The sequence below is a fragment of the Grampus griseus genome (assembly GCF_964374135.1).
Source record: "Grampus griseus genome assembly, chromosome: 14".
NCBI classification, from domain to species: domain Eukaryota; kingdom Metazoa; phylum Chordata; class Mammalia; order Artiodactyla; family Delphinidae; genus Grampus; species Grampus griseus.
Window position 1 is genome coordinate 88,262,740 of NC_139008.1, and position 131,137 is coordinate 88,393,876.

At 60.3% G+C, this 131,137-nt stretch overlaps 7 protein-coding genes across 17 annotated transcripts; 5 read left to right on the forward strand and 2 right to left on the reverse strand.

Moving 5' to 3' along the window:
- Positions 1-3,606: 3,606 nt before the first annotated feature.
- Positions 3,607-32,027, forward strand: RTEL1 (regulator of telomere elongation helicase 1). 6 transcript variants are annotated; one of them, XM_082670908.1, is made up of 36 exons: positions 3,607-3,667; positions 4,361-4,633; positions 5,543-5,738; positions 6,012-6,105; positions 6,613-6,694; positions 6,864-6,924; positions 9,979-10,054; positions 10,500-10,584; positions 10,877-10,942; positions 11,601-11,751; positions 17,699-17,737; positions 17,810-17,888; positions 18,757-18,854; positions 19,350-19,405; positions 22,765-22,836; positions 22,953-23,034; positions 23,983-24,115; positions 24,233-24,346; positions 24,422-24,462; positions 24,599-24,684; positions 24,812-24,889; positions 25,220-25,297; positions 25,729-25,875; positions 25,936-26,072; positions 26,227-26,350; positions 26,441-26,588; positions 26,735-26,895; positions 27,481-27,609; positions 28,904-29,102; positions 29,237-29,377; positions 29,996-30,112; positions 30,279-30,509; positions 30,597-30,734; positions 30,861-30,998; positions 31,088-31,191; positions 31,329-32,027. In XM_082670908.1, exons 2-36 carry the CDS (start codon positions 4,532-4,534, stop codon positions 31,407-31,409), a joined length of 3,864 nt encoding a protein of 1,287 aa, XP_082527034.1. In that variant the 5' UTR covers positions 3,607-3,667; positions 4,361-4,531; the 3' UTR covers positions 31,410-32,027. The 6 variants fall into 6 exon arrangements, with proteins under 6 accessions (XP_082527034.1, XP_082527036.1, XP_082527037.1 ...); XM_082670910.1 differs by having other exon boundaries at positions 27,481-27,576; XM_082670911.1 differs by having other exon boundaries at positions 25,957-26,072; positions 27,481-27,576.
- A 123-nt stretch (positions 32,028-32,150) lies between these two features.
- TNFRSF6B (TNF receptor superfamily member 6b) lies at positions 32,151-33,547 on the forward strand (the record flags this gene model as incomplete). The annotated part of the gene is made up of 3 exons (XM_082670363.1): positions 32,151-32,547; positions 32,638-32,841; positions 33,258-33,547. The coding sequence occupies 3 exons, from the start codon at positions 32,151-32,153 to the stop codon at positions 33,545-33,547; spliced, it is 891 nt and encodes a 296-aa protein (XP_082526489.1).
- An 88-nt stretch (positions 33,548-33,635) lies between these two features.
- ARFRP1 (ARF related protein 1) lies at positions 33,636-40,880 on the reverse strand. Its single transcript, XM_082670580.1, has 8 exons — positions 40,748-40,880; positions 40,174-40,272; positions 39,819-39,906; positions 39,529-39,611; positions 36,390-36,471; positions 36,142-36,212; positions 35,532-35,632; positions 33,636-35,463 (listed from the first exon to the last, which is right to left on the reverse strand). Exons 2-8 carry the CDS (start codon positions 40,264-40,266, stop codon positions 35,376-35,378), a joined length of 606 nt encoding a protein of 201 aa, XP_082526706.1. The 5' UTR covers positions 40,267-40,272; positions 40,748-40,880; the 3' UTR covers positions 33,636-35,375.
- Positions 40,881-41,151: 271 nt separating this feature from the next.
- Positions 41,152-53,271, forward strand: ZGPAT (zinc finger CCCH-type and G-patch domain containing). Its single transcript, XM_082671014.1, has 6 exons — positions 41,152-42,052; positions 50,915-51,048; positions 51,269-51,424; positions 52,083-52,202; positions 52,289-52,697; positions 52,842-53,271. The coding sequence occupies exons 1-6, from the start codon at positions 41,469-41,471 to the stop codon at positions 52,978-52,980; spliced, it is 1,542 nt and encodes a 513-aa protein (XP_082527140.1). The 5' UTR covers positions 41,152-41,468; the 3' UTR covers positions 52,981-53,271.
- A 1,495-nt stretch (positions 53,272-54,766) lies between these two features.
- LIME1 (Lck interacting transmembrane adaptor 1) lies at positions 54,767-55,963 on the forward strand. The gene is made up of 3 exons (XM_082671095.1): positions 54,767-54,948; positions 55,033-55,382; positions 55,481-55,963. The coding sequence occupies exons 1-3, from the start codon at positions 54,786-54,788 to the stop codon at positions 55,763-55,765; spliced, it is 798 nt and encodes a 265-aa protein (XP_082527221.1). The 5' UTR covers positions 54,767-54,785; the 3' UTR covers positions 55,766-55,963.
- Positions 55,964-56,693: 730 nt separating this feature from the next.
- SLC2A4RG (SLC2A4 regulator) lies at positions 56,694-60,310 on the forward strand. Of its 6 annotated transcripts, none has more exons than XM_082671326.1 (8): positions 56,694-56,927; positions 57,218-57,342; positions 58,260-58,369; positions 58,862-59,040; positions 59,112-59,212; positions 59,298-59,538; positions 59,626-59,717; positions 59,806-60,310. In XM_082671326.1, the coding sequence occupies exons 1-8, from the start codon at positions 56,817-56,819 to the stop codon at positions 59,915-59,917; spliced, it is 1,071 nt and encodes a 356-aa protein (XP_082527452.1). In that variant the 5' UTR covers positions 56,694-56,816; the 3' UTR covers positions 59,918-60,310. The 6 variants fall into 6 exon arrangements, with proteins under 6 accessions (XP_082527452.1, XP_082527453.1, XP_082527454.1 ...); XM_082671327.1 differs by having other exon boundaries at positions 59,124-59,212; XM_082671328.1 differs by having other exon boundaries at positions 59,124-59,212; positions 59,301-59,538.
- Positions 60,311-63,342: 3,032 nt separating this feature from the next.
- On the reverse strand, positions 63,343-97,381 carry ZBTB46 (zinc finger and BTB domain containing 46). The gene is made up of 4 exons (XM_082671670.1): positions 96,424-97,381; positions 82,556-82,840; positions 65,491-65,666; positions 63,343-63,775 (listed from the first exon to the last, which is right to left on the reverse strand). Exons 1-4 carry the CDS (start codon positions 97,358-97,360, stop codon positions 63,401-63,403), a joined length of 1,773 nt encoding a protein of 590 aa, XP_082527796.1. The 5' UTR covers positions 97,361-97,381; the 3' UTR covers positions 63,343-63,400.
- Between the last annotated feature and the right edge of the window lie 33,756 nt (positions 97,382-131,137).

Genomic DNA, 131,137 nt, shown 5'->3' on the forward strand with positions numbered 1-131,137 from the left:
GCCTGGCAGCACTCCCGCGTCCAGTATGTGACCCGCGTTTCCCGCCTCGCCCGGTGCCCGCCCCTCCGCGGCAGCTCCGCGCCTGCTGCAGGCCCGGGAGGAGAGGGTCGTTGCCGTTGAGGGCGGTGGGTCTGCAGCTGGGGAGGTGGAGCGGCGGGGGCGGGAGGGGCAGACGCCCCCATCCTAGAAAGGCTCGGAAACAGCGGCAGCCCATCCCCCATCCAAACCCGCAGCGTAAAGGGCGGTGGCTTTTTCGACCGGGGCGGGTGGCACCGTGTCACAGAGGGTGGTCCCGAGCCCGCAGCGGCGAGGGGAGGGGCGGCGACGCGAGGTGCGGGCGCGGCTCGGCTCAGGTTTCCGTTTCCCGTCTTCTCGCAGCGCCCCCTCCCGTCCCCCGGCCCCTCTGTTGGCGCAGGGAGAGCCCGGGCCCCGCCCGCCCCGGGCTGGGACTCCTGCAAAGGGTCCCGCGCTCCTCCCTCTGACCCCCGAGAAGGCGCGGTCCGACCCGGGTCTGGGGTCCCCGGGCGCCTCCAGGGACCCTGCCCGCATCCCGCGAGCGCGCCCACCCACCCATGGGTCTCGGAGCCATCCTGAGGCAGTCGCTCCCGGCTTGGCACAGCAGCGCTCCCCGCACCGATGCCCCCACCCCGAGCGGAGCCCCTGCTCTGCGGCCCAAGTCCGTTAGGCTGGCGCCGCAATCCCCGCCTTATGGGCACCGGGTCTCCCCACCCGGCGGCCCTGAACCCCGTCTCCTGCGGGTTCCGCCCGGAGAGCGCCCGCGCCCTTGCAGAGCGTGGGGTCCGAGATGGGAAAACACTCCGTAATCGGCCCAGCGGTGGGCGAGGCCAGACAATAGCCTCTGCTCAGATCCGCCGCCCCAGGACTCCCGATGCCCCGGTGCCTACCGGACACGGTGCTGGCCATGGTGCTGGCGGCGGTGGGGTTGCGGAGGCCGGAGAGGCGCGGGCGGTGGCTGGAGCTGCAGTCGGCGAATGCTGCAGTGTCGGGGAGGGGAGGGGGCAAGGGAGGGCAGGAGGCGGGAGCAGCGGGGAGAGGGAGGGAGGGGGAGAGAGAGAGAGAGAGAGAGAGAAAGCGCCTGGCTGTTGCACGGGCTGCAGCCGTCAGAGGGAGGGGATGATGGGAGGGGAGAGATCAGCCTGGGACGCAGAGCTGAGCGCTGCAACCCGTTGCCCATCCTCCCACCGCTCACCACTTGGAGCTGGTGCCCCCCCAACCTGGCTTTGTGCACTCCCCGGGGGGATGGGGGAAACAGCCCCCAATTCCCCAGGGTGGGTGCAGCAGGAGACGATGGGCCTCAACATCAGAGTGGGGTAGGAGAGCTCTTCACTGAGGCCAGTGGAGGCTGGGAGGTGCCTTCTGTGCGCCCAGGCTTGTGCTGAGGGCTAAGCGAGTCATGGATGGTGAGGGTGGGGGCTGGTCTGGAAGGCCTCCAGGGGCATCCGAGAGCAGCTCCTGAGGCAGAGAAGAGGGTAAATTGATGTGAAGAGGCCTAGAACAAAGGCTTTGGAGCGAGACGGAGACTGGAGCCAATCCCAGCTCTGACATCTACTTGCTGTGTGACTGAGGGTGAGTTTCTGACCTCTCTGGGCCTCCATTTCTCGGGTGTGAGATGAGACAATGGTGTCAGTGCCCAGGTGGTGTAGGAGAGATGTGCACACTTGGTGGCGTCCTGCCCCTCCCCCTGCCAGACTCAGGGGTTTGGTTGATACCCCCAAAGGCAGAGCTGTTCCCGCAGTGACCATGTCACCTCTTTGGTGGTGGGGATGGGAAGTCAGGCAGATGGAGCATCATTCCCGTTTTAGGAATGGAGCCACTGAGGCCAAGAGAAGTGCTGACTCCACAAGCAATGAAGTCCTAGAGCCAGAGCTAGATCTCTGGGAAACCTCGGGAACACACAGAGAGATGAGGAGGACCCAGGACCTCTGTGTGCACACACAGCAAGCATGTGACTGGTTAACATCTGTCCTGTGGTCCACATGGGGTCTGGTCCACCGTGGGAGTCCCACAGAGCCTGGCAGAGCAGACACTCAGTGCGAGTTGGTTGACTTGCTCGAGATCGCAGTGCCTGCTGAGTGGGCTTGCTATGGCCAGCCTTCTTCTCCCCTTCTGCTCACCTCTCAGGACTCAGTACCACAGTATTTACGTGTTATAATTAATAGGAGCCTGGGCAGGAGTCCCTATGCACAATGTGTGACCAGGGTCCTCAGCTCCCTTTCTGGCCCAGGAGTTTGCCAAGTCTCTGGGTCCTGGACTTCCCTTCCTTGGACTTTTGTGGGGGAAATGCCATTACTCTCAGAAGATGGGGGGTGTGGAGGTGAAGAGTGGGACTCCTGGCTCTGGGACTTGCTGCCGTCTTCAGGAAATCTACTAACCACCCACCCCGTGCTTCCTTTCCTCACCTGTAAGGAGTGGGTCATAAAAGCACTTATCTCAGGGGTCGTTGGAAGGACAACCGTGTTAATGCCTGCATGGATGGTACTGAAATGTGTGCCTAGTGAGCATTCAGCAAGTGTGTGGCCGGGTCTCCTCTTCTCCAAGCTCCCTGCTGAGATAGACACTCTACTGTCCCCTCACTGGAATAAGTGGCTGTGTGTGGATGCCAGTGTGCGCCAGGGGCTTCCCCAAGCATGATCTCACACACATCAGCCTAGACACTCATGTGGCATTAAGGTGCCATCAGTGGGAAAACATCTGGACATTAAACAGCCCACGAGACCCTCTAAAATCAGCCTTGCCACCTGACTGTGGGCTGTCACTTCAGCGTCAGTTTCTTCCTGGTGCTCTTTGAGGCATGCTGGGGTCACCTAGACAAACACTTCTTTTTTTTTAATATTTATTTATTTGGTTGCGCTGGGTCTTAGTTGCGGCTCATGGGCTCCTTAGTTGTGGAATGTGAACTCTTAGTTGCAGCATGCATGTGGGTTCTAGTTACCTGGATCAGGGATGGAACCTGGGCCCCCTGCATTGGGATTGCAGAGTCTCAACCACTGCGGCACCAGGGACGTCCATAGACAAACACTTCTGACCACACAGAGCTGTGCAGACCCCTGGAACCTCCCTGTTGACTGCCAGCTGGTGCTGGGTGCTGGGGGTTCAAAGGTCCCGCCCTGACCGGTGGGGGACATTGACCGGAAAAGCGGCTGGACCTAGAGGACAGTAAGGAGAGGAACTGGTGAGGCTCTCAGGAGCCGAGTCACGGGCAAGGGGCAGCCATTTGTGAAATTTAAGGAGAGTGATCAGCTCAGACTCGAGTCTTTAAAAGACCTCTGGGTCTTTTGAGAAAAGGGAAGCCACAGGAAACCTGTTAGAAGGCTTGTGCTGTTGTCCGGGCAGTTGTCCAAGGGGGCTTGGCCCGGGGGGAAGTGGAATGGAGACCCTGGTGGGGAGGGAGGAGACGGCGGGACCCCAGGTTCGTGCCCGCGGGCGAGGAGGTGCCGGTCACCGGGCTCAGGGTCAACTGAAGGGGCGGGTGGGACGTGGAACGCTGCGCGCCAGCAGAGCGCGGACCCCGAGGGAGGGGACCAGTTTCCGGCCGGAGCACTGCGCAGCGGACCGGAATTGGGGGCGGAAGTGCAGCGCGTTCACGGATGACTGCGCGCCTCAGCCCGCAAGGTCGGACCGGCTGCCTGCTGAGGACGCGGTGGTGGTGAGTCGGACGGACAGGGGCGAAGTCCTGGAGATCCCGGTCGTGGAAGGCTCCCCGCCGAGACCCTGGCACTGGAACCTGTGCCCAAGCGGGGGCTTCCGCAACTGCAACTCCCGGCAGGCCCCGCGCAGCCCTCGGGCCGCGCGCTGGCGATTTTGGCGCGCTGCATTGTGGGGCGCGTAGTGCCCGGCTCCGCGCTCGTGGAGGGCGCCGGGTCCGCGGGAAGGGCGGCCCGGCGGGGTTTAGGAGCGCGGGTTGTTAGTCCGAGTGTCCATGCGAAACCAGGCCTCGGGGGGCTGAGTGGTTTGCTGGGCGCCGCACGGATTCGCGTCCCAGATCAGAGCAGCACACGTGCTCTTTCGCTGCCCACCTGGGAGGGATGGGGCTGGTCCGTGGAGCGGAGAGTTGGGAGCCGCAGGGGCGGGGGGTCCCGACCGGCCCAGGCTGGGGGCGCTCCGCTGGAAACTGGCCCCTCAAGCTTTGGCGGAGGTCAATGCAGTGTTATTGCGGGTGGAGCACGGTGGAGCTGCCTGGGGCGGGAGAACAAGACAGGGCCGACACTTCTCTGAGCTCCTTGTGACAGGATGTCACAGGCTCGCCTTCGGACCTGTCTGCGGAGGCACTGCCTGAGGGGGCTGGTGAAGTGGCTTGGCGCTCGGGAAAGGGTCGCTACAAACAGTCTTGTTATTGCAGTCTCTGCCATAGGGGCTCCCGTGGAGAACGTGTCCCAGCGGCACAGGCTGGCATAACTTACCTGGAGCGTCTGAGACCCTGAGATGTTCGGAGAGGGGTTTGTCTCGCAGACCCACACAGCCTGCGTTTCAGCCAGCTTCTGTGTCCGCCCGAGACAGAGAGTAGGCCAGTATGCCCAAGATAACCCTGAATGGTGTGACAGTGGATTTCCCTTTCCAGCCATACAAATGCCAAGAGGAGTACATGAGCAAGGTCTTGGAGTGTCTGCAGAAGGTGAGGCTGCAGACTGAGGGGCTTGTACCCGGGGGATGGGTCAGAGTGGGTAGAGCCTCAGTAAGACCCAATATACACGCACTGTCTTTACACCGGCCAGGTCCTCCTGGTGAAGCTACCCTTCTGGACGTGGGAGTCGACCATAAATAGGGCTCATGTTTTAGCTGGGGTAGGAGAGATGCTAAACAAGTAAACAAAAAGGATAATTCTAGACCGTGAGGAGTGCTGTAAAGAAAAGACATAAGGTGATAGACTTCAGAGCGCCTTGGGGGGGCCTCTCTGCGCAGGTGGAATGTGAGTGAGGCCAAGCGATGAGGGCGTCTAGCTGAGGGCCTGGAGGAAGTATTTGCACACAGAGGGACAGGTGGCGCCCAGCCCTCATTAGGGGAGGTCGTTAAACCTCAGGGGGTGCAGCCTGCTTTCTGCTGGGTTTCTGGGCACGCCCTCTTGTACCTGCCCAAGCCCCCAGCCCTTGAGGGCTGCCTCTGTAGCTGGGCCCATGTTCCCACTCCTGCGGCAGCTGGGGGCAGCTTTGCAGACATGGCTGTGTCGGCCCAGGTTTCCACTCGGGCTACCGGCCGAGAGCTATGTGGACTGTCAGGCTCCATGCAGGTAGTGTAACTGCTTGGATCCAGAATCAGAGTCAAACTCCCATTCCGGGGCTTGACCGAATTCGTCATCTTCCTGTTTACATTAGGCTGAAAAGTACCGTGGTATCTTGGGTAATGCTCTGTAAATTGTTTGCTAATGAGACCTGGTTTGAGAGTGGAGAGGTCCTGCGGCATTTTACGTCCCCCGCTGAGTGGGGGCAGAGCTGCCCCAGGGGCTGCAGGGCTTGTCTCAGGTGGGCTGTGTGGCCTGCGGAGCCTGCCCCTGCTCCCCCGTGACCCTGTTCCCCACCCCATTTAGAAAGTGAACGGCGTTCTGGAGAGCCCCACGGGCACGGGGAAGACGCTGTGTCTCCTCTGCAGCACGCTGGCCTGGCGGGAGCAGCTCCGAGACGCTGTCTCTGCCCGCAAGATTGCCGAGAGGGTGTCAGGGGAGCTCTTCCTTGACCGCGCCTTGGCGTCCTGGGGGAACGCTGCCCTGGAAGGAGATGTCCCAGGTGCTGCCCCTTCTTGCCCTTCTCCTGGTCCCGGGCTGGGAGGCGGGGAAGGAAGGGGGGTTGTAGCTGCCACGTCATTTCTCGCCATCCTGGCTGTAAACCTAGGGTCAGAGCCTTATGGCCAAATGAGGACCCTGCAGAGACCCACTGCACTCCTTCCTGTAGCGAGTATTGGGCATCGATGCTTAGCTGTCCCCGGGCCGAGTTAGCTGAGTGCCCCGGGTTAACTGCACACGTGGGCCGTGACCTGTCCTGTTCCCTTGTGCCGGGCAGTGTGCTACGCGGACGTCCCAAAGATCATTTACGCCTCCAGGACCCACTCGCAGCTCACTCAGGTCATCAGTGAGCTCCGGAACACCTCCTACCGGTAGGTCAGGCGGCGTCCACCCCTGCCTTGGGGTCACGGGGGTGTTCTGCCTGGACCCCACCCTGGGGTCGCGCCGTGCTCTGGCTGTGGGGCTGCCGCCCTGAGCTCCTCGCAGCCATCAGGGTGTCAGCTGTGGGCGTGGGTCAGGGCAGCTGCGCAGGGGAGGCCCTGCCCCGTGTTGGAGCCCCCAGCAGTGCTGCAGGAGGGTTGGTGTCCCCTCCCCGCCGACCTCCCACGAGAGGGAGGATGCAGGTGGCAAGGTCTCCCCGAGGCCTGCCCCAGTCTCTCGGCCTCGCCCTGGACGCTGACTCAGAGCAGGCCGTGCCACGGTGAAAGCCCCTCTCGAGCCTGGGGCGGACTTCCGCCCCAGCCACTCCCTCTGGCTGCCCGGGCGTGTGAGCCAAGCTTCCCTGGGCTCCCGGTGCAGCCCACGTGGCTCCTGCCGCTGGACAGCACTGGGGCCCCCGCCCTCTGATCCTTGGGCCCCCCAACCGTCTCCTCCACCAGGCCCCGAGTGTGTGTGCTGGGCTCCCGGGAACAGCTGTGTATCCATCCTGAGGTGAAGAAGCAGGAGAGTAACCACATGCAGGTGGGCTCCTGGGGCTCCCAGCCCGGCCTTGGTGGGTCTGCTGCTGTTGCGTGGGTGCTGCCCCTGGGGGACGGAGAGGTAAAGAGCTGGCGGGGGTGGAGCTGGCAGGGGGTGCCTGGCTGGGGCAGGGCTCGGCCGTCACACGAGCCCAGACCTCATGTTCACCCAGGTCCACTTGTGCCGCAAGAAGGTGGCAAGTCGCTCCTGTCACTTCTACAACAACGTGGAAGGTGAGAAGGCTCGAGGTGGTGCGTCCTGCCCACGGAGAGCTGCAGGGGGCGTGGAGTCTGGGCGCCTCTGAGGGCTGGGCTCAGCGGCTTCCTGGGCTGCTGGCTGCTGCCCCTCAGCGCCCCGCTCTGGGCTGTCGAGGTGCCTGAGCTCTGTCTCCTGACGACCAGCATTGGCGTGCGTGCAGAGGAGCTCACGCGGTGGGGCTGAGGAAGGGCCTGAACCGTGCCAACAGCATGCTTTGTGCAGAGTGCGTGCTCCCTTCTGGAGGGCTGGAAATCGGGCGCCTGCCAGTCAGGGGTGCCCCCCTGGGCGCTGGGTCTCTGGAGAGCATTTCACTCGTGGTCTCAGCTGTTCTGGGGGAGTCGGCCAGGGAGGGGGTGCTGGAAGCTCCTCCACGTGTCTTTCCCTTTGCTGATTCTGTGGTGCATCCTGTCACTGCCGCCTGTAACTCGGCGGGTGTGACGTGCCCTGAGCCCCTGGGGTCCTCCTAGTGACTCCTCCAGCCTCATCCAGAAACGGATGAGAGTGGAAAGCGCAGTGTTTGTGACAACGGCCAGCCCAGGTGCGGCGTGGTTGTGTGACCGCAGGTGCCCAGGGCCCTGTGAAGGGGACCCTTTGTCTCCTGTCACTGACTTTCTTGGGGCCCAGAGTGGAGGGGCGGCACTGGTGCCCTTGCCTCCGAATTCCTGCTTTTCCGCCCGTGGCTGCCCTTTGTGTCTGTCAGGACTTCTGGAGCCGGAGGTGATGGCAGAGAGGCTTCTCTGTGGTGTGGCCTGGGGGCGGGGTCACGCTCCTGTGGGGTCAGGGTTCCCTCTGTTTCCTGCCTCAGGGTTGGGACTCAGACCCTGCAGTGAGCCGGGCCCCAGAGAGTTCCCATCGGTGATTCGCAGGGCACCAGCGGGCCAGGCCTGTGCTAGGCAGTGGGTCAGGACAGCAGGACGGTCCCAGAGGCCTGAGCTGGGAGTCCCAGCGCCCTTGGAGAGAGGGAGGGGGGTTGCCTGATGCGGACTTGGGCTCTGGCGGGCCGGCTGTGGGTAGGGCTGCACGGCTTGGCCTCTGGGGTGATGACCCAGGGTCCCAGGCTCATTCCTCACTGCCTTCCCCTTGGCGGTGTCCCTTGGTCTGGTGGCGCCGAGGACCCGCAGGACAGCAGTGAAGTGTAAGGCTGAGGATGGCCTGTGGCAGCTGTCGTGGCCCCGGGCTGGAGACTGCTGGCCGCCAGCTCTGCTGTCCCGTCGGCGTCAGGCCTGTGGGTGTCGGGTCGCCTGAAGGCTGCTCTCTTGTCCTCGTCCCCCCGCTGCTTGGCCCTCTGCCCTCAGTCCTGCCTTCCCACGGGCCCTGGTGTCAGGCCCGTGATGCTCGACGGAGCCGTCCCCCCTTTGCTGCACTGTGGCTGCCTCCCCTGTCCTTGTCCCTGGCAAAGGGGGTTCCAGGTGTCCTGTTGGCCACAGGCCAGAGCCGTTAGGGTGTGAACCGCTCCAGCCACCTTTCCACAGCAGCTTGGAGTGGCCAGCTTGCCCACTCTGCTGGATCAGCCCTCACCTGCAGGGTCCTGTCCCTCACCTGCAGCACTCCTCACCTCATCTGGAGGGTCCTTGAGGAGGGAGGGGCCAGGAGGCCAGGAGACGGGTGGGAGCTGGGGGGAGCTTCCCATCCACGGTGGAGGCACCCTTGGAGCTGCTGCGTGTTGGGCCCCTGGCTGCAGGCCCCTCCCCGCTGCCCCAGGCCCTGTGTGGCAGAGCAGGGGCTGTCCCAGCTGGCCTGCTGGCTCCGGCCTCTCTGTCCCCTCCCCAGTCCCTGCCCCTGCTCTGCTGTACTCTTTCTGCCTGTTCATCGAGGGCATCCACTCACCATAAACCGGTGCCCCCCCGGCTGTCTCAGCCTCCTTTGCCAGCTGATGCACGGGATGCAGTGGGGTGTCTCCAGCAGGTGCCCAGGCCTTGGAGGGGGAGAGGAGTGGGCAGAGACCCCAGGAGGGGTCTGAGAGGCGTGCAGAGCGGAGCCCTGCCTGGCTGCGTCCCGCGGGGAGCAAGCAGTGTGGCCCGGCCAGGCCCCTCCCTCCTCTCCACTGTCCCTTCCTCTTCACTGCCCGCTCTTCCTCGCCCCCCCTCCCCAGCCCCCCTCGCCCCAGGTAGGTGACTGAGCTGTGGGGCCGGCCTGCTGCAGAGCGTGCCGATTGGCTGGTCTGTTGCTATGGTGCTGCTGAGCGGATGGCTCTTCTTCCTTCCCCTGCCTGCTGCCTGGTGGGGGCACCCTAGGGGCGGTCACTGCAGAGGGCCTGTGTGTTCTGGTCTGTGCAGTTAAGGGCTGGGCCTGGTACCTGCCCCAGTGGAACTGGGAGCCGGGGACCTGTGTCCACATGGGGCTGCCCTGAGACTCGGGGTGCTTATTAGAGGAGACCTTTGCTCCCATCTGCTGGGACAGGCCTGGGTGTCGCTGGGTTATAGTACTTGCCTGGCCGATTCCTACGGGCCCAACTGGGGGGCCTGTGTCCCTTCTTGAGGCCCGTCCCGCCCAGGGACACACAGCCAGCAGGGAGTGGGGCCTGTCTGGGCTGCATCCTGAGGAAGGGGCCCCAGGGCTGCAGGGCCTCAGGTGGGCTCTGCGCCTCCCGCCCGGGCAGCACAGGCAGTGACAGCAAGTTGTTTCTGCTGCTGGCCGTGTGGAGCCTGGCTTCCTTAAGAGGGAGACTCTGGGCTTGTTCTTGGGGGGGTGCGGTGAAGCGAGAGGAAGGGACTTGCTGCCAGACTGAAGCCTGATTGCAGGGCAGGTGCCCCGGGGCTCATGGGAGCCGCCCCGGCCTGGAGAGGGTCTGGTGGTGACAGGCTGAGGGCCGGCCCCCACCCCACCCCACCCTGGGGTCTCCTCTTGGTGTTCAGCCTCAGGCCTGCATCTGCCCAAGGCACAGAGCAGGGCTCCCTTGGGACTCGCTTTAGGCTTGGCGCCCTCCCCAGGGGCTGCCTGTTGCCAGGAGCCATTCCATCCCGGGTGCCTCCCGCGGTCTGGGTACTCTGGACCAGAGAGCCTGTGTTTACGCCCGCCCGTGTCCCCAGAGAAGAGCCTGGAGCCGGAGCTGGCCAGCCGCATCCTGGACATCGAGGACCTGGTCAGCAGCGGGACGAGGCACAGGTAACCTGCCAGGGCTAGGCTCCCTCCACGCGCACAGGCAGGCACGTTTCTCTCCTGAAGCATCGGAAGAAATGAGACGCTCCTTCCCAGCCCCCAGCCCCCTTCCCCCGCCCACTGGGCCTTTGGTCCTGGGACATCCAGCTCGTCCTCCACCTGACACTGCCCCTCCTCTCTGAAGCTGGCTACGACCTTGTAGCTTCAGGCCTCCAGTCGGGTGACACATGCCCGACTGCCCTGCTTCTCACCATCTCATCCACCTGCCCAGGATCAGGCTTGGTCTTTTTGTTTTTGTGGATTTTTAAATGAGTGACCCACTCACACGGTTGAAAACTGATGGCGTGAGGGGTGGCCGGCAAGCCTTCCCGCTGCCCCAGGCCGTGGCTCTCTCGCGCCCCGGGGAACCCTCCCAGCCTGCACTGTGTCCCAGCACCTCCTCTCCCTCCAGAGTGTGCCCCTACTACCTGTCTCGGAACCTGAAGCAGCAGGCCGACATCATCTTCATGCCCTACAACTACCTGCTGGACGCCAAGGTGAGGCCTCGGCCTGCGTAGCTGACGGTGCCTGACGGCAGGGCATGTCCCAGGCTCAGGAGGGGCCGGCGGAGCCCGTGCTGGGATCAGACCTTCGCTCGGAGCCAGCGCTCGGAGCCACAGCCCCTCACCAGCCCGAGGCTGTGACTTGTTCTGAGCTCTGGGAGTGTGTGGCCTGGTAGGAGTGAGGGGACCCCGCGCGGCCGGGGTCCCTGTCCCTCTCTCCAGCTGGACCCCACGAGACCGCCTGGGAGCATCGGCCCCAGCCTGGCGTCCTCCTCTCTTGCTGTAGAGCCGCCGTGCATATGGCATCGACCTGAAAGGGGCGGTCGTCGTCTTTGACGAAGCTCACAACGTGGTGAGTGTCTGGGTGGCCTTCCTGACACCCCCTTCCTCCAGCCCACTTTCTTGTGCACAACAGCTGGGCCTTTCTGTCCAGACCCCCGCGTCCCACCGTCAGGACCAAGCAAAACTGGGCAAGGTGGGCTGCCGACCTGTGCCTGCCATTTGCACGCAAGACCCCCAGACCCTTCCTGCCATCTCATTCCTTCTCTTCCCTTTTGTCCCTGGTGGCTGCCTCCCTGCTGCCTGCCCGCCCTGCCCCTCCTGTCCTGTGGCCTGTGTCAGGGCCCAAGGACCGTGTCTCCAGGAGTGGTGGACCTTGACCAGAGCACTGGAGGAAGGCCACCTGGGGAGCCTGGAGGGGTCCACAAGAGCCTGGCATCCTCAGCCTCACGGGGTTCCAGGCGGTTGTTGGCGTGGGGACGGTGGGCCCATGGGCCAGACTCGGCTTTCGAGAGAAGCTAGAAGCTAGAGTTTAGCGGGAAATTTTCTAACTATAAAATGTAGGCAGCTCAAGTAAAATTGTTTTCAAACACTGTCTGGGCCAGACATCCATCTCTGGGCCAGTTTGAGACCCGGCCTTGAGAACACAAGGGGCCTCTTGCTTCCCCTCCCTCTGCCCCCCGTCACCTCTGCCTCATCGAGCCCCGTGACGGGTGTGCTCGGGATCACAGGAGAAGATGTGTGAGGAGGCCGCGTCCTTCGACCTGACGCCCCACGACGTGGCTTCGGGACTGGACGTGATAGGCCAGGTGCTGGAGGAGCAGGCCAAGGTGGCGCGGCAGGCACTCCACCCGGAGTTCAGCGCGGACTCGGCCAGCTCAGGTGCGCTCGCGGGCAGGGACCGCAGCCCAGACGAGGGGCCAGTCTGCCCAGGGCCCTTCTTTCAAGTCTGCCTCAGGGGCAGCGCCAGCCTCTGTAAGAGTCTTCTTGGCCTCACAGATGAACGTGGGGAGGTGGGTACCGCCCAACCTGTCAGCACTCTCTCAAGTCCTTTTCACCGTTTCCCCGGGGGTGTGAACTTGCCTCTGCTGCATAGAAGTGAAAACGAAGGGTGTCAGCCGTAATGACGTTTTGTGAGGACCCGCAAGCGTCGTCCACAGGAACGGCGCTCAGCGAGTCGTATCCTGCATTTCCCTTTTGCAGCAGTGGTTGCAGCGTGCGTAGAAATACTTGGTGGACGCGGTTGGTTTGTCCAGACGTTCTGCGTGGCCGTTGTCAGTGTTAGGAATCCACCTTTTGCTCGCCAGACCACTTTGTAGCAAGCGTTCCTACTGTCGAGTTGCTGCAGGTTCATAGCATTTGCGCCCGGTCCTTTGGACGTCACCCACGTCCCGTCGTGTCCTTCACACGAGTGTGGGGCGGGGCGTGAACAGCCTCAGCTTCCCGGTCCCTGTACAGTCACACACATGGGCAGACTCCAGAGGGCGCAGAGGCCCCTTCTCCCGCCAGGCCACCTGCTTCGGCCCCCTCTGCGAGGGTCTCCGGGCCTCCTTTGACGCACTCACAGGCTGTGTTGGGGGAGAGAAGATTTGTAAACGGCTTTGTGTGTTTAGCACAGAAGTTCTCAAACGTGTTGGCCTCAGGACCCTTTATGTCTTAAACTTTACGTTCTTTTTTTTTTTTTTGCCGTACGCGGGCCTCTCACTGCTGTGGCCTCTCCTGTTGCGGAGCACAGGCTCTGGACGTGCAGGCTCAGCGGCCGTGGCTCACGGGCTTAGTTGCTCCACGGCATGTGGGGTCTTCCTGGACCGGGGCACGAACCCGTGTCCCCTGCATGAGCAGGCGGACTCTCAACCACTGCGCCACCAGGGAAGCCCAAACTTTACGTTCTTGAAACATACTGAGCTTTGTTTATGTGAGTTACGTCTATGGATAATAAGCGTATTAGAAGGAAAAACTAAATAACAAACTGTTACATGGCAATTTCCTAGGGCTGCCTTAACGAAGTACCACAAGCTGGGAGGCTTCAACAACAGAAGTTTATCCTCTCAGTTCTGGGGCTAGATGTCCACGTGTTGGGTGTCAGCCGGGGTGGCTCCTTCTGTGAGTTCCCGGGGCATGTGCTCCAGGCCTCTCTGTCCCAGCTCTGGCAACTACTGGCAGACCTGGGCTTGTAGACGCCTCACTCCAGTCTCACTCCCATCTTCACATGGTGTCCTCTCTCATAGGGACGCCTGTCACTGGTTGAGGGCCCAACCCAGTTCTCTAGGACCTCATCCTAACTGACCATATCTGCAAATAAGGTCACATTCACAGGGGTCAGGGTTTAGGATTTGAACATAGCTTTCTGGAGGACACGATTCAATCCATGACATGTTAACATAAATAACACTTTTTTGGAAAAATAACTATATTTTAAAAATTAGAAGAGTGGCATTATTTCAGTTTTGCAAACCTCTTTAATATCTGGCTTAATGCAAGGTAGTTGGATCTTGTAACTTCCTGCTTTGGCTGACGTGATACTACGCGCCATGGCTGTATTCATTTCCTAGTGCTGCTAAAAGAAATTTCCAGACTTAGCTTAAGGCAACTCAAATGTATTACCTCATGGTGCCCAGAAGCCCAGGATGGGCCAGCAGCGCTCTTCCTTCTGGAGTCTGCAGACGGGGATCCGTTTCCTGGTCTTTTACAGCTTCTAGAGGTGCCATGTTGTTTGGCTTGTGGCCCCACGTCTCCGACCTCTGCTTCCTCGGTCTCCTCTGATTCCGTAAGGACCCTACTGTTCCATTTTGGGCCACCCCAGATGATCCAGGGTTATCGCCCCATCTCGAGGTCCTCAACTTCATTGCATCTGCAGGTCCCTTTTGCTGCGAAGCTGACCTATTCATGGGTTCCAGGGATTAGACCGCGGACGTGTGTGGGGACCAGTATCAGCCTCTGGGAAACTACACTGTATATTTGTGAGAGAAAGAAGGAAAAAGGCAAATCGTGTACCCATAGGAAGAGCAGTAGCGGCAGTAGCAGCACCACGGAAATAGGTTGGCCCTGCGGCCGTCCTGGGCAGGTCTCGGGCCAGGTCCCTTGGCCTGCTGTGCTCTGCTGCTTAGGTATCCTCGTGGACGCATGGTCCTTGCTTCACCGTCTTTACCTGCGATGGGAATTTCTAAGTCAGCTGCTTTCGACCCCGAACGCATGTACATGAGTAAATAGGTCAGCGTTTCTCCGGGGACGTATCTAGGAATGGATTTTCTGATTGACAGTCACGTGCATCATAAACCTTGCCGTTTTAAAATTGTCTTTTACTTTTAAAGTTGGATGTTGTTTTAGGACTTTTTTTTCTTTTGAAAGCCCAGTAATTTTGCTGCAGTTTGTCTCAGTGTTGATTTTCCGGATCGACGTATGATGACCTCTTTCAGCCTGTAGTTCCAAGTCTCCTCTTACCTGGGGGGATGTTGTCCCGCACGGCAGCGCTCACGGCCCGGCCTTGGCTTCGGTTTCTGCTCCAGGGATCATGTCGTGTCTCTTCCACCTGAGTTCGGAACCTGTTACTCTCTCAGATCCTTTTGTCTCTATTTTTCTTTGACTTATAAAAATTCCCCTTTTTCACTGTTTCTTTTAAGACGATGTGGCTTGTATCTACTTTTGTGTTCTTCTAACATAATCTTTATTTCTCAAGTGTTTTTTTCTCCTAGTTGTCTCTGAGTTCTGTTGCTTCATTTCTGAGCTTTAGAAAACCTGGCTCGTGTTATCGTTTCATGTCTTTTTTTCTTTTTAATTAATTAATTATTTATTTATTTTTGGCTGTGTTGGGTCTTCGTTGATGCGCGCGGGCTTTCTCTAGTTGTGTCTAGCGGGGGCTACTCTTCGTTGCGGTGCGCTGGCTTCTCATTGCAGTGGCTTCTCTTGTTTCAGAGCACGGGCTCTAGGCACGCGAACTTCAGTAGTTGTGGCACGCAGGCGCTAAGCACAGGCTCAGTAGTTGTGGCGCACTGGCTTAGTTGCTCCGTAGCATGTGGGATCTTCCCGGACCAGGGCTCGAACCCATGTCCCCTGTGTTGGCAGGCGGATTCTTAACCACTGTGCCACCAGGGAAGTCCCCGTTTCATGTCTTCTATCCTGTTCCGACACCGTCATTTTCTGTTTTCTCACCAGCTCACAGATAACTTGCTACAGCTGCTGCGTGCCTTCCCCAGCCCCCGCGGCTGATGCTCTGCCCCATCTGACCAGCCCCCCACTGAGCGGACAGGTTCCCTGTTTCTCTGCCTCCTTCAGGGCGGTTGCCGGCCTGACACCTTTACTCTGTGTCTTAGCGTGTGTTTCCTGAGAACAAGGACATTCTCTTTGATGATCCGATCATAAAACCAGCATCCGTACTGCACTCTCGTCTAATCGGCAGCTGCATTAGAATTTTCCCAGCTGTCCTCGGTAAGGCCCGAAACACAGCCACCCCTCTGCCCGGTGCCGTGGTCTCCGGGCCTGTGGAGAGAAAGGCTAGTTACTTCGTCGACTGTCCTACTGTTTGGATTTGTCTGCTGTGTTCTCGTGGTTGGATTCAGGTTTTGCGTTTTGGTGGGAATACCGCGGACTTGCGTCGTCTCGCAGGTGATGTTGGTGGCGTTAACTTCAGTCTGGTTACGTGACGGCTGCCGGGTGTTGCTGCTGTGCGGTCACTGCTTTTCCATTTGTGATTCTGAAGTCACTTGTGGCATCCATTAATGAGTCGTCCCTGAAGTCATGATTTCTATGATGTTTGCAGAACGATGAGTCTTCTTATCCTCTCGTCTTCTGCGTGAGGTCTTATACTAACCTCCGCATCCGTGTCAGCATGTGAGTCCACGTGCTTAGGCACTCACCCCCACGCCCGTGTGCGTAGAACTGTGAGTTCATGCTCTCCCCCACCCCAGTTTTAGTCCAGAACCATGCAGTTATTCTTTTTTCCTCCCTTTCCACGTTTGTAACGCCTTTTGTGAGGAAACGAGCTTTCATTTTTTCTCAGTATCGTACTTAACTTGTTTGATCCTAGAACACAGACAGTTGTTTGAGAATTGCCAGCCCACCCACGATAAATGAACATCTACTCACTAGGTTTAATGCTTGTTCACGTCCTTTTCGTCATTGGTCTGCGACCACAGAGTGAAAACGCTCATTCAGAGGCTCCTTGGGTTGTTTCTTTCCGCTTCACTGGGGTCATATTATTCATTTTAAGCTCATTTGTAATGTTTATATTTCATTTCATACTCCATTTTTTTGCCGTTTATGTTGATCTTATTTATTTATTTTTGGCTGTGTTGGGTCTCCGTTGCACGTGGGCTTTTCTCTAGTTGTGGCGAGTGGACTACTTTTCACTGCGGTACACGGGCTTCTCATTGCAGTGGCTTCTCTTGTTGTGGAGCACTGGCTCTAGGCGCACGGGCTGCAGTAGTTGTGGCACGTGGGCTCAGTAGTTCTGGCACACGGGCTTAGTTGCTCTGCGGCATGTGGGATCTTCCCAGACCAGGGCTCGAACCCGTGCCCCCTGCGTTGGATTCTTAACCACTGCAGCACCACCAGGGAAGTCCCAGCAGGTGGATTCCTTTTTTTTTTTTTTTTTTAAAGAAGGTGTTGGGAGTAGGAGTTTATTTATTTATTTGTTTTTGCTGTGTTGGGTCTTCGTTTCTGTGCGAGGGCTTTCTCTAGTGTGGCAAGCGGGGGCCACTCTTCATCTCAGTGCGCGGCCCCCTCACTGTCACGGCCTCTCTTGTTGTGGAGCACAGGCTCCAGACGCGCAGGCTCAGTAGTTGTGGTTCACGGGCCCAGTTGCTCCGCGGCATGTGGGATCCTCCCAGACCAGGGCTTGAACCCGTGTCCCCTGCATTAGCAGGCGGACTCTCAACCACTGCACCACCAGGGAAGCCCTCCTTTGCCTTGTCCAGGACAGTTTCTCAGACCTCCCTTGGTGGTTTGGAGGAGGACTGCTCTGACGTTGTGTAGAATGCCCCTTCATTGGGGTTTGGATTTGTGTGACGTTTCTCCCCTGGACGTACAGGGGTGTGGGATTTGGGGAGGAAGGGCTCAGATGCGCAGGGCCCGCCTCATTGTATCTCATCCAGGTCCCTGCAGTTAACTCCGCATGACTTATGACCTTGATTGCCAGCTGAAATCGGCTTTGTCAGGGGCTCCAAGTTACTCGTTCCCCTCCTTTCCACACTGTTCTCTTTGGACGGAGGTCACTCTGCACAGCCCACACCTAAGGAGTGGGGTTATTCACCCAGGTGTCAATCTCCATGACCCTGCGTTAGGCGGCAGCTTCTTAGAAGTAACACCAACAGCACAAGCACCCAGAGAAAAAATAGATAAACAGGACTTAACAAAATCAAAAACGTTTGTGCGTCAGAGGACACCATCAAGAAAGCAAAGACATCCCACAGAACAGGAAGAATTTTTTGCAAATAACATATCTGATAAAGGATTTGTATCTAAAATAGGGAGGAAACCTTTTAACGACTCAACAAAAAGACAACCCAACCCAATTGAAAAATGGGCGAAAGATATGAATAGACGCTTCTTGAGAGGCACACAGATGGCCAGTGTGCACGTGGAAAACGGAGCCCATTGGTCACCAGGAAAACGTAGCTCAGAACCATGTCCATGTGCATAGCCACAGGGTCTCTCTGAAGGTGACCGCCCCCCTCAGCTCAGGCTGCTGCTTCCAGGTCAAGTTCCAGCCGTGTGGGTTTCAGAGCCTCTTCTGTCAGTGTCTTGCCCTCCACACCAGCATCCTGGCTCCTTAGGACGGGGTGGTGGAATTAGAAGGATGCAGACTTGTGCATTTGCGCTTTCCTTTGCCCAGGGCTGAACTTGGAGCTGGAGGACCTCGCGAAGCTGAAGAGTAGGTGCCCCTCCCCCCACCTGCCGTGGCCTGCCCCCCACAGCCCTGCCCTGAGAGCCTCTAACCCCACAGCGATCCTGCTTCGTCTGGAGGGGGCCATCGACGCCGTGGAGCTGCCTGGAGGTGACGGCGGCGTCACCAAGCCTGGGAGGTGAGAGACCTAGCAGGCGGCTGTGCTGGGCTCTGTCCCTCTGCAGCATTCCACCCCATGTGGCCTGGAATGTCACTGGGTCAAAATCCAGAGAGTCTTTCCGTCTTGGAGGTCCGGGAGGGTTTGGTTATTGAGAGTGTCAGCACCGCCACCCTCTTCTCTGGTTCACCTCTCTGTCTGCACTGCAGTTGCCTTTTAGAACGAGGCACCTGCCTCCGTGCCACCTTCTGTTAGGACGAAAAGTCACCTGGAACGTCTGAACGTCCCACAGGCCTCCGAGCCGCAGGGTTTGTTCCCCATGGGATGGTGGCCTGGGGCAGGTGTCACTCTCCTCGGTGCACCACTGCCAGCTGCGCTGGGACCCAGGCCCAGGTCTGTCGAGGCAGGCAATGTTCTGGAGCGCTGGGCTGCCTGCCTTGTCCCTGAGCCCCATCTGCTCCGCTCTGCTCAGGCCCTCACAGGGCCCGGTTGCTTCCCAAATGGCCCTGACGCCTCCCTGGCTCCCACACCCACAGGGCTTCCTCTGCAGCTTCCACTGCCCACCCTCCCTCCCGACTCTCCAGAACTGCCTTTTGGGTGCCCTGCCCAGAGCCACCACCTCAGGGAGGCCCTGATGACCTCCTCCTGGCACCCATGCGGAGCCCGAGCCCCGAGCCCAGGCCTTGTTCTGGGTACGCCGGGTTCCTGCAGGCCACTGTCCTCCCCACTGAGGCTCCTGAGGGGAGAGGCCTTTCACCTCCAGGTTTGGGCCTCCCCGGAGGCCCAGAGCTTGTTTCTGGGTGAAGGAAACTTAAAATGCTTTTGGCTGTTAGGTTCCCAAAGTGCAGCCTCATCTCCTGCCAGGCCTGAGCTGCCTCTTTCCTCGTAGCTACATCTTTGAGCTGTTTGCCGAAGCCCAGATCACGTTTCACACCAAGGGCTGCATCCTTGACTCCCTGGACCAGATCATCCAACACCTGGCAGGACGTGAGTCCCCGGCCACCGTGTGCCCTGTGGCTGACTCCTTACTCAAGGGCGCAGCCTGACAGGAATTTGGCCCATGGAACTGCCTTTCTGATTCGGATGTTGAGATCTTAGCATGTTTGGTGGCGTGTGTCCTGTAAAGAGCGGTCTTCCCTGTTCAGCCCCTTTTAGGAAAGAGCGGTGAGGGGCGTGGGTGGGGCAGTGAGCTGTGGGCCCCACCACCCTCTCCCCCAAACCTCCTGCGCTCTGTTTCTGCCCAGAGGGCTTCCATGGGCCTGCTTTCCAGAGGCTGTGCCACGGAGCCCTCTGGTCTGACCGGGGGCGCCCAGCCTTGCCAGGCTCCTGGGCTCTGGGCAGCCCCAGCCTTATCTGGCTGCAGAGCCGCGCTTGTCCCACTGACCAGCGGGAGACCCACTGGGAAGACAGGGAGAGCTGCCCTCTGAGGGCCCCTCAGCTGGAGAGAGCCCAGTGGACGGTCAGCACCCGCTGCCCCTACAGGTGCCGGGCTGTTCACCAACACGGCAGGGCTGCAGAAGCTGGCAGACATCATCCAGGTGGGGACCGCCGCCACGAGGATGTGGTACCTTCTTTCCTTTCCCGGTGGAAGCTGGCAGGGCTTCCTTCTGCAGAGCTGCGGTAGATTCTAGACGTGGGGAAGGACGAGGCTCCCCCAGCACACGCTTCAAGTCCGCGCTGCAGGGCTGGTTTCCTCTCGCCCCAGCACCGCCGCAGGCCTTGAGGGCGGGGCCCGGCGGGGGCGGGGCGCCTAGGGTGAGAGTCTGGCAGGTCCCTCCAGTTTTCAGACAGGCCCAGCGGCTCCTGCCCAGCCAGCTGCCGCCTGTTCTCCAGTTTCTCGCTGACACAGCATTTCAGGGGAAAGTTAATGCAGAAGCCTGTACTGGAGTGGGGGGCGTGGACTCTGTCCCCCAGCCCCTGTTGCGTTGCTGGGCCAGCCTCGCCCAGAGGGTGTTGAGACGAGGGGTGAGTGTGTCCCGTCGACGCCCACTAGGTGGGGCCTGGGGCTGGTGTTTGGAGTCAGTGGGTGGTCTGCAGGTCCTCTGGGCCAGGCCGGCCTCAATCTGGGCTTTGGGATCCGCTTGGGGGTAGGGGCAGCCTCCAGGGCTCACCGAGCCCCTCCTCTGCCACGTGCAGACCCCACTTTCCCCAGGCCAGGCGACCAGGGGAGCTGTCACATGCCTCAGGGCCTCTGGATGTGACCACTTCCTGCCCCTGACGTGCCGTCCCGTGTGTCCAGCTGTCCTCCTCGGGCCCAGCTGAGCCGCTTCCTCAGCTCAAGTGGACAGACCAGGGCCTGCCTTCCTTTGGCTGCGTGGCTGCCCAGCTGGCCCCTGAGGGCCAGTCTGAAGGTTCCGGGCACTCCAGCCCCTCCTGCGCCTCGCGGGGCCTCCTCGCTGGGCCTTTCTGCAGAGGCCCCTCGGCGGCTCTTGGTCCTGGGGAAACCGGGGCACCCGAGGCCCCGTGTGGCACGTGCGTGGCTGCGCACGCTGCACGGGGTTACAGTGGGGTGCGCCTGGCTGCAGACAGGCTCAGTGGGCTCGAGGCCCTGGGTGACCTGCCCTGCAGCGCGTCACTCTGTCGCCCCCTCCTTGTCTCTCCCCACCCCTCGCGGTGCTTCCACGGCTACACGACACCTTCCACACTGCCCGCCAGGCCTGCGGTCGGCCTGCGCAGGGCGGCATCCCCGGGGCCCCTGACCGCACTCACAGGTGCTCATCATGATGGGATGTGGGGTGAGCACCTGCTGGGTCACACTTCCTCCAGCTGGAGGGGACATGACAGGCTGGTGAGCGAGTATGGCCCGTAGGCAGCTTGGGCAGCAGAGGAAGCTGAGTCACCCGCCAGGGGCTGCTTAGAGCAGCTGCTAAGGGAAATTCCAACCCAATGGGGTTAGTGGTGTTCGGGTTCCAGAGAGTATGGAGCAGGGAGGGACCGTGCAGGCCCGGAAGCGAGGGTGCGCCGCCCTGCCGGCCTGTTCAGCTGCAGGGACCCTTGAGGAGGGCGGGAGGATGGGCAGAGGGCGCCACAGAGGGAGGGCCCGCCTGGAAGGGACAGGGCCTCCAGGGCAGGGCCGGGGCGCCACAGCTGGGGCTCGGGACTCCTTGGAGACCCAGCAGTACTGGTGGGTCACCGCCCGGGGGGCAGAGGCCTAGGACGCTCGCTGCGCCGGCCGGAAGTGATGGAAGGAGGGGGGCAGAGCCCAGGCTTGCAGGATGCCACGCTAGAATGTTCCTTCTTCTCCGTGACCCCGGCTGCTCTTCCAGCCCCATCCCCGCCTCACAGTTGGGACGGAGCCCCCAGGGTGGAGTGCAGAGCCAGCCGTGGGCAGGCAGCAGAGCCCAAGCCGGGGAGGGGGGCTGCAGCAGGCTCCCCCAGGGCTACAGCTGCACCCGTGCCTGCCACCTCCTCCCCGCCGCCCACCCGTGTCTGGCACTCGGACACAGGGCAGCCACACTGCTGTCTGCAACTCCTGGCCATCCCTTGAGATGTGAGGGCCGCTCTGGGGCCACAGTGCAGGGGTTTGCAGGGGAAGCCATGGCCCCAGAGTGGCCTCACCAGGCGGTGTGGCCTCCACTCCGGGATCAGGTCCAGTGTGTGTGGTTCCGCCCTTGCAGGCGGACACTTTGGTGAATCGCGAGGCCAGGTGTTTTGCCGTCTGGACGAGGAAAGTGGTTCTCGAAGCTCCTCTCGCCCTTGGAACTTACTCCTCACAGGCTGCACTGTACCCGCAGGCCGTGCTTCTGGGCCCTCACGTGCAGGGCCATGGGGTGCCCGCTGCTCCTTCCGGCCATGCGCCCACATCCCCTGGGCCTGGCAGGAGTTTGCTGAGAACAGGCTGCTGATCCGGGCTTCCAAGGCCTTTCCTGTTTGTAGGAAGATTTGGTGGGTGAGGCTCCTGCCCATGGGTGCTGGTGGTGCCGGTCTTCTCTGTTTTCACGGACACCGGGTAGAAGTCGTGGCCTCAGCCTCAGCCTCTAACCCAGCAGAAGGCGCCTGGGAGTGACGTGAAGACACGGGGCTGTGGAACACGCCGTCCCTCCTGAACGTGTCTTGGCCTTGTTTCTACCAGCCGAGTGTCAGAGTCAGAGTGTTCCCTTTCTGTGAGGAGCCTCTTGGGCTTTGGCCGGGATGCCTTGGACTTTCGGGTTATTGTGGGGAGAGCCGGGGCTCTGTTCTCCAGGGCGACCTCACAGACTGTTCCGGAGGAGGTGACGTCTGTCTCTTGCTTTATCTCCAGTGTTACATACTTTTTGTTGCTGTTGTGAAAGGGGTCTTTTTAACTCACTGGTGCTTGTGTGCAAGAAAAGTGTTGACTTTCATTTGTTGGTCTTGTGTGAAGCTATCTTACTAAGTTTTCAGTTCTAAAAGTTTGTTGTTTGGTTTTCTGGATTTTCTAAGTAGATGGGCCTGTTGTTTGTAACGGCTAGTGTGTTGTATCTTCTGCCCCCATATTTATCTCTCTTGTGGTTTTTTCTTGGCTCGTTGCATTGGCTAAGAGTACAATTCTGCTTATTGTACTTAGGAATTAATTTCATCCTATTACTTCTCCATGTAAACGGGGTTCCTTTCCCCTATCCCCTGACCCATCCCTAGGGGAGAGCAGAGAGGGCGGGCTGCTGACCTGGACTCGGTCCCCGTGACAGCCTTGGACTGGCTGCCGAGGAGGGGCCTGCAGGGCGGCTGTGTCTCTAGTGCGCGGGGCCCCTGAGGGGAGGGGACAGGCAGCTCTGGCTCCTTAGCCTGGGGTCCTGCCCCAGGGACGCTGTTGGCTTGGAAGCAGGGGCAGGTGGTGGCTGTGTCCTGAGTGTCCATCTGTCCTGTGTGGGAGGGACTCAGCAGGAGTGGCAGCCTCTAATGTGTCCTGCTGACTTTTTCCCTCATCTCTGCTGTTCAGATCGTGTTTGGCGTGGACCCTGCTGAAGGTGGCCCCAGTGCTGTGGTGGGGCCGGGGTGTCAGTCCTACAAGGTGGGTCTGCTTCCTGGATGGGGAGCTCCCAGGCCGCGGTGTCACAAGGTGGGGCTGCCTCCAGGATGGGGGCTCCCAAGTGGGGCCTAGGACACCTATCCATTCCACCTCTCCAGGTGCACATCCACCCTGATGCTGGTCACCGGAGGACAGCTCAGCGGTCAGATGCCTGGAACGCCACGGCAGCCAGAAAGCAAGGTACGGCACCTCAGGTGGCTGCGACATGCTCCCCCTGGGGCGGTGCCCCGTCCAGCTATGGGCTCCCGGCCGCCTGTCGGTCCAGCCTTCTCCAGGTGATTCCCCACCTGCCCTCTAAGAGTCAGAGCTGTCAAAGTGAGAGACCTCCGAGGGCCCGGCGGCCCGGGGCCTGCCTGGAGTTTCCACGGGGGTTGGCCCTCAGACCCCCGCTGGACAGAGAAGCCAGAGCGCCCCGAGACCGGGCTCCTGGCTCCCCAGTGTCCTCCATGGTCACTCCTGTCCTTGCTGGTGCAGGGCTGGCCCAGGACACTGTGGACTCAGAGCCGCGCTTCCATCCTCCCCACTGAGGGGCAGGTCCCATCCCAGAAGTTGGAAAGGCTTCTCTGGTCCCAGAAAGTGGTTTGCTCTTTTGTGAGAAGTGTCCCTGCTGACCTGTGACGTGGTCTTGACCCGAGAGTCACAGTTTGAGCATCCGCTTGTGCTATTCCATCTCCTGTTTCCGGAGCCACTGGGAGCGCATGGGAGGGCTGGCGTGTCTGCCTGCAGGCCGTGCTCTGGCATCCTCCCTGGCTGGGCAGGACGTGTGTAGGAGGTCACCCCTGGCTTCCTGCCTCCAGGGGCTGTGGGCCTCTGCCCCTCCCTCTTCTGCAGTCCCACCCGGAGTACAGGCACGGGGAGGCCGGCTCCTCACTGAGCCAGAAGGACATCTAGGGCTGGGGTAGGCTGACCTCTCTGGAAGTGACTTCAGCGTCCCCCTCCCCCGGCGCCAGGATGCTGGTGGGCTTCTCTGGTCTGCTTCCTGCTCCTGGGACCCTGCGGGAGGGCGGGCAGGACCCCCGGGGAAGACTTGTGCACCTGGGCCCCAGGGCCCAGCACCGCCTTGGGGGACACACGATGGCTGCTGGGCAGGCGGCTTGGGCCTCACACACGTGCCCCCGCCCCCCGCAGGGAAGGTGCTGAGCTACTGGTGCTTCAGCCCTGGCCACAGCATGCGTGAGCTGGTCCACCAGGGCGTCCGTACCCTCATCCTCACCAGCGGCACACTGGCCCCCGTGTCCTCCTTCACCCAGGAGATGCAGATGTAAGTGCTGACCCTTGGCCCCCCCCGGGGGGGCTCCCGAAGCCAGCCCCCCGCCCTGGGCTGCCGGGGTGCTGGGGGTTCAGGATCTCACAGGGGCCACCCCCTGCCTCCCTCCAGCCCTTTCCCAGTCTGCCTGGAGAACCCACACGTCATCGACAAGCACCAGATCTGGGTGGGGATTGTCCCTAAAGGCCCCGACGGAGCCCAGCTGAGCTCCGCCTTTGACAAACGGTAGGGGGCCTGGCGGGTGAGGCGGGTGGCCGAGTGCCAGGCCCCTCATGGCAACAGCCCCCCGGTTCCTTGCAGGTTCTCTGACGAGTGCTTGTCGTCCCTGGGGAAGGCACTGGGTGAGTGCCCATGCTGTCCATTCCTGGGCCCCTGCCCTGTTGCGAGGTCGCCTGCCCCCGCTCCACTCCCTGTCCTGCCTGGTCTTCCTGGGGCTGGAGGGGTCCTCTGCTGCTGAGCTGGCCACGGTGCTTGCAGGCAACATCGCCCGTGTGGTCCCACATGGGCTCCTGGTCTTCTTCCCTTCCTACCCCGTCATGGAGAAAAGCCTGGAGTTCTGGCGGGTGAGTCCCTCCTTGCAGTGTCTTCTGGGGGCGGGAGGGAGCCCCAAACAGCCAAGGGTCTGGCAGGGCTGGGCCGCGTGTCTTTGAGAAGGCGTGACGGGCATTCCCTCTCTGCCTCCTCCCGTAGGCCCACGACTTTGCCAGGAAGCTGGAGGCCCTGAAGCCCCTGTTCGTGGAACCGAGGACCAAAGGAGGCTTCTCTGAGGTCTGGGTCACCGGGGCTCCCTCCCCCTGGCAGCCCCAGGGTGTGTGTGGCCAAGATCCTGCTGGCCTTGTAGGAAGTTTGGGCTTGGGGACGATGGCAGCAGGTCTGCGCCCACCCCCCAGCCCCGGGGCCCCTGGGTGTTCTGGGCACGGCAGGCAGGCACGGGGTGCTGGCTCCGGGTCGGCCTGGGAGCCCGTGCCCCAAAGGTGCTGCTGCAGCCCTGCTGGCCGGCCTCCCGGCTCGGGCGGTGCTTCGTCCTGCAGGGTGATTTCTGGGGTCTTGCTCAAGGAGGCGAGGGGCCAGGCCGGGCTGACCAGCCTCCCCTTCCAGGTGATGGAGGCTTTCTACACGAGAGTCGCCGCCCCCGGGTCCAGTGGGGCCACCTTCCTGGCTGTGTGCCGGGGGAAGGTGAGGCCTCTGAGGTCCAGGTCCCACACACCTGGCTCCTTACCCCCGCCTGGAACCTGTGCCTGAGGGGGGCCGCACCGTGGGCAGGAGAGGCTGGTCGCCTCCCTCAGGCCCCATGTCCAGCAGACACAGGAGGGTGTGGCCCTGCTGGTCCTGTAGGGCCGGCCCTCGGGTCCTAGGCTGGGCATTGGGGCCCACGCATGGGCAGTGGGCAGGTGGGCCGGAGGAGGTGCTGAGAAAAAGAAGTTGGTTGTGGGATTCTGGGAGCGGTGGACCCCAGGTGCAGCCTGGTTCGAAGTTGGAGGTCTCTCCCACCCTGCCCATCCTGGGGGCCGTGGGGCTGTGAGGGCCCAGGCATGGGTGGGCCCTTAGGGAAGGTCTTGGGCTTGAGTGGAGGCAGATGGGGGAAAAGAGTGCCCGCTGCCTCCCAGGCCAGCGAGGGGCTGGACTTCGCAGACGCGAATGGCCGTGGAGTGATCGTCACGGGCCTCCCATACCCGCCCCGCATGGACCCCCGGGTTGTCCTCAAGATGCAGTTCCTGGATGAGATGAAGGGCCAGAATGGGGCCCGGGACCAGGTGAGAGGCTGTGCGGCTGAGGGTGGGCAGGTGGTGCTCAAGCCCCCGTGGCTGAGGCAGCCCCTCGCCCTGGCCCTGCAGTTCCTCTCCGGGCACGACTGGTACCGGCAGCAGGCATCCAGGGCTGTGAACCAGGCCATTGGGCGGGTGATCCGGCATCGCCATGACTACGGGGCTGTCTTCCTCTGCGACCACAGGTGCAGGCCCGCCCTCCCCCCACCCCCTCCCCGGGGTGCTCTCGGGCCAGAGCCCTTGCCCCCGGACACCGGCTCTTCCCTCTGGTGAGTCTGCCAGGGAGCTGGGCTCCGGGGCAGGCGGGGCTCCCGGGCTGACGGCCCCACCGCCCTGCAGGTTCAGCTCCGCGGACGCCAGAGCCCAGCTGCCCTCCTGGGTGCGTCCCCACGTCAAGGTGTACGACAGCTTCGGCCACGTCATCCGAGATGTGGCCCAGTTCTTCCGCGTCGCTCAGAGAACCGTGAGTCTTAGCGCTAGCTGGCTGTACCCTCGTGTCCCGCCCAGGGGAAGGAGCAGGGCGGGACCTCCACAACCTCCTGTGAACATCTAGATGCCCATGCTGGCCCCCCGAGCTGCTGCTCCGAGTCTGGGCGAAGGAGAAGGCACTGCCTCGGTGGCCGTGTCACCCGGCCCCCTCTGCACCAGGAAGGCCACAAGTCTGGATGTGCACGTCCCTAGCCTGAGGCGCAGACACACGGGTGCGTGTGGCTGGGCGACACGGCCGGTTGGGGCCCCACAGGGTGGAGGGCGAGGCGCCTCCCGCAGGCTGGTGGCACGCTGGGGCCGACGACTAGAATGCCCAGCAGGCGGTGGTGGACTTCGTCACCCACGCGTGCTCCCGCAGGCTTGCTGGTCGCCGGGGACGCCGAGGGCAGCCTTTGTGTGGAGTACCAGCAGGAAGCCGTCCAGGCCCGGCGGAGGCCCGTGGGGCTGTTGGCCGCCCTGGAACACAGCGAGCAGCTGGCCGAGGGGCCTGGGGACGAGGCCCTGCCCGCAGAGGAGGAGGTGCGGGGGCCGGGCTCCCTGGGGGGGGACACGGATGGCTTGGCCCACCTGGGCTCAGGCACCACCGTGCTCACCCCTGCACACCTGCTGGTCGGGAGGGCAGGGGGGTTTCAGCAGATGCGTGGTGGTGCTGTGTGCATGCCCCGCCCCAGCACAGCCCCCAGCCCTCAGCTGGGCCCCCAACACACCCCCGTGCTGGACATGGTCCGCTCACTTCCCGCTCCTGCTGTGCCCGAGCCTGGCCCTTTCTGGGAGCCTGAGCTGCGGGCAGGACCTTCTGCCCTGGGGCCTTTGTCCAGAAGCCCATAATTCCCCAGCTGACCTGAAGCTCCCCACTTCCCGCCGGGCGTCAGTGCCCGCCCCCTGCTGTCCCGCCCTCTAGGCCCAGGGCGCAGCTGCCCCACTCGTGTTTCTCGTCCCTTCCCGCCGGTGCCCTTCAGTTACTGCCACGCTGCTGCCCGGGACCTGCTCTCACACTTGGTTCCCTGCAAGGGGCCGAGGGTACTTCTCCCGCCCTGCCGCCCAGGGCAGTGTCAGGGCTTCAGGGCCCTGAGGGCCTGTGGGACACACCTGTGTCGCCCTCAGGCCCCCCGCCACTCCGCCCCGTGGGGCCCTCGTGAGAAGAGGCCAGCGGAGGAGCAGCGTGGCAGGCGGAGGAAGGTCAGGCTGGTCGGCGGCCCGGTATGTGGACGACCTGCAGACGGCGGAAGTTTGGTGGGTGCCTCAGCCGGTGTGGCTCAGGGTGGTGTGAGGTGTGAGCGGGCCAAACCTGCCCAGTGGCCTGACTCAGCTGTCCCCGCTGGGGGACAGGTTCTGCAGGCGCTCTGCAGGTGTGCCGGCTGGAGCCGGGGCCCAGGGGAGGGGGCAGCCGGGCCTGAGGGTGGGTGCAGGGGTGGAGGGAGGGCAGCAGACCCAGGGCCCGCACCAACCCCACCACCGGTGTTTGGCTGGATTCACTTCCTCACAGACGAGCTGCTTGTTCTGCGGATCCCGCTGTCACCCTCCACCCGCCAGGCTCATGCTGTGCCAGGGCCTGGCCTGCTCTGATCCCGTCCCTCTTCTGCTTTGATATTTTACTGTGAGAACGTCTCACCTCCACTCAGCTCTCAGAACCAGCACGGGGTTCCCATGAGCCCTTTGCTGCAGTGCCACCGCCTGCCTCACGTCTACTCCCCCTTACTGGGGTCCCTGGGCAGTGCGCCCCCCTCAGGGCAGATCCTCCACACTTTGGAGTCCTGCACACCTGGCAGATTTGGGCCTTTCGTTTTGTGTTGCTTTTTGGTGGGGTGGTCGGGTCCACGCAGGCCCGTGGGGTCCATCCACAGAAGGTGCTGTCTTCCCAGCTGGGCAGGAGCCAGGCCTGGCCCTTTGGCAGGTCTGGTGTGGGGCCTGCAGCCGGGCTGGCTCCCCTGGCCCAGGTCAGGCTGGGCTGTTGGCACGAACTTGGCTGGTGAGGTGCCTGCGTGTGAGGCACGTGGCGTTCCCAGCCTCGGATGAAAGCAGTTAAGAGCAGCTGAGTTACATCCTAGAAGCTCCGGAAAGCGCCAAATGCCAGTGCCTCTGTCCGCCACCCTTGGCTTCTGGGAAGAACCAGGTGGTGCCCGGGGGACTGACACTGAGGAAGTGGCCTAGGTGCCAGGGGCCTGGGCCTCTGAGGGCCGAGCTGGGGGGCAGCCTGGGAGCCTGGAGGGTCCTTTTCGAGGGTCCGGGATCAGGGCTGGAGTGTGCAGCACAAATAGGGCACGGGGCTGTTTGAAGTCCTGGCGTGTTGAGAAGTGTCCCCTGCCGTGGGCACCGGGACCTCAGCAGAGGAGGCACCGCCAGCCTGCACTCTGCCTCTGCGGTGCTCAGCGGGCCTGGCCATCTAAGCTGAAGCTAGCCGGGGGGTCCCCTGCCAGCTGGGCCAGGCCAGCTAAGCATCCTCCCCAGCAGCCCCCGACGGCAGCTCGCTGCCCCCGCAGATGGGGAGCGTTGGCGCCTCCTGACGGGCACCGGCTGTGTGTCGCAGGAGGGGCCAGAAGCCGGCGCGGACACAGGCAGGGCCAAGCTGTTCATGGCAGCCGTGAAGCAGGCGCTGAGCCAGGCCAGCTTCGACACCTTTACCCGGGCCCTGCGGGAGTACAAAAGCACCGATGACCTCGCGGCCCTGGCCGCTCACCTTGGCCCCCTCTTTGCCGAGGACCCCAAGAAGCACAGCCTGCTCCGAGGTGCCTTGGCCAGTAGAGGCTGCCCACTTGAGGGTCCCAGCCTGGGGGCCACCAGGGTCCCCGGTTGACCTGCAGAGGTGTCGGTGGGGACCCCGTGTGGTGGCTGCAGGCCCAGACCCCGCCCCTCCCCACAGGCTTCTATCAGTTCGTGCGGCCCCACCACAAGCAGCAGTTTGAGGAGGTCTGCTGCCAACTGACGGGCCGAGGCTGCAGCTCCCGGCCCGAGCATGGCCTTCCCTGGAGGCAGGGAGCACGACCGGCCCTGGACCCCAGCGGTGAGGCGGGCCCTGCCTGGGTGGGACCCTCAAACTCAGACCCTGAGGGTGGGTGGCACCTGGCCCTTGGAGTGGGTCTTCATGTGGCCCAGCCTCCCTGTTCCTGAGGCTGACAGATCCGTGCGGGGGGCCCCACTTTGGGGAGGTGTGGGCCCCCAGAACACACATGGCCCGGGCCTCCGAGGAGGACCTGCGCCTGGGGAGTCGTGTATGCACAGGGGTCCTGGAGCCCCGTCCACCCCCGTCTCTACCTGGAGTGGGCCCTGCACGTCTAGAGCCTGGGAGTTGCTGTCCCCATTTATTAAGGAAGAGCCCATCTCTGGATGAGACTTCCCCAAGGACGGGAATCACGGGGCCCCTGGGGTTGGAGATTCCTGCCTAAGTCACCCTTCTGCTCCCTTCTGGACTGGGGTGTCCTTGTGCCTGCCCCCCACTTTCCTGCCCCCCGTTTAAGGCAGGGGAGGAGGCCTGCCTGCTCCCTCCTGTCGGGGGCCTCCAGCGGTTGTCTGAGGAGAGTTTGAGGCCCGGTCTCCCCTTGGACAGACCCGTCCCCTCCCTGGTCATGCTCTGGACCCTCAGGGACCAGCTGGGCGCCTCCTTGTCTCCGTGTTTCTTCAGGAAGGAGGGAGCCTGACCCCAAGCTGACCGTGTCCCAGGGTGCAGCCAGGCAGCTGGACCCCTGCGAACACCTGAACCAGGGCCGGCCCCACCTGGCCTCCGGGCTGCTCCCTGCAGGTACCTGGTCCCTGAAGAGGCTTTGGACCAGAGCCAGGAGCAGAGGGAAGACCCTGGCGGGGAGGAGTCTCCTGGGAGCCGCTGTGGTTCTGTGCCCCCAGAGCAGGGGAGGCCAATGTGATTTGCTGGGAAGCTGGTGGACTGAGATGTGTTACCTTCCCACCAGGAGACCCCAGCCGCCGGCCTCCTGAGGGGTCCGGAGCCCCCGGAGCCAAGAAGCCCCCGCCCGCTGTGAGTGCCTACCTGGCAGATGCCCACCGGGCCCTGGGGGCCACAGGCTACAGCCAGCTCCTGGCGGCGCTGACCACTTACAAGCAGGATGACGACTTCGAGAAGGTGGTGGCTGTGGTGGCCTCACTCACCACCGCCAAGCCTGAGGACCTGACCCTGCTGCAGAGCAAGTGGCCCGCGTGGGGGCGGGTGGGGGTGGGCAGTGGGGTGGGCGGCAGGGCCACGCCTGAGCGATGCTCCGCGCTCCCAGCAGGGTTCGGCATGTTTGTGCGCCCTCACCACAAGCAGCGCTTCCGGCAGACGTGTGTGGACCTGGGCACCCAGGCTCCAGGACCCTGGGAGGGGAGCCCTGCTGCGCCTTCTGACCTCGTCTGTGAGGCTCGCGGGACAGGTAGGGCCGCCTGCCTGGTGCTCCTGCCGCCCTGTTGCCACAGCCCCCCTCAGCCCTGGCAGGGTGGGCAGGTGGGCAGCAGGGAAGTGCCAGGCACCCCTCGGACTCGCTCCCTCCTGTTTCCAGGCCCCTCACTGCCAGAGAAACCCCCCGGGAAGACCCAGAGCAAGAGCTGCTCCTTCCTTACGCAGAGGCCGGCTCGGGGGGCGGGGGCTCCCAGCCGGCCCCCCAGTGCCCCCTGCGGGCAGGCACAGTCCGAGTGGGGTAGGTCTCGTGGGAGGGGCTGCAGGGACCATTGGGAGTGGGGGCCCAGCCCGAGCAGGCCTGTGGCGCTCACGTCAGCCCCCTTGCAGTGGGCTTGGTGTGTCCTGGCTGCAGGGCGGAGGACGTGGTCCCCTTCCAGTGCCCCTCCTGCGACTTCCACTGCTGCCGGGCCTGTTGGCGACAGCACCTCCAGGTCGGCAGCCAGACCCTGTGGACCCGGCCCTGTCCCCTGTGGACGTGGCCTGCTGGGCGTTGCCCCACATGGTGGGCTGAGGGGCTGGGGTGGGCAGTGGGGTCTGGGAAGGTGTGTCCAGCGCCTTCTCTCCACAGGTCTCTAGGACGTGCCCGGCCTGCCATGCTGCCACCAGAAAGCAGAGCCTCACGCAGGTCTTCTGGCCGGAGCCCCAGTGAACGTTGAGACCCTCTGGGCGCTGCAGGGTCTGCGGAGGCTGAGGCCGCCCCTGCCTGGGGCGCAGCCTGGACACTTGCTTGTCGGCTGTGGGTGGGCCAGGCCTGATACCAGAAACCCCTTGGCCGAGAGCGCACCTGACGGGGAGGCCAGTCCAGTGTCCGTGGGGAGCCCCCTGAGACGGCTGCAGGATCTGGGCCCCCTGTGAGAGGCCCCGAGGCCACCTTGGGGTCTGGGGTGGGTCCACTGGAAGGTGCTTCCCCAGAACTTCCCTGACCGCCAGCCTGTGGGTGGAGCCCCAGCAGGAAGGAGGGGAGCCCTGCACCTTCTGTCCCGGGGACCTTCCAGGGACCTGCTTGTTCCTCAGGGGCCAGGGTTCTAATAAAGCTGCCGGCACTGCTGGGAAGCGGTCTGTGTGGCCCGGCCTCGGTGGTGGGGTGGGGGAGCCTGGAAGGAAGGAGGCGCCTGGGCAGCCTCCCTCGCACCTGGTTTGTTCAGAGCAGGAGCCGCTTCCCCCTCCACCCGCCGGTTGCCAGGCCTGGTAACGGGGTCAGGAGCTGCTCGTGGTGCTGGTGGCCTGCACGGGACCGCCCTGGCACTGGGCTCTGCGGAGGGAGAGGTCAAAGCCGGGGCCCCCAGGTGGCCGACCGCTCCCCTCAGGCGGGGCGGGGCTCCGCGGGGGCGTGGCCAAGCCAGCCCTTATAGGACGCGGCCCCGGAGGCCGCTGCCACTCCAGCGAGACCATGAGGCCCCTGCTGTGGCCCCTACCGGCCCTGCTGCTGGCGCTTGCGGCGCGGGGGACGGCGGCGGGCGCGCCGACCTACCCGAGGCGGGACGCGGAGACGGGGGAGTGGCTGGCGTGCGACAAGTGCCCCCCGGGCACCTTCGTGCAGCGACCTTGCGGCCGGGACAACCCCACGACGTGCGGCGCGTGCCCGCCGCGCCACTACACGCAGTTCTGGAACTACCTGGAGCGCTGCCGATACTGCAACGTCATCTGCGGGGAGCGCGAGGAGGAGGCGCGGCCGTGCGGGGCCACCCACAACCGCGCCTGCCGCTGTCGCCCCGGCTTCTTCGCGCACGCCGGCTTCTGCCTGGAGCACGAGCCCTGCCCGCCCGGCGCAGGCGTGGTCGCCCCCGGTGGGTGCAGGGCGGGGCCGCGGCGCCGGGCCCTCCGCCGAACGGAGCCAACTCGGCTCTCCTGACGCCGGCCTCCGCGTTCGTCCTCAGGCACCTCCAGCCAGAACACGCAGTGCCAACCGTGCTCCCCGGGCACCTTCTCCGCCAGCAGCTCGAGCTCGGAGCGGTGCCAGCCCCACCGCAACTGCACGGCCCTGGGCCTGGCCGTCAACGTGCCGGGCTCCCCGTTCCACGATGCCCTGTGCACCAAATGCACGGGCTTCCCGCTCGGCTCGCTGGAGCCGGGGGCACCGGGTGAGCGGGACGGGGGGCGCGGAGGCCTCGATGGGCTCCTGGGAAGGGCTTCCGGAAGTGCGGTGGGGACAGCCTAGGGGATGCCGTTGGCTGAGGGCGTCAGCGCTGGCGGGTGATGCCGTTTCCCGCCGACCTTGGGAAGCAGGCTCCGAGGGCTTAAATGGCTTGCGGGAGGGAACGGCAGCGAACGTGGCGGGTCCCCTTCACGTCGCATCCCACCCCCGGCATCGGCCCACGAGCCCCGCCTCCTTGCCGGCCGAGTTTCCCGCGGTCGCCCCGGCTCCTCCAGCACGGCTCCCGCCTCATCCACTCGTTAGTGCGCGGGGATCCCTCGGTCCTGTCCCTCCGGAACGCGGAGGGACGCTCACGGCGCGGTGGCAGCTGGTCGGGTACGCCCTCGCCCCTCTCTCCCGCAGGGACCGAGGAGTGCCAGCGCGCCGTGGTCGACTTCGTAGCTTTCCAGGACATCTCTCCCAGGAGGCTCCAGCGGCTGCAGCAGGCGCTTGCGGGCCCCAGGGCGCGGAGTCCGCCGCCGCCGCAAAGGGAGGACCGCGCGGCGCTGCGGCGGAGGCTGTGGCTGCAGCTCACGGAGCTCCGAGAGGCGCGGCCCGGGACGCTGGGGGCGCGGCTGCTGCGGGCGCTGCGCGCGGCCAGGTTGTGCGGGCTGGAGCGCAGCGTCCGCGAGCGTTTCCTCCGCACGCGCTGAGCACTCTCCCCGTTATTTATTCGCTCCCGGCCCGAGCCCCCCGCATGGGCGGCCCGCAAGTCGCACCTAAGGAAGCTTTGGACCCGGCTCCTGTGGCGTTAAATTTATTTTTCATAAAGCCGATTGGCAAACGAGTGTGGTGTCTGGCCAGCGCGCAGTGGGCACATCTCGCAGGGGACACACCTGGGCAGGCTGCCCGGGCGCGGCCTGCTGCCTTCCCCCCCTCCCCACCCCGACTGGGACGGACCCTCGATGGGGGAAGGGTTGTGGGAGACGGGGACAGCGGGTGGCAGCCGTCCCCAGGCCTCACTGCGTGATCCTCCCCACCCCAGTTGTGCTCTCAGTGGTTAGGATGGTGTGGAGGGAGGGTTGCCCAGTCCCTGGGCTCTCACCGTGGAACAGAAGCCAGCCCGTGTGTCCTGGGGCACCAGGAGAAGTGTCCCCCTCGTTACCCCTCCTTTGGGCTCCACCCTCAAAGCAGCAGGGGATTTCCCAGGAAGGGACCGGCCAAGACCTCCCGGTAGGACAGCGTGTCTCACTCGCTTTCTGGGAAATGTCGGTTTTCCCTTCTGGGGCAGGTTTGGATGACGGCTTGACTCACCAATCCAGGGGAACTCCCAGTCCTGGCCTGGCAGCCCCCTGCCAGCCCCGGAACCCCCTGCCTGACCCCCAGGAAGGGCCCCAGGGGAGGCAGAGTCACAGCCCCCCACTCCCCCATGACTCACATCACCTGCAGCTGGTCCCCAGCCCCAGCCCTGACTCATCCCTTTCCCAGCATCTCCTCCTGGGCCCCATCGGGGAGAGCAGCTGGGACTGTGACCCTCAGACACGAAGCCACCAGGCCTCTGGAGGAACAGTGGACAGGAGCCACTCCAACTGTCTTTATTTCACCCACAGCTAGGCTCATGGGGGGTTGGCAGCTCCTGCAGGGGCCATGTGGGAGGGTCCTGAGGACCAGTCTTGCCTGGAGGGCCTCTGCTCCTGGACACAGGCCTGGAAAGGGCTTTCTAGATGGCTCACCCCAGCCCTGAGGGGGACCCCGCCCTTCACTGCCAGCTGGAAGCGCAGGCCCAGCACACCACCAGCCCACCCCAGAGGTGGTAACTGTGGTCATCCTAGGTGGGTGGCAGGCAGGCTTGCGGGGGGTGGGGGGGTGGGGTGATGCCCACTCCCAGCACAACCGCCTAGCTTTACCGTCCTTGCTGGGGATCAAAACAAGGTGGCTGGGCCAGTGGAGGGGGCACACAGCCTCCCAGGCAGGTCTCCCCTGCCCTGTCCTGAGGCTGCATCAGGACAGGGACGGAGGCAAGCCCAGGTCTTCCTGAAGCTGACACCAGCCCCCCAGTCCGCCTCCAGGATCAGAGGGGACAGAGGCTGAGGACAGCCATGGCCCCCCGGCCCCCTCCGTGGGCACGATGTAGCCCTGGGCACTGTGAAAGGCCCCACACCTCTGAAAAAACCCAGTTCCAAGCAGCTGCCCCACAAGGCCCCACGAGGGTCCAGGCCGGCAGGCCTGCTGGAGCAGCAGCTCCAAAGGGAGTGGTGGCCTGCCAAGGCCTCACCCCGGGACCCCAAAACTGGGCCTTGGGGGCGGGGCCCAGGCCCGATGTGAGGGTCTGGTGGGGTCCCTGCCACCCCAGCTCCCCTCGGCAGAAGAAGCCTCCGGATGCCTACGCTTTTCTGGATACAGAGAAAAGTTTGTCTTAGAAGAAAAACAAAGCAAGTAAAACCACCACAAGGCAAAGCCAACCCAGCCCCCGGGGGGATCAGCGGCGGAATCAGCAGGAGCTCTTCAGGACGAGCGGCAGGCGCCCTGGGCCGGCTGCGCCTATGTGATGTCCCGCTGCCGCGGCGGCCGGTGCACGTTCCGCACGACGCACTTCACCATCCACTCGATGCCCTCGCGCACCCCCTTACTGTGGAGACAGTGGGTGTGAGGCGGGGCCAGCCGTGGCCCCCGGCGCCCAGGGCAAGCCCCACTCACCCCGTGAGGGCCGAGCAGGCCTGGGTCAGGCAGTCGCGCCTGCCGATCTTGGAGGCGCAGTCGCTGAACACAGTCTTGATGTCGGGGATGGAGAGGCAAGTCTGGGGGAGGCGAGGCTGCGAGGATCAGGCTCAGGCCCGGCCCCAGGGCAGCTCCTAGAGCTGCAGGGGGCACCCCGGGGCTACTCCGTCCAGGAGGGGTCCTGCCTGGCGAGCCACCTCAGGGGAGCAGGTGTCAGGGAAGGTCTACAGGGAAGCAGTGCTCAGGGCCCCCTCCATGCGGATGGCTCTGCACCACCAGTGGTCAGTGGTCCCAGGGGATGAGGCCAGCACAGCTGCTGTGCTCAAGGGCAGCAGACAGGTTGGGGTCAGGGCTGACTCCCACCCTGGTCCCTCTGCATCTTCTTTCCAGAGCTTTCTTTCACCTGGGTCTGCCCAGCAGGAGGCTCCCACTGGCAGCACTGCGGCCAGAAGCCTGGCGGGGGGGGGGGGGGGGCGGCGGCTCTGCCCCCAGGGCAGCCATGCCCTGGTGTCTGAGGAAGGCAGCAGCCCTCCCCTGGGAGAGGCGCCCTGTCCCCCGGGAGTGGGGCCCACTGGGCCCAGGGGCTCACCTCAATGTCCTGCTTGTTGGCCAGCACCAGGATGGGGACACCGTCCAGCGCCTCGCTTGTGACCATCTTCTCTGGGGCGAGCAGAGAGGAGGCAGTGAGCGCCCTTTGTCCGCCTCTGCCCAGAGGTCCCCAGGCCCTCACGGACCCCCTAGAGGCGTGGACGCACTCAGCGGGGCCCTCCTGACCTGGCGCCCTCCCCCTCCCCCACCCAGCCCAGCTCTGGAGGCAGCCTGGCCAGCCGCACACACCGAATGCTCGCTTGGACTCGGACAGCCGCTCCTCATCCGTGGAGTCGATGACGTAGATGACGCCGTGGCACTCCGCGTAGTACTGGGCGGGAGCAGAACGGGGTGCTGAGCCGCGGGCACCCGGCCACCTTGAGGCAGCCCCCAGCTGGAAGACCCTTCTGGGGTGCTTCCTGGGGGTGGGGAGGGAGGGCAGAGTGGAGAGGCGCCCCAGACCCCCCGGGCCGGGGTGGCCACCTCCCTCACCCACTTGCCGGGTGCTGTGCTCCGAACACCGCTTCAGCCTCCGCTCTTAGGACCCACCCACACCTGCTGGCCTGACGGCAGCCGGAGGAGGAAGGCTGGGGCTTGGGGTCTCAGCAGGCCTGGGGGTGGGGGCAGCGGCGGCTTGCCGTCGGGAAGCCACGGAAAGCCCGCCGAGGGGCGAGTCCGGAACATTCACAGCAGCTCTGCCCCCTGCGCGGGACAGAACCAACACCTGAGCCAGCGCCAGCGAGCTCGGAGCTCTGCAGGCTGGACCGGGGCCGGGAGGGTGGCTGGCCCTGGGTTCCCTCCCAGCAGCGGCCACACAGGAGCCACCCCGACACTTAAAACCACCAGAGCCCGGGGTATGGGGAGAGCTATGGGGGGTGAACGGCAGCACCCCTGGGAAAGGACAGACACACGAAACGGGCCTGGCAAGTCAGCCTTTTGTTCCGCTCAGAAAAGAGTACAGAAATGCCCACACTGGCGGAGCGGGTGACGCCCCCACGCGCACTCCAGCTCCTGCCCAGCGTGATCCCAAGAACCGGGAACACGCACATGTCCCACAGGGCATGACGCCAACTTGTCCCCGCCCCCCCAGTACAAGTCAAGCCTTTGTACCTGCACTTGCTACAGAGAAGGAAGCCCGACACGGGTGGCCTCTGGGTCTGCAGACCACACGTCCTACACCCGGGGCCTCTCTGGCCAGCCTGCTGGGTGACGCAGGGCCAGGAGCTGCGGCCCAACCGTGGAGGCCTCCGAGGCAGGAGGGGACAGCGTGGGGTTTGCAGCGAGTCAGTGTGGGAATCACTGCTCTGCCCCTGGGGCCCCTGTGGTGGCAGGGGACTTCAACCCATGTGCAACCGGGCCCCGGCAGACGGGCCCAGGTCCACCGCCACGCCCTCGGGCATCGCGTGATGGCCAGGCAGCAGCGGCAGGGATAGGGGCGGCACCCCTGGGGCTTAGCGTGAGCCCAACCTGGAGGGCAAGGGGCTGCCCTGAGCCCGCGGCAACCGCCGTGCCCAGACCCTGATGGTGGTGTCACCTGTGGCCTCGCGCTGGAGGGCTCTCGGCTGTGGCCTGGAGGGACAGAGGCCAGAAGTCACCCCTATGGCAGGGCGCCAGGGGGTCTGCTTGGTCCACAGACCTGGCCTGAGGCTGGCACGCGCACAGACCCGTGGGCAGCAGTGTGCGGCACGAGCGGAGGTGTGGGTGGACGGACAGTAGTGGACACGCGAGTGAAGACCCGCCGGACCGTGCCGCATGGCACGGGGGTGGGGGGCAGGCCCCACGACAGCGGCTCAGATCCAGAGCGGGAGCAGAAGCCCCACTTTCCACCCCTCCTGGTGACTCAGAGCTGGGGTTAGGGGTGTGGTCACCTCCATGCTACCTGCTCACAGGGGCCAGCAGGGCGCCCACCCTGGCAGGGGCACCTGACGCCGTAGGCAGGCGGCAGGGCACCCACTCCACCTGAGTCACAGAGCACGCGAGCAGCCCAGGGTCCCTCCGAGACGGCAGGCTCAGCGATCGGGGCTCAGCCCCTCGTGATGAGGCAACGAGGCCACGCCACCAACAGACGTGGAAGCTGGTGGGGGGATGGGGGGGCACGACCAACCCAGTTTCCCCTCAGGAGAAGCCAGTCCCCAACCAGAGGCGTGTGTGTGCAGGTGCACCTGTCACCGGCCGTGGCCTGGCTGCCGTGACAAGCAGTGCACCCAGTGCAGATCCCCTTGTTGGCTCCTGCAAGACCCATTCTGACCCATAAAGAGCCATCTGACCATGTCACAGCCGCCCAGGGCAGCCCACCGTGGTGACCTGCCACAGGGATGGAGTCCCAGCCAGCTTGGCCCGACATGGGGCAGCATCTGAGATGACCCCACCCCTGCCCAGGCCTGCATCCCCCCCCATACACTTGCACCCCAACCTCTGCCGCAGCATCTGCCCCCGAGACCCTTGCCTATGACAGAATATCAGGACCTGTCTCACACTCCCCGCGTTGAGTCTAGAGTTTGCACAGACAGCCCCTAGCTTGGGTCTGCCTTGGTCCAACTTAAATGGCCACAGGAGGTCTGTCAGTGACCTTCTGGCCGCAGGATGGAACCTGTCCTCTTGGCTGGAGGTCAGGATGAGGGGGACACTTTGGGAGGAAAAAGGAAAAAGTGACCAGGTACATGCTGCTGGGGTCAAACCAGAAATCAAGACCAGGGCATGCGAGCCACCGGCAAGTGCGGGGATGGGCACATTTGCCCCCAGAATCAGGGTGAGTTTGTCTGAGCTTGTCAGAGTGCCCCTGGCACTAGGCTGTACCAAAGCCGCCACGTCAATCCATTGGGAGGGGGCTGAGGGAAGAGGCTTGTCCTGCCCTGTTCTCTGCTGGACCCCGGTGCCTGGCACAGGCTGAGCTGAACACCGACTCCAGTCTCGAGGTCTCAGAAACGCTTCAAACCTACCTCGAAAGAGGAGACACGTGCTGTGGGCCGTGGAGGACACCCTCCCCTGATGGGGAAGGGGCCACCATGGAGGACAGGCCCTAAGCTAGGACTGAGGGAGGACCCAGTAGGGGAGACTCAGGCCCCGGTGCTGCACCTGAGCACCAAACAGGCGTTGCGTCTCCCCCAGGTCTGCTCCTCGACCATTCTTCATCTCGTCCCGTTCTGATCAGCAACAAAATCTCTAAGCCAAAAGGAACCGAGTTTGTCTCTGCTCTTGGGGGGAGTGACTTGGGAACTGGGATGGAGGCGAGCCTCAGGAACCAAGTGGGTGACAGAAGCCGCCAACAGCAAGAAAAGAAGGGGAGTCCCAGGCCTTCTGAGGAAAGGCAGGAAGAGACCACGGTGCCAACTACAGAGATGGCACGACAGGCAGGCCACGGAGTCGATGTGGCATCCGCCCACCTTACCTTGTCCCACAGAGACTGCAGCTCCTCCTGCCCCCCTAAGTCCCAGAACATGAGGCGGGCCTTTCCAAAGTCCACAGTGCCGACTGGGAAGAAAAGGAGACAGGTGAGGCTGTGGCCTTGGTCCCTGACACACGGGCTCCCAACCCTCCCGGGAGGACCAGGCGGTGCCGGCGCTCCGCGATGCTGGGGCCAGTGGGAGCCGGAGCAGTGGCCTCACCCTCGGCCTCCGTACACTGCAGCATCCTCAGGGTTCTGCCCCCCAAACCCACAGCCGTAAAGGACCTCCTTACTGTTTAGGCCCACAGTGGTAGTGATTTTGGACAGACTCATCCCCTTGTAGTTCTTGTTGAACCGGGTCTTTGACTGCTCCAAGAAGGTCTAAAGGGAGAGACAGAAAGAGGGGTGACGTGAGAACTGGGAGACTTCTCATGGCTGCTTCACAAATACCCCTACTTGGGCCTATTCCTCTAAACTGAAACAAAACAAAACAACGTTTTGCTTTTAAAGCAGCTAGCGGTAACTGTCCCATGGTCTTAAGCGGAGTTCGGATCCTGTATGGGTACAGAACATGCAGCTAAAAGCATAAAACCAACAGGACCATGGGGCAGCGGGGGAGTAGGGGTGTTGACACGGGACCGCACGTACCGTCTTCCCGGCGTTGTCCAGACCCAAGATCAGAATGCAGTACTCATCCTTCTGGAACATGTACTTGTACAGGCCTGACAGCAGCGTGTACATCCTGCCCTGGGAACCCGAGATCGGTCACGGGCGAACCGGCCCGCACCACGCCTCCCCAGCGCCCCTCAACGGGCAGAGGGTCTGTGTGCCCGCTTGACCGCTCAGAGCTGGAGCCCTGAGCTGGGCTCCTCCTGACCCGCCTCCCCTCAGCCCGGCACTGCCTCCGCAACTGCTCCCGCCTTGGCCCGGAGCTCCCGGCGCCCTCGCTCCCACTCCCGGCCCGGCCAGGGCGCTCCGCTCGCAAGCAAAAGGCGGCCCGTCCCGCCCCGCTTCACCCCGAGCGCGGCCCTCGCTCCCCAGCCCGGGCTCCCCTCGGGCTTCGCTCCGCTCGGGTCTCCCCGCGAGCCGCCCGCCTCGCACCCGGCCCGCCGCGGGCGCCTCTCAGAGGCGGGGCGCATGGGTGCGGGTGGAGGGCGGCGCGGACAGACTGCGGACCGGCCGCCGGGCCCGGGCCCAGCTCCGCTCGCCCTACTCGACTTACTTGCGCCCGCCCGGCCGGGCCGCGGAGCCGGGGAGCCGAAGAGCCGGCGGAACCGCAGCGCGCCTGGCCCTCTGACCCCACGCTGACCCCGCGCTGACCCCGCGTGGCGCCCGACGGGACGCCGGCTGGCCACCCGGGGAGGGGCGGAGCCGTCCCGGCGGCCCCCGCGCCAGGCACTTCCGGCGGCGGCGGCGGCGCTCGGGCGGAAGTGCCTGTCGGTTGCGGGGGCGGAAGCGGGCGTGGGGCGTCTTTGGCCGGTGAGGCCGGGAGGCCGTCTGTGGCGGCGGCCGGGAGAGTGCGCAGAGGAGGGCCGGAGGCGAGGGGGTCTGGGCGACTGGGACTGAGCCCTTGGTGGCAGGCCGAGCGGGGGCGGGCGGCGCGGGGCCCGGGGGGTGGGCCCGGCCGGGGGCATCGGGCTGGGACGCAGATACCCCGGAGGAACTTGACGGCAGCTCCCGGGAAGGGAGCGGAGGCCGTGGGGCCAGCGGCCAAGGGCTGGCTCTGGCTCTTTTTCTCGGAGGTGGAAACTTCTCTCGGCCCAAACGGGAGGCAGGGCGGTTGACGGTTCCGCAGGCTGTCCGCCGAGGGCGGCGGTTGGCCAGCGCTCAGTACTAGCCTCGCGGGGACGGCCGGTCCCGGGTTCATCCGGCTTCTCTTCCCCGCATCTCTGGCTCCCACGCCTCCCCTCTGAGGACCCAGGAACCCGGCCCCTCCCGGCAAGATGGACGAGGAGAGCCTGCAGACCGCCCTCCGGACCTACGACGCGCAGCTGCAGCAGGTGGAGCTGGCTCTGGGCACTGGCCTGGATCCCTCGGAGCTGGCAGATCTGCGCCAGCTGCAGGGGGACCTGAAGGAGCTGATCGAGCTCACTGAGGCCAGCCTGGTGTCCGTCAGGAAGAGCAAGCTGCTGGCGGCGCTGGATGGAGAGCGCCCAGCCCAGGAGGATGCTGAGTACTTGGCTTTCCAGGAGGCCATTGCTGAGGCAGTGGAGGTGCCAGTAGCCCCCGAGGCAGAATTGGAGACTGTTCCTATGAGAGAGACCGGGACAGGACCCACGGAGCCTGGGCGGGAGGAGGACGATGGGGAGGACGAGGACGGGGCAGAGCTGAGTGGGAGGAAGGTGAACGCCCCCTACTACAGTACCTGGGGCACCCTGGAGTATCACAACGCCATGATCGTGGGCACCGAGGAGATGGATGATGGCTCTCCGGGCGTGCGCGTACTCTATCTCTACCCCACTCACAAGTCCCTGAAGCCTTGCCCGTTCTTCCTGGAGGGGAAGTGCCGTTTCCAGGAAAGCTGCAGGTAAGGCCTGGGTTCCCGGGGCCCCTGGGGTCGCGGGGGGGGGGTGGATTGCACACAGGATCAGGGGCTAGGTGGGCCCTCTGGGCTTTGAAGTTTTGTGCTTCTTTGCCCAGCAGAGTGCTGACAAGAAGAGACCGTGGGGGACAGGGGATTCTTCTAGCAGTGTCCTTGTTTAGGTGCTTAGTTGGATTTTCCCTGGGTAGATGAGGAAGTATGCAAGGGCTGATGTTGAAAAGAATGGACGCCCCCCCCGCCCCCCCCCCGCCCCCATCACCAGTTTCATTCTTCAGAATGAAACTTCGAAAATTTGCTTTTTTTTTTTTTTTGCGGTACGCGGGCCTCTCACTGCCGTGGCCTCTCCCGTTGCGGAGCACAGGCTCCGGACGCGCAGGCTCAGGGGCCATGGCTCACAGACCCAGCCGCTCCGCGGCATGTGGGATCTTCCCGGACCGGGGCACGAACCCGTGTCCCCTGCATCGGCAGGCGGACTCTCAACCACTGCGCCACCAGGGAAGCCCTAAAATTTGCTTTTATTATAGAAACTTGATTATAGAAGTTGTGAAACACATGTGAAGTTGGAGGGAGTAGTGTACAGGTTGCCCGTGCTCCAGCTTCAGGCGTCATTGTCTGTCAAGATTGTGCCAGTCTTGTTTCAACTCTTCCTGCCTCTGGATTACCTTAAAGCAAGTTGTAGAAATTACTGGCCTTTCTCTTATAAATAGTTCAGAATACTACCCTAACCTGAGTGACAAGGATGTTATTTTAAAAACTATCTCCGTGTCGCCGTCACACTTAACAGAATTTAACAGCAATACTTTGTTCGTATTCAAATTTCCACAGTTGTAATGATGTTGCTTTTTGCTTAAGCACATGACTTTAACTTTGCTTCTTTTTACTTTTTCTTTGCAAAGAATACTTATCGAGATTTCCAATAGATGATTTTCTTTTTTAGCCAATAGTCCAGAGTAACTTCCTTTAGTTCTTCCGTTGTCTTATTCCTTTATAGATTCTTGCTGGGCCCTAAGTCTTACTTGCTACATTTCCCCCTTTTTTCCTTTCATTCCCTGTAAGTTTTGTGAAAGGCGTAGCGTGCACACAGGGAAGTGCACGACAAATCAGTCATAAGCCTCCTCCAGCTTCCACAGGGTGGGTGCGCCCCTATCCTCAGCAAACAGTCATGGAGCAGAGGAGGGGGCCCTCCATCCTTTCTGCCACTGGTCCCTCCGGAGGGTTCCTCCCCATCCCTGTGCCATGTGCTGTGTGGTGATGAGAACTAACGTGTCCCTGTGCTGCGTCTTCTGGGCAGGCACTGTTCCGAGGGTTTCACGCGTATTAACTCACCTGGCAGCAGGCCCGCCAGGTAGGCCGTAAGGCTGCTGTGGTCGCTGGGCCTCCCAGGCAGCCAGGCTCTGAGACGGGCCGGCTCCCCTCTGCCGTGGTCTCAGCTGCTGCCTTCTGTCAGCTTTAGGCCCAACCCATGCAGCCCACGAACATGCCCCTCACCACCACCCTGGTCTGATAGTTATTTTCTTGCATTTGTTTTGGATTTTTAAAATTTACTTATTTAAAATTTTATTTTAAAGATAAAATAGTGTTGAAGCACCCTGTGGCCCACTGCTCTGTCGCAGCCCCTCCCCTTCTTGGGAGGCTCGTTGGCACATCTGTGGTGTGTTTCCCTCTGGTACACGTGAGACCTCTATAGACACGTGTACCTGTGAATAGGACGTGTTTGTGCTTTACTTTCTGATTACGTGGTTAGCATGCAGGGTGCTTCGTTTTGCAGCTCTTCTCAGCGTGTCTGTGAGAAAAGTCCACGTTGGTGTTTATAGAAATATTTTGTGCATTTTAACTGCTGTGTTATTGTCCTCATGAATATGCCACATTTTATTCTGTCTCCTGGTGTTTCCCAGTTTGTTTGTTTTTTTAAATTTATTGGTTGATTGCTGCGCGCGGGCTTTCTCTAGTTGAGGTGAGCGGGGGCTACTCTTCATTGAGGTGCACGGGCTTCTTATTGCTGTGGCTTCTCTTGTTGCAGAGCACGGGCTGTAGAGCACAGGCTCAGTAGTTGTGGCACGCAGGCTCAGCAGTTGTAGCTCGTGGGCTGTAGAGCACAGGCTCAGTAGTTGTGGCGCACGGGCTTAGTTGCTCCGCGGCATGTGGGATCTTCCCGGACCAGGGCTCAAACCTGTGTCCCCTGAATTGGCAGGCGGACTCTCAACCACTGCGCCACCAGGGAAGTCCATTTTCCCAGTTGTTATTTATTACAAACAACGTGCTGTGAACATCCTAGTGCACATCTTTCATCCCTGGTGAGAATGTCCCCGGTGTGTAGCAGTGTGGAGAACACGCGCATTTTCTGTCCTTGTGCGCCGTACGGTTCCCAGTCCCTGGTCTGCTCCGTAGTCACCCTCGGTCACGTTCTCTTACTTGCGAATTCGTGCCCACTGAGAGCTGGGGAGGTGATCTTGATTGAACTTGTATTTCCTTGATTATTAGCAAGATTGAGCATTTTTTCGTACCTTTGTTCTAACTTCATCATTCTGTTTCAATGTCCTTATCAGTAAAAACAGAGATGAGGATGTCTCTCGCAGTTGTTGGGAGAACGGGATGCGTTAATAGAAGTAAAAGAATATTGAACAGTAGCTAACATGTAGTAAGGACACAGTGAACTTCAAATTTTTATCTTGTTATTGTAAAATAAAATCAGACAGAGGAAGTAAAGAAGTAGCATGAGGAATCATTGTAACATCCTAGTACTCGCTGCTCAGATCAAAACTACAAATTTGCCAATTACCCCACGAGCCCCTCTGTTTGCCTCAGCCCAGACACAGCCTTCTCCCTCTGCCAAAAAGAAGCACTGTCTCGACTTTTATGATAATCACTTCCTTGTATTCTTTGTTGCTTATCACTCAGGTGCGGCCGGGTGTAAACGTTGTAGTTTAATCTTGCTCGCTTTTTAAGGCTGCTGAGTCTGCACCCTGCCCCCCTACCCCTGCCTTTCCTGGCCTCACAGTTTCACTGTTGAAGGACCAGACCCTTTGACTGTCACCGACCGCCCTGGTGCAGCCCAGCATGTTCCTGTGTTCACCGCAGGCTGGCATCTGGATCCAGGGACCTGGTCACACTCAGGACCCCCAGTTGGGCATGTCTCTAGGTGTTGTGCTTTCGTCAGGAGGCACCTGATGTATAGCTGCCAACGGTGCTCAACGCCGAGATCCACTGATACAGTGTGGATTGCAAAAAAGAGCTCTTTAATTCTGTCAGTTCATTTACTAGCCGAACGTTATAGAGAGATGCCTTTCCTTGTATACAATTTGGCTATCTAGTGGTACAGATCATATGGAAAAGGCAGGGTAACGCCGGACTTTTCTGTTTTGTTTCCTTGGTTTCCAAGATAGCAAATTGGTTCTCTTTCATCCTGAGGTGAAAAATTGGCTTTTAAAAAATATTTAATATCCATATGGACTGATGGATTTAAATATATTTGATGAATTTCAGTCCATGAAGATTCTGATCTTTTTCTTTTTTTTCTTTGTGGTACGCGGGCCACTCACTGTTGCCTCTCCTTTTGTGGAGCACAGGCTCTGGACGTGCAGGCTCAGGGGCCATGGCTCACGGGCCCAGCCGCTCCGCGGCATGTGGTATCCTCCCGGACCGGGACACGAACCCGTGTCCCCTGCATCGGCAGGCGGACTCTCAACCACTGTGCCACCAGGGAAGCCCAGATTCTTATCTTTATTGAGACTCAAATTGTCTCACCCTTGTCAAGTGGGAGCTTCTTCAGGTTGGCTCCCACATCCTTTTGACACAGCCCCAGGAGTCACGGTTTCCCACAGTCATCTGCATTCTTCCTACCCCAGACCTGAAGGCACCCAAGTCTCCAAGAAGCCCTGGTTTCTTTTAATGGGAGATGGTATTTCACAACCCACAGTGGGGGCACTGGGATGTACTTTGCTGCTAGTTGGTTCATTGCTGTAGGCTTTTTTAGCAGACGGACCTAGGAAATACAGGTGGACACACACTAATGTACATGTTAATGTATATGTACCCATACCACATACTTATGTTTTTAAGGACAAATACTTTGTGAATTTATACTGATATTTTCAATTCAAATTAAGGATTGCAGTGTTTCTACTTAATCTTTTCTGGATCACATCCGTATTTCCTTCTTTATGCCAGGACTCTGGTTCTCAAGGACATAGGGAATGATGGGCTCCAAAGGACCCATAATTAATTTGTTTTATCCCATTTTACACACACAGGACACTCAGAATAACATTCATTCATTCTTCCATTATGATGATTGAAAACTGTTAAAAGCATTTTTACACGTACTACTACCCACGTTCTCCCTCTGTCTTTGTGATTGCACTAGACCTGCGTTGTTGGATCTTGTGGCCGTTACAGCCATTGTTTCCCTTTTACTCCCAACCTTAGTTCTAGAGGGACCTTTGCATTTCATGCTTACCATCATTCGATCTGTTGGGGTCTTTTTAGCATTTCGGTTGTATGAGACTCGTTTTCTGGTAGGTTCTTCAGGAAGGGCTCACAGGAATAATGTTTTCAGAGATCTGACATGTTGATTAGGTTCTGTTTGTGTCTTTTATACTGGAAGAGCAGTTTTGTTGAATACATTAAGTCCCCTACATATGAACGAATTCTGTTCTGAGAGTGCGTTCGTAAGTGCAATTTGTTCATAAGTCCAACAAAGTTAGCCTAGGTACCCAACAAACACAATCAGCTATATAGTATTGTACTGTAATAGGCTGTTAGTACTTTTCACACAAGTAATATATAAAAAATAACACAAAAAATAAAACATTTTAAATCTTACAGTACCTTGAGAAGTACAGTAGTACAGTACAACAGCTGGCATGCAGTGGCACATTTGCATCTTTGAAAGTTCGCAACTTGAAGGTTCATATGTAGGGGACTTACTGTATAAGATTCTTATCTCGTATTACTTTCCTTCAATATTTCATATAACTTATTCTATTTTGATATAAAATATTGTTGAAAATTTCCCTTGTAAATCACATGCTCTAATGGTGTAAGGGTCCAGCTTCATTCTTTTGCATGTAGGTATCCAGTTTCCCAGTACCATTTGTTGAAAGAACTGTTCTTTCCCCATTGAATTGTCATGACACCCCTGACGAGACCTGACTGATGTGTGTGAGGGGTTATTTCTGGGTTCTCTCATCCAGTTCATTGGTCCACACCAATGGACTGGATGTGTTTATGCCAGTACATACTGTTTGGATGACTGTAGCTTTGTAGTAAGTTTTGAAGTCAGGAAGTACATAGTCCTCAAACATTTTTTCTTCTTCTCAAAGATTCTTTTGGCTATTCAAGATCCATTCCATTTCCATATGAATTTTAAAATCAGCTTGTCCAATTCTGTGTAAAAGAAGATTGGAATTTTGATAGGAATTGCATTGCATCTGTAGATCAATGTGGGTAGTATTGCCATCCTAATAATATGAAGTTTTCTAATTTATGAACATGGGATCTTTTTCCAATTATGTAAGTCGTCTTTAATTTCTTTCAGCAATGTTCTGTAGTTGTAGTTCACAAGCCTTGGTTAAATTTATTTCTAAGTATTTTATTCACTTTCATGCTGCTGTAAATGAAATTATTTCATTTTTAGATTGTGCATTTATAGTGTATTAATATGCAACTGATCTTTCTATGTTGATCTTATATCCTATAACACTATCAAATTCATTTTTTAGCTCTAATAGGATTTTTTTCTGGATTATTTAGGGCTTTCTATATATACAGTTATGTCATTGACAAATAGAGGTACTTTTGCTTCTTTTTTTTTTTTAATTTTTTTTTTGGCTGCATTGGGTCTTCGTTGCTGTTCTCGGGCTTTCTCTAGTTGCGGCGAACAGGGGGCTACTCTTCATTGTGGTCCGCGGGCTTCTCACTGCAGTGGTTTCTCCTGTTGTGGAGCATGGGCTCTAGGCACGCAGGCCTCAGTAGGTGTGGCACGCGGGCTCAGTAATTGTGGCTCGCGGGCGCTAGAGCGCAAGCCCAGTAGTGGCGCACGGGCTTAGCTGCTCCGTGGCATGTGGGAGCTTCCCAGACCAGGGCTCTAACCTGTGTCCGCTGCATTGGCAGGCAGATTCCTAACCACTGTGCCACCAGGGAAGCCCACTGTTGCTTCTTCCCTTCCAATTTGGATGGCTTTTATTTATTTTTCTTGCTTAACTGCTCCGCCTAGAACTTCCAATACTACACTGAATAGAAGTAGCGAGAGCAGCCATCCTTGTCTTGTTCCTGATCTTAGGGGGGAAGCACCCAGTCTCTCACCACTGAGTGTGATGTGAGCTGTGGGTTTTCCATAGTTGCTGTTTATCAGGTTGAGTGTTGTTTTGGTTGTTTTTTTTAAATTTATTTATTTATTTTTGGCTGCATTTGGTCTTTGTTGCTGTGTACGGGCTTTCTGTAGTTGCGGCCAGAGGGGGCTACTCTTTGTTGTGGTGCGCGGGCTTCTCATTGCAGTGGCTTCTCTTTTTGTGGAGCGCGGGCTCTAGGGGCACGGGCTTCAGTAGTTGTGGCACGTGGACTCAGTAGTTGCGGCTCGCTGGCTCTAGAGCGCAGGCTCAGTAGTTGTGGCACACAGGCTTAGTTGCTCTGTGGCATGTGGGATCTTCCAAGACGAGGGCTCAGACCCGTGTGCCCTGCATTGGCAGGCGGATTCTTAACCCCTGCGCCACCAGGGAAGCCCCTGAGTGTTTTTAACATGCAAGGGTGTTGCATTTTTTCAAGTATCTTTTGTATATCGGTTGACGTGCTAGTTTTCTATTAATGTGCTCTGTTTTATTGAATGGCTTTCATGTGTTGAACCACCCTTGCATTCCTGGGATAAACCGAACTGAGTTGTGGTGTATACTCATTCTAAATGCTCGTTTTCTGGTTCAAGTTTTTACTTGTTCTGGAGTGTATTTTCGTGAATGTTGTGAAGCAGATGATCGAGTGGGGTGGTGTTGGGGTTTTTTGTATGGGAACCAATTTTTAATGTTCTCCTTATGAAATCCGCAGTGTGTGTTCTCCTGCCTCATGGGTAACGCCTCCCCTGTCCTGCGTGAAGTTTGTTGTATGAGAGGCTCTTCCTGGGTGCACTTCGTTCCATTGATCAGGCTGCCTGTGCTCTTGGTTGACGTTTGTTTCATGGACACGCCGTTAACTACTCCCCATGGTTGGGAACTTAGGTTATTTCCAAATCTTTCGTGTTTGGGTCACATCCTTCTGGCTCAGTCCTTACATACTTTCATTATTGTTGTTTTAGGGTCATTCCCTAGAAGCGCTTGCTGGATTAAGGGAGACACCAAATTTTAGGGCTTCTAAGAGTACCAAAGATTCCTGCAGGGAGGTTTAGTTGGTGGTGTCTGTAGTGTCTGGGTGTGTTGAGGGGTGTTTGGCCAAATTCACCGAGTCTGGGCATCTTTCCTCGGTTGAAGAGGGCTTTTCAACCACTGTGCCCACTGTAGGACACGTGGGCCAGTTTTGCAGCTGCTGGTGCCACTGGCCGTTGGTGGTACCCTGGGGGCCTGAGGACAGTCAGGGGTGAGAAGGAACTGGCCAGAACCCCGCCAGGGAGGCATCCGAGGCCACCTTTGTTTGCTCCTGGAAGGTGACTGAAATGCCTTGTTTCCCCTCCTTTCTCCCCATGGACTCCACCTAGGAGGCCAGCCACGGCAGGGCTGGCTGTGTGTCCGGAGCGAGTGCCTGTCTTCACTTACTCTCATGGGCTTAGAACCGCTTCCTCCTTGAAATGGGGGCACAGCAGGAGATGTGTGCGTGGTTGCTTCATGTCTTTATTTGGCAAAGTTAAAGGTTGCAGCCCTATGTTCCCACTTCCTCCCCCACCTCCTCTCTCCCGGTTTTCATTTTGGTTTCACTGTTTCACTGACATCTAGAAGTCAAGGCAGCACTGTTACAACAGCTCTTTCTAATTGGCTGGGGAGGACTCAGTCCTGTGAGAGCACGCAGACACACTTGCCTTGATGACCTGTTGTATCTGGTGGAGAGGCGCCGGGGAGCTCTCTTCACAAGGATGTCTACCAGCCATGTGTGTGCCTGTGTATACATGACTCTAGCCCAGAAGGCTGGGGAGAAACTGGAAGCATCTTTTCCTCAGGGTACCCAGGCCCATCCTGAGAGTGAGAGCACAAGCACAAGTGTGTGTGTCCATACATATGCACGCACACATGTACACATGTATGCACACGTCCACACGTGTGTGCATGTACATTGCATACGTGTGTGGGTGAGTGTGTATACTGTGTGTACCTATATGTGCACGCGTTTGTGTGTGTGTGTGTATGCACGTGTGCATGAGTATATGTGTGCCTGTGCATACTTGTGTGCGCGTGCATGTATGCACACATACATGTGTGTTTGTGCACATGTGTGCATGCACGCATAAATGTGTGGGTGTGTTGTGCGTGTGTGTGTATACGTATGCATGTATGGGCATGGATGTGTGTGTGTGCACATGTGCGCATGGGTTGTGTGCATACATGCGTACGTATGTGTTCAGTGTATATTGTGTGTGCACGTGTGAGTGGGTGTTGTTTGTACACACGTGTTCAGTGTATATGCGCGTGGGTGTGTATTGTGTGCATGTTTATACACGTGTGTGTTCAGTGGATGTGTGTACATGTGTGCATGGGTGTGTGTGTCATATTTTTGTACACACGTGTTCAGCAGATATGTATATAGATGTGTGTGTCTGTCTCCCCGTCCATCCTTCCTGTCCAGGCGGTGTCCAGGCAGGTAGACGGGATTCTCCCGGCTCACGGGGCCCTGGTGGCCGTGTCTGAGTCTGCATCCCTATGGCCCTCTCTGCAGGTTCTCCCATGGGCAGGTGGTCTCTGTGGATGAGCTGCGCCCCTTCCAAGACCCGGACCTGAGCTCCCTGCAGGCCGGCTCTGCGTGTCTGGCCAAGCGGCAGGATGGCCTCTGGCACCCAGCGCGGATCACTGGTGAGGCTGCCTGGGGCCTCCCTGATGGGGTCCTTTCTGGGAACCCTCCCCGTGTGTCACATGTTAGTCCTGCCCAACAACTCCTCTGTTTGGGCATTGGGATCCCACCCCACGCCCAAGAGGAGCAAGGCCCCGCCTTGGCCCCGCCCTGCTCCCAGCTTCCAGAGTGGCTCCTTCCATGTGTTAAGGCCACTGCCCTGCTGCCTCTGTGCCCCCCCAGATGTGGACAGTGGCTACTACACGGTCAAATTTGACTCTCTGCTGTTGAAAGAGGCCGTGGTGGAGGGGGACAGCATCCTGCCCCCGCTGCGCATGGAGCCCGCAGGTTCCTCTGACTCAGACGGCAGTGACGTGGACGACCCCAGCTATGCTCGAGGTATGGCTGCTGCCACCCCGAGAGGCTCCTGGCTGGCAGGGTCCCATACTGTGGTCAGTACGAGGACGCACTTGGGGCAGGGGGCAGACGCGAGGCCCCCACAGCGGGCAGGGGAGATGAGAGGGTGCGTGATGGGTCTGGGGCAGGTCCGGAGACCCACAGATGCAGAAACCCAGAATGATGACAGTCCCACGCGAGCCACAGGAGTAGGTGGGACGCACAGGAAGGGACGGTTTCCTGCAGGGCATGGGGACCTGGCGGGTGGACAGAGGAACTGGCTAGCAGTGTCTGGCCCTCCCCCAGGGGGGTGTCCGCCTGGGATCTGTTAGCCAAGTTGTCCATGCTGATGGAGGGGAGGACTGAGCCGCCAGGTAGAGGCGAGTACTGCTCTCTGTTAAGGGAACGGCAGCACCCACCTCCAGGGAATAGGATGGGGGCCACCACGTGACCAGGCTGTGACCCTGAAGTGTGGAGAGGGCTGGGCTCCACCACAGGCTCTGCCTGTTGTGCTCACCACACAGCCCTGGGCAACTGGCAGGGAGCCAGGGGTGCCGGGGATTGGCCCTGGCCCAGAGCTGAGCTCTTGGGCTAACCTTGGCCGGAGCCCAGGATGCCCCGTATCCAGCTGGGTTAAGCTGTTGCCCTCTGATGCCTGCAGTGGTGGAACCTGCTGCTGCTGACCCCGGGACCTGCAGCTCCGCCTTCGCCGGCTGGGAGGTGCACACGCGGGGCATTGGCTCCAGACTCCTCGCCAAGATGGGCTATGAGTTTGGCAAGGGTGAGTGTGTGCTGCACGGGGGGGTGAAGGGCTCCCTCAGCACGGCCCCAGAGTCCAGTGGCAGTGCCAGCTCGGTGTACCCCCAGGTCTGGGCCGGCATGCGGAGGGCCGGGTGGAGCCCATCCACGCTGTGGTGCTGCCGCGAGGGAAGTCGCTGGACCAGTGTGCGGAGATCCTGCAGAAGAGGACCAGGGGCAGCCAGGCTGGCGCCAGCAGGCCCCCAAAATGCCGGGGCAGAGGGGGTGGGCCTAGGGGCCGCCCACCGTCTCGCAATGTGTTTGACTTCCTGAACGAGAAGCTGAAAGGCGGGGCCCCCGGGGCCCTGGAGGCGGGGGTGGCGCCCCCGGGAAGGAGGAGTGGCGAGGAGGTGTACCACGCCAGCAGGAGTGCCAAGCGCGCCCTGAGCCTGCAGCTCTTCCAGACGGAGGAGAAGATCGAGCAGACCCAGCGAGCCATCCGGGGCATCCAGGAGGCCCTTGCCCGCAATGCTGGCCGGTACGTGTGGGCCCTGCCCGAGCCATGCCGCACCCCTGCCCGTGGTGCCTGGGTGAGAGCTCGCCCCGACCTGAGGGCGGCGGGCCAGATCTGAGGAGGGGCTGGAGGATGATGGGCAGTGCTGAATGGCGGGCCCTTCCCCAGGCACAGCGTGACAGCAGCCCAGCTGCAGGAGAAGCTGGCAGGAGCCCAGCGGCAGCTGGGGCAGCTCCGGGCCCAGGAGGCGGGCCTGCAGAGGGAACAGAGGAAGGCGGACACCCACAAGAAGATGACCGAGTTCTAGGGCCCCGACACGTGGCGTGGACAGAGCTCAGGGACCCCGGCTCCCGCTGCCTTCAGGAAGACCAGCTGTCGCTCGACAGCTAGAATGCCACCGGAAGAGGGGCCAGCCCTCACAGTTGGCCTTCTTGCCGGCCTCGGGCATGTGGCCACTGCTGAGAGGAGACAGGCTGCAGGGGTCCCTGTCAGGTCCCTTCCTGACACTTCCTTGACCATTGAGCCCACCTGCCAGTGTCCTGGGCTGTCTCCTGAGCAAGGACATTAAAGTGACTTTGTTGCAGTGTCTTTTAGTGGAGGCTCGGCTGGCTGTGGGGACTTTGAGGAGGAGGGGTTTTTGCACCGGGTCACGGGGCTGGGCTGGAGGGGTCCTGAATGAGGGTGCTGCCCAGCACCCTGCCCAGAGGCAGAGGGTCCGGGAGGACGGGCATCCTTGCTGCTCTCCCAGATGCGGTCACAGCCTAGGGTGCCCCCCACATTGCCTGACACCCATAGACAGGTGAGCCCGGTGCTGCAGTGATGGAAGGAGACCGTGGCTGTGCGGGGCCAAGAGGGAGCGCCGTTATCGAGGCAGGAGGACCCGGTGGGGCGGGGGGTGTTGGCACCCTGGGTCGGTGCCCGCCTGTTTTGTCGCCCACATGCACCCACTGCATCGTGGGTGGAGACAACAGGATTTAGGGCCTCCGATCAGCACCAGCTCGCAGCACACCCCTGTCAAGCCCCGTCTAGGCCCCAGGCAGGGCCACGGCAGGTGGGTGAGGCTGCCGTGGCGGCTGCGTGGGAAGACGCGGCGTGGTGCACGGGCAGGAAGTTAGGTGGGGAGCTGGGCCAAGGGCGACACGAGGCCTTGCGGCTCGAGGTGCCCAAGCTGCCCGCCACCCTAGGTGCTGAATGGGCCCTACCAGGTCAGGGCATTGGGACCTGGGCCCTCTGGTGAGGAAAGCCCACTCCCTGGGTCTGAGCAGACTGGCCCCCACTTTCGGAGATAGCTCCACGCTGCTGGCCCCTCACCTCCGGCACCTGTGCCAGGACTCCAGGAAGCGGACGTCCGATGGCAGGGGCAGTTGGAGGGGAGGGATGGAGAGCCAGGGGTGGGGTGGTCAGTGTCCAAAGCAGCCCTTCCTGCCTGCTGACCCCCAGCTTTCCAGCCTCCCAGGGGGTCAGTCTCTGTAGTGGACAGCTAGGGGGCATCACCTGGACAGGAGCCATGCCTGGGCAGGACATGGCTGTAGGTGAGTCTGTGGCCTGTGGCTTGCTAGCCTGGGGTGTGACCTGGGGGCCTCCCCGGCTCTCAGGTTTGGCCTCAGTGACCACAGTGGGGCCTTGGCCAGGTCCCAGCTGCCCTGCCCCTCCTCAACTGGCCGTGCTTGGACATCACTTGAGTCATCTTTGCCAACTCAGGTCCTCATGGGGGCCAGACAGAGCATGCCTCACCCCTCACCAGCAGCCCCTGCGCAGAGGCGGGAGGGTAGGCGCTGAGGCTGTGTCCCCTCGGCCTCCATAGGAGAGAGGGGCTGCTGAGCCCTGGGGTTTCCTGTGTGCTGAGTCAGAGCACGGGGTGGGGGACCTTCCGGCAGCACAAGGCGCGCGCACACACACACACACACACACACACACACACACACACACACACACACACACACACACACACACACACACACACACACACACACACACACGTCCGTCCGTCCCTACTGGCCTTGGACCGGAGGCCGACGCCTCTGACCCGCACCTCTGCCTCCCCGCTCTGATGACCCTCCTGCACCCAGGAAGCGGGCACAGAGGCAGCTGTCTGGGCCACAGAGCAGTGTAATGCCAGCAGAAGCGGTTGAGTGCCAGGGTGTCCCTGCGGCCAGCAGGGGACCGGCCAGCCTTCCTTGCCCCCAGTCACTGCTGAGACGACCCTACCACTGCTCCCTCGGCAAGTCGGACACCAGACTGCACGAGCTGCACCGCAGCTGGCTCTGCAGCAGAGGTGAGCTGGTGGAAGGGCTGGGGCCTAGCAGCGGGCAGGCGTCCCCGGACCCCTAAGTAATCTCTGCCCTGCCCCCACCCTCAGCCCCACAGCCTGCCAGCATGGATCTGCGCCCACAATGGCTGGAGGCGTCCAGAGGCACGACGTCCAGGCCCCCGGCAGCCTTCCCACACCAGGAGCTGCCCCTGGTCACGCCCTCCACCGGCCCTGAGGCCACCTATTCCAACGTGGGGCTGGCTGCCATCCCCAGGACCGGGCTGGCAGTCACCTCTGGGGTGTGGGCAGGGGCACAGCTGACCAGCAGCTGTGCCAGGCCCGGTCCCGAGGCCAGACCCGTGGGGGCTGAGTATGCGTGTGTCCAGAAGCTCAAGGGAACAGATAGGGGCCCCCGAGGCCTGGAGCACGGGAAAGCTGAGGCGACCCCAGCTGCTCAGGTGAAGTGAAGGGTGTGAGGTAGGGTGGGCGGGACTGGGCAGATCCTCGGCCGAGCGGGTGGTGCTGAGCCCTCCCTGGACTGGCTTCCTCTCTCCAGGTGGACATCCTGTATTCCAGGATCAGCAGGCCTAAAAGGAGGGACCCAGGACCTTCCACAGACCAGCCAGGCCCCAAGGGTGGGGAAGCGAGTTTGGCTCTGGGGAGGGACCTGGCCTACGAGGTCCTCCCTCTCAGGGGCCTGGGCGTGGACAAGAGCCTCCTGGAAAACGTGTATGAGAGCATCCAGGGGACGGAGGCCCCCGGGCACCTGGAACCCCCCAGCTCCAACTCCTACCAGGAGAGGACATGTGCAGGGCATGGAGACCCCCTGCTTCCTGTCTAAGCCTGGGGAGGGGTCTTCATCCCCTCTGCCCTGAACACCCAGGTACAGATGATCCTTCCTCCAGAGTGGGGTGCGACCCCTCACTTCCCACAGAGTCCCCTCCCCCACACACGGCTAACAGCACGAATTCCGGATAGCAGTGCTGTCAGCCTATGGGGTCCCTAGGGTCCTGGCTGCCATGTCCTCTCTAGGGCAGGGTCTCAATAAAGCCCCAGCTCAGGGAGCATGAACACTGCTATACCTCAGCCTGCTCTTCTTGAAAGCCTGGGAGGCTTGGCGGGGTGGCGTCTGGAAGGAGTGAAAACCTCTCCTTGGGAATGGGCTTCCTCCCGCTGGGGGTGCTGGGTACCTGCGCCCTGTCACCTGGGGCCGCCGGCTGGTCGGGCTCAGAAGACCGAGTGGGGAGGGAGGCAAGCCCTGGCGGGCGGTCCTCAGGCCGAGGGGCTCCTCCGAGCGGTGAGCCGGCCCACAGGGTGGCTACCCCAAGGTGGGACCTGAACCCTGAACGACAGGGAAGGCTCCGCCACCCAGCCCCTGGAGTTACATAAGGGGCGCGGGAGGTGGGCAGTCGTGCGTTAAAGAATAACCTGCTCCCGGGAAGGCCGCCAAGGAGACGCGGCCTCCTCCCGGGTCCGGCAGCTCGCGCAGGGGCATCCCTCGAGGAAGCCGGCCCGCCCCGGCGACGGGGGCGCCGGGGCGGGGGCCGTCGGGCGGGCGGGCGCCAGGAGCCGGGCCCCCTCCCGGAGCGGCGCGGGAGCGGCCAGCGCGGGAGCAGCCGGCCAGGGGCGGGGTGTGGCCGCGGGGCGGTCCAATGGGCGCGGGGGGGGCGGTCCAATGGGCGCGGGGCGGTCCAATGGGCGCGGGGCGGGCGGGGCCTCGGGCCGCGAGGAGGGGGCGGGGCCGGCCGGCAGCCTCCGGGCGGCGCGGCGCGGGCGGCGGCCGATCGAGGGCGGGGGTCGGTGGCCCGGCCAGCCCGGCCCAGCCCGGCCCGGCCCGGGGCCGCGTCCGGAGCGTCCGCCCTCGCCGCTGCAGCCTCGGTAACCGGCCGGCCATGGAGGCCGAGCGCCCCCCGGCGCCCGGCCCGGGCTGCGGGCGCCCCCCACTCCGCGCCGCCGGCCGGGACCCCGCGGCCGCGCCCGTGTCGGTGCCCGCGCCGCCGCAGGTACCGGGCTGGGGGCGCCGACAAAGTTCCCGCTGCGAAGATGGCGTCGGGCTGCACGAACTTTGGGCCCCGGGGCGGGGCGGGCGGGGGCGGCGCGTCGCCGCGCGTGTCCGTGGGTCCGGCGGGGCTGGGCCGGCGCCCGGAGCGCTTCCCGCCGCGGCGGCCGGGGGCGGGGCCGGGGGCGGGGCCGCACCGGCCGCAGCCAGTTTGGGGGCGGGCACCATCGGGTCGGGTTGGCGGTGGGGGTGGGGACTCGGCCGCTGCCCGCGCTGAGCCGGCCGCGTCCGCAGGGCCCTGCCGTGGAGTTCGCGCTGCCGCAGGAGCCGGAGCCGCGGGCCGCGGACCTCGGGGCCCCGGGGGCGGGGGCGGCGGGGCCACCGACGCCGTCGGCGCACATCCCGGTGCCAGGGTATAGGTGAGCCGGGGTTCGCGTGCCAGGCCGAGGGGGCGTGTGCACCCGTACGCCTGTGTGTGCAGGGGTGGTGGATGGGGCGCGGGCTGGAGCCTTCCAGACCCCACCCCTGCGAGGGGCGCCTCGGTGGAGGGCAGGTCAGCATCCTGAACTGGGTTTCTGTCCTTGCCTTTCGGCTCTCCAGCCCTGGAGGAGTTAAGCAGAAATGACCCATGTATCAGTATGCCTTGTTCCTCCCCAAACCCTGAGAGCCAGAGCGCAGAACTGGGAGGGGGCGCCTGTCAGCCTCTGTGCCCAGGAGGCTGTGAGGCCCGCGTGGAATCGACTGTCCAGGCATCCCGGGGCCCCTGATGGCTGTCTCGCCAGCTCTGTCTGCAGAGAGAGAAACCCTCCCAGGTGCCTGACACCCCGGGCTGGCTGCGCAGGCGGGGGCGGGCCCTGGCCTTGCCCGCTGGGGCCCAGGGACCCGCTTGTGCTTGGAGCCCAGGCTCCGCTGGCTGCTGCTGGCTGCTGGCTGCTCCCGCCCTCCCAGGTCTGGCGCTAGGCCCGCAGCTGCTGTTGCACAACCCTGGTTAATGTGTGATTGCGGGGAGGGCTGGCCTGGCCTGGCCCCACCGGCGGGGCCTCAGACCCCTGTCCAGCAGCAGGGTCTGAAGGAGCCACGGTGGAACAAAGCCCAGGCTGCAGAGAAGTCGGGCTTTGGAAAGACCCCAGCCCAGGCTTGTTCCCGGTGGTTCCTGGGGATTTGGAGCTCGGCAACCCGAGCTGGAGGTGGAGCTGGGCCTCCTGCCCGGCTCCTGGAGTGAGGGAGCTGGGTGCACACACGTGCCCAGGCCTGCACGTGTGCCGGGACGGGGACGGGCCTGGAGTACTTCTTGGGCCCTACCCACCCCTCCACCCCCCATCCCCATCTGCTCCAGAGCCCCCCCAGGAAAAGCCCGGCTGGACGAGGTCATGGCTGCTGCAGCCCTCACAAGCCTGTCCACCAGCCCCCTCCTGCTGGGGGCCCCGGCTGTAGCCTTCAGCACAGGTGAGACTTAGAGGCCTGGCTTGGGGTGGGGGGTTCCGGCAGGGCTCAGGACCACTGTCCCTCCAGGACCCTACAAGCTGCTGTGGGGCAAGCAGAGCCGCTCACCTGGAATGCCATCTTCTAAGTGCATCCATCTCCTGAGGCCTAAAGCGACATCAGGACCCCCACGGCCCCTCCCTGCGGCCAAAGCTGCAGTGCCCCAGGCCTGCAGGCCTCCGTGACCTGTCCATCTCCACCTGGCTGGCCAGGCAGCTCCCCACCCCGTGCTCTTCTGGTCTTCCTTCTCTGTGCTGGAGAGGCTCGTCCCCGGGCTGCCGTGGTCAGCTCCTCCCGGCCACTACCTCCTCCAAGAGGTTCTTTGCCCTCCAGGCTCACCTGTGGACAGGTGAACAGGCGGAGGTTTTGCACTCAGGGACTCGTAGCCAGCAGCGTCTGCAGCACAACCGTGGCCCCCAAAAGTCCTGATGCCGGCACCGGTGTGTGTGTCCGCAGAGGCCAGCTTGGAGTCTCGGAGGGAGGCCCCGGTGCGGCCACCGGGCAGCAGCGGCAGCAGCGGGGATGGGGGCTGGGGCCCGGCCAGTGACCAGTCCTCTCCATCTACCCCGTCGCCCCCGCTGCCACCTGAGGCAGCCCACTTCCTGTTCGGGGAGCCTGCCCTGAGGAAGAGGAAGGTGAGCCAGGGCAGCCCTTGGAGCGGGGTGGACGTGGGGGGCGCCGAGGCTGACCGCCCCCTGTCACCCAGAGCTCGCTGCAGGGGCTGTTCCAGTGTCTGTGGAAGCGCTGCGGGAAGGTGCTGAGCTCGGCGTCAGGGATGCAGAGACACATCCGTCTGGTGCACCTGGGGTGCGGCGGGGCCGGGGGTGGGGGAGGGGCGGGGGGCACCAGGCAGGCCCCTGCGTCAGCTCGCACCCCACCCCCCGCCCCCCAGCAGGCGGCAGGCAGAGCCAGAGCAGAGCGACGGCGAGGAGGACTTCTACTACACGGAGCTGGATGTCGGCGTGGACTCGCTGACCGATGGGCTGTCTGGCCTGACCCCGGGGTCCCCCACGGCCTCCGCGCCGCCCGCCTTCCCCCGCCTGGAGCCGCTGGAGCCCCCGGCCCTGCCCAGCCTGCTGCGCCCGCCCGCCCTGCCCCCACCCCCGGTGCTGAGCTCCCTGCCCGCCCCCCAGGTGTGCGCCAGTGGCCCCGCTTGCCAGGTGGGTGAGGCCTCGGGTGGCTCTGGAGGGGCGCGAGGCCACAGCGGTGTCTCCTCTCAGGGCTGCCTGGCACCCGTCCACCCGGAGCCACAGCCCATCCCGGTCAGGGCCTGCGCGCCCGCCCTGCCCGCCAAGCCCGGTGCCAACCCGAGGTGCGTGTGTGTGTGAAGGGGCCGGGGAAGGCACCGGGCAGGAGGCTCCCGGCCCGACAGCACCCCATGCCCCCCATGTGTCCCCCAGGAAGCCCCGAGGTGACGCCAGGAAGTGCCGGAAGGTGTATGGCGTGGAGCACCGGGACCTGTGGTGCACGGCCTGCCGCTGGAAGAAGGCCTGCCAGCGCTTCCTGGACTGAGCCCCGCCCGCCGGGGCCTCTCCTAGCTGCAGGGTCTTCTTTCTAACCCGGGGGGTGGGGGGGGCCCGGGCCCCACCACTCAAAGTGCCTCTGAAGAAACCAGCCTCTTGGCCTTTTGCACTAAAGCCAAACCTCACAGCTGTCCCCTTGGCCTGGGGTCCCCAGGGGTGGCCGCCCCCCACCTGTCGGCCCTGGACTTGTCAGGGGTTGACGGGCCCCGCTTTGGGGCCACATGGGGCCGTCCTCGATGCACTTTGAGGGGTGTCGGGGAGGGGGCGCCCCTGCCCGCACTTAATCTGACTGTTTGAGGGCCCGGGTGCACATTTGTACCGTGTTTGCCAAGCTCAGGTGTCTCACGTCTGGGCTGAACCAGGCGAGGAGTAACATTAAAGATTCGGGATTTTTCCAAAAGCTGTGTCTGCCTCCTGGGGGGAGGGACACGGAGCCGGGACCCCGCCATGGGCAGGGATGGCGGTGGGCAGACAGGAGGCCAGCAACCAGGCCACAGAGGGCTGGGGGTGGGGGTTACTCTCTGGCCCCCTCTGCCCAGGGTGAGGCCGGAGGAGGAGATGCTGTCTGAAACACACATGAGGCATCTGCTCAAGCAGCAATTTCCCAGTTTATTGAAAGTGATCGCTTTGCAAGAAAGTCTAACTAATCCCGTCACAGAAAGGAGACGCACAGGCGGGCCCGGAGTGCGCCCGGCGGACAAATCTCAGGACCACTAGGGAGGAGGCGCTGTTGGCCTCTGGCGGCTCCGGGGACGCAGGCGACGGCCGTGATGCCCCACTGACCAGTTACAAAAGACGCCCCCAATATGAAACGCATCTCCAGTACAAACACAGGTTTATAATAATTCATAGAAAGTCGATATAATATAGATTATCCCCAGAAAAAAATCAACAGTCTTCAAACACTGCCCTTTTTCTGTTTTGTTTGTGTTGACAGGTTGAAAGCATGTTGAAAAAATAAATATTTAAGAAAAGCACACACACAGCGCCCTCACTACAAGTAGTTCTAAAAAGGGCCACATACAAAACACAATATAGGGTCTAAAAAATAAAAACACCATTAAGTATGGCTTTCTTAAGAGTTGCACATGTCACAGAATGAGCGAAAATAAGATTATCTTTCATATAATATTGCAAAAAGTTCCAGTTTTTGCATTTTTTCAGAGTTCTCTTTTTTAAAAAGGAAGATGTGCAAAGTTGGAAGCAGTAGCTGTGTTCTTTCAGTTGAGGTCCCTATCCAGTCCTGGCAGTGTTGTGACTGTTCCCAAACCCAGAGTTCAAGCATACAACCCGGTCAGGATCCAGAGCTTGATACAAAATCTTGGTTCCCCGCCCCTCCCCCACCCCCAAAGACCTTGCCGCCTGATGGACCGCGTCCCACATCGGCGTTGCAGACACCAAACACAGACGCACACAGACGGAAAGGTACAAAATGTGAGATGTGATCTACACGCTTTTCCGCTTCATAAAAAAATATTTATTAGTTTAAACATTGATTTGGGAAAAAAAAAAGATCACGTTAAAAAAGAAACCTTCGTTACACGTCTTTCCCTCCACGCCTCTGGAGGCGATGTGTTCGCCTGCATCTCTGAAATCCAGCTCTCGAGTTAACCGCACACGAGAATAGTGAACACACGGGGCTCGGGGGCGGGAGGTGGGACCCTCGGTTTTCCAGGGTATTGTTTTGAGGAAGAAAATGCCCTTGTGGCACTGAGGGCCCCGTTAAAAGTCAGCCAGGACGGTCCAGAGCGGGAGTGAGCAGGTCCTGAGTGTGGCGCAAAGGTGGCCCGGGGCGCGGGCGGCGGGCTGAGAGGTGGCCCCGTACAAAACCCAGAGACGCTTGGCAGCAAAGGTCTGGTTTCCAAACGCATTTGATAAGAAAGTAAGTCTGTTTATAAAAGGGGTTAGAAAGTGGGGGAAAGGTACACAGTGGGGAGCCCCACTGTGAAAGGCAGACCGGGGCACCGGCCCCGGAGGCACCCCAACCTGCCCTGGGCTCCTGCCCCCGGCCCGGCCCGGCCCTTCCCTAAGTATGCCGGCGTTGAGGAGTTCGCAGCGTCCCCAGCTGAGGATGGGAGGGCAGCCCTCTTCCGACTGAGAGAAAGGTGGCTATGTTTAAAACAAGGCAAAACAGAAAATGACGCTGCGACTCCTCCCCGGGCAGGGCTTCAAGGACAGCACCCGTCCGTGTCCACGCAGCCAGCCACTTACTAAGGAGGGTTCTGTGGGTTTGCCTTTCTCCACCTAGAAAGCGTGGATGGGCCCGGAGAAATGCAGTAGAGCCACGCGGCTTGCAGGCTGTGGGGAGAGAAGCCAGCGCCTCCTTCGGCTCTAGCTCAGCACCCAAGGGGCCCTGGCACGGTGTCCCGCAGCGGCTCCCAAGCGAGGCGGGTGGAGGGGATGGAATGTACGTGCCATGAGCCTGAAAGGGAGACGGGCCGGGGTTGGGCCCACAGTGTCCTCACAGCACACGGCGGGACCCCGGCTTCTCAGAAAAAAGATAGAGAAGGGGTCATAAGCGTGTTTAAAAGACGGCGAGGGGGCTTGGGAAGAAACCAAAGGAAAGACACGTCTGCGAGTGTGGTCGAGCGGGAAAGGTAACGCCAAACAGAACCACGTCACGTGCCAGCCTCAGTTTCCTTAGCTACTCACGGAACTGGGGCCCGAGCACCTGGGGAGGGGCGGCCCCCGCAGGCGGCGTGAGCAGCAACGAAGGCAAGCCGCCCGGAGCGGTCAGCAGGAGTGGCCTGGGCACGGCAGGACGGGAGGGGCGGAGGGGCGAGCCGGCCCAGAGAAGTGCACACAAAGAAAGAGGAGGCCCCTACGGTGGGAGCACCTGGGCCCCTACCCAGCTGCCTCGGGGGGGGGGGGTAGCACCTGGGCCCCCTGCCCAGCTGCCTCGGGGGTGGGTAGCACCTGGGCACCCGGGCCGAGGTCGGCTGCTGCTGTGTGTTGAGCACCAAAGCCCAGAGGCGGGGGCCCGCGGGGCTTTCTGGACGCCAGACCTGGATCTCGCAGGCTGCCACCGGACGGCACAGCCCTCGAGGGCGGGGGCAGTGGCAGCCGCCAGCAGTGACCCCACTGCTGAGAAGGGGGAGCGGAGGCGGGGGGACTCGGCCCTGGACAGGCCCGGGGTGAGGAGAACTCTCCTAACAGCTCCCGGACCCGGGCCTCGGGGCCACACTTGGGACCACAGCCAGCGCTGGCCCTTTCCGGACCACACGTCACGGCGCGTCCGACGCCAGACCGGTGCGTCCTGGGCACCCCTGATGCCCGCCCCGCGCCCCTGCTGGGGGAGGTGACAAGGGCTCTCCCTGGGCTCAGACCCGCCCCACGCGCGTCCCCAGCCCCACTCGCTGGGGCAGCGCCCGCCTATGAGCCCCGGGTGTCCTCGAGGGGTGGGGGAGAGCAGGTGAAGGGGGCCCGGGGCGCACGCAGGCGGGGGCGGCCGCGGCCCAGTGCCCGGCCCAGCCTAGGAGATCCAGGTGAAGTCCTTGTCGGTGCCCCCGGCAGGGCTGCGAGGCCCCCGCGGCGAGTCCTCGACCTCCCTGTCGTCCCCCAGTAGTGCGTCCTCGGGGGCCAGGCCCACGTCGTCCTCGTCCTCGCCCAGCTCCTCTTCGCCCTCGCCGCGTGGGTCCTCGGGGTCCTCCAGGTACGGCCCGTCGCCCGCGAACAGCTCAGGAGAGCCCTCGGCGCCGCCGCCATCCAGGGGCCCGGCCCCGCCGCCACCCGCGCAGTCGGCACACACGCCGTGGCGCCGCGAGCCGTGCTTGATGCCCACGCTGGCGGCCGACATGAACACGCGGCTACACAGCTTGCACACGTACTTCTTGTCCTTGCTGTGCACCTGCGGGGGGACAGCGGTCAGTGCGGGGGGACGATGGTCAGTGTTGGGGGACGATGGTCAGTGCGGGGGGACGGGGGGATGGCGGTCAGTGCGGGGGGACAGCGGTCAGTGAGGGGGGACGATGGTCAATGTGGGGGGACGATGGTCAGTGCGGGGGGACGATGGTCAGTGCGGAGGACGGCGGTCAGTGTGGGGGACGGTGGTCAGTGTGGGGGACGGCGGTCAGTGCGGGGGGACGATGGTCAGTGTTGGGGGACGATGGTCAGTGCGGGGGGACGGGGGGATGGTGGTCAGTGCGGGGGGACAGCGGTCAGTAAGGGGGGACGATGGTCAATGTGGGGGGACGATGGTCAGTGCGGGGGGACGATGGTCAGTGTGGGGGACGGCGGTCAGTGCGGAGGACGGCGGTCAGTGCGGAGGACGGCGGTCAGTGTGGGGGACGGTGGTCAGTGTGGGGGACGGCGGTCAGTGCGGGGGGACGATGGTCAGTGTTGGGGGACGATGGTCAGTGCGGGGGGACGGGGGGATGGCGGTCAGTGCGGGGGGACAGCGGTCAGTAAGGGGGGACGATGGTCAATGTGGGGGGACGATGGTCAGTGCGGGGGGACGATGGTCAGTGTGGGGGACGATGGTCAGTGTGGGGGACGGCGGTCAGTGCGGAGGACGGCGGTCAGTGTGGGGGACGGCGGTCAGTGTGGAGGACGGCGGTCAGTGTGGGGGACGGCGGTCAGTGCGGGGGGACGGTGGTCAGTGTGGGGGACGATGGTCAGTGTGGGGGACGAAGGTCAGTGCAGGGGGGATGGCGGTCAGTGCGGGGGGATGATGGTCAGTGCGGCAGCCCTGGCCGTGGGCTGTCCCTCGCTCCCTCGCGTGGCTCACCCCGTTGGGGCCACCCCTGAGGTCTCGCCTCGGCCCCCCTCGCCGCAGGGATGTGGCCCCTCCACCCCTCCTGCTGGTCAGAGGATCAGGGTGCTGCGGGGGTCCGGCCCAGCCCGTGTGGCCCTGAGGCCCCCTCACTCATGACATCACCCCAGCGTCCTCTCCCCACCCATGCCCCAGCCGCCTGGCCTCCCTCGTTTCTCACCCACCCAAGAGTTCCTCACGCTGTGTTTTGATGAATCTGCCTCCCTGTTTCAAGGGTGACCTTTTCTATTACTTCCTGGCCAAGCAAATTCATCTGTGCAGCACCTGTTCCTGAGCTGCGAGCCAGGCCGTCAGAACCTTCCAGGGGCTGCTGGGGAGAGAGGCCAGGGTCCCACGGCAACTGCAGGGTGGGGCACGGAGGAAGTGGCCACGTGGCAGGAGCCGGGGGGCAGGGGCAGGGTCCTGGCAGGTTAGGGAGCACCTGCAGAGGCCGGGCTGGAGCAGAGGGGGTCCCAAAGGGGAAGCTGAGGAGTGGGGCTGCGGGGCGATGTGCTCACCTGCCCTTCTGCACCTGGGGCCGGGGGCAGAGCTGCTCAGGAGGGATGTGGGCTTGGGGTGCCTCCCCGCTGTCCTGGTCTTTCCCACTGCCGGGCGGACCCCACTTCAGGGCTTCCCGTGGCATCCTGGACAGCCCAGGGCCCCATCCTGCCCGGACACCGCAGCCCCATGCAGAGCGTGCCCTGGACCGACCCTGCGCTGACCGCACGCTGACCCCATGATGACCCCATGCTGACCCACGCCGAGCCCCCACTAGCCACATGCCGGCCCCACGCGGCCCTGCGCCCGCTCACCAGCGTGTGCCGCTTCATGTGCTCGCGCCGCGTGAACTTCTTCCCGCAGATCTCGCAGGGGTAGGGCCGCTCGCCCGTGTGGGAGCGCATGTGTCTCTTGAGGATGCACTGGTGCATGGCCGAGAAGCTGCAGTAGGGGCAGCGGAACTTCTTCCTGATGACCGTGAACTCATTCACTGCAAGACAGGTGGCGGCCGGTCAGCCTGCGGACCCTGCACAGCCCACCCACCGCCCGCGCTCGGCTGTCCCGTGGGGCTGGGGGTCGAGAGCCTCCAGTCAGCCTGGCCCAGAGCAGAGAGGGCTGCTCCCACGTTCTAAGAAAGCACGCTTCTCACATCAGCCAGTACCTCCCGTGTCAGCCCCTAAAACACACGAGTGCACGCGCGGAATCAACAGACACGGGAGCGCGGACCCGTCTCCGCCCCGTCCACGTGTCCGCACGGCGCAGCCAGGGCAGGGGTGCCACCTGCTGGACACGGCCCAGCGAGAGGCCACCAGCCCCCGATGCACAGCAAGCTGTCCCTCCCCATGTTTCGGGGATACCCTGGGCCCCCGGGCCGGGGCCACATTCCAGGGGGCTGGGGGAGCTCAGGGGTTGGGGTCCGTGGGGTCAGTCCCGCTCTGTGAGGCCCCCGGGCACTGGGCAGCTCACCCCGAGTGACGCCCTTTGTGCCGAGCACCCGCGGACACCACAGTGACCCCCTCTTGAGCCTAGGGGCATCCATCGAGGACTCGGCCCTAAGGCCTCCCGGGCTGGTCGTCCCCAGCTCACCAGGGCTGCTGGGAGCCCCCAGGTGCTCGACAGCACTTCGTCCGGGTGGGGAGCCCGGGGCCATGTCTGCTCTCGGGCCTCTGGAAGCGGACCCAGCCCTCACCCCACCCACAGCGCTCACCGGCCACACCCCAGCACCTGCACCCAGGGGACAGACCAAGGGTCCCGACGGTCAGGCCAAAGGCAGGCAGGGGGAGGAATGCACAGCAGCAGCGGGAGCCCCGGTCAGACCCCACGAAGGGTCCGTGCCTGCCGGGCCCCGGCGACGCCCACAGCTGCCCCCGGAAGTGCCAGAGGGAAGCAAGAAAACAGAGGCTGCAAGTGACCCAGCCCACGGCGTGCAGAGAAGCCGGGGAAGCCAAGGTGACCCAAGCCGACCCCTCTCACTCGAGGGAGCCGGCCGGGCCGCTGCACAAACGACGGGACGGCTCCATCCTGCCCAGCTCCCCCAACCCCGGGCCACCCCGCACATCACACGGGGGCAGGGCCCTCGCCGCCATCTCCGCGAAGCGTGAAGCGTGCCCCAGGCCTCCAATCCATTCCGGTGCTCAGACCCAGCCCCGGGCAGGTCGCCATAGAAATGGTGCCAACTGGAAGGTGCACTGCAGTGACACGGAGCCCAAGGCCCTGGACGCACCCAGGTCCCCTGAGCATCGAGAGGTTGGCACTCACTCTGCGCCTCCATCCCTGAAACACACCAGGCAACACTGGGTGTAACGTTTTATTTTGCTTCTTAAACAAGCCGTACATTTTCTCCTGAGACATCTTAAAGGGTGCCTAAATAATCAAGCAACCAGATTTCTTTATCTTCCAGAACACGGGTCAGTGAGGCCGTCTGCAGGGCCTGCCAGGAGCCTGGCCATTCTCATGGACCCAAGAGCTCTCACTCTGGCATCTCCCGCACCCACGGATGGCAGGCACCAGGGACACACCGCCCAGGATGACCCCTGTCCACGCGCAGGCCAGACAGCTTCACCAGGGGAGGCCATCACGGCCGCAAAACGGCTGTGCGGACCCCATCACAGCTCATGACCGATGCCACCCCTGGGGCCCAGCCGCCCGCTTGCCTGACGGTGTCTGTGCACCCAGAAGGGGCCCCACGTCCCCACAAAGGCTGGGCAGTCATCAGGTGTCTCTGAGAATCCAAGCCCTGTCCTAAGAAGTAAGGCATTTTCTCACGTGGAGGAGCTTTCGACATGCATGTGGCTGGGAGCTGGGGCAGACGAGAGGCGAGAGGCATGGACAGTCGCCCGTACCCCTTCACGCAAGGCGGCCACAGTTCACAGCATGACGGCTGTGACCACATTTTCGTGCTACGATTTGTAACCGTTAAGTTCTGAAATGTGCGAGTACACCATGATTTGTTCAACAAACATGTAAAGTGTTTCCATTTCTTTACCCTTGTGAACAATGCTTCAGCAAAGTGCTTACAAAGGAACCTTTGCCCCTGGAGAGAAATCCTGAGAAGTGGGCCATGCCGGCCGTCGGGCCCCGTGGGCCACGCACCCTCAGTCCTCCCGGGGGCCAAGGCCATGCTCCGGTACGCGGGACACAGATGGTGGTCACCGCTGTTAGCAGAGCTGCTCCCTGCAAGGCTGTAGGCCGGGGTCCCAGCTGCAGGGGCGACCAGAGCATCCGGCAGCTCTTGGACCCACGAGGAAGCAGCCCTTCCCGGGTGGCAGCTCCAGCCTCCCCACGGAGGGCCCGCAGACAGGTGGGTCCGGGTGAGGGTCCAAGACAGGACAGAGGGAAGGGCACCTAGCCTGGCACGTCTGGATGGACCGCACCTGGCAGCCCCCACTCTACGTCTCCCTTCCTGTCTGACCACCAGGCCCGGCCCAATCCGCCTGGTCGACGAGGCAGCAGCACGGCCCTCCACACCTGCCTCCTGCCGGTTCCCCCAGCACAGACCCCGGTTTTCACGTCAGCACGGAACACAGCAAGTGCACCACCCACTCTGGGATGGAAAAGGCAGGTGAGGAGACAAGCTTTTAGGTTATTTTATTTCAAATAACTTTTTTGAGTTATTTTCTGCTTTCTATTTTGCTTCTATAAACATAAAATTAAAATCTGACTTATTTACTCTAGGCTGCATTTAACAATTCAGACCTACATGTTAAAAAAACACTCATCTCTGAACATAAGTGCTGTACTTTTTCCCCAGAAACACAGTTCAGCTGCGCGAACATGAGCGTGACCCCCGCCCCACGCCTCCACTGGGCACACAGCTGCAGGCTTCTGAACCTACTGCGCCATCAGGGAAGTCCCAGATATCCACAAACTGGGCAGCTTAAAGCACCAGACACCTGTCCTCTCTGTCCCGGAGGCCATACATCTGAGGTCAAGGTGTGGGCAGGGTCGCACTCTCTTCAGAGGCTCCAGGGGAGGGTCCTTCCTGCCTCTTCCAGCTTCTGGAGGCCCAGGCGGCCCTGGGCTTGTGGCTGCATCTCTCCCGTCTCTGCCTCCGTCTTCTCATAGCTTCTCCTCTGTGTCTGTGTCTCCTGTCTCTTATAAGGACACCCATCACTGGATTTAGGACCAACTGGATATTCCAAGGTGATGTCATCTTAAGATCCTTAATTTAATTATGTCTGGAAAGACCCTTTTTCCAAAAAGGGTCACATTCACAGGTACCAGGAATTAGGATGTGCACGTGTCTTTTGGGTGGAGGGCACCATGCAACCCACTACTTTCATGAACAGTACTGAGGAAAGTTTTCATTGACTGTTATGATTAAAATAACTTCACATTGGGCTTCCCTGGTGGCGCAGTGGTTGGGAGTCCGCCTGCCGATGCAGGGGACACGGGTTCGTGCCCCGGTCCGGGAAGATCCCACATGCCGCAGAGCGGCTGGGCCCGTGAGCCATGGCCGCTGAGCCTGCGCGTCCGGAGCCTGTGCTCCGCAACGGGAGAGGCCACAACAGTGAGAGGCCCACGTACCGCAAAAAAAAAAATAATAATAATAATAATAATAATAACTTCACATGGGAAAGAAGCTAACACTTCCATAACGCGTGGTTTACAGTCTATATGTCTTAGAAAACCTTTCAACGTCAGGTAGTTTGACTCCCATAAACACACTAATAAAGCCTTAAAAATCCACATAGAGAAAAAGTAATTGAAATACATGAAAAAGCACAAATAGCATCAAATTGAAACAGACACTCTCTACCCATCTGCCCTCAAAATGGAGCCCCTTTGTCTGGAACCAAGTGTCCAGGATGAACGGCGAGCTTGCAAATGAGGAAGTGACGTCAGACGCTGGCACCAGATTATCTAAAGTATGAAGTGCAGCAACACTGAGCTACAACTTTGCAGAAACGTACATACGAGAATACCACTCAGCAAAGCAGCCTTAGAGGAAGCCACGTCTCCGCGCAGCCCTGCAGAGAATCAGACCTGTCGTAAACGTCACTGACGAGTGAACGTTCCAGAACGATTTCACGATAACGCACAGGACACCAAGGGACCGCCAGCGAACGGAAGGCCCTGGCAGGTGGCAGGTGAGCGGAGGGGAGGCTCCTCCGGAAGGCACTCAAGTCCTTAGTCCGTCACTGTCCTGGATTTGTACTCTTCCTCTGATCGTAATTCTCAAGACACTGCACTTCAAGTGCATTTCAGAAAGGGATTCTAACGTGGACCAAACTTTGTTCTTCCATTTATACATTCACGCGGCCGCCACTCATCGTGTGTCAGAACTTAGTGAAGCTATGGCGTGTCCAAATTACTTCCGGAAGGTTTTGAACCATACGTGACGCGCACACACCTTACGTGTACCTCTCGGTGAGCTTTCACCTGCAGGAAGGCCTGGGGACCACCACCCGAACAGGACGCCGCACACCCAGGGGCCTGCGGCCGGTCAGTACCACCCACCCCAGGCGACGGCCGCTCGGCTACCCATCACCAAACGCTGGGCTACAACTCGGTCTGTGGGGACCTGACACCCAGGTGTGGCCTTGCTCGTTGCCAGGTTGTCATCCACGTGACCACAGGACCCCGTGCCTGTTCGGCAGCGACGGGCAGTGGGCCAGGCTCTCACTTCTGCCGGACGCGCACCTGAGAAGAACATGTGGGCCCCAGTGGAATCAGCGTCTCCCAGCCACCGCCGACGCCTCGTCCCGGTCATTCGCACGCCTTCTTCTGTGTCAGCGTCTCCCAGCCGCCGCCGACGCCTCGTCCCGGTCATTCGCACGCCCTCTTCTGTGACGTGCTTGTCACGTCTTCTGACCCTTCACTGAGCTGCTTTTCCTTTGATGTTTTATTCTTGGGGGTATTTTGTGTGTGTTTGTTTTTTTAATTTTCTGGCTGCACTGCATGGCATAGGGGATCTTAGTTCCCCGACCAGGGATTGGACCCGGGCCCCCTGCATCGGAAGCTCCAAGCCCTAACCACTGGACCGCCAGGGAAGTCCCATATGTTAATTTTTTTAATAAAAAATTTTATCAAACTTTCATCGCGAGTGCTTCTTAAGAAGTTCTTAGGGCTTCCCTGGTGGCGCAGCGGTTGAGAGCCCGCCTGCCGATGCAGGGGACGCGGGTTCGTGCCCCGGTCTGGGAGGATCCCACATGCCGCGGAGCGGCTGGGCCCGTGGGCCATGGCCGCTGAGCCTGCGCGTCCGGAGCCTGTGCTCCGCAGCGGGAGAGGCCACAGCAGTGAGAGGCCCGCGTACCGCAAAAAAAAAACAAGTGCTTAAGAAACTTTGCCCATCACCATGATCACAAGCACCACCGTCCCCTGCGAACCACGTTTAGGTTTGTGGTCATTCCCATCTTAATTCTGAGGCAGGAATCAAGATTCATCCGCGCCAGCATCCAGCTCACTCGGGTCCCCATGTTGGAAAGACCACCCGCCCCAGCGTCCTTGACGGGGCCCACGTCACGGTCCAGTCAGACCCTCACCCACGGCCTCCTTGCCTGGCCCCCTCGGCCGCTGTCAGGCTGGGCGTCTGCCCCTCCTCCCCTGGAGCCCCCGCTGTCTGCGTTGACCCTGTTCCCAGTCTCTGCACCCTGCGGCGTCTGGGGCCCTGTGACCACGGCAGGGCTGCCCTCCCGGGGCGGGGGGGTGGGGGGCATTCCAAGAGATGACAAATAACCGGGCTGTGAGCACAGCTTCCTGGCGACCAAGCCAGAGCCACCCTGTCCTCTACCAGCTCTCACACTCTGAGTCACAATCCCAGCCTGATCACCCCACGACCAGACAAGCAGGGGCAGCCCCGTGTGCCCAACGGGGCTGCCCTCTGCTCAGTTTTGATACACCGTGTTTTTCAGGGAAATTGCCCATTTCTTCCAACTTGTCAAAGGTATTAGCACAAAATTGTTCACGATATTCTCTTACTATCATTCTAACGTCTATAGGATCTTAGCAATGATCTTTTTTATACCTTTTATTGACAATCAACTTCCCTCTCTTTTTACAGATCACTGTGATAGGAGTTTGTCTGTTTCATTCATCTTTCAGTGCACCGGCGTTTGGCTTTGGTCATTTTTCTATTGTCTGTCTGCTTTCTGTTTCATTGATATTTGCTCTCTGTTTTGCTCCTCCAGCTTTCTTTGGGTTTAATTTGCTATTCTTTTTCTCACTTCTTGACCGCCCAAATTAGAACTTTCCTTCTTTTCTAATAAGTGCAACTAGAGCTATAAATTTCCCTTAAATACCACTTTAGGTGTATCCTACAAGTTTTGATATGTTGAATTTTAATTATCATTCAGTTCAAAATATTTTATAATTTCCATTGTGACTTATTCTAGTATCTTTCTATTGTTGATTTTTTCAATCTAATTTCACTGAGGTTAGAGAGCACAGTCCGCATGATTCCATCCTTTGGGATTTGCTGAGACCTGCGTCACATTCCCGCTTGGTCTATCTTGTAAATGTTTCCTGTGCATTTGGAATGTTCTGCACTTGTCTGGTGCAATGTATGACTTGGTTAACCATGTCGTTACAGGCCAATACTTCTCTGAAAAAAGATGCAAAACTCCTGAACAAAATAGCAAGCTGAGTCCAACTGTATAGAAAAAGAACAGCATCTTGTGACTCAGTGGGTTTATTCCAGGAATTCCAGGTTAATATGTGAAAACTGTGTCCAAACCTTCTCCATCCTTACTGACATTTTGTATGCTGATCTATCAGTTACTGAGGAAATTTGTTTAAAATTCTCAACTCTAATTGTGGACTTGTTTCTCCTTTTAGTGCTGTCAATTTTCACTCCATATGTTTAAGAAGCAAGCCTATGCATTTCAGGGTCTGCGTTTCCCACTGAACTCTCTTGTCATCGTGTAGTGGCCTTAGAGCAACACCCCTCCCAGTTTACTTTGCTGCTGACATCAATAAGCCTCTTTAGGCTGGTGTTTCCTTGCTTTCTCTTTTTTATCTTTTTGCTTGAAACCTTTCTGTGCTCTTATCTACAAAGCATGTTATCTACAAACAACAAATTTTCTTTAAAAAGCAAGCTGATAATCTTTTCTTTTTCCTGCAGTGTTCAGTCCATTGGTAATAACAGGCTTATTAGTAGAGTTGGGTGACGTCTACCATCTCCCTATGTGTGTTCTATTCTGTCCTTTTATGGTTTTGTTCCTTTAAACTTCCTTGCTTGTTGCTTTCATATTAATCACGCATTATCCCATTCTTCTCTTCATAAGCCTTTGAGCTGTACGTGATGATTTTTGCCATTATTCATTGCAACTTTGTAGAAAAGGCAAGACTCATCCAACGGCCAAGCTTGCCGCCCCCGCCTCCCCCCTTTGTGCTGTTTGTGTCATGCGTTATGCTCCGATTTGAGTCAAAAACCCCACAAGGAGCCGTAAATATTGCCTTAAATGATTAAGATCTTTCTACGGAGGGCTGGTTTTTAGTACTTCTTGTCGGCCGGCAATGAATCCCCTCGGTTTTCTTTTCTTTGTGTGACATTGTCATCACGTAGCCTTGGTCTCTGGGGGATACTTTTGCTGGGTATAGAATACTGGTCTCGGCATTTCTGCAGCGCCTCAGAGACTAGCGCCATCGTTTCCATTGAAAAGTCAGATGTCAATCTCGATGTTGTTCCTCTTAATGTCTTTTTCCTCTGGCTGCTTCTAAGATTTTTTTTTTTAAAAAACCTTTATATTTTTAAATATTTATTTATTTATTTTTGGCTGTGTTGGGTCTTTGCTGCTGTGCGTGGGCTTTCTCTAGTTGTGGCGAGCGGGGGCTATTTTTCAATGCGGTGCACGGGCTTCTCATTGTAGTGGCTTCTCCTGTTGCAGAGCATGGGCTCTAGGTGCACGGGCTTCAGTAGTTGTGGCGCATGGGCTTAGTTGCTCCGTGGCATGTGGGATCTTCCCAGACCAGGGCTCGAACCCGTGTTCCCTGCATTGGCAGGTGGATTCTTAACCACTGCGCCACCAGGGAAGACCAAGATTTTTATTTTTGTCTTTGGTTTTCAGTAGTTTGACTACAACATGCCCAGTTTTGTTTTTTGGTGGTTGTTTTATTTTAGTGTTCATCCTGCTTTGGGTTTGCTGAGCTTCTTGAATCTGTGGATTGATATCTTTCATCAGTTTTGGAACGTTCTCTGCTATTGTCTCTTCGGGTACTGCTTCTGCTCCATTTTCTCTCCTCTCTCCTCTGGACCCCAATTACACATGTATTAGACATTTGCACTGCTCCTCTGTGTGTCTTTGCTTGTCCCCATGCTTTTCTTTCCTAAGCTTCAGCCTGGATCCTCTCCATCGCTCTGTCTTCCAGTCTCCTCGTCCTGTCTCAGGTGGTACCCAGACTGCTGTAAACTACTTAATGGATCCCAGCCTCACACATTGTATTTTCAGTTCCAGCAGGTTCGCTGGACTCTTTTTTACAGATTCTTCCTTCCCTCAAGGACTGTAGCCTTCACGTCCCACCTGCACTGATTGCTCCCCAGGATGTGTGTGTGTGTGTGTCTATGTGTGTGTCTATATTTGTGTATATGTGTATGTAAGTGTGTGTATGTATGTATATGTGTGCGTGGTTTTGGGAGGCCAGCTTTTCAGGTAGTTTTTGCCTGGAGGGTAAGCCCAATACAAGCTAGTCATGGTTAAAACTGGAAATTCAAATTTTATTTCAGAATTCTTTCTTTAAAATAAATTAGTGCCTTTTCTTAGCTCCTGAGTTATGTGCAACCACCAAACTGACAATGATCCAGACTGGATTCTTAAATATTTTAAATGCAGTCTAAACAGTAAGTTAGTATCCCCAATCAAGTAGGAGTCCCCATTTCTACACACATACACACACACATGCACACACACCCTACAGCACATGGTTGGTACACAAGTTTGTGAGGTCACCCAGTCACATTTTGTGAAAGTGGTAATAGGCCAGGAAGCCCACAGTAAACTTGTAGACATGGAGCAAGTTTTGTGGCAGTAAAGAGACCTAAATTACCAACCTTTTATTATTGCAATCCTTTGTATTCAAGAAAGATTAACATTACATATTGATAAATTTTTCAAAACTCTTTGAAATCAATTCCTGAGCCAGGATATTTCAATGAGAAATTCAATAAAATGTAAGCAATGGAATACCTAAATGAACTTGCTTAAAATTTCTTATGTTGGATGACAGTACTGTTTTAAGGGAAATAATGTTAGAACTAAGAACAAACTCAGGGGCCATCTATCTTAAAATGTTTCCTATGTTCCCATCACTTTACCATCTATACATCTTTTTTAAAAGAAAAGATATTATCTCTCTTTCTCTCTATATCTGAAAAAGAAATTCAACTCATGGAAACTAAAAAATGCACCAAAACAGTTCATTCATTTCTCCCACCCCCACCCCTGGAAATCACCAAACTGTTTGTTCTCTGTACCTATGGGTTTTTTTTTTTTTTTTTTTTCCGGTACGCAGGCCCCTCACTGCTGTGGCTTCTCCCATTGCGGAGCACAGGCTCCGGACGCGCAGGCCCAGCAGCCATGGATCATGGGCCCAGCCGCTCCGCGGCATGTGGGATCCTCCCGGACCGGGGCACGAACCCGCGTCGCCTGCATCGGCAGGCAGACTCAACCACTGCGCCACCAGGGAAGCCCGGTTTGTTTGTTTTTTTTGTTTGTCTGTTTTTGTTTTTAGATTCCATATGTAAGTGAAATCATACAGTATTTGTCTTTCTCTGTCTGACTTATTTCACTTAGTATGATAAGCTCTAGATCCATCCATGTTGCTGCAAGTGTCATTATTTCATTCTTTTTTATGGCTGAGTAATATCCCACGTGTGTGTGTGTGTGTGTGTATACACACTGAATTTTCTTTATCCATTCATCCACTGATGGACACTCAGGTTGTTTCCATATCTTGGATATTGTAAATACTGCTTCAATGAACAAACCTATTTCTTTTAGGTACAACGGAAACTTTCTGAAATTTCTTCATTATTTAAAAAAATTAACAAAGCCTTTTCGCACAACAGTGCGGGGCCTCTCCACAGGGCAGGCTTCCTTGCAGGCGCAGGTCACACTCCACCCACGCAGGGAAAAGTCCCACAAGCGAGCAAGTAACAGGGAAGCAGCCACAGGGTCGCATCCCTGGGGGCGCAGGTAACCCAGGGCCCAACGTGGGTGGTGCACACGTGCATTCTACAACAGCGTAACCCCGTCTGGACACACAATCTCTGCGACCTAACAGCCAAAAATCCCACCGTGACCAGCAAAAAAGGAAAGGAAAGCTTCCTTTTCTCAGAAATGTTGTTTATATGCAAACAGGCACTTAATAAACCCTCTCAGAAGGAGTGACACCACCGACAGATCTTTGAACTCCCGGGGACACTGCTCCGGTGAGGTCACCTTGGCAACAAGCATCCTGGGCCTCTCTCAAAGCCCAACTTTTCTCCATCTTCAGAACTCATCTAATGATTATAAAGACTGCAGGGACTGGGGCAGGTGGGCAGCCTGAGCTGCACGTGGATCACGCCCTGACCATGGCCACGGCCACAGGGGCTGGGAATGGGCCTGGCAACTCCAGGAATTCGGAACCTGGCATGGGCCGCCTGCTTCCTTCCTAAGTCCACCTGCTGCTTGGCCAAGGGTCCTGGAGTCGCTGCACCCTCAGCCACCCGCAGACGTGGGCCCAACGTGTCCAGGGCGGCTGGACACCAGCAGGGACAATGTGCTCTTTCTGAGAGGCAGCCAGTTTGGTAACTCTGTCTCCCTCACATGCGGCAGGCAGGGCACTCCGAGGTCGTGGAGGCTGGGCTTCATCCTCACATCTTTCTGGAAGGGAACGGGCTCAGAGACCTTTTGTTCCAAGACCTGGCACTCCCCACTGCCTGGAGGCTGGAGGTACACCTGTCCTACCTGCCCACACTGGGCACTGAAAGGCCTTCACCAGGCCTGGTGAAGGATTGGGAAGTGACCGTTCTAAAGGCTCACACCGACGCCTGGTGCCAGCTCTGCCATCACCTGCTGGCCACCTGGACCCGACGCCAGGCTGCCCGCGGCAGAGAGGCCCGTGCAAGCGTCCGCCCCCAAGTGCCAAGCGCCTGTTCCATCATGGCCGCCTCAAAACCATTGTCCGCAGCGGAGGCGTCCGTCTCCTTGGGGCTCCTTAGCTGACTTCAGGGTGGAGCCCTGGGCAAGTCCATCGAGGCCGTGAAAGTGCTCCTGGCCACACAATGAGCCAGAAGGAGACCCTGGTCATCCTGGCCGGGCCGGCGGACCCCGTGGAAACCCCAGGCACCTGCTGGAGCCACCTCCGGAGGGGCCCGTCCCTCGGCCCAGGCCTCCCGGTCCGAGGGACGTCGACCTAGAGGGAGAGACAGATGAGTTACAGGCCGTCGGGACGCGATGGAATCGGGAAGATTGGAGTGCAGACGCGCGTCACCCCCTACTCACTGTGTCCCCGTCCAGTCACCGCACGGAAACCGCCACGCGTCTGGAAAGGAAGCTGCAGTTAATTCTTGATGAACGGACGCGCGAAAACTCCACGTCAACCGAACGCCTGCCCCTCCCACCAAAACCATCCTGTTTTCAAACGCACGGGGAATAGCATTTGATTTATTTCAAATTACAAAATATGTGCTCAAGCTCTCCCTCCTTAAATATTTTTTCCTTCAGGGAAACAGTGGAACCTAACAGACCTGTCTTTAAATAAGCAGCTGTGACCTGAGGCACAGGAAGTGGATCTCAGACGCCTCGGGACAAACACGCAGCCATCGGCACCGGGGCAAAACCTGGTGGAGACGGGCCAGCGCTGCTCAGTTTGAGGAACTGGGTTTTTAACCTGCTGCTGTATCAGTCTGTATATTAGGGGGGAAATGCCTCCAAAAACTATTTTAATTTAAATATCAAAACAGATTTAACTTCATACAGCATGTTGCAACTATTACTGCAAAGCTGACACCTGTGTCACTTTGAGTGACATGGGGCCGAGGGGATTGTGGAGCAGAGGGTGGACGGGAAAGCAGCTGTGACCACACAGGCTCGCCCAGGACATGCTGAGCACGCGGGTTCTGGGGCGCCATGCCCACAAGGACATGCGCGGTGGACGGGCGTCTGGCCGGGGCTGCCCCGACGTGGCTGGCCGCCCTCCCGTCTTACCTGGGCTGGGGAGGTGGCCGGCTCCCTGGGCTCCGTCTGGCCGGTCCCCAGAGCGGGCATCCCGGGCTCTGAGTGCAGGAGGGTGGAGGGGCTGGAGGGAGGTGACTCGGGTTGGCGCCAGGCCCTGGGGACACAGGAAACGAGTCTCACCCACGTGAACGGACACCAGCTGGCGGGCTGTAGAGAGTTCAGGAAGCACCGTCCTTGGCTATCCTGCGGTGAGCCGTGCGCTGCCATGTGGCGAGGCCCGGATCTCGTGGGCGAGGGCGTTTGGGGGCTTCTATCAGCTTGCCACTCCCAAGCGCCAGGGTGTCCACACGTGACTTGTCTGGGGCGGGATCTCTCTCCCAGAAGCAACGTGATTACAATGGGGTGTCTGCACAGGAAGTCAGAACCTGTGGCGTGGACATGGCACACGCTCACCTGTGCTTGAAGAAGGATCTTCTGGAAAGTCCTTCGTGGTGTGTCGACCTGACTATTTACCTAAAAGGGTGGTAATACTTCCATCAAATGCCCTTTCATAAGAGATTGCTTAAGATTCCAGGATCAAGCCAGACTCAAGTAAAATCCTTGATCATTTTAAACACCAGAAGGAAATACTCTTTCAGCCACAATCAGAGCGAACTCAGCTGCCACTGTCCCCCGATAGATGTCGGGGGCGTCCCCGGAGAAAAGCTGGGCGGGGGAAGCCCGCGGCTGGTGGCCCCCCGGTCCAGGGCAGATCCCGCCCGCCACCACCCCAGGTCTGAGCTCTCCTCCATAGCAGCACATCCTTCCAGCCAGACAGGGCAGCACTGCCCATCGCCGTCAGGAGGAATCCTCGACTGCTGCCGGAGCCGTGGCGGCGACGTGCGCAGGACAGTCGGGGTTTCTGGGAGTTTGGGGACGGCGCCGCCCCTCGGGCACTCAGCCCCCAATACCCAGGGCGGCTGCTTCATCTCCACTTCATCCCCGTGAAATCAAAGTTACTCATGTTCTCTCAGCATTTTTCAAGGTCCCTCCCGGATCAACACACACCCACAAACACAGCTCAGGGAAATAGCTCCATTTGTGTGCCATGAACATGCTGGTCACGGTTTCTATTCAGTGAACAGTGACTTTTAACCGGTGGGATGCCAGCCGCCTGTTGCAAACGTAATAAGAGCAAAAGAATCAACTTAAACTGAATCAAAACAAAAAGTACAAAAGTCCTCTTATGGAGAAATCAGTTAAACAGTGATGATCCAGCAACGAAACCATCTGTGGAACTTAATTGCCAAGCCAAACGCTATCAGACTTGGGAAAGCAAGGAAAGTCGGGTTTTCTCGGAGGCTCCAGAACCTTCCAGAAAGGACCATCGGTTACGGCTCTGCACAGCCTGCGGATTTGCTGCATTTAATTTGAACATCTGCGACCACGACCCCTTTCTTCTTCAACACTGCATGCCCGGCAGGCCACGCTGACGCACCGCAGGGCTCGCCCCCTCAAGACCAGGACGACCCAGCAGGGCCGAGAGCCCCACACAGCACACCCCACGCCACACAGCTGCCACCGTCAGACATCACGACGGGGACGTGCCCTCCCCCGCTCCTCCAACCACGAGTCATGGCTACTGGGACGCCAGTCCTACGGGCCCCCCAATATCACAAAACGAAAGGCTCAGCCCTGGAAAAATCTTGTTAACAACCTGAGGAGCCTGGGGGCCGGAGCCAGGAAATAGCCCCCTCAACGCCCTCGAACCGGACCAGGGGCGAGGGACCCCCAACACAGCAGCGCAGGGCTCCCATCTCCCTTCCGGGCCTCCCCAGAGGAAGTGCACCAGGCTCTGCGCCCACCGAGCTTGGGGGTGTCTCCATACTGGAGCCCGGGGGGCGGTGCCACTGCTTTGCCATCAGTAGTGCCCAGTGTGAATCCAGTTTTCTCCTTTGAATGTGTTTTTAGGTCCCCTGTGCTCCCCGGACTGGGGGTCGCCTGGGCTCAGGGCTCACGTCGCCACTGGGCGGCACCCAGGAGGGGTGGGCGGCACCCAGGAGGGGTCTCCCCATCCGCACGCTCCCGTCGGGCGACCCCTGACGACTTCTGCAACTGAACGGAAACCGTGGCCCGTCTGGAAGCAGAGCGGTGGCAGGGGGTGAATGCAGGGGCTCTGGGGGGCCTGATGCTTTGTCGCATCCGTGCACAGAAGCCGGCGCCTGTGAACTGAACAGCACGGAGCAGATGCGCCCACGGGCGCTCCGCAGGGGCCGCCCAGCCCCGGCTCAACACAGGAAGGCAGCTCGCCACCCCTGCCCACCTGCCCGCCAGGGACGGAACGCCTGCCACAGGGAGGTGACCGCACAGTCTTGGAAAATGAAGTTCTTCTCTGGATACTTCCGTTCCTCATTTTAGCGTATGCCCAGAACAGGCAGATTTTCCTTGGGATGTCAGAAAAGAATGTTCTAAAACAACCCATTCCTCCAGCAAGCCCTTCAACCTCTCTGCCAGAGGGAACATGGGAGCCCATGCCTGGCCCCCTGGACACGGCCCAAGTCACCAGCTCCCAGCCGCCAACTTCTCAACCCTCTCGTAAGGGCAGAGCTAACAAAAAAAGTGGGAAATTTAGAGTATTTACAGCAAAGAGGTTAAAACATAATAGAAATAACAAAGTATCAAAACCCACTAGTCGACTTCACCCCGGGTTAGTCACGGACGTTCTAAAAATAGAGCGGATGGGGTTGTACTCCCCCGCGCCCAGCTCCCTGCGAACTGCGAAGGGGGGCACGTGCGCGCACGGGGCCTGGGGACGTGCCCGGGGTGCTGCGGCTGCCCGACTGCGTGTCCACTGGGAACAGACCACCCGACAGGGTCACCGCTTGCCCTCTGACTCCGCCCAGCTGCCCCACCTGCTGCCAGGCCGAGTCTGGGCCTCTGCAGGGACAGGGCCGGAGGACGGTGGGGGGGGGGTCCTTGGAAGTGGAGAGCATCTCTCCCTGTGCCTCACTCGTCCCAGAGCCCCACAGTCAGACCCCTGGCTCACGGCTAACGGCCTGACCAAATGCGGGTGCACCAGTGCTTTCGGGCCACCCGGACGCCTGCCCCATCCCTAGCACAGCTCTGCACAGAGCACCAAAGGCCTGGGGAACAGGCCCACCCCGGAGGAGAAGGCTGCCAGACACGAGGACAGGAGGAGAAACACCGAGAAACCGTCCCCCTCGTGACAACGCGGTTCAGCCCCGGAGGAGCTGCTGCGCCTCCCGGGGCCTCTGACACGTGGGGTTCACCCTCACCAACGGGAGCGTCCAGAAAGAGCCAGAACAAGTGTCCAGCGCTGCAGTTACACACCCAGCCTGCTCCTTCCACAACGTCTGTGAAGCTGCCCAGCCGTCCCCTCAGTGGGACGTTCACCTGCGGACTCGCCGATTCTAAACCCCAGATACTGCAGATACCCCAGGACCACCTCCTCAAGCTATCAGATCATCACAAACCCAACAGTGTCTGCTGACAAGTTCAGGGTTTGAGCTGAGCGGGAAATGGACTAATGTTGTGGAGCGTTTATCAAACACACTTTGCTTACGTGTCCCGCGTTTCACGTTCACAACAACTGTGTGAGTGACTGTTGCCATTCCCATTTCTCAGATGCAAAAAATGAGGCCTAAGCGGATTTTCTAAAGTGTGTCCAACAGCCTCGGGGATGCACCCCTGGATCTGACTTCACAGCCAAGTCCTACAACCGCCCTGGCGTCCCACCTGCCTCGGACCCGGCACAATAAATAAAGAGAACGTGATGCTATTCTCCACGGTCAGACTTTATTAGCCACAAGCAATTTTCATCACAACCCTTAGGATATTTTAGTGCTCGTGAAAACAAAGTCGTGAAAATATTGTTTTTAAGATTAGAGTAAAAATGAAAGACACGCTCCCCAGACCCCCAACACTGGCTGCAGTTTTCCCCTTGCTTACTTCAGCGGTGCTCAGGGACCCACACACAGCCCCGCCAGCCGTACACGCTTGGACCGCAGGGCCCTGGGACGGGGCCCTTCCCACGCCCTCTGCACTCAGAGCCGCCTGTTTTGGGGTGTGTCACTCTGCCCCGAAGAGGGAAACGGGGCCACACCCGACTCTCCCTCACAGACACCAACCCAGCAGAGCATTTCTCTCGGGACGCCGGAGACACGGTCACACTGCCCCAGACACCCAGGACCCGGGCACCCAGGATGGATGGTGTCAGGGCACCCGAGCCGAGGGGGCGTGGCACCCTCCCAGGCCGGCGCCTGGGGACCCTCGGCCAGCACCGCTGTACCTCACCCGCTCCTTAGGGTACTCTGTTATTTGCTGTGAGCAACTGGAATTTAGCTGGAGACACTCAAGGTGTAAACACAACGCCCAAATCCTCGTTAAATCTCACGTGCCCGCGGCACTGCCTGGTAGGAAGCGAGGATCTGCAGCCTGGCCACGCTCCCCAGGCAGGACGAGTCGGCACCGGCAGGGGGCGAGGCCAGCAGCGGGAGCCCGAGCCCGGCACGTCCCAAGGCCTCCCCAGCAGGGGTCCCTGTCCCGGGCCGCACGGCCCAGCACTTGTCAGCCCGCTCAGGGTTTAGGGTTAGATGCCTCGATTTCAAGTACGAACGTCCGCACAGGCACTCGGCCGCTTCCCTCCCGGTGCCCCGACAGCGCTGCCTCCTCTCCGAAGGCCCCTCGACCGCCACGACCCACACGCACGCACCCTCAGCACATCCGTCGCGGGCTGAGGCGCGTCACTCCCGCCCACACTGCGCGCCCGCGCGGCACTTACGGGACAGGGAGTGGGTGCCCTTGGGCAGGTACTCCAGCAGCAGGGAGCTGTCGTCCGCCAGCACGTCGGCCTTGAGGGCCAGCAAGCTGTTCTTACTCATGAGCGCCGCCCGCAGGTTGGCCACCGCGGTGGCCTGGTGCAGCGCGTCGTCCTTCTCCGGGGTGAGCGGGGCTCCCAGGTAGCTGCCTTCTCCTCCCAGGAGCCCCTCGTCCACATGCGCGTAGAGCTCGGGCCTCTCCCCGCGGCTGTCGGAGCTGCTGGCTTCAGCGACGGTCAAGTCCGCGTCTGGGGAGGGAAACACACGTCAGAGACCTCGCCCGCGACTCAGGACCCTCCGAACAGCAAGCAGGCAAGTTTAGGAGAAGCCGGAGCCACGAGCGTCCTGAACCCCAGCGGCCTGGCCTCAAGCCCGATCCCGGCCTGACACGAAGTCCCAGGACGGTGGTGACATCACAGCCAAGACCTCGCGTGGGGCTCAACCCAGAACCCGGGGATGGGCGCCCACCCAGGACAGCGGGTCTGCGCCGGGGCTGAACATCTGGGTATTTTCATCCCTCAGAGAAGGGGCAACTCAAAATGGATCAAAAAGCCCAAACTACACAACCTTAGAAAACCTCCGCGGCCTCAGGCTGGGCCACGGGTTCTCAGCTGCGACACCAAAAGCACAAGCACTAAAACAGATACTAAACTGGACTTCGTCAAACACTAAACCCCTGAAGGCCTCGAAGGACACCATCAACACAGTGAGAGGATGCGTGGGAGAGAACATCTGCAAACTGTACACCTGACACGAGAGCCCGTCTAGACACTACAGAGAAGTTTACTGCTCCAAAGAAAGACAAACACCCCAGCTTAAAAACGGGCAAAGGACATGAACAGATATTTGCCCGAAGAGGACACACAAACGGCCAGTGAGCAGTGCTCGGCGCCGTTCGTCACCAGGGAAAAGCGACTCAGCGCCAGGACGCCATTCCCACGCCCTCTGCGACGGCTGCCACCCACAAGTGCCAACGGGACGTGGGACCCTGGAGCCCTCCAGGCTGCTGGTAAAGACGTAAAATGATGTGGCCGCGGTGCAAGAGCTTAGCGGGTCCTCAGAAGGTGGACACCAAGTTGCCACGTGGCCCGGCATTTCCACTGGTGGGAGGACGTCCAAGAGGGGTAAGACCCGCGTCCACGCTCAGAGCAACAGCACCTTTGACGGTCAGAAGTGGAGCAGGGCGTCCCTGGTGGCGCAGTGGTTGAGAGTCCGCCTGCCGATGCAGGGGACGCGGGTTCGTGCCCCGGTCCGGGAAGATCCCACATGCCGCGGAGCGGCTGGGCCTGTGAGCCATGGCCGCTGAGCCTGCGCGTCCGGAGCCTGTGCTCCGCAACGGGAGAGGCCACAGCAGTGAGAGGCCCGCGTACCACAAAAAATAAAAAAATTAAAAGTAAAATAAATAAATAAATGAAAACTGGGTTTGGTTAAAAAAAAATTTTTAAAAAAAGAAGTGGAGCAGCCCAAACGCCCACCTGCCGATGAAGGATAAACACAGAGGAATATGATTCCGCCGTACAAAGGAACGACGCACCGGTGCAGCCTACGATGCGGGTGGACCTCGGACACGTTATGCCCGGTGAAAGGGACAGACACTGTCCGAGTGCACTCATGTGAAATACCTAGAAAAGGCAAATCCACGGGGACAGAAGGAGACTGGGAGCTGCCAAGGGCCGGGGGAGATGGAGGGGGCAGGTCTTGGGGTGACTGTTACGGGTGCAGGTTTCCTTCTGGGGCGATGAAAATGTTCTAAAGTCGACTGTGGTGACGGCTGCACAGCCCTGTGAAGAGACGAGGACCCAGCAAACCACACTCTAAATGGGTGAGTCGTCAGCAGTGGGAATTGCGTCTCAAGAAAGCTGCTACTAACAGGATCTGTGACAACCTCTAGCTCAGGGCCGCACAGGCAGGACCGGGAGCCTCCTGTACCATCTGGGCCACGGAGGTGCCCCCAGAACGGGCCGGCGCCAGACGGATCCCAGGGAGAGCTGCTGCCTGGCCAGGGCCCCCTGGAGACAAGTGGTGACTCGAGAAACCAACAGAAATGGGGAAGCAAGACCACTCCCGCGAGGAGGGGAAGGCAGGCGGGGGGAAAGGGACGGGCCCCCCTTCTCCTCCCACCCCCAGGCTGTCTTGGGAGGGGGCAGCGGGTCACTGGTGGCGGGGGGAAGCTGGGCAGCCTCAAATGTGGGACGGGCCCGTGAGCCGGTCCCGGAAACGACAGGTCCCTCCTCAGAACCCAGGGAATCAGGGCCCAAGGCTGCGGAAATCAGAGACACCCCGAACCAGCCTGAGCGTCAGGACCGGACACAGCCTCGTGCACCCGGGAAGTGGGGCCAGCAGGTGCCAGGCGGCACCACAGGGGGCCCCACGTGGTGGTTCTATGGCTCTTCCCACAGACACATGCTTGGAGGTGAGCGGAGGGTGGTGGGTGGACCGCCCGCTCACAAAGCGCAGGACCCGGTCCGCGGAGCGGTCCGCGGAGCCAGGTGTGCAAGGCAAGGACGGCGGGGGCCTGGGGGCGCACGAGCTCCCCGCAGAGACCTGCACGCCAGGGCGGTGCTGAGCGCCGAGGCAAAGACACAGGAGGCTCCAGAAAGCTGAACCGAACACGACGAGGGCGAGAGCCCGGGGGTCCTCCCCAGGAGACGCGGGAGGACAGAGGGTCCCCTCTGTCCTGAAGGGGCTCGGCCAGCCTGCCCCATGACGGCCCCCAGAGGGCAGAGCAACTTCCGTGACGAGGCCACTCCTTAGCCGCCCGGATGGGTGCGCGAGAAAACTCAGACCCAGCCTGCTTCACGGTGCGCCTTCGTGTTGGAGGAAATTACTCGAAGCTGCAGAACCAGAGGGCACGGAGGCAAGAACCACCATCAGCCAACCCACCAGACTCACCCAAAATGCCTCAGACAGCTTTCACACAACAGTTCGATAACTGCAACAGACTGGATTTCTGACTGTGGTCCTTGGACCGGAGTCAGGACCAGAACTGAAGAGCCAGGGTAGGCGGTGCCAGGAGCCAGGGCCCCAGGCACCCTGGGGACACATGGCCACTGACCGATGTTTACAGACACTCCCGAACTGGAAAGGGACATTTGTCCACGCAAGGTGCATGGGAACTGGGTTTTGGGGTGTGGGGTGGGCCCACCTCAGCAGAGCCCCTCAGGTGTCGAGCGCCCTGGGGGCACTAGGGCCCCGGGGAACAGGCTGAGACATCACAAGGGCCCCGACCAGGGGCGTCACGTCCCACAGGGCAGCACACCCTGGGTGCCACCACCTGGATGGGTCTAACGTCTCCCCAAGGATACGAGACACTCAGGACACCGTTGAGGTGTAGCGTCAGGCTACTGCTGGCCGAAGCTCCGGAAGGACACTTTCTTCTTTTCGAACTATAAGCCTTTTCATATTTTCCTGCCAGTCCCTAAATGCTATATCAGCACTGACTTTGCGTTTCTAGCCACTAAGTGTAGGGATTAAATCAAACTGAGATGAAGGCTTTGCCTCTGTCTGCACGGGCTCCTGTAGGACTTAAGCGGTTCTCAGTTCCGGGGCTGGAAAGGCCAGGATCTGGGTCCAGCAGGGCCCTGTTCCTGGCTTGCAGACGGCCACCTGCCCGCTGGCCTCACCTCGGTGGGTGGGCGGACGGAGGGCAGGCTCTGATGCGACGCAGATGCCGAGGGCCTCCGTTTATCCTGATGACTTTCTCACCGGCCCCATCTCCAAATACAGCCACACCAGGGCTAGGGATTCAACACATGAATTTAGGGGACACAAACATTCAGCCCATAACAGACTGAAAACTAAAAAACACCAGATTTCAAAACCAAAATTTTAATGAAATTATATTAACAGTTTAAGTTCAAAAGCGTGTTAAAGAAATCAAGATTAGCTGAAAGATTCCAACCACATGTGAAAAGCTAAAAGTTGGGTTTCGAAGAAGGATGTCTGGGGTCTGTTACTGAGAACTGCCGTGAAACGGTGAACCGGCTGCTAACTGCCGTGAAACAAGGGGCGGGGGGGACCGGCAAGCACGAGCCACAGACACACTTCATGGGTCGACGCTCTGAAGATGCTCGTGGGTGAGCAGTGAGGGTCCACGAGATGTAGGGTGACAGTGAAGGGAATGAAAGCCGTCCACTGAAAAATTCCCACATGAATATTTATGACTCAGGAAAGGTACCACCGTCCAGGGAATCGAGACCAGACACGCCTGTGAGGTGTCAGGCTGCCTGCGGTCACTCCGTGTCCTAACCTGGAGCCCTCGTGGGTCCAGTGGAGAGCCAGCTGCACAGCCCCAGCAGCTCGTGGTAGGACACGCGGACACGCTCTCTGCGCCCGAGTGCACCCTCCATCTCCCGAGCCTTGCCGTCTGTCGGCCGAGCACCCAGGTCGAAATTCAAGCCCCCAATTCTGGAAACAGCACTTGGGACGTCTCCCAGTATAGGGACGATACCAGTCCAACGGAGCTTGGAAGGAACTGGTCATTCTGAAGATGAGAGTTGTGAAGGAGACCAGAAGGGCTAAGGGGACTTGACTCTCCGACGTCATCTTGATGGGCCGGGCACACGCACAAGCACGGCCTAGGGCGCCCCACGCTGGCCCGGGTGGGCTCCTGCACTCACTCTGGCATCCACTTTGGAGGTGCAGGGAGACCCAGTTTCCCCAGAATTTCTTGTTCAAATGAGAAAGCAGAGGAAAGGGCCCAGAAGGGAGAGGGTGTGAGGCCGACCCTGGGCCCTCCCAGGTCCTGAGCCTCCTGCCGGGCAGACAGGCTGGGAGCCTGGCGAGGGGCAGGGGGCAGGGGTGGCGCCTGGGGGCACCGGCCAGGCGCCAGGAGAGAGAGCAGGTCCTTCCCAGGCCCTTGCAGACCACAGCCTGACTTCAAAAGGAGGGATTAAGACGATGAGGTCAAAAATGAAATTCTACAAACAGAACAGGGAGTTGAACGCAACAGTTAACATTGCAACAAATCCTTTCATAGATAAAGAATTTGATGTTACATAAAGTCACAAAATAGGCTCTTACTAGATCATTGTTATCAAAAAACTAAAACCCTTGCAAACACTCCGTGGGGGCAGGGGTGGCGCCAGTACAGCTGTCCTGCGCGTTCGCAGCCGCGGCCTTCCTTCAGCAACCTGACATCCACGGGTTAAACCCAGACTTCACCTTGTGCCGCTTTCAGGTGGATCTCAGCTGGAGCCGGGAGAGCGGGGAAGCCAGGCTCGGACCGAGCTTCAGGACCGGCCTCCAGCCTGAGCCATCAGCCACCGTGTGTGACAGGACTGTCCCCAAGTCCCCTCCAGGCAGGGACATCTCCTGAGCGAGGACCCAGGGGCTCCTTCCTTCAGCTGCTAGAGCTCATCCACTAAGTGACAACCTTGAAAACGTCTCATCGAACATTTTACCTCTGAACAGTGATGAACTCAGACTCGGTGGCTCAGAAAAAACCTTAAATAGTGAGGTTAAAAAACTGACAGGGACTTCCCTGGTGGTGCAGTGGTTAAGAATCCGCCTGCCAATGCAGGGGACACGGGTTCGAGCCCTGGTCCGAGAAGATCCCACATGCCGCGGAGCAACGAAGCCCGTGCGCCACAACTACTGAGCCTGCGCTCTAGAGCCCGCGAGCCACAACTACTGAGTCCACGTGCCACAACTGCTGAAGCCTCACACCTAGAGCCCGTGCTCCGCAACAAGAGACGCCACCGCAATGAGAAGCCTGCGCACCACAACGAGGAGTAGCCCCTGCTCGCCGCAACTAGAGAAAAGCCCACGCACAGCAACAAAGACCCAACACAGCCAAAAATAATAAAAATTTTTTTTAAAATGTGCAGACCCTTTGAGCCAGCAATTCAACTATAAAAAAAAAACAACTGACAAACCAGGGGCCAGATGAGGTGCGACGGGCTCGACTGTTAGCTGTGGGGCGGTGGACCCCTTCCGGGTCACCTGGTGATGCCACAGGGGGCTTCCTCGTACAGAAGAGACCACGGCAGCTGGACGGGGAGACCGGCCACCAAGACAAGGGACAGAGTGTGTGTAGCCATTTCACACACGCGTGTGATGGCAGGAAATGTCCCCCCACCGACCGCCCAGGGCAGGGGAAAAGGCGCTCAGGGCTTCTTCCCCAGGCTGATCTCTTTTTAATAAACAAGGCAACCAGGATGAAGAATACCAACGTCTAACTGTAAAGGGCCAAGTGCTAAATGTAAAGATTGATTCTAGAGCAGAAAGGGGTTTGGGGCGGGGGGGTCCTTCTTCCCATAAGTGATACATGATCACATTCTGAAAATTTCACTCACAACCTTCAGCTGAAAAGCAGAAAAGAGATGATAATTAAAATAAGCAGAATGTCTCAACAATTAAACTAGAAGACGCTGTGTGAGCTGCAAAGTGGGGAATAAACAGATGATGGAGCATAGGAGGGAACAAGCCCAGGGCCGGGGGTGATGGGACGGGGGCCGCCTCACCACGAGGGCCTGGTCAAAAGCAGACACTCGGCTTCTAAGATTTCCCCAAATCTCCACTCTTCACGATTCTCAAATATGCTTCCAAGCTGCCTTTGAGAGGCTTCCTGCAGATGTCCCAGCCCAGCCTGCGGCCTCTCATCCAGGGAACAGGCACCCCGCGAACACAGATGTGCAAACAGCAACGCGGCGGAACCTTCTGGAAGAGTGGAAACTGCGGGGCCGAGGCTGTCTCCCCGGGGGACTCCACCCTCCTGAGTTACAGCTCAAACCAGACCTTAGTCCTAACTTCCGCTAGATCTCACAAACAATGCAAAAGAAAGTTCAAAAAACTGTAATTATGCACTTTGTCCAAAATCTACCTTCTTACTTTATGTGTCTAAGGTGTATTATTTCTTAAGTGCTTCTGTATCCAAGTTAAAATCAAGTTACCTCATTTTCTTTAACTACCAAAATGTTTTCACCTCATAGAAGAAATTCTCTTTAATTAAAAAAATATATACAGTTAGTAAGGTAGTTCCATGGGCAGGTGGCATCAGAACAGCTGGACACCACACGCAGAAGGTGACCGTGACGGTGGGCCCCTCGCCTGCCACACGCAAAGAGCAACGCGCATCTCAGGCCTGTAGTCACACCCAATCCTCCAGGGGAACCACGGGAGACATCTCTGTGACCTTAGGCAGAGGTCCCTTGGATTAGACCCAAAGAGCATGAACCACAAAAGAAAAACGTTCACATACTGGCCTTCATGAAAATTTAAAATGTGCACACTCTTCAAAAGACACCGTTACAGGAAGAAACGAACCAAAGGCTGAGAGACAGTGCTTTCAGAGCGCACACCTGACGAAGGACTTGCCGCCAGGACACTCGGAGGACGCTCTACTCAGCAGAAGACGCTTCCCCAGGAAGAGGGGTCAATGGCAACTAGGAAACAATGCTCGTCGTCAGAGCGGGACCCCGGCCAGCACAGGGTGCTGGACAGCCCAGCTCTCAAACCCGCCACCATGCACAGCCCTGAGCAGAGACCGCTCAGAGGAAGACGGGGAGGCTGGCGAACCCGACAGGGAAGGGTAAGCTGGGATGAAGTGAGAGAGTGGCATGGACATATATACACTACCAAATGTAAAATCGATAGCTAGTGGGAAGCAGCCGCATAGCACAGGGAGATCAGCTCGGCGCTTTGTGTCCACCTAGAGGGGTGGGATAGGGAGGGTGGGAGGGAGACGCGAGAGGGAGGGGAATGGGGATATTCGTATGCATATGTCTGATTCACTTTGTTGTACAGCAGCAACTAGCACACCATTGTAAAGCAATTATACTCCAATAAAGATGTTAAAAAAAAGAGAAAGAAAACCGTAAGGAGATGCCCCCACGCCCTCCAGAACCGCTACGATTTAAAAACAAACCAATCCACGGTGTGCGGGACGCTGACATGAGTGTACATCCCACACACCCCTGGTTTCTTGCACGCACGCTACCCGACGGCCCAGCAGCCCAGTCCTGGGAGCAATGCAGAGAAATCACACAGATACTCGTCCTGGGACGTTCACGGCAGCTTGATCCTGACTGCCGGAAATCACCCAGACAACCCAAACGTCCATCAGCAGGGGTGTTACAGCAGAGAACGGAGGAACCTTGGCAGTGAAAGGATGACTGGTGGACGCACGTGGCGGCCTGAGCGAACCCTGAGAGCATGTTGGAAATCGCAGCCAGGGACAGATGAGAAGTTCCCGAGGCTGTGGAGGGAAGCGGCCCGGGGTCCCCTGGTGGTGACTGTGCGGGGCCAGGCTGGTGTCCTGGCCGTGATGCTGACACGTCAGCGTTGGGGGAAGCTACCCAACAGGTGCACGGGCTCTCACTGCATCACTTCTCACAAGTGACTGCAAATCTGCACCATCTCAAGATGGACACAGGCGGGCCGCACAGCACACCCTGTGTGAGGCCCTCCCTCGCGACCCCCAGGCTGGCAGGAGGCGGGGTGGGGTGGGGGGTGTCCAGAGGCTGAGGGGATGTCTTGAGGGGACATCCGTCATCCAAAGGCACGTGTACGGTGTGGAGAATGCGGGCTCTGGTGAGAGGCTGGCCGGAGGGCTGGGACGAGGTGCTGGTGTCGGCCCTCTGAAATTCAGAGAACGAGGTGGGTGTGGGATGATCAGATGCATAAACATGTAAACGCAGCAAGACGTGAGCAGGTGGAGAACCTCAGCGCAGGCAGGCTCACTTTCGTTTTTTCATCTTTTCTGTAAGTATGAATATTTCCCCCAATAAAATGGCAGGGAGAGAGACAATAAATTATTCAAACCATACACTTGAAATCTGTGCAGTTTATTTTATTGTTTTTGTAAATTTATTTATTTTATTTTAGGCTGCATTGGGTCTGTGTTGCTGTGCGCAGGCTTTTCTCTAGTCGCGGCGAGCGGGGGCCCCTCTTCGTCGCGGTGCGTGGGCTGCTCATTGCGGTGGCTTCTCTTGTTGCGGAGCACGGGCTCTAGGCGCTCAGGCTTCAGTAGTTGTGGCACGTGGGCTCAGTAGTTGTGGCACGCAGGCTCTAGAGCGCAGGCTCAGTAGTTGTGGCGCACGGGCTTAGTTGCTCTGCGGCATGTGGGATCTTCCCGGACCAGGGCTCGAACCCGTGTCCCCTGCATTGGCAGGCAGATATTAACCACTGCGCCACCAGGGAAGCCCTGTGCAGTTTATTGAATGTATATCGTACTTAAAACAATAGGAAAGGGAATGGCAGTTTTCACCAAAACACCTCGTTGTTATCTGTGTTCCCATGATGGTCCCCATGTGTCTGGGTCCTAATCTCTGTGAACATGTCACCTCACGTGGCAAAAGGGACTTTGCAAGTGTGATGGGAGATCACCCTGCCAGTCCAGGGGTCCCTGTCCACACAAGGGTCCGTCTCAGAGGAAGAGGGAGGCATGAGGGCCAGAGCCAGCGAAAGGGATGCGGCACCAGAGCTGAGGTCCGAGTGACACAGGGCCACGGGCCAAGGAACGTGGCGCCTCTGGAAGCTGGAAAAGACTGGGATTCTCCCCTGAGCCCCCAGAAGGATCCGGCCCTGCGAATCGGCGACATCTGGGCGAGAGATAATAGCTGGGCTGCTTCAAGCCACTAAGTCTGCGGCGATTCGTCATAGCAGCAGGAAACAGACACGCCCCTAGAAACACCTCTAGGTCTACACCAAAGACACACATGCCACCAGCACCAGAAGGCAGGCGCCGAGGGTCCTGGCGGCCAGGCCCATCGAGGTCAGGACAGAGCCTACGGCTGGGGAAGGGGCGGGCACCCCCGTGGGCTCCGCCCACAGCAGACCGACTGGGAGAAACCAGCACACAGGGGCCAAGTCAGGACACACTGGCTGGGGAGGCGGTCCCCAGGACGGGTGTCGGGGTGTCGGGGGGGTGGGTCATGCCCCCCTCGCCGGCTGAACATCTGGGATTTGACTTAGAAGGAGGCAAATGTGTATGTTTGCTTCCATCTTTTAAAAGTCTGATAAAAGCAGCAGCATAAAAGTTTTCAAATGAACAGTTAAAAATTACACTCACAGCTCCTTTTAAAATCTCCATTTCAATGTAAGCTCCCAAGCTGTGCTTTTAAGCGTGTGTACATAAATACACGTATATACGGCAAATACAAAATGTACGAGCATCTCCCCGGGCACTTCAACACAGCCAGAGCCTCCTCGTCCCTGGGAGGTGGGTGCCTGTGGGGCTTCGGTCCCCACCCCGGTCGGCACCCTGGGGGCGTCACTGTCACAGTGTCCAAAGAGCAGAAGAAAACACACACCTGGTTGAAGAGGACAAAACCCCTCAAATTCAAATCAACACAGGACCCAGCGAGGTGGCGGCACATCTGGGAACCCGCCTGGAAGCAGCACAGGCAGGTGGCCTCTGTGTCAGGTCAGCAGGGGGCGCCCGCGAGACCAGGAAGAGCAGAAACGCACCCCGGAGCAAATGAGCCATCGAAAAGCTGCCAGCCGGCTCTGCCAGCACCAGGGCCCCAGCCAACCCCCACCCCTCTGTCGCGAGCGGAGCCTTGCGGGTCCCACCTGTCGCCTCCCAGGGGCCCCGCCTTGTCCTGACGCACCCAGACCCAGACCCTCCAGCTCCCTCTCAGGGCGGGGTCGGGGGGTGGCCCCGGGTGACCAGCCTCGGCTCCCACATCTAGATGAGAGACCTCAGGGGCTCTGTCTTCAGGAACTGAATTTTCTAGAAAGTCCAGGAACTTCCATTTCATCAGAAAAGAAGCTCCGCTGGCCACTCAGCAAAGCCACAGTGACGAGGATCTCCAGCCCAGGTGGTAACTCGGAAGTGTGGCCTCAGGCCAGGGCTGGGCGGCCAGGGGGGCACAGGCCAAGGGTCTCGGTCAGGGCCGAGCCCCGCCCTCGCCCAGGCCCCGCCCCCAGCGATCCCGCCCTCCGGGGCCAGCACGAGGGCCCCTCCCCCACCTCCCTCCTCAGCAGCAGGTAGGCTCCCCTCCCGACATGCCGCCCCATGAAGACCACTGCTGAGGTGTCAGGGCGGCAGCTGCCCCCTGACCACGGCCCCAAGGTCGACCAGAGGAATTCCAGGCAATTCCGCTCCTTTCTGAAAGGAAAACATCTGGGGGTACAGCCAAGGGAGGAGCTGCCGGCCTGGCTTCAGCCCCAGCATGGAGCTGCGATGGAAGAGACCCTCCGACCTGGGCAGGGGAGGGCTGGGCCCTGGCCCCAGCAGGACGGCACCTGCGAGCTTAGAGCACCCACCAGAGTCTCCAGAGGCCGCCTGCACACCCTGAACACGCTCTGTGGTCCCCATGTACTCTTCAAAATCCCAGGACGCCAGGGTCCACCCTTACCGAGGTTCAGGGATGAACAGTTCCTTCACAAGACCCACACGCTTTATTCTAGCTCAGAACTTTATTTCTGCAGATCCTTTTCGGAACACGTGTGGGATGTCGGGATGGGGCACCTGGGCTCTCCTGACACCAGCTTCTGAAAAAGTACAAGCCACCGCATTGGAGGCTCTCGGTCTTGGGATCATAGGGGCCGAGGCCGGAGCCGGCAGCTACCACGGGCCCGGCCTGTGTCCATCGCACCTGCACGTTTAAACGCCGTTCCCCACAGCTGTAACCCGGAGGTACATTTCAATGGATGTTTTCTTGGAAGCTACTGGGTTAGAAAGCACTTGGCTGCCTGCTTGGAAGAATCACTTTTAAATGCGAACAGGCCCCAGAGCCCCTGACGCCGAGGTGGGGACACACGGGGGACAGGGCGGTGGTCCGCTGCAGGGCTGGCATCAGAGCATCTTCGTCAAGCGCCCTAAATGATCGGCAGGAACCGCCTGACACGTTCCTTTGGAAAAGGGCCTTTTCTCCTATAAACGGGATGAGAAGGAAACAATACTCTCCTCTAAGATGTAATAGATCTTTAATGAAGGCAAACTCTCCTCCACTGGGGATCACAATTTATGCTTCCAAACCCCAGCCCAGGGCCAGGGCAGAGGAGTAAATGGCCACCGTGACGGGCAGAGCCATCCCACGCAAGCCCACACCTCGGGTCCTTGTCTTAGCAACTCAGGGGAAATCTCGCAGTTGCCTTGGTAACCCAAGGGATTTCAGACATTAGCAAGAGTACACCAGGAGAAATCACTTGTTGGATTCTAAAAACACCTTCTGCTCGACAACTGCATTTAAAACATCAAACCCACAGGCTTAGGGAGCATCCTCGTTCTTAACATGCTGGTGGGCTCTCCGATCTAGGGCCTCCAGCCCCGCGGCCCGCCGGACGACTCGTGATGCAGCAGGTGCAGGACAGGACGGGAAGGCTCTGCGGCCCTGACCCACCCAGAAGGTTCCTGAAGTCAGTCCCTGTGGACGCTGCTCTCCAGGCTTTAGTCAGAGCTAAAGGGACGTTTAGTCGTCACGGAGAGAGCAGACACAGACAACCACTGTGCCGACCGCTGGCAGAGAGGCAGGTGGGCTTTCTATCATCTCAGAAACTTAACCTTCTTCTGAGTTAGTTCAGTTACACTCAACGGTTCTGCGGGGGGCTTCCCATCAGGGACACTGGCAACGTCATGAGCAGGGGTGGGCGGCTCCTGGCATGCAGTGGGCAGAGGCCAGGGCACTGCCGATGTCCTACAGCGCGAAGGACGCCACCTCACACAGAATCATCCTGCCGAGGGGGTGACGCTGGTGGAACCCGCTTGGACTGAACCTGCAGGAGGCTGGCCCAGCGCTTGGGGCTGGGGACGCACAGGGGCAATGAGAATGAGAAGCAATAAGAAAGGCTACAGTGTCTCCTGGGGGTGATGAGAAAGTTCTGGAGATGGACAGTGGCGATGTATTTAATGCCAATACACCTAAAGATGGCTAAAGGGGTGAAGTTCATGATACGTACGTCTTACCACAGTAATCAAGCTAGTGTATCAAGAGCCCCGGGGCGCCCTCCCAGCCCCAGCACAGGCCTAGCACTGGTGACACCTTTCAGCGCTTGTGCCCACGGTTCACTGCCTTCTCTCCACCTCTGTCCACCTCTGAGCCCCCACTGGGTTCTAACCTCCTTCCTGGGGGGCCTCCCCAACGCGGTCACTTGCTGAGAAGCCTCCATCCTGCTAAGCCCCTCGCCACTCCAAACGCAGCCCGCGTGGTCCCAGCTGCCACTGGGGAAAGCTCGGTGCAGCCGTAATTAGCACATGGCATCTCGTAAACATTTCACTTGTTTACTAGCCTGGGAGACAGATAAAACCATCCTCCAGAGGGTGAGGGCCAGCGTCAACAAAGCTAGGCTAAGAGCCCTCACGGCTGACGGACTCGGGGCCCAGAAGGGGCTCCCCACCTGTGCGGTAACGCCCACCGGCTGCCCTGTGGGCGAACCACAGAACCCGCAGTTGTTGGCAACGAGGAAATACCCTCATCGGGAGGGGAGCTCGTGGCCACGGCCAGAGCCCGCACACCTGGCCGGGCCTTCCCTTCCACCCGAGTCACATCACTTCGTGCACCTCTTCATCTTTTTAACACCGTCACGTTTAAATCTTTAGAAATTAAGTTACGCCACCCAGTGCCTACGAGAGGCTCCACCACACCCCACGCTGGGGCTCCTTCCGGGGGTCACCCCCTTTCCAGCTCCAGAAACTCCCCAGCCCGGCAGCCTCGGTGTGTCGGCGGCCCTGACGCACCCGCTGGGATGCGTTGGCCACCTTCCCCGCGCTCACACCGATTTACTACGAAAGGGGGTGACCCGCGGGAAGCCACCAGTGTGAGCCTGGAAAGTTGCCACTGCATGGACAAAACGAGCGGCCCCGGGGCCACCGACAAACAGTGCCTTTGGGCTGCCCATGACCCCAGGGCGCCTGAGCCCGGCCTGTAACAAACCAAAGGCTTACTTGAGTCTCGGCTGCTGAAGGGCCACCCGGACGTCGGGAGGAAAGATGGCAGCGGGGAGCCGGCCCGGCTGTCGTCCTCCACCTGCTGCGTGATGTGCCGGACCGTGTCTTTGTTCTTGCGGTTCTTCCTCCGGCCCGTGGGCTGCCAGCCGTCCCCTGCCGCCTGCTCTGAGAAGGAGTTCTGAGCGGCCCCATCCCCGGCGGACGGCGGCTCGCTGCCCCCGTAGTGAGCCGGCGAGAGCCGCTCCTCCTTGATGTGCAGGGGCCCGTAGCCCACGTCGCCAGGCCACAGCGGCTGGGAGGACAGGTCCGCGGGGCCGTCGGCCTTGGGCTCCTGGTCCTCCTTCCCGCAGCTGCTCCCGCCCTCGTGGCAGCTGGCGATGGCCGAGTCCCCAGAAGAGTTGGCGGGGCTCGTGCGGCGGGCCAGCCACGGGGAGATGCTCCTCCCGGCCATGACGGCGGAGATGAGGGCGTCCGCGCCGCTGCTGGGTGGGGCGCCCACCTCGAACTCCGAGAGCTCGTCCGAGGCGTCCGGCTTGATGCTGATGTCCAGCGCGGCCTTGATGAAGTCGTGGCAGGCCTGCACGATGTCCGTCATCTGCAGGAAGCTGGCCGCGGACATCACCTCGATGACGTTCCTGCTGGTGAGGGCCAGGTGGGCGGAGTACATGAAGTCGATGATGGCCTTGAAGCCCTGGGCCGTGACGATGTCCAGGTGCGTGACCGTGGCCTGGCCGGACGCCTTCTGCACCTGGCAGTAGAGCGTCTTAAAGTAACGGCTGCTGCCGAGCAGGACGTTCTTGTGGGCCTTGAAGACCTTGCCCTCGACCACCACGCACACGTCGCATAGCACGCCGTGCTGCCGCTGCTCGTCGAGCTCGTGGAGCAGATGCCGGTAGTGGGACGCGATTTCCATATCTTCCCGCCGGCTGTTCATCTGGGATCCTGGGGTGGTCTCTTCTACGGACTCTGTGGGGCAAGAACGGAAGGGTTACCCGCACAGTCGACACACACACCGAGGGAGTTAGGAGGGTGCACGGAGGGCGGCCACCGGGCACAGGGCACTCGACGGTGGGCACCTGAACCAGCGTCCAGTTTGAGGCTCACCTGTCGTCGGGCACGTGGCGCTCTGAACAGAATCCTACAGGCTGCAGCCAACCCTCCGAGCAAACAAATATTCCAGAAAGGAGGAGAACACCCATCCACAGTCGAAGCGACTGTCTCACCCAAACAGAAAATCAGAACATCTAGGCCAAGTAACCCAGGGGCACCTTCATCCCTCACCCTTGAAGAAGCATCCTTTAAAAACAAAGCGACAGGGCTTCCCTGGTGGCGCAGTGGTTGGGAGTCCGCCTGCCGATGCAGGGGACGCGGGTTCGTGCCCCGGTCCGGGAGGATCCCACATGCCGCGGAGCGGCTGGGCCCGTGAGCCATGGCCACTGAGCCTGCGCGTCCGGAGCCTGTGCTCCGCAACGGGAGAGGCCACAACAGTGAGAGAGGCCCGTGTACCGCAAAAAAAAAACCAACAAAAAACAAAGCAACAACATCCTACACAAACAAAACCCCTAGAACAGTAAGGACTGAAGTTGGACATCCACAAACTCCCAAACTCCAGCCCAAGCCAGCTCCAGCGGGAGAAGGCCCTGTGACCAGCTCAGCCCCCAGGAAGGTATCTTTGGGGGAGGGACCCAAGGTGATGAGAACCCCCTTCGCGGTCCCAAGCACCCGAATCATTTCTCAAGTTGGGCCCCACGCGCTGCTCTCCCCAGACTCGTTCCCCAGTTCTTTGCTGCTCCTGAAGTTTCCCGGGGCCACCGGACTGGGCAGACAAAACAATAGAACTTCAGTGCCACCCGACTGGAGGCCAGAGCCCGACCGAGGCCAAGGTGCGGGCAGGACTCCCTCCAAAGGCCCCACCGGGGGCTGCATCCTGGCCTCCGTCAGCTTCTGTGGTGACTGGCTCAGCGTCCTTGGCCCGTGGAAGCGTCACCCACCTCTGCCTCTGCCGCCTCCCTGTGTGCGTGTCTGTCCCAGTGTCCCCTCCTACAAGGACACGGTCGTATCGGATTAGGCCCATCCTACTACCTCAGTACAAATCACATCCAAACTAGCTCAGGTTCTGAGGCTCTGGGGGCTAGGACTTCACTGTACGAAATCTGGGGCCAGGCTCACAGCATAAGATGCCCTGCAGAAGACAGGTCGTCCCTGATAAACACACCATTTTCCAGCTGGTCAAATGTGCGGACATCCGTCCACCTTTCCCCGGGCGGGGGGGGGGCAGGGGCGGAGGGCAGGGGCCACCTCATTTGTGCAACACCTTCCTTTAGACTTTACGTTTCGCATCACCATCTGAGGTCACCTGGAAACACCCACAGTCCCCAGGCTGGGAGAACAAGGCTGGGGAGGGTCCAAGCCTGTCACTCCCTTGTCTCCCTCGACAGCCCACCCAGCTCCGTCCCTGCCAGGCGAGAATAGAGACCCCCCACTCCAACCAGCCCCCCGACTCGAAGACCAGAAGTAAACACTCTGCTTCGATCGTGTGACAGCAGCGGGACCTGACCCCGCGGACGAGCCCTGAGGAGAGCAGGCAAGCCCAGAACTGGCTGCGGTGCTCGGCCCTGTGTGCGTGGACCACCCCCGAGGGTGGTTGGCAGCCGGTCTGCCCCTCCCCCAGGGCGTGGGAGGCGGGGAGGGGGGGGACAGACAGGCCGTCCAGGTGTGGCTTCACACCGCACACCTGGCGTTACAGACTCAGGTTAGTCAGACGCTGAGGGAGGATCCGAAACACACGTCAAACCAGGAAATCGACCATTTAAACTCAAAGCATCGGCTTCATGCCCCGAGTCCACGCGGAGCTCCGGCCGGACATGGGGGGAGGTACTGAGAGCCCTAAGGACCCTATATTCAAGTTAGGGAGAGGCTTGTTTCATCCCCTGACTTCCTATATGAATAATAAGGCTCTTTTCTCGCCAGTGAAACAGAGCCTAAGAATTAGGAAGAACCCTGAAAAGGGGCAGAATGCCGGGGCCATTTTAGAGAAGTAACAACTACCTCAGCTGGCTTTTGCATTTCTCAAATAATTTCAACTCATATGGAAAGTTCTAAAATAAATTAATATTCAGTCAGAGCAGCTTAAAATCAGTTATGTACTTCACAGAGATTCTGTTGTAAGAAAATACAATTTTCATTAGGGAAAAAAGTCACCTGTACACTAAAAAGAAAAGGCATCTAAAGGAATGATAATCAAAAACAGATTAGTCTGGGGGACTTCCCTGGCAGTTCAGTGGTTAGGACTCCGCGCTTCCACTGCAGGGCGCACAGGTTCGATTCCTGGTTGAGGAACTAAGATTCCACGTGCTGTGCGGTACAGCCAAAAAAAAAAAAAACAGATTGGTCTGCTATGGAAACATTAAGGATACACGTCATTTATCCAGGAAACTTTAAGGGAATAACTGAGTTTGCATTACAAAGCTGGTTATGTCTCCACATCAGTAGGCGGTCATGAGGGTCCCACCCACCTGACTGCAGCAGAAGAGCGGCTGCCCAGCTGCATTTCAGCAGCTGTGACCCTAAGAATGGAAGCATCTGGGTGGTCATGTCAGATGATGGCCTGATAAGAAAGATGCAGGCTGCAGACTAAAGCATGCTCACCACACTTTTTCTTTGAGGGCAAGGGCAGCAGAGCATCTGCTACTGTCCGGTGAAGATGCACCTGGCCGTGGGTCACACAGCCGTTCAGGGAACACACACCTATGGACCCACACCTGTTCACAGGACACACACCTGTGGACTGATGACCTGACTGTCATCTCTGAGTTACCGGTGCTGCTGCACAGGTCACAGGGCACGTTCATGCACCCAAAGGTCCACGCAGGCAGCCCTGTGACGAAGGGACCCTCAGAGAGAAGCCTGCGGTCCTCAGGGACTCCGATGCCACACTGACAGGAACAGCTAAGGCTGGCTGAGACCAAGGGGCATTTGTTGCCACACCGGCACCTGAGACTTCACCAAAGTGACCCACGTGCCACCTGGAAGCCACACCTTCTCTCCAGTGTTTTTGTTTCTCCTGTGGGGTCTCTACTGTCTATTTTATTTATAGCTTGCTAATCTCAAGACGCTTCAGTTTCGGACAGTATCACTTATGAAACGTGACCACTTTGGTGCCAGAACAACTTGAATCCATGATCAGACCACACTCCAAACGCTGCGTCGCCCTGCACAGCACGGGGCTCGGGGCTGGCCGCCCTCACACGGGCAACCTGGGGCACAGGGACCATGCCAGAGACCCCACAGCGAGTGACGGAGGGGGCAGCCGCGGGTCTGTCCTGTCCAGTGGGCAGCCTGCCTGCTGCGGGACCCATTTCCAATCCCGCAGCCTCCGGGAAGGGCAGAGGTGGTCTCCAAGCTGCCAGGCAGGGAAACTGAGGCTTGGAGGTTCCCAGAGTCCGGCCGTCGGGGAGCCGCCATCCCGGGCCCCCGAGCCTCACTGTTGACCCGAGAGACACAGGTCTCGGCTGCTCAGCACGGTGACCCAGGGGCGAGGCGGCTTTGAGGTCTCCCCCAAACAAGCCGCACTCAGATGTGAGCACAGACCTGCTCTGCCAGCCTCTCTGAGAGGCAGGTACCCGATGTGGGTGTCAGGGGTGCTCCCCTGTCTGTCACTTGCAGGGTTCAGAGCCCCGGCACCTCAATCCCAGAGCACCTCCCGAACCTTTTCCCTACATCATCTGAAGGTACAGGGTCTCAACCAAAAGCCATCTTCACAAATTATCAGCAAGCGCTATGTGTCTTACTCATCCAGCGCGTCCATGAGACCACTGATGCTTCGTGGGCAAAAGCCTAATAGATCGCCAAGCCTCAGAACGCACAAGAACCATGAAACGTGGAGACTCTGCTGTGAGTATGTTTCATTTGCTGCACTGTGTGATCAAAGTAGTAATTCCGGGAGCTGGACGGGGTATTTTTTTCCTCTGGTCCCTAAGGAGCTCCACCTGGAAGGCAACTGGTTTTAATAAGAATGTAAAACAGTGGATGCAATTTGGACGTGTGTCCTGCTGCACCCAAACAAGCCCCAGGTCTGTACAGGGACCTGGGCCCCTGGTGGGCCGGCCCCTCCCCCAGGCCAGTCACCAAGTCTCAGTCCAGAAAAAGCCAACGCTGTCAGGTGAGTGCCTCCAACACCCCCAGAACCTCCTTCCCGACCCAGCTTCGCCTCCCTTCTCACTTCTGCACTTTCATTGCCCTCAATTTACACTTCCTTGAAACGTTCCTTCAGACGTCACCTAACAGGCAAATGCTGTTTTAAAGCAGAAGCAAGACACTTTAGCGCTAGAACCAAGCCGCCCCGACGCTGGTCTGCAGAAGCCAAGCTGCTTCCCGCAGGGCCAACCGGCCGAGCCCACCTAAACGGCCCTTCCACAAAGACACGGGTGACTCTCTCGATAACTACGCGGCGTGAGAGCAGCTGGACACAGGAGACAGTGCGGGAGTCCCTGCCATGAAACCGGAACCTGCAAGGCGACCTACCGGGAAAGGAAGGGGACAGGAGGAAGGTCAGGGGCTGCCTGGCCTGGGGACAGCGAGGGATGGAGACACCAGGCGTGTGCAAACCCACCCAACTACGCTCTCTGATGAGTAGTTTGTTGTAAGCAAATCGTTACAAGGTCGATTCGAATCTATTTTCATGGAAACATTCTTGTTCAGCTACAAACGTGTGGGTATCTATTGCCTTTTGCTGGGGGTCGCACCGCATCCCCCAAACTCACTCCCTGGAGCCTTAATCCCCAGAACTCGGCATGTGACCGTATTTGGAAGCAGGGCCCTTGCAGATGTAACTGGTTAAGACAAGGTCTTTAGGGTGAGCCTTGATCCGATGTGACACGTGTCCTTACAGGAAAGGGACACGGGGACACAGACACCTCACAGGGAGGCGGCTGTGTGCTAACAGTGATGAGCCCACAGCCGAGGAACCAGCAGGAGCTGGAGGGATGCCTGGGACAGAGGGGGCGCGGCTCAGAGATGGGATAAATCTGTCGTTTAAGACATTCAGCCCCGGGTTCCGTCAGGAGCCCCGGGACATAGCATGTCTACCATGGAACGCCACTGACGCCGACGGCGTGATTCGGCGTGGATGGAAAGCACTCTGACGCTTCTCGACAAGGACAGCCCGCTCTGCCTCACCCCGGGTGTCCCGGGGCAGAACCCAGCAACTCAGCATCGTCACTCCACGGACACCACCTCCCTCACCCCCACGGCTACGACCTTCTGAAAAACCCAAGGTCAAGACACCAACGATGGGAAATCACGTTACAACCCCCAGTTTACATACATTGTATTGTCAGCGTTCACGGCTGCCTTTTAAGATTTCAAACCAAGCTCCTGCCTGGGAAGAAATACTCCACGTGCGTTAACAGAAGTCATCCTTGACTGCCTGATGGGGGTGGCTTCGCCCAAAGTTTCTCCGGTGACCACAGTCTGACGCCCTTGGGTGCTGGAGACCAGCGTGATCTCAGAAGGCAAAACTGTGCCGCCAGGATGAGCCCCGCCCTCTCCCTTGCTGCCGCCTCCATCCAGGCTGGAGCGGCCCCCCACCCCGCCTTTCCTACCTGCGCACACCCTGACCGCGTAGGGCCGGACACATCCTGTGACCACGGGGACCCCCCCCCTCCAAGACCGTTGGGGTGGCTTCCCCCACCCCCCGCCTGCCCAGCTCTCGCTCTCAGCGAGGAAGGACCCACAGAGTCCCAGGGTCTCACCCACGTCCCGGCGTTTCCCCAGGCCGTTTCCACTTTGGCCCCTGCGGTGCCCAGGAGCCTTGGAGCTGCGCTGGGTGCTGGCGCCCAGGCTGAGGACGAGGCTCCCCCAGCCACGATTCCAGAGCAGCACACAGGTGCCGCGAGGGCGCCCGCACTTGGGCAGGTGCCAGGGTCGGGGAGACTTCCCAGAAGGGGGCACAGGCCAGTCAGGACAAGGGAGTAGGCGCTGGGGGTGGGAGGGAGGGGGGAGGGCCCCAGGAGGGAGCAGCACATTGCGGGTGGCGCTGGCCTCCACACAAGGCCCCGTGAGCTGCCATTCCCGGGTTCAGGGCCTCGGGGTGGGGGGCCCTTCCACGGTGACCCTGGCCTGGGGCTAAGCGAGCCTCAAGGGGGCTGGACAGAGTCCACCTTCGCACTCCAGGTCTGCGCTGGCGTGGAGACAACACAGCGACCCCAGTGACCCAGCCGAGCCCTGACCCTGGAGGTGCCAGGCCACCGAGCCACCGCCCTGGCTGTTCCAGCCCAGCCCCAGAGGACGCGGCCCTGACCGACGGAAGAACCGCGGAAGTCGGCCCCAGCACCTCGGCACACAAGAGCCCCTGTGTTTCAGGGTGGGCAGAGTGCAGCGAGCGGCGGCCGAAACACAGGCAGCCCAGAGACGGCACAACACCTTGGGCGTCTGGCGGGAGAGAGCACGCAACAGTGAGATGGGGCAGGGCCAGGGAAAGACCCCGCAACCAGCCAGGGCAGTGCCAGTGTGGGCCTCAGGGTGGCACCAGCCACCAAGACCAAGAGCCCAGGGCCCAACACACTGAGGGGAGACCTGGACTCTCAGGGGAGAGCAGCCCCCCCGGGGGGGGGTCCCAGACATCCTGATTCGGGTTCTGGCACAGGGGAGGGTGCCCAGGGCCCTGGGAACAAGTGTAGGGGCAGGGAGAGAACAGAAGAGACCAAGCAGGAACAGGGGGGACCTCCCATAAAGGCCTAAGTCAGAGCCGAGGCCCCGGCCGGGCGCGTCGGCCCGAGAGCTCTGTCACTTCTGCTGGTGGGAAGCTGGTCGGGGGAATTTGTTTTGCGGGACTGGGGAGAGAAAGAGGAAGAGGTCAGCACTTTACCTGTGCTCCCAGGCACCTCCTGCTACACTCAACCCCCATTTTGGACGTTTCGTCTCTAAACCACGCTTCATCATAACGGGCAGCTAAACTGTCAGCTCCCTTAGTGCTCGTTTTACAGGTGGAGCGACAAAGGCAAACCCTGCTGTGGAATACAAAAGGGATGCAAGCGCCCAGCTGGTGACACTGCCTCCTCCTCCAGGGAGCCTCCAGGGGCTCCTCCCACTATGGCTCGCAAGGTGCCTCTTGTCTCCCAACAGCTTCACATCTTCCCGCCGAATCTGACAGCCTCTCCACACAGGGACCACATCTCGACGCTGTCCTGGTGCACACCCTTGGCGGGGGGGGCGGGGGGGGCGGGGGGGGGTCAACAAAACGACAGTACCGGGCTTCCCTGGTGGTGCAGTGGTTAAGAATCCTCCTGCCAGTGAAGGGGACACAGGTTCGAGCCCTGGTCCGGGAGGATCCCACATGTCGCAGAGCAACTAAGCCCGTGCGCCACAACTACTGAAGCCCGCCTGCCTAGAGCCCGTGAGCCACAACCACTGAAGCCTGCGCTCTAGAGCCCGTGAGCCACAACCACTGAAGCCTGCGCTCTAGAGCCCGTGAGCCACAACTACTGAAGCCTGCGCTCTAGAGCCCGTGAGCCACAACCACTGAAGCCTGCGCTCTAGAGCCCGTGAGTCACAACTACTGAAGCCCGCCTGCCTAGACACCGTGCTCCCCCACAAAGAGTAGCCCCCGCTCGCCACAACTAGAGAAAGCCCGCGACCTGGCTGGTTGCGGGGTCTTTCCCTGGCCCTGCCCCATCTCATTGTCGCATTGGATCTTGGCAGATTTAACCAAGTTAAGATGAGGTCATAACCCAAGTGGGTCTGATGTGTCACCAAAGGGGGACATCTGGACACAGACACGCACAGAGGGACAGAGATGGGAAGGACGTGGCCACAAGCCCAGGGGCGCCTGGGCCCCAAGAGCTGAAGAGGCAGGAAGGACCGTCCCCCAGAGCCCCCAGAGGGGGCGCAGCCCTGGAGCCCTTGCTAAGAGGGAACATTTCTGTCGAGTTTGCCATCACTTTGTGGCACTTGGTTACAAAAGCCCTAGAAAAAGCCACGCGTCCACTTAAAATTTTTGTAAATTTTTCTTAAAAAAGCTGATCGGCTTAACAAGGCAGAAGAATGCTTTCCAAGGGTTTTAAATCTGAGATACATTGTGACTCGAAATGTTAACTAACACTTGTGCGCCCTGCCGCCAAGGAAAACGCAGAATCTAAATAGGAAATAACCTCAAAGCAATGCCTGTTCTCAAGCTATAGGATGGAATCTTTTGTTGTCTTTTTCAACATTTTACTTTGAAACACTTTCCAACCTAAGGAAAAGTTATAAGAATAATTTCAGAGAACTCCCACCTAACCCTTAACCAGAAACACCACTTTTTTTTTTTTAACATTTTGCAACATTTGTTGACATCAAGTAACTGCTGGAATCTTTCATAGGTCTTTCTCTTTTGTTTGTTTATAAATTTATTTTAGGCTGCATTGGTCTTCTTGCTGTGCCTGGGTTTTCTCTAGTTGCGGCGAGCGGAGGCTACTCTTCGTTGCGGTGCACAGGCTTCTCATTGTGGTGGCTTCTCTTGTTCCAGAGCACGGGCTCTAGGTGCACGGGCTTCAGTAGTTGTGGCACGCCGGCTCTAGAGCGCAGGCTCAGTAGTTGTGGCGCACGGGCTTAGTCCGTGGCATGTGGGATCTTCCTGGACCAGGGCTCAAACCCACGTCCCCTGCATCGGCAGGTGGAATCTTAACCACTGTGCCACCAGGGAAGCCCTATAGGTCTCTTTTTTCTTAAAAGTTGCATCGCTGGAAAACGAGAGAAGCCACCCAACAACCCAAGGTTCTGCCTGGGAAACCCAGTACTGATGGGTCGCTAGGCCTGGACCCGGGGCGGGCAGAAACGTGGTCCATCACTTTCCGGCTAGCGGCGGTGAGAGCACCACACAGGCCTGGACCAGCACAGATGTTTGCTCTGGCATCCAACGGAATTTCAGCCACTAATCGGATGTTTCCAAGTCCCCAACTATCACTTCCGCACAGGCCTTTCAGATGGTAAACACTCATTAGATGCTGAGTAAATGAAGGCTGGGTGGACGGCTGCTGGGTGAATGAAGAGTGTGTGTCCGCCACGAGGACCTGCACCACGCGGCCCTCCAACAGCAGGGACGTCAATGACCCAGCAGTCCCGAACCTGACCAGGCCTCAGCAGTGAAGTGGTCACGCTGGCCCCTGATGGGGGTGGGGTGGGCTGATGCAGCAGCAGCTGGGGGCCCAGGCCAGGCCACAGGACCTGAGGCAGGGGCGTGTGGTGGACGCAGGAGGCCAAGGTGGGACAGACCTGGCGGGAAACGGGCCCCAGCATGGGGATTACCTGGACCCACTAGGATTCAGCTGGGCGCCAGCTCAGCAGGTGCTGCGGGCCCCGGGGTGGGGGCTCCTTCGGGGAGAATCCCTGGGAGGAGGAGCCGCTGGGGGCCAGTTCCTCCTCCCCCTGGCTGGGGCCGGGCTTGGGCTCCAGGGAGGGCCCGGAGGTTGAGGGCACCCTGTCCCCCCTCTGGCGTGGGAGGGATAACCTCCCCCCAGGGAAGCCCCTCTCTGTCAAGTGCAGCTGGGACAGCTCCAAGGTGCTTTAAGACGTGAAACCCCGATTCACGAGGTTGGACCTGGGAGTTGCCACTGACCTGGGGAGGGCCTCAGGGACGCAGGGGCTTCCCAAGCCTGCCCTGGTGACAAGTGGCTGCAGCCCACGGGTAGGGGTCCCCCACCCGACCCGGGGGCTTCGCCGTCCCTGGCACAGAACCGTGCAGCGCTTGCTGGGGGGGGCACCCCTGTGTCAGGACAAAGCCCACACAGGGGCTGTGCCGTGACGCAAGGTGTCCCTCTGGAACTCGTGCCCCGACTCCCAGATGTGCTGCATCTTCAGCCCCGATTCTACTTTTGGAACCTCCCCCAAGGAAATAACCCCAGCACACTGAGAACGAACACGCCCCAACAACGTGCCTGCCAGGGGTGCTGAGAATTCATGAGAAATAAGTGGGCATCCGAGCAGCACGGACCCGGCACATGTGCTCTAACCCCCATCCCTCCACGCCAGTCCCTTATTCAGACTCAGAGGTGACATGCCTGTCCACCACCCGCTCGCGTGGGGCCGGATGACACCAGACCGACGACCAGGAGGCAGAATTGGCATTGATGAGAGAGAACCCACGCTGACCTTCCTACTCCTACGGGCCCCGAACGCGTGTGGGCTGGGGTCACACGACGGGCGGTCCATGCTGGACTTTCACACACTTGCCTGAAAGGACAGCGGACGGGCCACCCCTCCGGGCCCAGAGCCCCGCAGGGACGCACTGTCTCATCCAGAACCTCAGGCTGCCCTGGGGTGGCCCCCGGGGACACAGGCGGCTCCCTCCTGCCCGCAGCCCCGACTTCCCAGGAGCAAAAGGAACCCCTCGCTGGCGCCCTGGGTACAACCAGCACTTTCTCCGGTATTTCCTGGGAGCCTGGAGGAAGGCGCAGGCTCAGGAGACAGTGGCCAGGCATGCTGTGCTGCCTTGTAGGTCCCCTTAAATACGGTGACATTGCTGAGTGACTCCAGGAAGGGGGGTGGCAGCCATGTGACATTTCCCACCAGGACCTTGAGCTGGACGCATGACCGCTTGGACACACCCGCCGGCCGGTAAGCACACGCTGGGCACGGCCCTGCAGGGACCCACCGTGTCATCCTCTGGGGCCGGGGCTGCCCCGGCGCGATTCTGTGCTGGCTGGTATCAGGGTCCAGGCGGCGGACAGGAACACACCCGAGAACCTCACCGTCTCAGGACTTGGGAAACCGGGCCACGACCATGAGCAAACCCCACTTCCCTCACCAGGTCGGCCAAAATCCCAGTGTCTTCCTCGTGAGACAGAAATTCTAGACCCAAGCTCCCATCACCCATCCATACACCTATTTCATGAGCCGCCACTGCTCTAGAGGGGCCAGCTCTCACACTTCAGACCCAGGAGTGGTTTTTACCCAGGGATAAAAACGACTTACCTGGGAAAAAACTAAGGTAAAAATAGCTCATGCCTCCAAACAAACATTAAAATATTCGAAAGGAATAATCTTGCCAAACAAATTATGTGAAAAAAAATTCCAAGATGTTCCTATACTTTAGTAACCAATGGCAAATCTAGAATTTTTCAAATAAAACTTATATAGGTGATAATTATCTTGGAAATTCCATATACACCTCCTTGGGACTTCCCTGGCCGTCCAGTGGTCAGGACTCTGCGCTTCGAACGCAGGGGGCACGGGTTCGATCGCTGGTCGGGGAACTGAGATCCGACTGCCTTGCAGCACAACCAAAAAAAAAGAAAAAGATAAAAACCCCAAACATATACATCTCCTTAACAAAAGGTACAAGTATCTTTCACAGCAGGCAGCACATATGAAAATGATTCGTTTTTAAGTCAGAAATTCCAATGCAGACGTCACTGTCACACTTTGGACCCTGAGTACCGGACACATGGGTCCCCCTCGCCTGGCCCTATGACCCCTCACGGGATAACAGGGCAGGGCTCCTGACGGTCAGAGGATGCCACCAGCCAGACCACCACGTGGGATCAACAGCTCCGATTTTTCAACAAACAGCACAGAACAGAATAAAGATCTCAGAGGCGCCACCCCAAGTGCAACCCGCCCCGTCCCACCCCAGCTGGCGAGGGTCCTCATTCAGGGGGTGACCGTGAAGGTCAACCGAAGTGACAGCAAGGACCCTGGCCTCCCAAGGTTGCGGGGCCCCCAGGCTCCTGGTGACCTTGGGACCCACCGTAGAGGGACTTCGCCCGTGAACGTGGAGGACACGCCAGGGACAACAGCCCTGTCCACAACCACGGCCGCTGGTCACCATGGGGCACCTCCACACTCATCACGGCAAGAATCAGGACTTTCAGACCAGCCACTCGACAGCCTTACTTGATGGTACGTGAAGTTCCTCCTGTTACTACAGCATGGAAGAAAGTTTTCTAGATTGTGAAGACTACGTTTCAATAGCTGCTACACTTCGTTTTCCAGTGTCTCCTACAGGAAGCAATAAAAATACCATCCAGAAAACAGGCCACAAGTCTCACCAGCTGCCAGGGGGCGAGAAAGGCCTGGGTCCGACCTGGGGGGGCAGACGGGCACACGGGTATCCAGCCATGCAGAGGGGTCCAGAGGAGGGGCTGGGTCCTGCTTTGGAGCGGCGGCAGCCAGTACCCACCCCAGTGGCCCCGTTGGGGACCCTGGGCTCTGCCTCTGCTCCCCGCCCCACGCCCTCCCTCTGGGCCCTGCCGCATCCCTCTCCGTGGCAGGTGTCGACATCTGTCTGCCCTGTCCCTTCCCCTCTGGGACGCAGAGCAAGGACCTTGTTGGCTGCTGTGTCCCTGGTCCAAGAGCCCGGCTTGCTGCAGGCGTTGGGGTGAGTGCAGGTCCGCAGAGCGAACTCACCAATACCGTTGTCACTGGCCACGTCTGCTCTACCAGCAAGGGAAGGGCAGGAGTGAGAGGTGACAGCTGGAGACACCGAAGAGGCCCCAGGAAACGCTGGGATTGAGAAATGTATGCGGTAACGTGTCAGGCAAATACAAGCTGTAACGGTGTAGTGGGTTGAATCACGTCCCCCCAAAAGATACGTTCAAGTCCTGACTGCAGGGGCACGTAACCTCATTTGGAAAGAGGGTCTTTGCAGACGTAATAGAGTTAAGATTAGGTCATTACGGTGGGCTCCAATTCAGCGTGACTGGTGTCCTTACAAGGAGAGGGAAATTTGGACACCAGGGTGAAGGCCATGAGAACAGGACAGGAGGTAGGAGGGATGTGTCTTGGCCATGAGCACCCAGGACTGCCAGCAGCCGCCAGAGACTAGAAGAGGCAGGAAGGGTCCTTCCCTGGAGCCTCCAGAGAGAGGGTGGCCCTGCCCGCACCTTGATTCAGGACTTCTGGCCTCCAGACCGTGAGAGAACACAGCTCTGTTGTCTTAAGCTGCCAGGCTGGTGGCCCTGTGCTCCGACAGCCCCAGGGAACACACTTAAACAGCAGCCTAACTTACACCAACAACGGTGTCACAACGCAACCGTCTCTCCCCGGCCAGACGGCAGGAAAGGCCTCTGAGATGGGGCATGAGGGGTTCCCACCCAGGGTCCACACAGTCCGGCCTCACCCCTGGACCCTGGGCCAGTGTGCTGGTCCCCTCCCAGCGAGCAGCTGAGGGGATATGGGGAGTGCACGTTCCCTGCCAAGCAGGAGAAGGGACAAATCGTTGTCTATCCTAACAGTTACATGTCCGTTTCAGTGCGCACCAAGAAGAATATAACTGAGATACCAAGCTCACGACTTCACGGGTATTCTTGCTTCTTAAGACGAGGCAAAAGAAATGTTAAGTCAATGTGAGGTCGGTGTGACCCACGGGCTGCATCGGGTGAGCTCGAGAGCTGGCGCTCGCCCTGCGTTGCTTCTCCAAGGCTCGGTGAGTCTGCTGATCTCAGGGGAAGACACCCCGTCTTTGAAGGACCACCTGTGCCCCAATGGAGCAGATCTGCCGGCCACAGCGAAGGCGGGTCCCCTGGCACTAACCCTTCCCGACCTGCTTCTCGGGCCCTCAAGGGCACTCCCACACCCGGAAGTGCTCCCAGCTCCGCGGCATCCTGGGCCCCCCGCTCATCACAGAGGAACCACATTCCCCGCAGCCACGTGGTACTGCCACCATTGGAGACGTCTACCCTCCCTCTGCTGCCGGGTCCAGGCAGGTGGGATTTCCACCCCACAAAGGAATCAAAAGCAGCAGGTGATGGAGAAGCCAGACCAGAGAAGACAAGGAAAAAGGTTTAAAAGACCACCCACCCACAGCCAAGTGTGTATCACACTGGCCAGTGGAGCTCAGTGACTTTAATGGTAAGGGATGTCCAAGGACACTGTCACCTTGTCACTCCTTGTTCTGGTCTCATTCTGCCAACAACGTAAGAAAAAAATAGGGGAATTCCCTGGCGGTCCAGTGGTTAGGACTCTGTGCTTTCACTGCCGAGGGCGCAGGTTCAATCCCTGGTCAGGGAACTAAGATCCCGCAAGCTGCATGGTGTGGCCAAAAAAAAGAAAAAGAAAAAAATAGGAAAGGTCAAGGTACCCAATATTAAAGACCCACTTTCTTCAGGTGCCTAGTGAGCCTGTCATGATACGTGGTCCCTGAACTTCTGAAAAGTTCTTCAAAACACTCTGAGGTTGAGGGGAGAAAGTCTTCATATAAAATAAAAGCGATGAAATAACAAATGTTTCTATATCACCAGAGGCAATGGAAAAACACCATTACTTCCGGCTGGCCAGCCTGCTCCACTTTCTGTGTGAGACGGGGCGTGGGCCACGGAGCCGGACGCCACAGGGCTGCCGGGAAGGACCGGGTTTCAAGCGCAGACGGGCGGCTTCCTTAGAGGCCGGGGGTCAGGGTGGGTCCTAGACCAAGGTGCCTGGCTCCCTAGAAGGGGCGACGGCCACCTGTGCGCGTGACTCTGAACATCAGACGTCTGTGACTCGACCTCGTCTGGGGCACAGCGGACATCGCTGGCCCAGGGACTGGACGGCGGGGACCTGGGCTGAGCAGCCGGTGGCCCCACGATTCTGGGAGTGCTCCCCGAGGAGCCGGCTCCCTCCTGCCCCCGAAGGAAGCAGAGTCCTTTCTGAGCTGTCTTTAAACCTCCTAAGGAAAAGGAAACTGCTACTCAGAAGCGACATTGCTCTGGATGGGACGGGATGAGAGAACAAAATACACCTGCTTCAGACTCGGATGGGGCCACAGCGGCACGCGGAGGCCCATGCTAGGCGCCTGCCTGACCCGCTCACACCAGAGGCGGGTGCGCTGCCCACCTGCCCCACACCCTTGAGCTCCCCCAGGCGACCTGGCCCTCCCCCCGAGTCTGCAGCACGCCTGACACTCACCCTCCCCGTGCCGGTCCTTCTGGGCCACGCTCCTGGTGGCCTGTCCGTCGCCCTGTCCACCCTCTCACCGTAGCCAACCCTCCAGTGCACACAGAGCCCCGGTGCCTTCCCTTGCCCAGCGGGCCCAGAGTGGGTCCCGTAGTGTGCTTCCAGAAAGCCCTCCTGTCCGCGTGCACGCCCACACCATCCCCGTGCAACTCGGCGCAGCCACCGCTGGGACTGGGGGCGATGAGCCCCGGGAGTCTGTCCGGAGTGCAGGCCGGTGAGCGCCGGGTCTGGAGCGTGCGTGTTCCGCTGAGCGACAGTCCTGGCTGTGCTCTCCGGCCCCAGGCTCAGCCGTGGGACACCGTTCAGAGCGGCCGCAGAACACAGGTCAGACCCTCCTCGCACCAAGCGACATACGCTCAGAGGGTGACAAGCCGCCCGGGCCGTGCCGCCCACGTGTGTGCACCTTCACAGAGGCAGCTCTGGGTGCTTGAGATTCTCGAACCGTCCATCCGCGGCCCAAGACACAGAGGCGCCTTCTTTCTGCTCTACACAGAAGGGGTCTGACGCGGGGCCTCAGGCCACCACGAGGCACTGACAGGAGGGTTTTCATACACAAATGTGGATCTTTTCAGGAGAGGGCTGCACAGCTGGTCCACTCGGACAAGCAGTGCTGGGGTGTCACTTGGGGGCCAGGAAAAGGACAGCTTCCCCGAGACGAAGGGTGGTCTGTGGGCATGGATGTTCAGGAAGAGATTCCTGTGCTGAAACATGGGCTTTGGAAGACGTCATTTGAAACGACACCACCTCTCGCCCCCATCCCGACAGCCAATCAGCCCCCAAAAGCTGCCTGGCCCCAAGAGTCCTGCCCTCTCACTGGCTACCCACTCTCGGCAAAGCAGAAGTTAGAACAGAATTTGCTGCACACGTACTGGAACCGGAGGCTGGCGCCATGGGCCCATCAGGGGCGGGGGAGGTGTCAGCACGGACACCCTTTCCCTCCAAGAGTCTTTAGAGAGCCCACCAGGTGGGCTACACCCCGTCCTGCTCCGAGCTCTCACTAGCATCTGTCACCACATCAGGTCCCATCAGTGGTTCCTGTAGACCCGCCCCCCCACCCTTCCCAGCGGGTCACCGGCCCCTCCGTGGGAACTCTGTCCCCAACCTTGCCTGAAGGCTGGTCCACAGCAAGCCCTCGATAAGGCCAAAACTCGTCATGAGTAAGAAACTCTGGGAATGTCTAACATGACTCAAAAAACACACCTGTCAAAACACAACCCCCCCCCCGTAAATGCTGTTGAAAAATATGGTAACATTGTTCCTCAACTTTCTGAAGTGCCTAGGTCGCTAATTTTTTTAATCCAAATAATGGCATTTAAAAATACTTAGTCATTTAAAAATCTAATAAGAGTTAAAGGCACTGTTGAGAGATACTGAAGGGGGAACTTCGCATAAATCACACTAAGGTCGGATCTGACTGGTCTAGCTTGAACTTATCCTTTACTAGAACAACTTTTCAGTCTGTGAGAAACAGTTATTTTTCTTTTCCATGATTTCTCCGTCTACGAGCAGAACCAGAGGACGTGTTCTGTCATCATCAGCAAACCAGAACACGAAGCCCGGGGACGCACGTGTCAGGCGCACAAAGTACTGAAGCTAGAAAGGCAGAAATGATCCCACGGTTGAAGACCCCACAGCTGCACTGGTCACACCAGAGCCGGAGCCAAGAGCAGAGGACACGAGAGCCAGGATCAGAACAAGACAACCGTGTTGCAAAGACCGAAATGAGTCTTGTGGCCTCAGTAGCGATTTTTCAATCATCTGTGTATTCTTGGGAGTTAGGCCATTCAAGCACACGTGTGGCAAGAAGAATCTCTTTTGTTCAGGGGAGGGAGCAGATTCACAAGGGAATTCTTGACAACCTACCATCACTCAACCGATTTCAAAGTAGAATACGTTCAATCAGAGAGAGGAAAAAGCCTTCGTTTTTATGAGAACATGAAGCCCCCAGAACGGGGCGCAAGAACTCGCCGCCCACTTCAACACAGAGGCTAGGAGGGCACCTGGGCACATGAAGCATCAGCAAAACGAGGAATGAGTTCAAGTTCACGGCTCGCGGAGCCTCTGCTGAAGATGCTCTGCTGGGCTGTCCTCAGCTGGTCCAAGACCTCTGGTAGAGAGCAGAGCAGAAGCACAGCTGCCCCAGAAACACAGACCACAGGGACACAGTGGCCCAGTTTCCCTTAATTTGAAAAACCCCACATAAGGACAGTGTTGGAAAGTTTGTTAATATTTGGTTTAACGTGTTTGCAAATAACACATCTTCTGACTGTAAAAGAGTGTCCTTCCAGGTCCCCGGAGGAGTCTCACCCATTCTCAGGGTCGACCTCACCTTCCTGTGCTAATGTGTGACCAAGGAGAGGGCGGTGGCCCCCTGCCCTGGGTGACCAAGCAGGGACACAGAGCGCCCAAGAGCCCCTGCAGCCAACAGTCCGCCAGTCCTGAACATCAGAAACTGGACGTGGAAAAACAGCTCATTTCCAAACACGAAACAGCTAAACCTGAACAGAACTGATCTCATCAAAACAAAATTCTTTCATGCAGGGTGATGTCAATGAGGCCTAATGAAATCCTGTCCGGAGGCTGGCCTCCAGGAAGGCTGAATTTTGGGTTTAGCCTAAATGCGTCCATCCCACCACTCCCTAAAGAGATGAACTCTCACAGCAAACTCCACACACACACCTCCTTCCCTTCAGGAAAGGATATAAAATGATTACTAGCTTTTCAGGGGAACACAGTGTCTAAGTTCCTACTTAAATCCAGCAACTTCTGCCTCAGTACGCCCCTCGTTTAGTCCTTTCTGTAATAGCAAGGTGTCCCAAAGTTTCCAGTTCACAGCACCTAAAACTACCATGAAATATAGCAAGGAGAAGGAAGGAGTCCACTATGATAAAATTCTATTGTTTACTTCATTACTCATGTGAAAAACCCTTCCGTAAATTTGCCTTTGGGGAACAAACTATTTCCCACTCCTGTAGAGTGGAAACACTGCTTTCACAGGCAGCACGCAGGCCAGCGACAGAGTGAATTCACAGTCTGCTACCCAAAAGGGAAGTTAGCTTTGATGATAAATCCAGTATGAAAGATTCTACAACCGATACAATTAAAACGCACGCGAGGACTCCGCACAGGTGTCTGCGCCCAGCCGGGTTCGCTAAACCCGTTGCCTAATTAGCATTTCTGTAAACAATGCTGATAACAATCTTGCCTCCGCAATCCACGACAAACGCGTCGCTGAGATTGGAGCACGGAAAGCGTGAGGAAATTCGCTGCGAATCTCGGTCAAACTTTCTTTTGTTTGTATTTCCTCGGTGTCAGAAAATATCAGCTCTTCGCCCATTTGGTTTGTACCCAGGCTCGTCCGTCCAGCCCTATTGTGCGTGCTCCGTTAAACCTACAAATAATGAATTTGTTAGCAGGGGTGGAGGAACCCCAACTAGCCAGAATCCTCCTCCTGGTGCAGAAAATCCCCCATTTGCCATCGGGATTGAGTTGTCAGACAGTGACTCTTGCTACCCTGTGAAACTGACATGTCTATTTACAGAGAAACAAAGACGCTGCTCGCGGCGGACCCCGCTCCCTCCGCGCGCCCCGTCCGCTCTGCGCGCCCCGTCCCCTCCGCGCTTCTCTAGCCACCCGGCCTCGAGGGCCCTGCGCCCAGGTTCAGCCAGTAATTAAAATGGAGACGAGGCCGGTGCCCGGCTTCAGGGGGAGACAATGACCCCCAAGGCCCGGCGGGGTGCGGGGAGCCGCCGCGCCCACCTCCCGCAGTTCAGACTCCTGGCAAACTCGGCGCGGGCGGGTCCGGGTGCGGCTCGCAGGCGCGGGCGGGGGGCGCGCGGGGCGGAGCGGGCGGGGGGCGCCAGGACGCCCCCGGGCTGCCTCCTGGGGCCGGGCGTTGACGCAGCAGAAATTACCAGCTGGAAAATTCCCCTTTCGGAGGTGACGGGGGAGGGACCGCGGCGGCGGCGGCGGCAGGAGGCGCCGAGGGCGAGGGGCGCGGGGCAGCCCCGTCGCCGCCTCCGCCTCCGCGCGCAGCCCCGCGGGGACCCCGCGTCGCCCTCGCCCGCCCCGCCCCGCCCGCGCCACCGGAGCTCAGGGAACGGAGGGGCCGGGCGGGGGTCGCTACCGCCACCCCCGGAGCCGCAGCCGGGCGCGCCGATCGCCTTCGGGAGGGCGCCCCCGCGGGGCGGGGCGCGGCGGGGCGCGAGGGGCAGGCGGCGGGGGCGCGCCCGACTCGGAGCGGCCCCGGCCCGGAGCAGCCGACCCGGCTCGAGCCCCGGCCCCGCCGCGATGCGCCGGCCCGGCCGCGGACAATGAGCCGGCGCCGCTTACCTGTGACCCCATGGGGCGCGGGCGAGGGCGGGCGCCGCGGCCGCCGGACCAGCGCGGGTGATCGCCGCGGCCGCCGGGCGAGCGCTGCGTCCGGGCGGGTCCGAGCTGCGCGCTCGCCTCGGCTGCTGTGTCCGTCTGTCCGTCCGTCTGTCCGTCAGGCCGGCGCGCGCCCCCGCGCCGCTCCAACCCCGCGGCCCCCGCCGCCCGCGCGCGCGCCCCGCCTGCGGACCCTGACCCCGCCCCCCGGCGCGCGCCCGGCCGCTGCTGATTGGCCCGCGCCCCGGCCCCGGCCCCGGCCACCGCCCCGGGCCCCGCCCCGCCGGCCCGGCCGCCGCCCCGCCCCTCGGTCGGCCGGCTCCGCTCGCGGGGCGGAGGGGGCCTCGGCGGGGGTCGGTTCGCCTCCGCCCCGCCGTGGGCGGCCGGACAGCGGAAGTGCGGGCTGGAGCTCGCTCGGCATTGTGGGAAGCCCCCTCTGCGGGGCTGGCGGGGGGCGGGGGCGGCGCGGCGTGGGGTCTCCAGGCGCTGGAGCCCCTTCCCACGGGGACCCAGCAGCCGGGAGACCACCGATGGGAGACGCGGGTCGGGACGAGGGCAACCCAACCCCGCCCGTACTGCGCCCCTGTCTTTGCCCACACGCCTGTTCCTCGGGGGCGCGGGGTCCCCGGGCCGCAGGCTGTCCGCGCCCCTCAACGCACAGACGCGCCGCGCTTGTCTCGCAAACTTCGCGCCTTCCCCGCCGGTTGTGCTGGCTGCGCGCTGTGCAGAGAAAAAGCGCTCCCACGGCGCCCAGGGGCTCGGGGCCGAGCTGTCGGGGACCTCGGCGCTCCCAGCGAGAGGCGCACCGCGGGGCAGGGGCCACGGGACGGTGCCTGCCACCGGGGCTTGAGTTTGGCCAACTGAGGAGCATCGGCGGCCGCGCACTCGTCGGTCCTTCCCCCCCCGCGAGGTCTGTCTGGGGGGTGCGGGGTCCTGCGAAGCAACGGGTGCCCCGCTTCCCCCGCAAAAGATCTCGAATCGTGCTGCCCGAGATGGGCCCTGCGCGTCCCTTCTCGCCCCCGCTGTCCTCGAGTCCTCGGGCGGACAGAATGGGAAGCGTGGCCCCGCATTCTTGGCTGGCCTATGCGGGGGCAAAGGCCACCTCGCTTCCTCTCCCGGACGCGACGGTGGGAAGGGAGGTGAGCCTGTGGCTGGCCAGCCGCGGCAAGGGAGTCGAGCACGACCTGGCCATCCAATGGGGAGGCGCCGCAGGCCGTCTGCGCCCTACCTCCCTACGGGCCCAGCGCCGCGGAATTCCTGGGAAGGTGGGAGGCGGCGGGCCATCATGGATGCTTTCTCAGGATGTGTAAGGAGGCATTCACTGGGCTGCTGGGGGAGGGCAGGCTTGCGGGGGGGGGGGCGGTGTGTGGATTCTCCTTGAGTGAACAAGGGCGGCCGCGGTCTGGCAGCCAGCGATGAAAGGCTGGGACACTCCCTCACTGCAGCCGGCGCCTGGAAATGGCTGTGCAGACACCCTCACCCCGCTCCCCGCTGCCTGCGCTGGCCCTGCCGGCACAGGGCCCCTCCCAGGCCTTTCCTGCGGAGGATCCCGGGTCTGGCACCGCAGGCCCACGTTTCCTGGGCCCTCTCAGGTGGGGCTGGGTACAGCCATCCTCGGAAGTGGCTGCCTCTCGGCCTCCAGGAGGTTCTGGCCGGTCACTCTGTCCTTCCTGACGGGACGGAGGGCACTCTCTGCGGGGGTCCTCCCCCACCTGCCTGCCTGGAGTGCAGTTGTAGCCCATGGAGCAAAGGATGCTGGGGAGACTGAGGAGGGCAGCCCGCCAAACAGAGGAGGACCATTCCCCTGATGGCTGCCCCCCACCCCCGGAGAGAGCCCCCCTCACCACCAAAAAGGTTCGACCCCCAGACACTCTCCAAGGAGAACAGCATTGCTAGGATGCCGCGTCCATCGTCCCTGCAGAACAGAGAGCTGCAGAGGCTGCCTTGGAGCACACAGTGGTGCTTAGCCATTGCTCAGGAGGCCTGCCCACGAGAACCTAGCCTCTTTCGCCAGTACCAGGGCTCACCCCACCTGTTAGCTAGCCTAGGGCTTCTGGTCTTGGTAGAAAGTCTTACTGAGTTCTGGAATGAGTCCCTGGGGTCCTGGAACTCTCTCTCCCCTTCCCCTGCCCTGCATGATGATGAATCGACCCTCCCGACCCCAGCAGCCCTGCCAGTGACTGGGGACTGAGAGTCTTGTCTCTTCTCTTCCAAGAACAAACAGAAGGGCGAGCAGCCTGAGGATGAGGCTGACAGACCACAAAGGCAGAACCAAGGACCGTCCCAGGGAGCTCTGATCAAGCCTTGCCTAAAACTGAAGACAGTGAAGCTTCTGGGAGCTAATAACCCCCTATCATAGGAAGGGAGGGAGGGAGGGAGGAAGAAAGAAAGGGACAAAGGGAGGAAGGAAAGAAAAAAGAAAGGGAAAAGAAAAGAAGGAAGAAAAGAGCCAATAGTAGCAGCTGTGGCCTCTCAGCAGAGCTGGAGGAAGAGGGGGGTCATTCGGCGGGACTCCCTGGGGCCACCTGGGTGCATCTGCTCTGATGGGGAGATGCTGGCAGCACAGACCCAGGGGCCCCACGTTCATCAGTGCCCAGGCTCGGACTCACAGCGGGCAGATGCCAGGCTTGGTCAAAAAGCCTCCACTCTTGCTGGGGTCCCCTGGACCCTGGAGAAGGTGACACACACTGCACTTCACCCCTAATACTGGCATAGACCCTAGGAGGGATCTGCACCTGACAACCAGTGGGTCCTTCACCATCAGTAGAAATGTGGCCTCCATGAGGGCAGCTCTGCCCCGGAGGTGGCGCTAGCGACAGGCAAGGACCAAGCATGTGGGGTTGGCCTCAGTGGCACTCTTCAGCCATGGCACCCGGTGTCCAGAGGCAGCAAAGCCAACAGATGGGAGTCTGGGAGGGCCTGGGGAATAAGGTGCCTGAGATGCCACGATGAACCAGACGTGGTTCCCACCCCTTGCTTCGCTGGAGGACAAGACAGATGAACAAATGAATGGTCAGTGGTCCCTGCCACACGCTGGTCCTTCTGCAGGTTCACCCCCAGCCACATGTGTGAGCATTTCTGGAGCCTGCCCAGGAGACGCCTTGGGGGCCTGGAGAGATTAAGCATCCCTGAGGCCAGGGCTGGGAACCCAGGGGCCGAGGTGCAGAAGCGGCCAGGCCCGCAGATGTACTTGCCGATGGCTGCCCCTCTGAGCGCGCTGCCTTCACTCCCACCTGCAGACCCCGGGGCCGTTGAAGGGCAGGCTCAGTCCCGAGAGCTGCCTGGCTGCCAGGGCCCCTGCACCACGTGCTCAGCCAGCCCTCCACCTGCCCTCCACCCCCACTGCGTGGCTTCAGGGGGCAGAGTGGTTGGGAGGGGACCCAGCCCCACACCGGGGGCTGCTCCTGTGAGGCAGAGCCCCAGAGGCGCTTTGGGAAGAAATGTCCCTTCACCTCTCCCTTCCTAGTGTCCCCCTGGACCAGCCCCCTCGCCAGGCCCTTCACCCCCACCCCCACCTCCCCCCAGGCAGCGTCTCCCAGTCTACCCCAGCTGGGTTCCCTAGGGCTGTCTTCATGGCAATCACTGGTCAGGAAACCTGCCTGTTTATCCTCCAGCCAGTGGTGTTGCTCAGCCGTCCCCATGGCAACAGCCCCGGGAGTCCTGCCCCTCCCAGGAAACTGCCCAGAACCTGTCCCTGTCCTCTCCGAGCCCCTGCTGGAAGCGGACAGGGAGGGAGAGAGGCTGAGGGCAGGGCAGGAGACGCAGCGTAAGGATGCCCGGGCTGCGCGCAGAAACCGCCTCTGCGCGTCATCCCGGGCCCCGCGGGTGGACTGGGGGCCCGCCCTGGGCTGCAGCAGAGCCCCACCCGTGGGCCGGGGGCCGCTTGCCTGAGGCCGGAGCCTGCTCCTTGGCCTGGCTCTGCCGTGTCTGGTGCCAGCTGGCCCTGCCCTCCTGCTGGGCCTCCCCGAGAGCTCCCTCCAGAGCCAGCGGCTACCTGCCAAGCCCACGCCTGCTCCACCCCAACTGTCCTCCCGGCCTGCGCCCCTGCCAAGCCCCACTGCCGCTCCAGCTGCCACCGCCAACTGTCACCCCGTTCCATTCCAAGCGCTCACCCGCAACCGTTCTTCCAAAATGCCACTGCCAAATGCCAGCCCCCTCCCTTCCTAAGCCCCCGCCCCTCAGCCCCAGGCCCGCACCGGGGCCCTGCCTTCCCGACCTTCACTCCAGACGGAGGCTGGGCCACACCTGCCGTGTGCCTGGGAGGGGCTGGTGTCAGAGGGCAGGGGCAGAAAGCTGGAGGTGGGGTGGGGCGGGAACGGGGCAGAACAGGGGGGCGGCAGGGGGTGGAGCCGCCGTCCCTAGTGCCAGTGCACAGCCAGGCCAGCTGGGGGTGGGCGGCAGCCTGGGCAAGCCCGGGGGCTGTGGGTGGAGCTGGTGCCTGTCCCTGCGGGTCTGTGAACAGCTTCGCCTGACCGCTGACCTTGTCCTCTCCTAGCACTTCACCTCCCACCCCACCAGGCCTCTCTCTGGGGGGCACCAGCCCGCCCCAGCCCCCCCGCCCCGCCCCGCGCCGCCGCCGCGGGCCCTGCCCCCAGGGCTCAGCTGCCCGAGGCTGGCCTGAGCGCGGAAGGTGGCAGCCGGCTCCCCGCTGGGCTGGCCCGGGTCACTTTATCATCTGACCCCACCACCTCTGCGGCTCCAAGTCTTCTCCTTGCCGCCCCCCTTCCTCCCTAAGCCCCCCTTTCCCTGTTCATCCCTGTGGAGGCGTCGTTCCCTGAGGACGCTTCCCTGATCCCCGCCCCACCCCCACGGGGGGTCTCCACAGCCCCCGCTTCCCCTGGGCACACAGCAGGCATCCTACCCAACTGGGACCTCGCTTGGCCCTGGGAGAAAAAGGGAAGACAGGGCCCGGCCGAGCCAGGAGGCACCGCTGCCAGCCGCAGGTGCGGGCCTGGGGCTGTAATTCCATCTCAGGCGGGCTCTGGAAACTGGGAGGCCGCGGGGGAGCAGCCAGTCAGCGCTGGAGCAGGGCAAGGGGGCTGGGGGCCTCCGTCCCCGCCGAGGAACGCAGCTGCTCCCCGGGGCCACAGCCACGGAGGCTCGCGTTGCAGAAGCTGGTGATGGCTGCAGATAGCCATGGGGGGTGGGGGTGGGGAGGGACACCGGGCCCTCCCCAGGGTCCTGTTCGGGAGCCGCCAGGCGGGGACGCGAAGGGGGTTGCTGGGGGCTGCATCAGCCGGAGCCTGACCGAGCTCCGTCCCGGGAGGAAAGGGCGGACGGGGCACATTCTCTGAGCACCTACTCTGTGCCAGGAGTCTCCCCATGGGGTCAACTGGCCCAGCTCCTGTGCTAGGGGCTGGGAGGCGGAGGAAAAGGAGGTGACGAGGGGCCCTGTCCCACCTGGACAAGGTACAGGCCCCTCCCCTCCCATCAGAGGAGGGTGTTCTGGGGTCCCTTTGGTGGGCTTGGAGAGGCCCCAGCCCTGTGCGGTGCCAGCCCACTGCCTCGGCCTCGTCCATCCATCCATTCACGCACTTACTCAGCAACATTCATGGAGCACATCGAACCTGCCGCGTGCCACGTACGTCCCAGTATTGGAGAGCAAGACAGGACGCCTTTTATTCTGGGAAGGAGCCAGGCGGCGAGCAGGTCAGCTGAGAGGTCAGCCAGGGTGGACCCGGGAAGGGGGGGTCCCTGGAGACACGGCCATTGAGAGGACGGGGCAGGGAAAACACAGGGGGAGCGTGTGGCAGTGCTGGTAGGACGGAAGGGCTCAGAAAGCCAAGGACAGAGGGACACGGGAGCTGATGGGAAAGGTGGCTGGAGCCGGGGCCATCTGAGCATCAGAATAACGTCCCGCTGGATGTGTCACAAAGCACGAAGTGACACAGCCGACGTAAACGCAGGGCCGTGAGTCTGGCATCCTCCAGGAGGTGGAGGCGAACACACACACTCCTTGAGCGTGGAACCGCCTCTGAAGAAGAGGCTGGAAAAGGGAAAGTGAGGGGCTTTAGCGGGGAGAGACCTGGCAGCCAGCCTCCTCGCCGAGTGATCAGGGACATCATGGGACATCAGGCCCCTGATATGATGTGACAGGAAGGGTCCCTCACCTCTGCTGGTGTCTTCCCCCCAGCTCATAACCCTGGTGTGATCATGAGAAAACACATCAGACAAACCCAAACTGAGGGACATGCTACAAAACACCTGACCAGCACACCTCAAAACTGTCACGGTCATGAAAACAAGTGCTGTCAGACAAACGGTCCCAGCCCAGAGGAGCCTGGGGAGACGTGAGGGCCCTGCAACGTGGTGCCCTGGATGCGGTCTTGGAGGAGGAGAGGGACGTTGGTGGAAGAACGGGTGAAATGCAAGTAGGGTCGGAGCCACACTTAAGAGTTGCAGTTACCCAGTTACAGTGGTAACCCTGTTACCACTCAGGGTTGCAGTGGCAACTTTAGGGGAAGCTGGGCCGGGGGAGGGGCACACAGGAACTCTGGGGACTCCCAAATGTCCCCGCTTTTCCATCTACCTAAAATCAGTCCAAAGTAAAAAGACCCAACCAATCAATGGGACAAAACCTCCTCCTTCAGGCCTGGGGCTCGTTTTCACTTTTGGATCCAAAGACTCCGGCAGCTCCCAGTGTGCCCACCCTCAGGGCGCAGCGGCCAGGGGTGTAAACCCCGGACCGCGAAGGACTTGCCCCAACGCCCTGCTGCGAGCCTTGACCCAACCTCAGCCTGGCCTCCACTTGCACCCATCATGTCCCTAAAGGTGACTCCAGCCCCCCACACTGTCTTTTTGCTCAAAAAATCCCAATGTTGGGGCTTCCCTGGAGGTCCAGTGGTTAAGACTCCGCACTTCCACTTCCGGGGGCACAGGTCCGATCCCTGGTCAGGGAGCTAAGATCCCTGCATGCCGTGCAGCATAGGCAAAAAAGAAATCCCCATGCTGCCAAACCCCAAAATGTGCTTTGTCCCAGTCTGTTCTCCCTTTGAACCCCCTGCATCTTTGTCTCAGCTGGAGTGGAGTCTCCCCGCTGCAGGAGACCGCATGAAATCCATCTCGCTGCCTCGAAGCCTGTCCGGGGCTGTTTCTGTTGACAGCTGCCATGAGCCTTCGTCATGCCTGTGTGTTTGCACACGTGTTTGTGGGCTCCTCGGCTGTGTGTGTGTGTTGGTGCATGGGTGTCTGTGTGGGTCTGTGTGTGCTTGTTCAGAGGCGACCGCCAGGTTTGTACAAGAGTGTCTGGGAGTGTGTGTCCTGCTTTGCTCACTCCGGAGGGAACCAGGCCCAGTTCTGGACACTGGGCAGGAGGTGGTCCCGCCCAAATCTCTGGAACGAGGGCAAGACGCCCTCCGGATGGGGGGGGTGGACGTGGCTGCGGAGGTGAACAGCGTGCAGCTTGAGCCGGGCGGGGGGAAGTCCTCGCTGGGCCAAGCCCAGGTCCTCTGGGGGGGCGATGACCTCAACGGCCACGTGGGGCCATGTGGCGACTGCCGGGCAGGAGCTTCTGGGGTTTTCCACAGGCTGTAGGTCCCGTCACAGACTTTTGAAGAGGAGACGGGCTCTATCGAATGATCCAGAGATGTGTTTAGGACAAGAGCTGACGAGCCCTGGGTGGAGTGGACGCGGTCGATGAGGGAGAAGCGGGGGGAGTTGCCTATCCGCTTGGCCGCAGGGTGGCGGGTGCCTGTTCAGGGGACAGGAAACCAGAGCGGGTGTGGGCGCGGGAGACACGCGGGTCTGTGGAGCAAGGCCAGGGCTGCAGGTGCCCAGTGGGGGCGGGGAGGCCTCGAAGGAGAGGAGCTGGCTTGGGTGCCTCTGACCCTGGGGCACGCAGCCCACACCCCAGCGTGGCTGGAGTCAGGGGAGGTCATGTGGCAGAAGGGTGACAGCAGGGCACTCCTACCCCCTGCTCAATGGGGTTTCAGAGGTCGCTTGGGCAGGGGTCCCGTGCAGAGCCCTACCCTCGGGTCACCTGGGCCCTGGTGGGTTGGGGGGCTCCCACAGCTGTTCCTGGAGGGCCGCCCTGGCTTGGATCCCCTTCTCCAACCAGCCTCAACCTCAGACCCCGTTAGTCCAGCCAGGACTCTCTCCCCACCTCGGCTGAGGGGTGGGGCACCAGAGTCCGTGCTATGGGCCTCAAGGGCCCCCATTAAGATGGGGCAAACTGACCTCCAGTCCTGCCCAGGTGGGGCCAGCCCCCGAGGGACCCTTCCCTCACCCTGGCCCAGCTCCGGGATGCAGCCAGCCCCACCACAGCTGGTGACACTCCCTCCCACAGGTGCCCCACACAGCCAGCGTCCAGGGCAGCCCAGCCCGAGGGCAGCGGGGAGCACCTGAAATGAAGTGGAATACGCCCCACCCTCCACCAGACCTGCAGACAGGTGGGTCCCAGGCCCACACACCTGCTGTGGACAAGGGAGACTGCCAGCTGCAGGGGCACCATGCCTGCGCTTTGGCTTTGCCTGACACCAGCTTCACACGCCAGCCCGCCAGGGCCCAGATGCGGCGGTTCTTCTGCCCCAGGGCCTTTGCACCTGCTGTTCCCTCAACCTAGAATGCCTTTCCTGCTCCTACCCACCTGGTGGTTCTCAGCCGTCCTGAGGACCCACTCCCAACCCTGCCCCCCAGCCCGCCAAGACAGCTGTGCACTCTCGCTCTGGGAGAGTGGAGCCCGCCCAGACAGGGCTCCACTTTGGCCTAACGCCTGCACTTTTTGACTGTCCTTCGCCCCTCCCTGTGCTCCATGAGGGCTTGGCCATGTCAGATTCCCTCTTGTGTCCTGGGTGCTGAGGGGCCAGCCTGGCCGGAACTAGGATCAACGCCCACTGTGTGATTTTGGGTAAATCACTTACTTCTCTGGGTGACAGTCTGCACCTGAAGAGCCCACCTGGCATAGCTGAGTGGGCTGAGCAAGACGGCAGGACACAAAAGCGGCCCCAAGGTGCCACCTCCCTTGCCAACATCGTTATCACGGGGGTTAACAGTCACCAGGGCCAGGTGGGCACGATAAAGGGCCCGGGCCAGGCGGGCACTGAGAGCGGGCTCCCGGCTTTCTGCTGCGGTTGCCTTGGATGTCCTGGGGGCACATCTTCCTGACGGGATTGAGGCTGGGGTCACCCTGGGCTGCTGCTGGGAGCCCCAGGCAAGGCGGACAGGCCCTGGGAAGAGGCCGTGTTTGCCTGGTGTTGGGAGGTGAGTGAGAACTGCGGGGCAGTTTTCCTCCTCTGAGCCCTCAACCCCACACACCCAGGAGAGGGGCAGGGTGGGGGAAATCCGGGGGAGGGGGCCGGAGGGGCTCGGGGCCTTTGCCTTGGAAGGCCCCTGCCTGGGGGGAGCCGGGAGGAGCAGCCATCCCACCTGGTCTGACCAGCCCCACCTCACTGCCCCCAGACCCGGCCAGGACCCTCAGAGACCATCTCTGTGGCCACGCGTGTGCCTCTGTGTTTCGGGAGGGGTCTGGGAGCACGAGAGCCCAGTTCCCCAGTCCGCGGCTGCTGCTGCTGCTGCGGGCTGGGCTGCGCGGGGCTCTGCTCCCTCCTCCCCTGGGGGGTCCTGGTGCCGGGGTGGTTTGAAAACCAGAGCCTGGAGGCCTTATCAGACCACAGGTTTTCCTGAGGAAGGAAGGGTGGGTGTGGGCCGCCGGGATGGGATACCTCCTCTGGGCGTGCCCGCCGGGTGGAGGGCGCATGGGCGCTGCCCTCCTGGGGGGGTGGAGGACAGCCTCGCCCAGGGAGACCCTAGCCCAAGGCCCAGCCCGGCCAAGAACAAACAGACCCCAGGCTGGAGAGGCCCTAGGCCAGGCCTCGAGTCCAGGAGCCCCAGAGTGTGCACTCGCTGAAAGCAGGAGCAAATTGTAGCATTTCTGGGAGTGTCCACAGGACCCCACAAGAGCCTCAGCGAGAGCTGTGACCATTCCAACCGCAGCTCCACTTCTAGGGGGGCCCAAGGAAATACGTGCTCAGGTTCACAAAAACCACACGTCCCAGCATGTTCAAGGACCCCCTCTTTGCAATAGCCCCGAACTGGAAAAACCCACTGCCCACCAGCAACAGAGTATGTAAGTGAAATGCAGCTTGTCACACAGGGGACACTGGACAGCCAGGAGGACAGCCACCTGTGACTCCCGGCTCCACAGTGGCCTCGCTTCCACGGCAGGCCACCTTCAGAAACGGGCGGGACAGCTAGTAGGGTCAAACAGCGGTAGCCTTTGGGATGTGGGTCCAGGGGGCCTCCTGGGCTGGCCATGCCCTGTTCTCCTGTTTCGGGTGCTGGTGAGAAGTTGTGTTCAGTTTATGAAAATTCATTAACTATGTACTCAAGGTATGTGCACTTTTCCGTATGTATGTGGTACGTCAATAAACAGTTATACAAAAACCCCCAAATCCTCCACTGACCCCTCCCTGAGGGAAGATGCTTTCCTGGGGCTGTCTGTCCTCTTCCCTCCCTGCCCTGACCTGCCTCCTACCTGGGGCTCCAGGGAAGTGGGGGCCAGGAGGGGGCAGCCCTGGAGCCCCTCCTACCTCTGGGGACCGAGGCTCTGCCAGGCTGTCTGCCCCAGGGCCTTCTCCGCTTTCTCAAGGGCAGGGCCCCAAGGAGCCCCAAGGCAGGGGTCCCGCGGCCTCGCAGGTGGGGCCGGGAGGATGTGTGACCCGCCCTGCTGGAGCCGGGCTGGCTGGCCTCGGAGTGCTGGCGTGGGCCCGGGACACCCGCCCTCTGCCTGCTGGGCCGGGGGTGCCTCCCGCCCTCTACCCTCCGCCCTCCCCCCGCGGGTGCCTCTACCCCTTCCGCTTCCAGAGGCCCCGGGGCTATTTTTAACTCGCCAGAGCTGCTGAAGGTGGACAGAGCCTGGGGGTGGGGGGGGAGAAGGCCCAGCAGCTACCTTCCTGCCACCACCCCTCCCGGGGTCCGGGCTTCCTGGGGGGGGACTGGTCATTCTTGACCTTAGAGGAGAAACAGCACACTCCACGCCACTTATATAGACACACAGGAAGGCCACGTGGGCACCCCAAGGTGCAGACACGTGCCCGGGATACAGACTCGAGCACACACGCGTGTGCATGCACACACAGGCACACATGCACGTGCAAACACACACGCATGGCCCAGGGACGTGCTCGGAAACATACCAGATGCACGGAGACTCAGACAAATACAGGGACACATAGACGGTCTCCGCCCTCCCCAGACACCTAGCCCTCCTGGAAACACACACACACACACACACACACACACACACGCGCGCGCGCGCGCACACAGGCACACAGCACAGACGCTGGGGGTGCAGCGAGGACCCTCAGGCCACATTCTAGACTGATGTGGGAGGGGCCTACAGGTGCGGGTGCTCAGCGCACTCTGTTCCTGCTCCCCAAGTACCAGCCAGTATTCCTGAGCTCTCAGCACCGTCCCGGCCGAGATGCCGCATCCTGGCCTCCCCCTCCCCCAGAGGAGGGGCAGGCTTGCGGCAGGAGCCGCTGAGCTGACTCGCAGCCTCTTCCCCCGCACTCTGGCCACGCCCGCTCAGGACAGGAAACCGAGAGAGGGATGGGGGCGGCAGCCCATGGCGCTGTGGCCTCAGGGCCTCCCCTTCCTAGCCCTGCTCCCCACTTCCCCTCTCCTCCCCTGGCCTTTGTTCCCTGGAGCAGCTCACCCCCCACCCTGCGGGGGAACCAGAGTCTATCCTGGAAAACCCCAGGTGCTGGGCTGGGGGCCTCTGTCCGCTGCATCCGGGTCCAGGGAGAGGAGGAAGCCCGGAGGACGGGGCAGGGACCCATTGGCCAGGGGGCAGCCGGTTGGCTTCCAAATCCCCTCCACCCCCCACACCCCCAGCTCTGTCCCTGGAGGCCCCAGAGGGATGGAGGAGGGCGGGAGCCGGCCTGGAGGACAGGACATCCTCTTGGCAGGACACAGGACGCCAGGCCGGAGGTTCCCAGCCCCAGTCAAGGCCACAGGGGGAATAGGCCACTGGGGCTGGGGCTCACCAGTTCCGAGATGGGCCCGGGCACCGACGGCTGTGACTTCGGGAAGGACAGCAGAGCCAGCACCAAAGAAACACCCCAGTCCCTGACACTCCCCCAGGCCCCTCCTGGCCCGCCAATGTGTGGACCCACCCCCGGTGGCACCAGGCCCAGGGCCCCTCCTCAGGGAGCCCCACAGGTCACGGGAGAGGCCAGAAGGCCCGGGGGTCACCGTCGCCTGCGCCGTGGGGAGCCCCCACCCCCGCTGGGAGCCCACTCCTCCATGTGAATCCCAGGGCCCAGGGCCCAGACCGCAGGCCGGCCCAGCCCTCCCCTGCCCAGGACTAGAAACCCAGGGACAGTCAAGGTGGGGTGAAGGCCACGGGGACCCCTTGCTCCTGCACCGCCTCCCGCAGCAAAGCAGCAGCCCCCCAAGCGTGGCCCCCCAAGCTGGCACCGTCAGCCCACGGCTGACCGTCCGCTCAATGGTCTGGGAGCTGACGGTGCCAGGATATCACGGCATCCAGGCTGCCCGACCGGGGAGCAAGCCTGCGCCTGTTGGCCAGTGGTGAGTCCGACACAAGTGCCCGCTAGCCATTCACAGACACTTCTGCCAGCCTGTTCTGGTTACCTGGGTGGGAAACGATGTCCCATCTAAAAACAGCCTATAGAAATGAGTTACCTCAACGCACAGCCTGAGTCTGGATCTGCCTCTGTTCACCCGAGTTAAAATCACCAAAGGGGAATTAACCATGGACTTAGCTCGTGACCCAAGAGGAATGACACCTCTGCCAGGGAGACAAGTCCAAACCCAGCCCTTACCGCTCCCAGCCCTCGGTTCCGTCCCCAGCGCCTCCGCACGCTCGCCTTGACTCCAGTCACAATCCTTAACGTCTTTTGAAAAATGAGGCTTTATTGGAGTATAATTTATATACAATGATATTCACCAGTTTGAAGCATACGATTTGATGAGCTCTGACAAACAGTCGTGTAACCACCCCCACTATTATGATACAGAACATTCCCATGACCCCCCACTCCCCTCAGCCTCTTGTTGTTCATTCTGCCCCCGGCCCCCCGGCCCTGCCCTGCCCTGCCCACCATTGATCCGCTCTCTGTCACTATAGTTTTGTCTTTCCCAGGATTTCACACAAACAAAGCCACGTAGAATGGGGTCTTCTGGTCCCGGCTCCTTTCCCTTAGCAGCGATGCTCATTCTGCGCATCAGTTATCCACTCCTTTTCTTTCCAGGGTGTAGACGGACCACTTGCCAGCTGACAAATTCATTTCATTTCTTTGGGGTAAATTCCTAGGAGTGGGATTGCGGGATCATTCTAATGCTCGTTTTCTAAACCTTTGAATGTGTTTGTTTTCGCTCTGCCCCACTAGGCTGCAAGCTCCCCAAGGGAAGAGACATCACCTGTGTTGCTCATCGCCATGACCAGAGCCCAGTGCAATTCCGTGCCAGGACCATTGCCCACAGAGTGAGTGAGTGAATGAACCAGTGATGGTGGTGCCTGGGACGGTGGATTTTGGTGATGCTGATGGGAAGAGATCATGGCGCTGAGGGCGATAGAGGTGACGATGGTGATGGAGGTGACTGTGGTTAGGGGACAGTGACAGGGGCTGCTGGCCGTGACAGAGGTGGTGCCTGTGACGGTGAAGGCTAGAAACGCCTCCTTTGCCCTCCGTGGGGACGTTGTGAGGGCCCTCTTTGGATGTCCCCTCCACCTCCCCACCTCCAGACACCTCCAGTCCCCCACTCCAGAGTCACACCTTGGAGCAAGTTGTCACCTAAACCTCCACCCACCCTGAAGCGACTCTTCCCACCAGCTCCCGCTGTGGCCACACCCCCACTCGCCCACAGCTGTGACATCTCACCAGGAACAACCCTCCTTTCTCCCGAACACTCGGCTTTCCCCTCTCCTGGCTTCCTCCTTATCCTGTTTAGAATTCATATTTTCTCTCGAGAACGCCAGAAGTGTTAGTGTATCCATCCTCTCCTGGTACCACTCTCTCCTTGCCAGCGCCTAAGCCGCTGTTCTCCGCTCGGAAAATCAACCGGGAGGCTGGTGCCACCAGAAAGCAGACCGGGAGCTGACCCTGACACCCGGCCCACGCGCTCCCCCCAGGCCGCTGTGCCCGCCGCTCACACAACCCCCCTGGCTGGCCCCTCCCTGCCTACCGGAGCCTTCCTCCAGCCTCAGCCCCGCCCCCGCCCCAGCCCCTCCTTCACAAAGCAGTGACCGCTCTGAAAGGCAAACGTGAGTCTGGAACTTTCTTGCTGAATCTTTCAGTGGCTTCTGAGAAGTGCCTTCCTCTCAAACCCCTCTCCCCAGTTGACCAGGCCCCACGTGATCTGTCCCCCATTCCTGGCCTCATTCCTGTACCCCCGCTCCCAGGTTCCAGCCACACTGGCCTCGTTCTTATTCCTCCAGGATGCCAAGTTCCCTTCAGCTCCAGGCCTCTCCCAG

Bases quoted from the DNA above. Each gene is read 5' to 3' on its own strand.
- SLC2A4RG (XM_082671323.1), top strand. From the start codon at position 56,817: ATGGAGGCCGAGCGCCCCCCGGCGCCCGGCCCGGGCTGCGGGCGCCCC. The intron at 57,343-58,259 runs GTGAGCCGGGGT...CATCTGCTCCAG, and splicing joins ATCCCGGTGCCAGGGTATAG to AGCCCCCCCAGGAAAAGCCC. The intron at 58,370-58,861 runs GTGAGACTTAGA...GTGTGTCCGCAG, and splicing joins GGCTGTAGCCTTCAGCACAG to AGGCCAGCTTGGAGTCTCGG.
- ARFRP1 (XM_082670580.1), bottom strand. From the start codon at position 40,266: ATGTACACGCTGCTGTCAGGCCTGTACAAGTACATGTTCCAGAAGGAT. The intron at 39,907-40,173 runs GTACGTGCGGTC...CTCTCCCTTTAG, and splicing joins TGGACAACGCCGGGAAGACG to ACCTTCTTGGAGCAGTCAAA. The intron at 36,213-36,389 runs GTGTGTGCGGCT...TGCTCGCCCCAG, and splicing joins CGAGTCCAAGCGAGCATTCG to AGAAGATGGTCACAAGCGAG.
- RTEL1 (XM_082670908.1), top strand. From the start codon at position 4,532: ATGCCCAAGATAACCCTGAATGGTGTGACAGTGGATTTCCCTTTCCAG. The intron at 22,837-22,952 runs GTGGGTCTGCTT...CCACCTCTCCAG, and splicing joins CGGGGTGTCAGTCCTACAAG to GTGCACATCCACCCTGATGC. The intron at 29,103-29,236 runs GTGCCTTGGCCA...CCCTCCCCACAG, and splicing joins GAAGCACAGCCTGCTCCGAG to GCTTCTATCAGTTCGTGCGG.
- LIME1 (XM_082671095.1), top strand. From the start codon at position 54,786: ATGCCAGCAGAAGCGGTTGAGTGCCAGGGTGTCCCTGCGGCCAGCAGG. The intron at 54,949-55,032 runs GTGAGCTGGTGG...CCCCACCCTCAG, and splicing joins CAGCTGGCTCTGCAGCAGAG to CCCCACAGCCTGCCAGCATG. The intron at 55,383-55,480 runs GTGAAGTGAAGG...TCCTCTCTCCAG, and splicing joins AGGCGACCCCAGCTGCTCAG to GTGGACATCCTGTATTCCAG.
- ZGPAT (XM_082671014.1), top strand. From the start codon at position 41,469: ATGGACGAGGAGAGCCTGCAGACCGCCCTCCGGACCTACGACGCGCAG. The intron at 51,425-52,082 runs GTATGGCTGCTG...TGATGCCTGCAG, and splicing joins CGACCCCAGCTATGCTCGAG to TGGTGGAACCTGCTGCTGCT. The intron at 52,698-52,841 runs GTACGTGTGGGC...GCCCTTCCCCAG, and splicing joins CTTGCCCGCAATGCTGGCCG to GCACAGCGTGACAGCAGCCC.
- ZBTB46 (XM_082671670.1), bottom strand. From the start codon at position 97,360: ATGAACAGCCGGCGGGAAGATATGGAAATCGCGTCCCACTACCGGCAT. The intron at 65,667-82,555 runs GTAAGTGCCGCG...CCTGTCTTGCAG, and splicing joins GGGCACCCACTCCCTGTCCC to TGAATGAGTTCACGGTCATC. The intron at 63,776-65,490 runs GTGAGCGGGCGC...GTCCCCCCGCAG, and splicing joins ACATGAAGCGGCACACGCTG to GTGCACAGCAAGGACAAGAA.